At 52.4% G+C, this 131624-nt stretch overlaps 4 protein-coding genes and 1 pseudogene across 12 annotated transcripts; 1 reads left to right on the forward strand and 4 right to left on the reverse strand.

Annotated features, from left to right (window-relative positions):
• Positions 1 to 7245: 7245 nt before the first annotated feature.
• Positions 7246 to 16363, reverse strand: LOC103307475 (glutathione S-transferase Mu 1-like; annotated as a pseudogene).
• Positions 16364 to 19332: 2969 nt separating this feature from the next.
• Positions 19333 to 39747, forward strand: LOC101951604 (zinc finger protein 572). Of its 5 annotated transcripts, XM_042843758.2 has the most exons (7): positions 19333 to 19841; positions 24503 to 24644; positions 24866 to 24957; positions 25510 to 25636; positions 25871 to 25984; positions 26362 to 27748; positions 37996 to 39747. In XM_042843758.2, exons 2-7 carry the CDS (start codon positions 24542 to 24544, stop codon positions 39074 to 39076), a joined length of 2904 nt encoding a protein of 967 aa, XP_042699692.2. In that variant the 5' UTR covers positions 19333 to 19841; positions 24503 to 24541; the 3' UTR covers positions 39077 to 39747. The 5 variants fall into 5 exon arrangements, with proteins under 5 accessions (XP_042699692.2, XP_065450448.1, XP_023967729.2 ...); XM_065594376.1 differs by lacking the exons at positions 19333 to 19841; positions 24503 to 24644; positions 24866 to 24957; ... (1 more) ...; positions 25871 to 25984; positions 26362 to 27748 and adding an exon at positions 36307 to 36590 and having other exon boundaries at positions 37709 to 39747; XM_024111961.3 differs by lacking the exons at positions 19333 to 19841; positions 24503 to 24644; positions 24866 to 24957; ... (1 more) ...; positions 25871 to 25984; positions 26362 to 27748 and adding an exon at positions 36308 to 36590 and having other exon boundaries at positions 37767 to 39747.
• A 3910-nt stretch (positions 39748 to 43657) lies between these two features.
• Positions 43658 to 81185, reverse strand: ITGAL (integrin subunit alpha L). The gene is made up of 31 exons (XM_065594237.1): positions 81046 to 81185; positions 78837 to 79051; positions 58405 to 58513; positions 57731 to 57825; positions 57581 to 57645; positions 57158 to 57272; positions 56778 to 56908; positions 56446 to 56591; positions 56128 to 56266; positions 55830 to 55980; positions 54682 to 54749; positions 54154 to 54286; positions 53652 to 53800; positions 53237 to 53374; positions 52864 to 53067; positions 52051 to 52181; positions 51699 to 51859; positions 51395 to 51546; positions 51085 to 51210; positions 50883 to 50956; positions 50089 to 50230; positions 49607 to 49714; positions 48965 to 49044; positions 48403 to 48489; positions 48160 to 48241; positions 47709 to 47819; positions 47065 to 47151; positions 46254 to 46361; positions 45551 to 45646; positions 45316 to 45426; positions 43658 to 44817 (listed from the first exon to the last, which is right to left on the reverse strand). Exons 2-31 carry the CDS (start codon positions 78898 to 78900, stop codon positions 44671 to 44673), a joined length of 3510 nt encoding a protein of 1169 aa, XP_065450309.1. The 5' UTR covers positions 78901 to 79051; positions 81046 to 81185; the 3' UTR covers positions 43658 to 44670.
• Positions 80667 to 87204, reverse strand: LOC112060640 (zinc finger protein 572-like). Of its 5 annotated transcripts, none has more exons than XR_010600915.1 (3): positions 87015 to 87204; positions 82146 to 83982; positions 80667 to 81747 (listed from the first exon to the last, which is right to left on the reverse strand). XR_010600915.1 is itself a non-coding variant. In XM_065594424.1 (2 exons), the coding sequence occupies exon 2, from the start codon at positions 83934 to 83936 to the stop codon at positions 82902 to 82904; it is 1035 nt and encodes a 344-aa protein (XP_065450496.1). In that variant the 5' UTR covers positions 83937 to 83985; positions 86769 to 86940; the 3' UTR covers positions 80667 to 82901. The 5 variants fall into 5 exon arrangements, 1 of the variants encoding a protein (XP_065450496.1); XR_010600914.1 differs by having other exon boundaries at positions 82146 to 83985; XR_010600916.1 differs by lacking the exon at positions 87015 to 87204 and adding an exon at positions 86769 to 86941.
• A 3880-nt stretch (positions 87205 to 91084) lies between these two features.
• LOC103306735 (zinc finger protein 271-like) lies at positions 91085 to 103397 on the reverse strand. The gene is made up of 5 exons (XM_042843781.2): positions 101409 to 103397; positions 100786 to 100974; positions 99367 to 100542; positions 94296 to 94298; positions 91085 to 93590 (listed from the first exon to the last, which is right to left on the reverse strand). The coding sequence occupies exons 2-5, from the start codon at positions 100862 to 100864 to the stop codon at positions 92542 to 92544; spliced, it is 2307 nt and encodes a 768-aa protein (XP_042699715.2). The 5' UTR covers positions 100865 to 100974; positions 101409 to 103397; the 3' UTR covers positions 91085 to 92541.
• Between the last annotated feature and the right edge of the window lie 28227 nt (positions 103398 to 131624).

A 131624-nucleotide genomic window follows, 5' to 3' on the forward strand; every position in this document is an offset into this window, starting at 1 on the left:
ATTTCTCCACATCTTTTTTAAAATGCGGCGCCCAGAACTGGACACAATACTCCAGCTGAGGCCTAACCAGAGCAGAGTAGAGCGGAAGAATGACTTCTCGTGTCTTGCTCACAACACACCTGTTAATGCATCCCAGAATCATGTTTGCTTTTTTTGCAACAGCATCACACTGTTGACTCATATTTAGCTTGTGGTCCACTATAACCCCTAGATCCCTTTCTGCCGTACTCCTTCCTAGACAGTCTCTTCCCATTCTGTATGTGTGAAACTGATTTTTCCTTCCTAAGTGGAGCACTTTGCATTTGTCTTTGTTAAACTTCATCCTGTTTAACTCAGACCATTTCTCCAATTTGTCCAGATCATTTTGAATTATGACCCTGTCCTCCAAAGCAGTTGCAATCCCTCCCAGTTTGGTATCATCCGCAAACTTAATAAGCGTACTTTCTATGCCAATATCTAAGTCGTTGATGAAGATATTGAACAGAGCCAGTCCCAAAACAGACCCCTGCGGTACCCCACTCGTTACGCCTTTCCAGCAGGATTGGGAACCATTAACAACAACTCTCTGAGTACGGTTATCCAGCCAGTTATGCACCCACCTTATAGTAGCCCCATCTAAATTGTATTTGCGCAGTTTATCGATAAGAATATCATGCGAGACTGTATCAAATGCCTTACTAAAGTCTAGGTATACCACATCCACAGCTTCTCCCTTATCCACAAGACTCGTTATCCTATCGAAGAAAGCTATCAGATTGGTTTGACATGATTTGTTCTTCACAAATCCATGCTGGCTGTTCCCTATCACCTTACCACCTTCCAAGTGTTTGCAGATGATTTCCTTAATTACTTGCTCCATTATCTTCCCTGGCACAGAAGTTAAACTAACTGGTCTGTAGTTTCCTGGGTTGTTTTTATTTCCCTTTTTATAGATGGGCACTATATTTGCCCTTTTCCAGTCTTCTGGATCCCGTCTCCCATGACTTTCCAAAGATAATAGCTAGAGGCTCAGATACCTCCTCTATTAGCTCCTTGAGTATTCTAGGATGCATTTCATCAGGCCCGGGTGACTTGCAGGCATCTAACTTTTCTAAGTGATTTTTAACTTGTTCTTTTTTTATTTTATCCGCTAAACCTACCCCTTCCCATTAGCATTCACTATGTTAGGCATTCCTTCAGACTTCTCGGTGAAGACTGAAACAAAGAAGTCATTAAGCATCTCTGCCATTTCCAAGTTTCCTGTTACTGTTTCTCCCTCTTCACTAAGCAGTGGGCCTACCCTGTCTTTGGTCTTCCTCTTGCTTCTAATGTATTGATAAAAAGTCTTCTTGTTTCCTTTTATTCCCATAGCTAGTTTGAGCTCATTTTGTGCCTTTGCCTTTCTAATCTTGCCCCTGCATTCCTGTGTTGTTTGCCTATATTCATCCTTTGTAATCTGTCCTAGTTTCCATTTTTTATATGACTCCTTTTTATTTTTTAGATCATGCAAGATCTCGTGGTTAAGCCAAGGTGGTCTTTTGCCACATTTTCTATCTTTCCTAACCAGCGGAATAGCTTGCTTTTGGGCCCTTAGTAGTGTCCCTTTGAAAAACTGCCAACTCTCCTCAGTCGTTTTTCCCCTCAGTCTTGATTCCCATGGGACCTTACCTATCAGCTCTCTGAGCTTACCAAAATCTGCCTTCCTGAAATCCATTGTCTCTATTTTGCTGTTCTCCCTTCTACCCTTCCTTAGAATTGCAAACTCTAGGATTTCATGATCACTTTCACCCAGGCTGCCTTCTACTTTCAAATTCTCAACGAGTTCCTCCCTATTTGTTAAAATCAAGTCTAGAACAGCTTCCCCCCTAGTAGCTTTTTCAACCTTCTGAAATAAAAAGTTGTCTCCAATGCAGTCCAAGAATTTGTTGGATAGTCTGTGCCCTGCTGTGTTATTTTCCCAACATATATCCGGATAGTTGAAGTCCCCCATCACCACCAAATCTTGGGCTTTGGATGATTTTGTTAGTTGCTTGAAAAAAGCCTCATCCACCTCTTCCACCTGGTTAGGTGGCCTGTAGTAGATTCCTAGCATGACATTTCCCTTGTTTTTTTGCCCCTTTTAGCCTAACCCAGAGACTCTCAACACTTCCATCTCCTATGTCCATCTCTACCTCAGTCCAAGTGTGTGCATTTTTAATATATAAGGCAACACCTCCTCCCTTTTTCTCCTGTCTATCCTTCCTGAGCAAGCTGTACCCATCCACACCAACATTCCAATCATGTGTATTATCCCACCAAGTTTCAGTGATGCCAACAATGTCATAGTTGTATTTATTTATTAGCACTTCCAGTTCTTCCTGCTTATTCCCCATACTTCTCGCATTTGTATAGAGGCATCTAAGATACTGGTTTGATCTTTCCTCCCAGTTTTGTCCTGCCCCTCCTTTCTCTCTGCCAATATAGCCCACACTCCCTCTCGTTTCCGACCCATCTCCCCGGTCTCCATGTTCCCCACTTACCTGTGGGCTTTGCTCACCTGTCCCCGTCGAACCTAGTTTAAAGCCCTCCTCACTAGGTTAGCCAGTCTGTGTCCGAATAGGGTCTTTCCTCTCCTCGAAAGGTGAACGCCATCTCTGTCTAGCAGTCCCTTCCTCGAATAGCACCCCGTGGTCTAGGAAGCCAAAGCCCTCCTGGCGACACCATCTTCGCAGCCAGGCATTCACCTCCATGATGCATCTGTCTCTGCCCGGGCCCCTACCTTTGACAGGAAGAATTGAAGAGAATACCACCTGCGCTCCAAATTCCTTCACCCATACTCCCAGAGCCCTGTAGTCACTCTTGATCCGCTCAGTGTCACACCGCGCAGTATCATTTGTGCCCACATGGATGAGTAGCATGGGGTAGTAGTCAGAGGGCTGGATAATCCTCGACAATGCCTCCGTAACGTCTCGGATACGGGCCCCCGGCAGGCAGCATACCTCCCGAGATGAAATGTCAGGGCAACAGATGGGCGCCTCCGTCCCCCTCAGCAGAGAGTCTCCGACCACCACTACCCTACGTTTCCTACTCGCAGTGGTGGCAGCAGACCTCCCAGCCTTAGCGGTACGAGGCTTCTCCTCCTTTACTGTAGGGAGTGATTCCTTCTTTCCTGTATCAAGAAGAGCATAACGGTTACCTATAACCACGGCCTGAGGGTTCGGAGCAGGGGTGGAGCACTGCCTGCTGCCAGAAGTAACCAGCTGCCAGTGTCCACCCTGAGCCATCTCCTCCTCCACCAGTGGTGTATCAGCAGTCCTATGTACTGGGACAGCTACCTCAGCTGTCTCCACATGGACACTGTCGAGGAATTGCTCGTGGATTCGGATGCTCCTCAACCTAGCCACCTGCTCCTGTAGCTCTCCCACCTGCTGCCTGAGAGATTCCACCAGCAGGCACCTCTCACATTGGATGGTCCCCCCAGCCTGGATATCAGTAAGTGGAAATTGCAAGTTACAGTCTCTGCAAAACCACACCAGGATCTGGGTAGAGGCATCCATGCTCAGGCGCTCTGTCTGGCTACAGGCACAGGTGGAGGAGACAGAAGCAGTGCTGGCACAGGTGTTGCGGGTCTTCCTAACCATCGTACGCCTCCCTCTATCAAACTCCTGTCTGCAGCCCCCTGTCGGCAGAGGCTTCTAGCTTTCAAACCTTCCTTGAAGCTCACAGCTTCCAACTGCCAGCCACAGCACACAGTCCTTCAAACAACCAAAACAAACAAACAGACTGACAAACAAGCTCAGCACACAGCAAGTAACCCTCAAACACAAACAAACACACACTACAGACAGTCACTTACCCCAAAAGGGTGCTGTATTGCTCCTCCTTCACCTGGAGAACTCCCTTGCGAAACTCCCTGTTAGCAGCCCCTGGTCGCTTGTGCGCTGCTTTATAAAGCCCTGGCCTGTATGAATGCCCCGCCCACTGATGAAGGCTCAGCCACTTACCAGAGGCTTCTAGCTTTCAAACCTTCCTTTGAAGCTCACAGCTTCTAGGGTTACCATATTTCAGCAAGCAAAAAAGAGGACGGGAGGAGCCCTGCCCTAGCCCCTCCCACTTCCCGCCCCCCCCCCAGAACCCCCAACCCTTCCCCCGTTCCTTGTCCCCTGACTGCCCCCTCCTGGGACCCCTGCCCCTAACTGCCTCCCAGGACTCCACTCCCTATCTAAGCCTCCCTGCCTCTTGTCCCCTGACTGCCCCAACCCTTATCCACACCCCCACCCCCAGACAGACCCCTGGGACTCCCACACCCCCATCCAACCACTCCCCACCCCCTGACAGCCCCCCCCAGAACTCCCAACCCATCTAAACCCCTCTGCTCCCTGTCCCCTGACTGCTCCGATCCCTCTCCCCACTCCTGCCCCCTGACAGCTCCCCCCCAGAACTCCCAGCCCCCCCCCACTCCTTGTCCCCTGACTGCCCCCTCCTGGGACCCCCTGCTCCTAACTGCCCTCCAGAACCCCCACCCCCTACCTAAGACTCCCTGTTCCTTGTCCCCTAACTGCCCCCTCCTAAGACCCCCCCCCCCAACTGCTCCCCAGGACCCTACCCCCTACCTGTACCCTGACTGCCCAAAACTTTCTCCACTCCCCCCAAAAAGCCCCCCCCCGAACTCCCCCGTTTCTTGACTGCCCCCTCCAGAACCTCCCTGCCCCTTCTCCTGCCCCCTGGCCCCCTTACCCTGCTGCTCAGAACAGGGTGTTGGGCTCTGTGCCAGCCGGACACGTGGCTGCGCTCCCCAGCACAACAAAACCCGGTCCCTGGCCCTGCACAGTGCTGCCGGAGCCGGGACACTGGCCTGCAAGGGAGCTGCCGGCTCAGAATGCAGGGAGGGAGGGAGGAGGAGCTCCTCTACAGCTGCTCCGGAGTCCAGCCCGTGACTTTCCTGCAGCCCTCCCAGCCGCTCGCTCTGCTCTGCCAGGGGAGGGGGGAAATCCCGGACATTTTGAGTTATTTACAAATTCCCCCCGGACGCTATTTTTAGCACAAAAAGGAGGACATGTCCGGGTAAATCCGGACGAATGGTAACCCTAACAGCTTCCAACTGCCAGCCACAGCACACGGTCCCCAAACGGGTGCTGTATTGCTCCTCCTTCACCTGGAGAACTCCCTTGCGAAACTCCCTGTTAGCAGCCCCTGTTCGCAACCCCTGTCACCTCCCTCCCCATTGGCTGTGTGTATGGTAGCCAGAAGACCCAGTCAGTGACTGGTGGACAGCAGCATCTTTTAAAAGGGGCATTTGTCTGTGCAACCTTAAGCCATGCAGCTACTTAGAGCCTTGGTGCAAAACAAGGCCATGCCCAATGCACTAACGCTGGTTGCTTGTTAAGCCAGCTGCATGATTCTAGAGAATTAGGCTGAAGCCATGTAAACAGGCCATGTGATGGTTCCTAGGACAGGGTAGAGAAATACACACAAACACACAATTTAAAAATCAGCTTTTTTGATAAAATGCTTTTTGGGGAAAAAAACAATCAAGATAGTTTTAATTAAGCTACGTTATAGCTCAAATATCTCATCATGGAATAGGGATTATAAATTCTAATTCTTTAGTATGAGACAATATATTCATGTAATGATTAAGAAAAGTTTTGTAAATGAGTTCCCATAGTTCATGGATTAGGGACCCAGTTTTATGGGGTTCCAGGGGCTTCTGTATAGAAAGATTAACCTAAATGATTTATCTACCCCCTGGGACTCAGTGCTCAGTCTAGAAGATACCATCAGAGATGCTAAGTTTTGCACTTCTCAAACTGAGAATGTGGGTTTCCAGAGGTAACATGCTTTTAACAGCAAAAATGTTTTTAAATAAATAGAGAGGTGAGAAATAACAGACCTCAACCCTATTGTCCCTCTGCAAATTTGCATACACAGTCAATCCCTTACCTTTCTCTAAAAGCGCAAAGTTTCAAAAAGTTAAATGACTAGAAGATTGTTGGGGGCGGAATAGATCTGGACAAGGAGAACAAGTCTGGAGATAAATGTGAAGCAAGGGACATGCTTTTTTGTTAATTATGTTGTTGAAGAAAAAAAATCCAGAATACTTAATGTTGTTTTAGTTAAATAAAACAATTTAAATGTCTGTCAGGTGATCTTCTCTTCCTAATACAGCATGGCAAGAAAATCCTCCAAATATTATGATTAACCTGTTGAATTGGAGATAGTTCACCTCCCAATGACTTCATACATATCTGCTTCAGTTACCTTTGGTAAATGAAATAACCAAACAATCTTTCATTTGCTTATATAGCTGTAAAACTCAACTGAAAAGTTTTCAAGATAAATCAGTTTAAAAATGTATAGTGTGTACTTTCTAAAAATGAAACCTACATCTATCTCTGAGTTGGGAAGAATATGTATTAAGGTTACACCAACCAACAAGAATGCACTTTTATGTAGAAATCCATGATTAAATTGAGTCTTCCTGACTAGTGATTTAAATCAAATCCACCCTGTTCCTAGACCAGTCCATCAACCTCCAGGCTAGACACAGCTTCTCTTCTTCCAGAATACTAAAGCAGATCAAGATCACTGGGCCCCTGCCAACCTGTTTACTGATGTAGCATTAAGTCTTTCATCAACAGCTGGACTTCCCTCAAACCCCTAGTTTACTAAAGCTACCTAGTTTAAATAGCATTAAGTATCTCCAGAGGAATTGGTGGGGCACAGGAAACCTCCCCTGCAAGTTCAGATGATACTGGTCCTTGAATTGCCAGGGCCCTGGCAAACCCAGCCTGGAGCATCACTCCCCCACAGGCCAGGGTCATCAGGGTAGGGCACCCAAGGAAAGTACCTGTAATTGGTTGCCAGGAGACAGGGCTTTTAAGCACCAAGGATGGAATGGGAAACAGGCCAGAGCCTCTTCCCTTGAAGGGAATCTACAGTAACAGCAGCCCTCTAAATCCACTAAGCAACACTGACCAGCACCAACTGAGTCTCAGGCTGATGCTGTTAGTCTGGTTCACCCCAGCCACCAAGGGAGGTACATCAACAGCAGGAGTCTACACGACCAGGGGTTGGGGGAAGTTCCACCTGCGCCACTCCACTGACAACTGCAGAGGCATCAAAGCCAAAGCAGGATTTGGTCTTGATGCCCTGTAGGGGATGTGATGTGGTGCTGGGTACTTGGCTATTCCCAGCTTGGTTAACTGAACAGACGCGGGGAAGAGGCAGCACTGGAGAGGCTGGTTTCCTCCAGGGAGGCTACGGCAACTCAGCACGAGGGAGCCATTGTGCAATTACTAAACATTTATTGGCTGGTCATTTCCGAGTAGGGTCACTACACACGGTTAGTGATTGTTCCACAGAGCAATTCACTGAAGCCGCCACTTAACATCTTCCACTGTCCACCCCCTCAACATCCGATCTGAGGGAGTCCGTACACAAACGGCAAGTGGGGGCTCTGGATTATTCCTCTCCAGCCCCTCCCTTCCACACAGATCTACTTCTTCTGGTTGCTCCATTTGGCCATCCTGTTGTTGACGGGAGTCTTCATGAAGCGGCTAGAGCTCATGTAGGCTGCGACCTTCTCCAGGGCCTGGGGGGTGGAGGGGAGAAAGGAGAGAGCAGATGAAGAGCCCTGAGCAGAGGGGAGACAGTCTGCTTCCCAAACCACCTCACAACACAGCCTCAACCCCCTGAAACATGAACATGACGCCTCTTCTGGGCCACACCAAAGGGGGTCCCCCACATCCCCCAGTCAGGAGTCTGATCAGTGTGATGTCTAGCAAGTCCCTGAGGAACCAGTTATACCTGCTGGCATGGTGGGATGTTTTCTGCCCTACTTCCTTTGTGCTGCTCAAGGAGTGTCCACACCCTCAACTAGCTAGGGTTTCCCCCAGCACTGAATAGTGGTGATCCCTCTGAGTGCACAGTTGGCTCCTGTACCTCCTCCCTCCAGTCCCCAGGGCAGGAGTGGCCGGAGCACATCCCCAGTTGTGATATGATCCTTTAGGGACTGTTGCCTCCTGCCACAGGTTAGAGCAGCCCCATCGCTGCTCTCTGCTCTGGCCCTGGCCCAGGCCAAAGTTAGGAAGCCATACCCAGCTCCCGGATACTACCTTGTACCTTGGCAGACTGGAGACTGGCCCATTGCCCCGATCCACATACAAGGACCCTCTCTTGCTTCACTGAAGCTATGGCAGGAGTCAGGCTGGGAGAATATAGAAAACTACTCATGGCAAGTATGGCTTTTGCTTCCTTTCTGTCCCAGCACCTATTTCCACCTGGAACCAGTGCCTGCCACTTCAGCCATTTCCACAGCAGCTCACGGCCAACAAGATACAGAGCAAGGACAGAGTAGAACAGGAGCGAGTGTGCTTTGGGAATCCCAAGAGACATTGCTTAGGAGGGCTCACAGGATAGGAGTGTCCCATCCCAGCTTGCCAGTGCCACCCGAAGAGTGTCTGCCAAGATCACCAAGCAAGCGGGACACCAAGATGTGGCTACCTCTCCATTAGAGAAGGAGGGAGCCAGTCCCTCAGAGGCCAGCAGAGAGCCCATCAGATACATGGCCAAGGAGAGAGACGACTCTCTCTTAGAGGAAGGCCTCAGTCACGGCTGAAGCAAATCTACAGGGCACTGGGAGGGGAAAAACCTGCGTGGTTACAGAGCAAAGAGGACTTCACTCCCTCCAGAGTTGTCTGCCCTACTGGTGCCAGAGGGCGGCAGTCTGACATCTCCATTACCACCAGAAGCACTAACAAGTACTTGTTAGCAATAGCTCTGGCAGCTGCTGTATCTGTTAGCAAATGAAATTCTTTGCCTGTTGCCCAGTTCTCTTCAAAGGAGTTAATGTTTGCAGCTGGGCTGTCCCTGGATAACCAGAGCAGTGCATTACAGGAGTCAGGGCAAACCTCACCTCAAAGCGATCAAGAAAATCCTTCAGGTTTTGGAACTGATCCAGGCACTTGGGCTCAAACATGCGGTTCTGGTCCAGGATGTTGTATATGACAAAGTCAACAAAAGCGATCTGGAGAGAGAAGAGAGAGAGAGAGAAAAGTGACACAGGGCAGTCGAGTCTGTTCCCATGCCCCTCCCCCAATCATACCCCCACCAGGTACCTTCTCCCCAGCAAACCACTTCCTCTTCCCCAGGAACTGAGAGAACAGCTTCAGCTTCCCAGGCAACTGCTCCAAGTAGCCCAGGCTTCAGTTTCTCCTGCAGAGAGGAAGAGGGAAAGTTTTCAGAGACAGCTGTGGATTAGACCAAGGCAACCCTGTGCCCACCCAATGTACAGTAAATTCTTGTAGTGGGAAGGGCACCTGGAGTTTGCCATTGTCATAATAGGGATCTAAGGGTGAGCAGTATCATGTTTCAGGGCAGGTCACCTGTGAGGGCCAGGAAGGAATTCCCCCGGTACAGCATTATGCAAGTGACTCAGACCATTATTCACCTGCCCCTGAAGGATTAAGTATTGGGCCAGAAGCAGAATACCAGCTAAATGGACCCAATCTAGTATGGAAAATGCTGTGTGCGCCAATAGCATAGTATTGGAGTGGGATTTGTCCTGAAATCAACAGGGTCTTGTTGCAGCCCCCAGGACAGCATGGATGAACTCACAAAGTCAGGATTGTAGCAGATCATTACAAGGCTCATACAGAAATCCATGGCCTGGTTCTCCAGCATGTCCACTCGCAGCATCTCCTCCTCCGTCTCGCCACCTGGGAGACGCAACAAATGTCAGAGTGCTCACCGGCAGCTACCCAGCCAAATCCCGGCCCCTTGATCATTAGTAAGGCCCAGACCTCCCCCCACCGATTCTCACACAACTTGTGCTTGCGCGCGATGTACCGGAGGATGGCATTGCTCTGCGTGAGCTTGTTCTTGCCATCGATGAGGTAGGGCAGCTGGAAGGGCAGTCAGAGGCAAGGTTAGTAAGCAAGCTCTTCCCACTTCTCCGGCTCCCACACTCCCCCCTCCCTGCTACTTCTGCACAAGAACCCCACCGATACCCCAGCATTGGTCCCCACCCAGAATCCATCTTAATCAGTGAAACTCCCAAACCCACCACACCCCAAGGAAGGACCTGCCTGCCCAGCCACCCAGAGTAACTCTACATACATTTGGGAAATCCAGTCCCAGCTTCTCCTTCTCCTTAATCCACTGGCTTTTGTCATAGTCCGGAGCTGGAAGGAGAACAGAGAGGGTAGATCCCAGGCCAATGCCAACACATCCACCTAATTCCTCCCCCTAGCATCTTGGGGCAGCATGGCACACACTTGTGGTGCAGATTCTCCATGGTGCTGACCAACATCAGCTCACTGAAGGCAGAGAACATACCAGGGGCTCAGCACCCTTGAAAATCAGGTCCTAAGTCAAAGAGGGCCTGAGCCGGAATCCTTCCAGGCCAGCTCTCTCCCAGTCATCAAGTAGCCACGTCTACACAAGAAGGCTGCTTTGGTTTAAATTAAGGGGAAATTTCTAACCTGGTGAAGGTTAAACTGGTGCAAAAAGCTGTGTGGCTCCCCTTTACTCTGGTTTTAAGTCATGCTAAAATGAAATACACCTAACTACAAGCGTGGTCTGAACTGAAATAAAAAAGGTCTACACAGCCCTTCACACCAGTATAGCTAAGCCAGTTTAAAAAAAAACCTGCACCCTAAGTTAAAACAGGGGCAGCTTTCTTTAGAACAGGTGCACAGTTTCAGGACCTGTTGTAATTTGAGTCGGCTGCCAATTAACTTGAGTCCACCCTGTTAAGTTATTGACAGAGTTGTAAATAATAAACTCAAAGTCCGCTGTCAGCCCATTCAACTTGCAGCGTGTCCAAAAACTCTGGCCTGGATAACACCAGAGAGCTGTAACCAGTGTGGAACTACACCTGCTGGGAATACAGGTTACAAGAGCCTACACCAGGTAAGAGGAAATAAGCCTTCCTGGTTTCTAGAGGGCAGCGTTGAGTACAAAACCTCTCAGCGTACTGGGACTTTATTTGGCCAATAAGAGCAGTGATCCATGCACACTTACTGCCCCTCAGGTGAGATGGGGCAGTCACCACAACCCTCTGCAACATGTTAGGGCACAATGCAGGGTGCTCTCAGTTGGTCTTCCTCTGCGGTTTCAGCTTGGCAGAATGTGGTGACAAGAGTTAGAATTTGGCCAGGGCATGAGAACACTAACAGTGTTTTCACACCAAGAGAAAGTGTCCTTACCACAAGTTAAAATCCTAATGACCACAGACATGGCAGTTGTAGTTTTAACTCAATCTGTTGACCAAAGACAAAGACTAGAGGGGAGTCTGGTGTTTAAGTCTACCTGCTACCTTACATTAGAACTACAACTGCCTTAACCAGGAAGTTAAGGCAACTAGAATTAGCCAGCCCAGGCAAACACATTTTGCAGGGTGACATACCCTAAATTACTACTGGTGCTCAGCAGAGCACTCGGGGGTAATGACCCAGCTTCACTGGTCACCCTGGAGGTCAGCAGTACCAAGTTCTGTCCCACCCCTGAAGAGTGAACCAACCCAATGTCACTTCCCCTGATCCGACAGGATCCTAACCTAAGATTGTATTGCTGCATGCAACAGATGCTAAACGGTAGCATGGACTACAGCTGACAGATGCTATTAGAGCTACATGCAATGAGGATGGCAGAACATATACACTGTGACAAAGTTCCTCCTCTATCTTGGTGAATCCTGCACTTATTGGTGGATTTTCTTGCCTCAGAGATTCACCATGTGGGTTGGGGAACAGCCCAGAGGCCTTCCCCTCTAGTAGAACCCACAGTCCAGGTCAATTGGGAGGTTTGGGGGGAACCTGGTCCCACCCTCTGCTCTGGGTTCCAGCCCAGGGCCCTGTGGACTGCAGCTGTCTAGAGTACCTCCTGGAACAGCTGCACAACAGCTACAATTCCCTGGGCTACTTCCCTATAGCCTCCTCCCAACACCTTCTTTATCCTCACCACAGGACCTTCTTCATGTCTGTTAATGCTTATAGTCCTCCAGCAGCACATCCTCTCACTCCCAGCTCCTTACACCCACACCCCAAACTGAAGTGAGCTCCTTTTTAAACCCAGGTGCCCTGATTAGCCTGCCTTAATTGATTCTAGCAGCTTCTTGATTGGCTGCAGGTGTTCTAATCAGCCTGTCTGCTTTAATTGTTTCCAGAAAGTTCCTGATCGTTCTGGAACCTTCCCTGTGACCTTACCCAGGGAAAAGAGACCTACTTAATTTGGGGTGAATATATCTGCCTTCTATCACTCTCCTGTAGCTATCTGGTCTGACGCTGTCACAATACCTAATCGTTTGGTGCAGGATAAAATGGGGGGCTTCTCCATGGTAGCAATAGCCTAAGCCACTGGTAACAAGTGTTTAGATGCTGAACTGCCTCACAAGAGCAGCAAAGATATTTGGGGAGGTCATCTGGAGCAATTCCCTTTATGCTGAAAGCACTCAGGCACCAAGAGAATCCAGAGCACATGCCAGGGATGGAGGATTAAAAACCCAAGCTAACGAGCATGCAACTTTCTGGTGAGTTTGTGATGGGAAAATGTTCCTTGCAACAGGTAGTTTTCTAGCTGTCTTTAAAGACAGACTATTCGCACACTCACTAAATTAGATTCTAGAGAATCCAGTGCAGTGGGATTTGCTGAGAGCTAGGAGCAGGTGTTTGAGCAGACTGGTAAGACAGGACACAGTCCTGAAATGAATGAATGAAGAGTTAACTCTAAATTTCCTAGTGGCTCGGTCTAACAGCCAGACACTGGCAGATTAGCAGCCCTAGGCTGGCTCAGGCCTCATTGGTATGTTGGTTAATCCAGCTCTGACTGCATGGTTTGTCAGATACCAGTCCAACAGCCAAGGACTGTGGGATCCCTCCCCTACTTCCTTAGTGTAAACACTACCCCATCAAACACCAGGTCAGCATGCGGCAGCACATGACCCTCTAGAATACATGGCACTCCACTGAAGGAGATTCATGCTAAGAATTTCTTGTAGGGACCAGGAAGCCCTTTGCTCCCTGGAGACTCAGACTGCACAGAGCTGTGACTAGTCCAAGTCAGCCAGGCAAGAGGCCCTCACAGCCACCAGCAGGCTCACTAGAGCCTTTCGCCTGGCAAGGGAAAGGGGTGTCTCCGCAGAGCTCCTACACAAACGAGCCGTTCCTGGCCCCTCAGAACACTTTCCACTCAATGAGCCGGGGAGGGCTAGCTTTGCTCCCTGCCTGCACCACTCACCTTCCCCACAGCTGTACATCTTGTCCTCGTACGCGGTGCCCGTGTATTCCAGCAGCAGTCGGATGGAGTGGGCAAGCTGCAGGGAGAAGACCAGGGCAACGTGAGAGCCTGCAAGTATTAGCGTCAGAGCAGGGGGATTCCGACCTCAGGCTACAGGAGTCAAGTTACCATCAGCTTTACCCAGAAGAGCCACAAGGGTGTGAACTCCTCATTTCATTTACTATATATTCATATTTAAACAGTATGGCAGGAAATATCTACAGCTTCTATTCTTCTCACAGCAAAATCACAGTGCAAGTATTAATTCAGCAACTACAGTTGGTTAGCATAAGCATAGCATAAGCATCCTGATTGGTTAATAATGAAATCAGTATTTTAATTATGTGCTGCAAGAGCCACAGGAGACACGATAAAGTCACTGGCAGCCTGCAAGCCGGAGTGAGAGTCTTCCTGGTCTAATGTAATTCTTCAGCCTCAAGGGAGCTCACTGAACAAACTTCATCGTCCCTCCTCCCCCACGCCCACCCCAAAAGCAGCCTGGAAATTCAACCCCAAGAGATTCCTTTGCCAAAGGTCGTGATTTGTCTTTCAGGAGCCGGGTCACTGTGGTTGCAGCAATGAAAGGGAGCAGTGACTTCTCCTCTTTCACCCGTCAGTCCCCTCCCTGGTGAGGGTCACTACAGCACTCCTCCTCAAGTGCTTAGACATCTTAGCCCATACAAAAGGCAGGTCAGTCTCCTTTGCCCCACCCCTTCCATCACACACATCATCTTTGCAGGTAGGGAAACTGAGGCACAGATTAAGATCTAGTTTCTAAAGAATGGTTTCTAACTTTGGGTGCCCAATGGGTATCACGTGAAGACCAGGCCCCAGCCAAATCAAGTACTCAAACAATGGAAATAACCCTGCATGAGGCCAACAGTCCTGCCTGCGGACATATAGTCAGTGAGAGGAGCTGGATTAGAACTCACCACCACCAGAGCAGCACCCTGCCCCCAGAGGCCGGCAACTCCAGACTCACGTCAGCTCCCCCAAAACCGCTATGAGCTCCCCACCAAGGCAGGCTCGAACAAGTGCAGGCAGAGCAGTTTGGTGCCCAGTGCCAGCCAAACCTCAAAACCTACCACCCCCAGCTGCACACAGGGCTTGCAAGTGTAACCGTTTTGCAATCCAGCCCTTCCCACATGGATACCGTGCAAGGCATGAGGGCTACAGTGCGAAGCACCATGTGCGTGGGAGCAGGCGATGGCATGCTCAGGTGTAAGGCCGTTTCTGCTTTCCAGTGGCTTGGGACAGTTTGGGACCATCCCTGTTCTGTGTTTTCCCCTTGGAGTGGGAAAGGAAATAGATAATGGAGCGAGATTCTCCCCCCCCCTCCAATCTTGAATCAGGGGCTTTGGCCCTCTACCTGCCCATGGCAATGCGAGGAGCCAGTGGGGTGCGCCGGGGCCAAATCGCTTGCTGCTGCCGGCATCAGGCTCCCCACTAACCCCCCAGGCTGCCCTGGACCCTATGTCCCCCTGAAGCATGGGGGCCTCCCCAAAGCACGGTAAGCCCAAACATTGGTGGAGCCAGGCCCACGTTCCTAAATATTGATGGAGCACGGGTACCATGGGCCCATGTAACTCACCACCTATGAACACAGGCCACTTCCCCAACGCCTGTCCCATAGCCCCAGAGCCGCCTACAGATCCCTAGAGACCCCCTGGGCCAAAGCGCAGGGGCACCCTTATTTTGTTTTTCTGGGTGCTCTTCTACAGAGACTCTTGCAACAGCAGAAGGCTCTGTTGAAAACAATGCAGGAAAGCAGCAGGGGCCACGTGCTCCTTTTGCTGCAAGGAGGGGCAGGTGGGCTGTATGGCATCATTAACAAGCGGGTTCCATCAATAGGGCCCAACCAAATTCATGGCCCATTTTGATCCATTTCACAGGCCTAGGATTTTTTAAAATGGCAAATTTAATGATTTCAACTATTTAAATCTGAAGTGTCAGCATGCTGTAATTGTAGGGGTCCGGACCCAACAAGGAGTTGTGTGTGTGTGTGGAGGGGAGTTAGAAGGTTATTGTGTGTGTGGTGGTGGGGGGGGGTTGTGGTACTTCTTCAGAGCCAGTCAGCAGCACAGAAGTGAGGCTGGCACAGTATGGTCTTGCCACCCTTACTTCTGCACTGCTGCTGGCAGGGAGCTGCCTTCAGAGCTGGTTGCCCGGCCACCAGCCACCACTTGCCAGCTGCCCACCGCTGAAGGCAGCACAGAAGTGAGGGTGGCAGTATCACAAACCCCTCAAGCTACCTTGTGACCCCCTGCAGCCCCCTTTTGAGTCAGGGCCCCCCATTTGAGGAACGCCGGTGGCCCCTGTGAAATCAGTAGAGGTTAAAAGCACAGACAAGACCCGATTTCACAGTCAACGACACATTCTTCATGGCCATGAATTTGGTAGGGTCCCACTGTTAGAGCAAAGGTCAACTACTCGCCTATTATCCCAGCTGTTCCCCATGGCCATAGCCCCGTTTCCCGGATATATGTATAGCAAGACAATCAATCAAGGAAGTCGGACATATGCATCCTGAAGACCCCCAGAAGAATAATCAATCAAGGAGGTCCAACAGATGTATCCTATTTACCCCTAGAAAGGAATTTAAAAATTCCATAGGTTAGCAGAATGTATGCACGCTAAGTTGTTTGTTACTGGGTATAAAAAGGCCTGCTTTGCGCTTGTAAGGTGTGTCTCTCTCTCTGGCACTAGCCGAGGGGAGCACCCACTCAGCTGACTGATCAATAAAGAACTTGAAGCCGTCTTCTAGACTCCCGTGCCTCCTTGGGGTAATTGGGCAGCTCCAGGGGGAAACGAGCCCATTTGGCTAACACCACCCACCCAGCGTCAGCAGCCTCCAGAGACATGACCCCACTCGGCTAGAGAGTCAGGCCCAAGGGGAAATGAAAATAACAGCCCCCCCTGCGCCTGGCGCTGCAGCTCGGACTCACCCCGCGGATGTCCCAGTACCCGAGAACCACCGGCATGGTGCGCTGCGCTGCTTTTCCTGCTGCTTTACGCGACTGCTCCAGCGGCTGCGTCTGTCGGGGAGTCGGGACTGGAGCGCGGCGGCTGCTCTATAACCTGCCCGGCAAGGGGCGCGGCTGCCGAGCACAACCCAATGGGGACGGGGTGTTAAAGGGGCCACGCCGCCCAAACCCGTAGACACGCCCCCAGGGGTGTTTTATTTGAACGGGCGATTGCGGGGGAAGGAGGTTGTGGCTGCTCGGCTCTAGGCGAGGCCCCGATCCCCGCGCCACAGACTCCCAGCGGGGGGCGAACCCGCGGTGCTGCGGGGCAGAGGTTTGCACGGCGGACGCTGCAGCGCCGGGCACATGCACTCCTGAGAAGCGACCAAAAGCACAGCCCAGCCCGGTTGTGGGGTGTTGGCGCTGCGGGGGGGGAAGGTGCCCGGGTAAAGCGGTTTCGCGTGCGAGGTGCTATTCACACGGGCCGGGCCCCGGATTCGTTCTAGCCCGGGTTTTGTTTTCAACCGGGCAGTGCCTCTTTAAATGAAGCACCGCCTGGCGGACTCCGGGGTGGAGCCTGTGCAGAGAGGGGGGACGAGGGACCCGCTGGAAAATGGCTAGAACCGCTCACGGGAGATATTGGTCTAAGCCAGGCCTGCACAGCTCGTAAAGCGGCGAGGGCCATATTACTCCAAAGAAAATAGCTGAGGGCCGAAACCCCCCGGCCGTGCTGAAACAGCACCGCCGAACCCCGTCCCCCCCCCAGCGCCACCCAGCCCCGCCGAACCCCATCCCCCCCCCCAGCGCCACCCAGCCCCGCCGAACCCCGTCCTCCCCCCCAGCGCCACCCAGCCCCGCCGAACCCCGTCCCCTCTCCCCCCAGCGCCACCCAGCCCCGCCGAACCCCGTCCCCTCCCCCCCAGCGCCACCCAGCCCCGCCGAACCCCGTCCCCTCCCCCCCAGCGCCACCCAGCCCTGCCGAACCCCGTCCCCCCCCCAGCGCCACCCAGCCCTGCCGAACCCCGTCCCCCCCCAGCGCCACCCAGCCCTGCAGAACCCCGTGACCCCCCAGTCCCTCTCCAGCCCTGACCCCTAGCTCCGAGCCCAGCCCCTCTGAGCTAAGCACCCCTCGACCCCAGCAGCCCTGACCCCCAGCTCCGAGCACAGCCCCTCTGAGCCAGACACCCCCCCGACCCCATCCCCCCGCAGCCCTAACCCCTAGCTCTGAGCCCAGCCCCTGTGAGCTGAGCAGCCCCTGATGTAGATAAATCTCTGATAATTTTCATATGACTTTACATTGTGCCTCTTCATATAACCTTGTGGTGGGTCTACCCACGTGTGACCTCTGTTTTCATGGGACTTTGTATCAAAGCCTCATTTAGAAACTTTGCATTGCCCTTGGTATAATATTATAGCCCCTAAGGATAGAATAAGATAGAAGAAAATTTCTGTTTGCTAGCAGTAGAACAAGAGCTCTCACCCCCCCACTCTTAATCAATTGCCCTGTTGAATGAATGAGGTGTGGATGAGCAAGGCATGGAAGGCAGCACCTCCAGACAGCCTCAACTGTTGGAGAGGGGCTGGGAGCCAGACCCAAGGACAATAAAACGTGTCAAGTGGGCTCATTAAAGACAAGCAGACATACCGACGGCCTGGGGGGTTAGAAGCAAGCACCTTCTTTTGGAAACACCCTCTTTGCAGTATTGGGACAACACTCAAAAGAAAGCAGCACAAAGGACCAATGGACACAGACACAGAGTTTGAATCTGGTATAGATTTGCATAAGAGGAAAGCTGCTATAAAAGTGAGGTGTCTTGCAGAGGACCCCGGGTCTCGTCTTGTCAACATGGGAGCATCGATCCGGATCGGCAGAAGCCCGGCTCCACCCCTCCCCCATCTAACTCACCTGGCCAGTGAAGTTAAGGGGAGCAACTAATTGGTAACAACAAGACGGAGTGTGTTTGTGTGTGTGTGTGAGTGTAAGTGTAATATATTATATGCATATAATACAGTGTTAATGAATACATGTATTACTAATAAATGTGGCGTTTTGCCTTATTCCCCCTGAAAAGATCCTGTGCAGTACTTTAAGTACAACACTGACCCCCAGCTCCGAGTCCAGCCCCTCTGAGCCGGACACCCCCCGACCGCCAGCCCCTCTGAGCCTGACCCCCCCTGACCCCAGCCCTGACCCCTAGCTCAGAGCACAGCCCCTCTGAGCTAAGCACCCCCCGACCCCATCCCCCAGCAGCCCTGACCCCCAGCTCCAAGCCCAACCCCTCTGAGCCAGACACCCCCCTGACCCCATCCCCCCCCCCAGCCCTGACCTCAGCTCCGAGCCCAGCCCCTCTGAGCTGGACATCCCCCTGACCCCAGCCCCCCCCAGCCCTGACCTCAGCTCCGAGCCCAGCCCCTCTGAGCCAGACACCCCCCTGACCCCCAGCTCCGAGCCCAGCCCCTCTGAGCTGGATATCCCCCTGACCCCAGCCCCCGTGAGCTGCGGCTCGAGCCCAGGCCGGGTGCCTCTCCCCTCGCTCAGACTTACTGGCTCTGCCTCGTGCCCAGCGCTTCCCGCCTCAGCCGCCCCGGAAGTGACGCTGGACGCCAGGCAGGAGGAGCGGGAGACGGAGACGCGTGGGTGGAGGGCGACCTCACAGCCCCGCGCGCCGCGCTCTGACCACCCTGACTGTCAGAAGCGCGGCTGCCGGGTTCGCCCCCTGCCCAGGGGTGGGGGAGGTCGGGCCCCCCTGCCCCGGCAGGGGGCGAACCCGGCAGCAGCGCTTCTGACTGTTAGGGCGGTCAGAGCGCGGCGCGCGGGGCTGTGAGGTTGGGCCCCCACGGGCAGGGGGTGAACCCGGAAACCGCCCCCCACCGCTTGCCCACGGGCCGCACAGAAATGACAGAGTTACAAAAGAGTAGCTAATAAGGCAAATCTTTAATCCACGTGAACAAAAAAAGGATTGTGTGTCTCTCTCAGTGTCAGTGTATCTCCCTTCCACACTAGCCAGCCGCCTGCTTTGAAAAGGAAAAGCTGGAAAGCCGTAGAGGCCCTCCGTATCTCATCATTGATTATTACTGAAAAAGGGTTAGTAACTCAGGGCTCTTCACCCGTGGGGTGGGGGGCGGGGAGAGGAAGTTCCTTATTCCAGTATGTTCCTGTTGTTAGCAGACTCCCAGTGGTAGAGTTTGCTTTAAGCGAAAAGCTTCCTGCTGAGGACTTCTTCAACAGAAAAATGTCTTCAGTGTGACTGGCTGAAAATGGAGAAGAGCTATAAAGAACCCTCCTCCTCCTTTGATGAGCATTTTTTACTGAAAAAGCGGAAGTAGCTCAGGGCTCTGATGTGAATGAAGTAGGAACTTCACAGACACAGAGCAGTAGCGTTTGCTTTAAGCTCAAAGCTTCCTGTGAAAGCCTCTGGAAAAAAATAATTTCTTTGGTGCAATTGGTTGAAAACCAACTATATTTGAAAATCAGTGGGTCCCTTGTAGAAAAGATGTTTCCTGAGTTACGGAAGATTTTTACCCTACTAGAATCTCTCTGTTCCATAGTCTCTAGAAACCACCAAGAAGAAACTCCATCAACTCAGAGACTCAGCGACAGTAAGAGGAACCGTCGGAGTTCATAGCCGGAGAAAGAAAACTGTATGTACTAATTTCCTTTTAGTGATGATTCCGTCTAGTGATATTTACATCCAAACTTGCATTTCACACTGCTGTGCCTAGCAGAATGGGACCCTGGTCCAGGAGTACGCCTCCGAAGCACTGTGGTAATAAAAACTACATTACATGTAGACCTGTTGTAATAACTGGGGCCAGACAGGCTTACACCAACTGTGGGGAAATGGCAAAAATTTTATAAAATGTTCAAGTCACCTATAAAAAATACTAATGGGAAAAGGTACAAAAGGGAAACAGACAGATTGGGTTACTCAAAACAAACAGGCCTGCTGATCTAACTCTAGGATTGTGTTAAAATCACGTCTGGTAAACAAGAGGTGTGTGTGGGATCAGAAATCAGTGGGGGAAGCTTTTCCACCCAGCCACAGTTTTAAGTTTGTTTTAGCTACAAATGAAGTGAGTTGTAAGTTCTTAGCTTTATTAACCTGGGAAGGGTTTAACTGTGATTTTGATCAAGTCTAATCAAACGAGATTTGTAAATCCTATAACTGTAGGATTCTGTTAAGATTGTGTTTGATAAACTGGAAGAGTGTGGGATCAGAAATCAATGGACCCAAATTGGTTAAGATTAATGTACGTACTCAGTAGCTGAAAACTCTGGCAAACTAGCAATTGTTATCCAAGTGTGTTTGAATTTGTTTGGGCTGGGCATGCAAAGCCATCTGCTAATGGTCTTCTTTGAAAAATCTGAGGGTTTTATCATTTTGTTTGATAGTTATTACTGGTTTTGAAATCTTTTTACAAATGCTTTGTTTCTTTTGTGTATCTTAAGGTTTGTAGTTTCTCTAACTGGTAATAACTTTGAACCATCAACATAAAGGCATTTTTAAGCAAAATGCAAAAGTGATAAGATAAAGTGTTTTAAATTGTTAAAGGTTAAGTTGCTAAAGCAAACTTCTGCTCAGACAACATCACGAGTAACTCTTTTTTAACTGAATGCCAACTTAATTCAAGGCTGCTACTGCATTGACTGTAAATTGAGATTCAAACCATTGGAAACGGTTGTTGCAGCCCAAAAGATTTTTGTGATTGGAAAAACAAAACGTGTTGGTGGTTGTTCTTGTGTATGTGAATTGGCGCAGTTCTGGTGATTCGGCTTAGATCTCTGGGAGCGGCGACATTGCCTCAGTAGCTGTGAAATGTTGGTGGGCGAGGTCTGCCATAGACTAAAATGCTGGTGGATTTTAACTACCTTTGGGTGTAGCAAATGGCTTATGGATGCACATGTGGCTAAAGAACATTAGCTGGCTGCTTCCTTTTAAAAAGGGGTAAATATATAGAGGTAAAAAAGCCATTAGGGCTTGTTAGAACAAAGGCCAAATACTCGCCTATTATCCCAGCTGTTCCCCATGGCCATAGCTCCATTTCCCATATATGAACGTATAGCAAGACAATCAATCAAAGAGGCCCAACAGATGTATCCTATTTACGGCCTAACAGATGTATCCCATTTACCCCTACCCCTGGAAAGCAATCAATCAAGGGGGCCCCAACAGATGTATCCTGTTTACCCCTAGAAAGGAATTTAAAAATTCCATAGGTCAGCAGAATGTATGCATGTTAAGTCATTTGTTACTGGGTATAAAAAGGCTTGCTCTACGCTTGTAAGGTGTGTTCCTCCCTCTGGCATGAGTCGAGGGGGACACCCGCTCAGCTGACTGAACAATAAAGAACTTGAAGCCGTCTTCTAGACTCCCGTGCCTCCTTGGGGTAATTGGGCAGCTCCAGGGGGAAACGAGCCCATTTGGCTAACAGGCTCAAATTTTTGCAAGTCAGGAAATGTAACCACTTGTGCATGACATTTTCACGGTTCATGACGTGCAGCTTTAAATATGGAAGAGGTGGGGGATGGGATTGGGAGATTTTTTTCGATCTTTACCCACTCTGGGCATTCAGTCAAAATATGATAAGAGCTAGTGTGTTTCTAAACTTTTTAAGACCGAGAACAGCAGCACTGTTAAGATTGTTTTAGGGGTAAATAAAGTGAGTTGTAAGTTCTTATCTTTATTAACATGAGAAAAGTTCATATGTCATCTAATCAAATAAGATTTGACAATCCCAATTTTGGGATGAGGAATTTGTAAACCTTGCAATACAACCAAGTACCTTTTCCATTTTCTGTTTCTCCAAGAGCTGGGTTACAAGTAAGAGTCAGCATGCGAGGCAGAACTGCATTTTCTATCTTTGCTGTTCTTTCCTCTTCCCTCTTCTGTGCGTTTGACTTGTTCTGTCTTCAAGGAAACAAGATCAGACTTTAACAATAGAAACAACAGATCCAGCCCATTTCATCTAACTTCTTCTCCTTTCCCCCTCAAAAAAGAATGTTGTTACCATCCAAAAGACTTCTAACAGTTTCCTCCTCCCCCCCTTTTCTAAAAACATTCTACAGCTAAAGGAAAATGGAATACGGGGTATAGTTGAAATGAAAGCCTTGCTTCATACTTTATATTTCAAATGGCTTAACTGTTTTTTCTTTCTTTTTTTCTGTTCCTTTTGTAAAAGGTTAAAAAAGTTTTTAATGCTGACTGTTGTCGTGGCACTTAGCAGGCTGAAGGTCACTGGCCTAGTGGATAAAGGGGAAGCACTAGACATGACCTATCTCAATTTTAGTTGGGCTTCTGACACAGTCCCAGATAACATTATCACGAGTAAACCAGGGAAAGGTGGTTTGGATGAAATTACGATAAGGTGGATGAAAAAATTATTCAAAGAGTAAAAATTACTCAGAGTAAATGTCAATGGTTTGCTATCAAACTGGGAGGGTGTATCTAGTGGGATTCTGCAGGGGTCCATCCTGGGTCCAATTCTGTTAAGAAAAGCTTTCTAGCTAGAAGAGGAGTTTAGCTGCGAAATAATCTTCCATGAGAGGTTGTGGAACCCCATCATCGCTGGCTTATAAGAACAGGTTGGACAAACACCTGTCATGGATGTTCTAGGAGGTTTATTTGGTCCTTCCTCAGCGCAGGGGACTGGACTGGATGACCCTTTGAGGCCCCTTCCAGCCCTACATGTCTATGATTCTGTGAAATACAAGTGAGAAATTAAAAGAGCCTATGTTATGTTTTATCTTTGGCATGTATAACCTTGCGATTCCAACTGTGGATGCAAAGTCAGACTAACCTCCATACAATTGGAGTATTAATTAGCTTCAACAAGGAATTTGGGGGTTATTTACTGAAACTGTCCCTTTAAGTTATTGCTTCTGTAAAGTTTAGTTTAAGGTAAACATCTTCCAGGCAAAAGAAACCGTGAAAAAGCAAGAGCACCAGCTACACTTCTGGGTGTGCGGCCAAAAGTTGGTTGTACTCTAAAAGAGGCACTAAGGCCTGGTCTCCACTTAAAACATATGCCGGCGTCGGTCTGTCAGTCAGGGCTGAAAAACCACACACCCTCAGTAACATGGCTATGCTGACAAAACCCCCAGTGTGAACACAGCTATGCTGAAAGAAAAATGCTGCTAGCAGCATAGCTAATGCTATTCGGGGAGGTGTTCAGTTGCCATCAGAAACACTTCTGTCAGTGTACATTGCCTCTGAACTAGGGGGCTATGCTGGGCTCCAGCATAACCTTTCTAGTGTAGACATATTGTAACTTTCCTGACCGTCCCTAGGAGGCTGTGGAAGTGAGAGTGACAGACCGCATTGCTTTTAAACTAGTCAGTGTAATCTAAATGTCTCCCTAGCTGAAATGGGAAATTAAAGATTGCTGCCCACTGGCCAATGTCTTTAAACAAATGCACCAAGGGAATTTGTAAAGATTTAGTCCATACCTTGGTTATACTAGCATGGTTTGGAAATTACTACCCGTTAAGTAAGAGATGGCTTAGGAAACAGGCACCTTTGTCCAAATGATCAATGTGAAATATAAAATAAAGTGTGTGTCCTCAGTTTTGAGGGTCAAAACCTTTTAGATCTGAATGTGTCAAATACATCCTGTAAGAGGAACAGTTAAATCTGCATGTGGCAGAAGTTCATACAAAAAGGTTTCCATTACATAAAATTCTGTTAACTCAGACTCATGAGAAAATTGGATACCCCTTTGAGTGATGCCCCTCAAATGTAGAGGGATTATGTTACAAGGGAAGCTCTTTGTGGAATAGAATGTCACTTTTCTCTCTCTTTGTACAGCACCCAATACAATGGAATCCTGGCCCATGACTAGGACTCCTGGGCTCTAGGGTAATACCAACAAATAATAATGTTAATTAAAAAGCATAAAAAGAGCAAACTACCTGCAGGAGTGCAATTGTGATCTGATATTCCTAGGTGCCAGGATCAGTCAAATAAAAGGTAGACTTGAGGTAACATCACCTGAGTGCAGAAAGGGTTCACTAGGAAGAAAAAAGCAGCACGGGAAGGAAGAAGGTTTGGTTTGGGCAGAAGGCTACAAGGAAGAAATACAAAATTGAGGGATCTCTTCTAGTTATCAATGGGCAGAACCCAACTGATATTGGTGAAAACTGGAAGATGGAAATGTGGGGGGACACAGAGCCCCTTTCATGTCTGTGGGAGGCCCATTGGCTTTCAATAACTCTGTTTAGTAGAGACTCCGAGAGCCATTTGTCACTACCCCTCAGATGCTACCTTTGTCCCTCACACAGAGCTAACAACATCTATGTTTCCCAGGTCTCAGTTTGTGTGATCGGAAGAGAAGGGATTTCTGAGATGATGGAGCCCCCGTCCAGCTCAAGGTCACAGAGGTTCTACCGCCCAGGGCCACAACTGAGCTGTGACCTCAGAGAGAAGCTGCAGTATTCACGGCAACTAGGTAATAAGTTGTGTGTGGAGATGCATGTGGTGTTGGGGAGCATGGATAGCACAGCAGGGAGGGGTGTCCCTGAGGCAGCCTGTATGAAATCATCAGAGCAGCATTTGGTTGTCTAGTGGCGTGTGAAGGGTGGGTGGTTCCCTGTTCCTAGTAGAGTTGTGAGGTCCAGGAGCATATGTGTCTGTGTGGGTCCCTCCAACGGTATCTTTATCATCCTTTAGACCTACCTGGACCTCATCTTTCTGCTCCTCCTGATAAGGGGAATGAAGGAGACCAAGATATGGTGGCCTCACTCCATAGATTTGGCTTTATGGTGAGTGGTGAAATGGTCTGTACTGTTCTTCCTGCCGGGCCGTGCTGCTTCCTTGTGTGTCCTCGCTCATTGCTCCCACCTCCTCCATCGCTCACCAGCCTTTCCAACTTTCCTTCTCCCCCATCAATAAAATAATCACACCGCTTTTTTGGGAGGTGCCTTGTGCATGCGGAGCTCCTCCCACACCCTGGGTAGCTCACTTCATGCCCCTCCAGGTGGCCAGGCTTTGTCCCTGGCAGTTCATCCCGTGACTGAGCGGTGAGGCTATTGCAGGAACAACATGTGCTGAATGGGGCTCCCTTGTGGCTCCAGGTGCTTGCTTCAGTGGCCTGGGTTGGGGCTAAGAGCCCTGTAGGGATGGGCAGGCTGAGTCTGGCATCTCTTGCTGTGTGGAGGACTTTGGGAGTGGGAAATGGGATTCCTCCCCCCCCCCCCCCCCATAATGCTGCGTTGATGGTGATGGTTCTGCCCTTTGCTGCTCAGCTTGTGTCTGAGTGGTGGGATTGTGGCCAGACCAGACAGGTGCTGAGTGGGGGACCCATGTCATTTCAGATGCCAGTGACGTTTGAGGAGGTGGCCGTGTACTTCTCTGAAGATGAATGGGCTCTTTTGGATGAAAAGCAGAAGGAACTGTACAGAGATGTCATGCAGGAGAATTACGAGACTCTTATGTCGTTGGGTGAGCAGTTGCTATAGTCCCTGTAGTGTAGACATGGCCTAAATCTCCTGTAAGGAACACAGCCCATTTCCCACCAGATAATCGGCTTGCCAAAATGGGATACTGAATGGGTGACAACCTATATGGATTGTGTCTTTCCCCTTCATTCCAAGATTTTCTTTGCTGTTCTTTGTAGTTAAGTGATCGAGAAATACTTGACATGTTGTGATGTATGTACCTCTTTCCAATGAGCAGGATTTCCGATCGCTAAACCAGATGTGCTGTCCCAGATAGAGCGAGGGGAAGAGCCGTGGTTCCCAGATCTCCAGCACTCTGATGAAAGGGAGAACGCAAGAGGCACTAGCACTGGTGAGGAATGAGTGACACCAATCAGGAAACCATCTGGGGCTGAGGGAAAAGCTGGGATCTCAGCAAACCCACTAAGGACTGCTCCTGTTCTGTCTCATCTCATCGCACCCTCTGTGTCCTGTCCTCAGGGCAGGAGTCACTCCTGGCTCCCACTTGTCCTGCCTGACCCTGAAGTCTTTTCCTCCCCCAGCCTTTTTCTTAAGGTTCAGATGGGACTTTGAGTCAGAACTGGCCCCTCCTCATTCCTCCCGGGAAATATTAGGGAAATTTGCCTCTTATCCATCAGGTTTTCTGATCAGAGACAAATCCCTTTGCTGCCCCCTTTGCACCCAGCACAGGCAATGAATCACATCTGGATTCTCTCTTTCCCCCGCCAGGTGCTGGGACGGTGAGCGAGAAGGAGGAAAAAGCCCAGAAAGTTGTATCTACAGGAGCAGAGCCACAAAGGATGTTCTCAGGGAGACACTGTTGCCTTGAGTGGAGAGATGCCAGTGAGAGTCAGGGCAGGACAGAGAGGCTCTGGGAAGACCCTCCAGGTAGGAGTAAATCCACTCATAGCAAAAGAAGTTTAGAGAACTCCAAAGACACCAACACCCACCAGACAGCCTGCACGGGGGAGAGCCCAAACACAAGTACTGAACCTGGAGAAAGTCTCAATAAATGCTCGCTCCTCGTTAAGCATTGTCAGCAAACTTGTGCAGAAAAGGGTGCCTACAAGTGTAATGAATGTGGCCAAAGCTTTTCTCAACAAGAATACCTTCAGATACATCTGAGAATTCACACAGGGGAGAGACTCTATAAATGTAATGAATGCGGGAAAAGCTTCAGACACAAGACCAGCCTTGTTCTTCATCGTTACACAGTCCACAAGTTGGAGAGACCCCATAAGTGTCCAGTGTGCGGCCAGCTCTTTATCCTGAGAAAGAGACTTACTCAGCATCAGAGAATCCACAATGAAGAGATGCATAGAGGGTTTAACAATGGGATTGTGAGTGAGAACAAGGATGAACATCCCCAACAGAAAAAGCCAATGGGAGCGGAGCCTCGTGAGACATCTCAGAGATGTGAACGGGCAGATGCTGGTAAGAGTCGGGGAAGGAGAGGACAGCAGCGAGTTTCCCCCGCAGGGGGGAAAGACTGTGAATCTGCTGTATGTGAAGGAAGTTCTAAGAAATTGAACCGCACCGTCGCCCACCAGGGAACCAAGGTGGGAGCACAACTGAACACACAAAGTAAAAGTAAGAGAAGTTTTAGTAGCAGCTCAGCCGCTGACCTGCATCAGAAAATCCACCCAGATGAGAAACGACACAGCTGTGCTGAGTGTGGGAAAAGCTACCGCCAGAACTCACACCTCCGAAGGCATCAAAAAAGCCACACTGGAGAGAAACCTTATGTATGTGCTGACTGTGGGAAGAGCTTTGGACGGAAGTCGCCACTCAGTAAACACCTACGGACGCACAAAGAGGAGAAACCCTATAGCTGCGCTGACTGTGGGAAAAGCTTCAGAGAGAACTCATACCTTGTTCTGCATCAGAGAATCCACACAGGAGAGAAACCCTATCAGTGTCCTGACTGTGACAAAGGCTTCAGGCGGAAAGGGGACCTTTCCAGTCACTGTAGGACCCACACGGGGGAAAAACCTTATAAATGCACCGAATGCGGGCAAGGCTTCAGGAAGAAATCAACCCTGACTAAGCACCTGAGGATCCATACGGGGGAGAGGCCCTTTAAATGCCCTCACTGTGAGAAAAGCTTTCGTCAAAAGTTCACCCTTTCCCAGCATCAGTCAGTGCATCGCAAAGCGAGACTCGCAAATGCACTGACTGTGGGAAAAGCGTCAATCAAACACACAAGCTTGTTACACCCTTGGTAAACCTCCATGTGAACAAGAAACCCAATACAGCAAGTGTAACTTCCGATTACATTAGTTCTAGCAGCACAATAGGGATTCCCCGTGTAATATAAAACAGTGGTATGGTACTTTCTTTGCTTGGAGAGGGGCACTTAAGTACAAGGTGTAAGAAGGACGGGCGGGAAGTATTGGCTTATTTATGATGACAGATCCGAGATTCAGGAGGGCAAAGGAGCTGGTGAAGGTAGGAACAGATCCTTTGGCGGGGTGGGGGGATTAGTGGGAATTGCAAGGTAATGGAGTTGAATTTTGTGGGAACACTGATCGTAAGGGCACAGCGGCAGGAACCAAGACAGAGAGTGCCTGGTAATGGAGATATGGATCATTTGAAAACTGGGATGTGGCAGGAGGAGGAATACTTGTGTGCGTTTGTGTATCTTTTCGGGCTTGTCTATATGAGGAGTTCTACCAGTATAGTTATGCTGCTATGGTTATACTGGTACAACTTCCCATGTGGACACTTTTATTCTGGAATAAGTGTGCCCACGTAGGGAGTGAGAGAGAGATAATTACAGTTGTGTATGGCCTGTAAAATTCCCCATGCAGACAAACCCTTAATGAGGGAAGATTAAAGGTGACTGCCGAGCAGAAGTAAAGTATCAGAGGGGTAGCCGTGTTAGTCTGGATCTGTAAAAAGCGACAAAGAGTCCTCTGGCACCTTATAGACTAACACACGTATAGGAGCGTGAGCATTCGAGGGTGAATGCCCACTTCGTCAGATGCATGTAGTGGAAATTTCCAGAGGCAGGTATAAATATGCAGGCAAGAATCAGTCTAGAGATAATGAGGTTAGTTCAATCAGGGAGGATGAAGCCCTCTGCTAGCAGTTGAGGTGTGAACACCAAGGGAGGAGAAACTGCTTCTGTAGTTGGATAGCCATTCACAGTCTTTGTTTAATCCTGAGCTGATGATGTCAAATTTGCAAATGAACTGAAATTCAGCACTTTCTCTTTGGAGTCTGGTCCTGAAGTTTTTTTGCTGCAGGATGACTACCTTTAAATCTGCTATTGTGTGGCCAGGGAGGTTGAAGTATTCTCCTACAGGTTTTTGTATATTGCCATTCCTGATATCTGACTTGTGTCCTTTTATCCTTTTACGTAGGGATTGTCCAGTTTGGCCGATGTACATAGCAGAGGGGCATTGCTGGCACATGATGGCATATATAACATTGGTGGACGTGCAGGTGAATGAACCGGTGATGTTGTGGCTGATCTGGTTAGGTCCTGTGATGGTGTTGCTGGTGTGGATATGTGGGCAGAGTTGGCATCGAGGTTTGTTGCAGGGATTGGTTCCTGAGTTAGAGTTACTGTGGTACAGTGTGTGGTTGCTGGTGAGAATGTTTAAGGTTGGCGGGTTGTCTGTGGGCGAGGACTGGCCTGCCTCCCAAGGCCTGTGAATGTGCGGGATCATTGTCCAGGATGGGTTGTAGATCACTGATGATGCGTTGGAGAGGTTTTAGCTGAGGCTGTAGGTGATGGCCAGTGGAGTTCTGTTGGTTTCTTTCTTTGGCTTGTCTCGCAGCAGGAGGTTTCTGGGTACACGTCTGGATCTGTTGATCTGTTTCCTCATTTCCTCGTGTAGGTATCGTAGTTTTGAGAGTGCTTGGTGAAGATCTTGTGGGTGTTGGTCTCTGTCTGAGGGGATGGAGCAAATGCAGTTGTACCTCAGCGCTTGGCTGTAGACGGATCGTGTGGTGTGTCCGGGATGGAAGCTGGAGGCATGAAGGTGGGCATAGTGGTCGGTGGGTTTTCGGTATAGTGTGGTGTTAATGTGACCGTCACTTATTTGTACTCTGGTGTCTAGGAAGTGGACCTCCCGTGTAGATTGGTCCAGGCTGAGGTTTATGGTGGGGTGGAAGCTATTGAAATCATGGTGGAATTCTTCCAGAGTCTCCTTCCCATGAGTCCAGATGATGAAGATGTCATCAATGTAGCATAGGTAGAGAAGGGGCGTGAGTGGACGAGAGCTGAGGAAGCGTTGTTCCAGGTCAGCCATAAAAATGTTGGCATATTGTGGGGCCATGCGGGGGCCCATAGCGGTGCCACTGGTCTGGAGGTATATAGTGTCACCAAATTTGAAAGAATTGTGCGTGAGGATAAAGTCACAGAGTTCAGCAACCAGTTGTGCTGTGTCATCATCAGGGATACTGTTCCTGACAGCTTGTATTCCATCTGTGTGTGGGATGTTTGTGTAGAGAGCCTCCACATCCATGGTGGCTAGGATGGTGTTTTCTGGAAGATCACCAATGTATTGTAGATTTCTCAGGAAATCAGTGGTGTCATGGAGATAGCTGAGAGCAGAAGTAAGTCAGTCATACTCCACCCCCACAGCAGCCTACCATGCCACTTTGGGGCTATCTACACAGCAAGTAGCAGGAAGTCTCAGAGCCCAGGTCAACGGACTCGGGCTCACTCTGCAGCATTAACAATAGCTGTGAGATGTTTCACCTCGGGCTGGAGCTTGGGCTCAGGGAGTCCCAGAGTTGACACACTTGGGCTTGCGGAGCTCACGCTATGGTGCTAAAAATAGCTGTGAGACCTGGCTAATCAGCCTAGGGTCCCAGCCAGAGCTGCAGTGTCTACACAGCTCTTTTTAGCACAGTAATTCAAGGTCAAGTCTGTTGACCCACACTCTGAGACTTGCTGCTGCTGGCTGTAGACATGCCCTAGCTGGCTAGTAGCACTTGCGGCCACTTTCATCAACTATATGGTTAATAATAACAACAGGATTCCAGGGGGAGCCAACAGGGGAGGTAGGCTGCCTGAGCTCCAAGCTCCTCGCTATACCCCGCAGAATCTGTTCAAAATAACCGCAATCCTACTCTAAATGTAGTTAATTTAGATTGATATCCATGCACCATCTGCTAAGGGATCCCTGGATAAGAGTTTGGACCTCTCCTCTTCTCCAGTAACGAAGCAGGCCTGCAAAAAGCAAAAGCTATCTGAGAGCTCATGTCATATGGAGATGTAGGAAGAAGCTCCGGATAGAATCCTGAACAAACCTTGCAGGTGCTTCAGTAGATCTCAGAAGAATTAACTCTCTGAAGAACAATGGCAGCAGATATTGCTGATGTGAAAAAGACCACTGCAGCTCATCAAACCAGCCTACGAAGGAGAGTGGGGTAAGTTGAGGCCCATGTGTCTGCACTGGAGGACTCTGTAACAGCCAGTAACACCTCCTCCAATCAGCAAGTGCAGAGGATTAGAGCCCTACAGGAGAGAGTGGACTATCAGGAGGGCAGAACAAGATATAATAATTTGCATTTGGTTGCCTTTCTGGAGGGCTTTGAGAAAGGTAAGTCTATTGAATTCCTAAATAAGGCTGTCCCTGAATTCTTAAAACTCCCTTTGGGAACTGATTTTGAAATTGAGAGGGAGCACCGTTTCTTAGCCCCGAAGCCCCCAGCAGATGTGAGACCTTTCCTAATTTTTTTATGATGAAGTTTTTAAAATGTGGCACCAGACAGTTCAATAAGGCCATGGAAATGAACATACAAGGCTGATGACGTACTACATTTCATTTCCAGCCACATTTCAGATTAAGACTGAAGGATAATGCCACAGTTTTTGCACAGCAACAGAAGCTACGAAATTTATGGATTCTCTGCAAGGGATTCTCTTCTGGTCAGCACCCTAGAGACCGATCTTCTCTTTTACACTTCAAAGCATAGACTGGTCCTTATTCTGCTCCACCCCCAATGTCTGTACTGTATTTAAGATAGAAGGAGGATATTCTTTGCTTGGTCTGTTTTACTGGAAACAATTTTTGAGGCTGCTTTTTTCTTTAAGACTTCTGCCTCCCCCACTGAGTATATAAGACAGGGGTAGGCAACCTATGGCACACGTGCCGAAGGCAGCACACGAGCTGATTTTCAGTGGCACTCACACTGCCCGGGTCCTGGCCACCGGTCTGGGGGGCTCTGCGTTTTAATTTAATTTTAAATGAAGCTTCTTAAACATTTTATAAACCTTATTTACTTTACATACAACAATAGTTTAGTTATATATTATAGACTTATAGAAAGAGACCTAAAAACATTAAAATGTATTACTGGCACGCAAAACCTTAAATTAGAGTGAATAAATGAAGACTCGGCACACCTGAAAGGTTGCCGACCCCTGATATAAGAAGTCAGGGGTCTATAAAACTGCACCTGGAATTACCAATGCCAGTGGTAAGTGATTACCCAGGTCTACAGTGAAACCAACGCCCCCATCTGCTAGGAAGGACTATGAAGGTGAAACATTTACTGGATGCATAATAATTTATACCTCTCTTGGACTGGGACTGAATCTTATGATAGTGAGCATCTCCTGGGGCGCTGAGTTCAGGACTTTCATGCCGGCGCTCTGCATACCTGGGCTTGAGGCTTCTGCCTGGCATCTGCAGCTGGGGCTCGGGGCTTCCCTTGCCGTTCCTTCTGGGGCTCAGGTGTCCATTTTTCTGGATGCCCCCAAATTGGCCAAGGCCCTTGCATTAATCTGCCAGGGACTAGCAGGTAGGAGTCCCCAGCTGAGATGCTCTGACAAAGTGGGACTGTTCTTAATGTTTCCTCTGAATACTGTGTGGGTGCTTCAGTTTCCCCTATGCATTTCTTAAGTCTCCAGTGTGCATAATTGCCCAACACTCTGTATCCTGGCTACAAATGGCTGGGGCCCTTCCCCCCTGTAAGGGAATAGCTAAAGGTGAACAAAGAGATCAGGTGACCTCCTGGCCCGGGAAAGAGACAAAGGCCAGAAAGGAGGGGCTGGAGGGGGTTTTCAGTAGGGAGCTGGCCAGGGACAGGAAGTGAGGGCAGACGGGGTTGTCTGGCTCGCTGGGCCCCAGAATGGACCCAGCTGAGGGGTTCTGTTCTCTGTACCTACAAGCTCTGCTTTAGACCGTGTTCCTGTCATCTAATAAACCTCTATTTTACTGGCTGGCTAAGAGTCACGTCTGACTGCGAAGTGGGGGTGCGTGCAGGACCCTGTGGCTTCCCCAGCACCCCGCCTGGACAGACTCGCTGTGAGAAGTGCATGGAGGGCTATGTGCTGAATGCTCCAAGGTCAGACCCAGGAAGGTGAAGCCGTGTGAGCTTCTTGCCCTGAAGACAGTCTGCTCCAAGGGAGAGGAGGCTCCCCAAAGTCCTGACTGGCTTTGTGGGGAGCAGTTCCAAAGCATTGCGCAGGGACTCCGTGACAGGTGCTCCCAGCAGCTGGGACCCACCTCCACATCTGGGAACCTCCTCTATCTGCAGAAAGGCTGCTGGCTGCTGCCCTCAGAGGCCAGGTCTGAAGGCACCACAGAAGTGAGAGTGACAATGCTATGATCCCCCCTACAACAACCTCCGAACTCCCCCATTCTCCCATTTTGGTGGGACCCCCATGGTTACAATACCATGAAATGTCAGATGGAAACATCTGAAATGGTGATATTAGTCAATTTCAAGGCCAGAGGGTTTTTTAATTAGTCAAAATGAGCTGTGAATGTGGTAGGGACCTGGCTGTTATGGAGGTCCTACCAGGTTTGGACCCCAGTTCTCCTGAAAGGCCATTGAGAATTCATGCTGCCTGAGAAACTTCCCAGAATAAGCTACCAGGACTGGGGGGAAATGAAGGAAACCAACTGAAGCCTGAGCTAGGATGGAGAGCATTGATCCAAGCAGTGTTTGAACCCCTCCACCCCCACAGAGGGGCGCTGATTTCTGTTTGTGAACTTGCTACAGACCGTGGGCTTCAGCACAAGCCGTACAGCCCATACTCTGAACTCTTGGATAAACAACAAAGTTGGCTTTTCAGAAACCTTTTCCCCCAGGGCTCTGCATCCACTTGGGATTGTGCCCAGCAGAGGCTGGTGGAGGGGAGGGGAAAATAGAGGAGGATGTGCAAATGTCATGGCGTCTGCACTACCCCCCCCCCCCCCCCCACACACACACAGACACCCAATAACAATGCACAGCATATTAGCCAGGACAGTAAATTATTTGGCCATAACTTAAAGTCCTCAGTGTTGAAAGTACAATTTATCCAGAAAACTATGGGAGAGAAGGGAAGGAGAGTTGCAGTAACCAGCCTGGATTTCCAGTCTCTGGCCAAGCACATCCCCCTCTCCAGGGTTTTCACTGACTTCTTCTCCAAACTGGTCCTCCTGATATAATCTGAGGTCACATCCTGGCCTTCAGGGACATTGGCAGGATCTTCACTGTTCCCAGCTGCAGCATCACCCTCGTTATCCTGCAGCACAGCACTTGGCATCCAAGTGCAGACTCCAAAGAGACTCAAGACTGTTGGTTGATTCCTGAATTCAGGACCTGATCCAATTCCCATCAAAATCAGCGAGCCAGAGCCTCAGCTGGAATCGCCCCATTGATTGCGGTGGATTTACAGCCCATTCACACCAGCTGGGGATCTGAGAACCTCACAGAACCTCTCCACTAATTCCAATGGGTGTTGGAACAGGCCTGTAAGTAACACACCTTCCCCCTGTGACAGAAAAACGCAGGCCTGGCCCTGTTTGAAAGCAGCTGTTGAATTCTGTTTTGCTCATGGTTCTCAGATTCTCTGTCTCCTTGTGTGATCGGGGAGCTGTATCCTTTCCCCTCCTAGCCCCACCACAGATTCATGAAATCAACAAGACAGCTGAATGGGCAATGGTGTTAGTATCTTTGGAGACTCCAATCAGGGATGCAAATGGCCCCATGCTCTGCCATGACTTTGGGGGGGAGGCCGGTTGTATCTGTCATTTGCAAAGACACCCAATAAATAAGGGGGAGGGATAGCTCAGTGGTTTGAGCATTGGCCTGCTAACCCCAGAGTTGTGAGTTCAATCCTTGAGGGGGCCACTTAGGGATGTGGGGCAAAATCAGTATTTGGTCCTGCTAGTAAAGGCTCAATGACCTTTCAGGGTCCCTTCCAGCTCTATGAGATAGATATATCTCATTATTATTATAAAATCAGTTTGTTTTTTTCATATAGAAAATGCTTCATTTCAAGATTGGGAGACTAGCGGAAAGACTAATTCATTACTCTTATTATAGTTAATCTTAACAGTAGCACCTAGAGGCCTCCCGTGAGATCAGGGCTCCTTGCGCCAGGCACGGCGCAGACACAGAATAAGAGAGAATCGAGGCCCTAAAGAGGTTAATGTAAGATAGACAAAGGGCAGGAGAGAGGAATGATTTGCCCAAGGTCTCACAATAGGTGAGTGGCAGAGTCAGGTATGCAGGAATCTCCCAGGCCAGGGGTGGCCAATCTGAGCCTGAGAAGGAGTCAGAATCTACCAATGGACATTGCCAAAGAGCCACAGTAATACGTCAGCAGCCCCCCCCTCAGCCTCCTCCCCCCTCAGCCTCCCACCCACTGGCAGCCCCACCGATCATTGCCTCCCCCTCCCTCCCCGCACCTCCCGATCAGCCGTTTCCTGGGGTGCAGGAGGCTCCAGGCAGGAGGCGGAGGAGCGAGGGCACAGCATGCTCAGGGGATGGGATGGGAAGGGGTGGAGTGGGGGCAGGGCCTGTGGCAGAGCCAGGGGTTGAGCAGTGAGCACCAGGGGCGGCTCCAGGCACCACTGCACCAAGCGCGTGCCTGGGGCGTCAAGCCGCAGGGGGTAGCCTGCCGGTCACCGTGAGGGCAGCAGTCAGGCTGCCTTCAGCGGCATGCCTGCGGGAGGTCCGCGGATTTGGCGGTAGGTACGCCGAAGCCACGGGACCGGCGGACCTCTTGCAGGCATGCCGCCGAAGGCAGCCTGCCTGCTGTGCTTCGGGTGGCAAAATACATAGAGCCGCCCCTGGTGAGCACCCTCCAGCACCTTGGAAAGTTGGCACCTGTAGCTCCAGCCTAGGGTGACCAGATGTCCTGATTTTATAGGGACAGTTCCGATTTTTTTCAGAGTAGCAGCCGTGTTAGTCTGTATCCGCAAAAAGAACAGGAGTATTTGTGGCACCTTAGAGACTAACAAATTTATTTGAGCATAAGCTTTCGTGGGCTACATCCGAAGATTCTTGCATTCTTGCATCCGAAGAAGTGGGCTGTAGCCCACGAAAACTTATGTTCAAATAAATTTGTCTCTAAGGTGCCACAAGTACTCCTGTTCTTTTTCCCAATTTTTTGGTCTTTTTCTTATCTAGGCTCCTATTACCCCCCACCCCTTATCCCGATTTTTCACACTTGCTGTCTGGTCACCCTACTCCAGCCCCGGAGTCGGTGCCTTTACAAGGAGCCGCATGTTAACTCCCAAAGAGCTGCATGTGGCTCCGGAGTCACAGGTTGGCCACCCCTGTCCCAGACAATAAACCCAGCCAGCTTTGCTAAATTGATAATAAAGGACATTAGTTATGTGCAGAACAGGGACCCTGCCTTGGAGTTTACAACCTTTGGAACCAGGCGTGGGGGGCTGAGAAGAGCCGTGCTCCACCCCAGAGGTGGCTGCTGCGAAGGGATTGCTGGGTAAACAGCCTCTGCACCCCACCCCAGAGGCCACTGTCAGCACCCGGCGCGGGGTCCCTGTATACCCAGCCCCCACCCTAGAGGTGGCTGCATCTCAGTGCTGGTTCGGCCAGTGCCGATGGAGGATTTGCAAGGCGTATACAAAGGCTCTGCTGTGGCAGACGTTGAAGAAATACAGGAGGCTCTTGGACTGGGATCACTGCAGTGATGGGGCTTCACCTGCCTCCCCGGGGACAGGGCCCCCATGATCATCACCCACCTCCACCCCAGGGTGAGCCCTCGCCCCTCCCCTCTCTTCCCTGGGAAAATCTCTCCCCCTCCTCCTAAGGCGTCGGAAGTGCGGCGAAGGGGTCTGGATAACGCAGGGACCTTCCTGTTCCCAATCCCAGCTGCCCCCTCGGAAAGCGGCGCGCCCGGGAACCCAGCGCCCGGCACCTCGGGGAACCCACAGCGGGGCGCAGCCAGGGGCGGCCCCGGGGGAGGGAGAGAAGCAGCCGCGGAGGCAGGAAATCGCTGCCCGGAGGAAGCGCCGCAGGGCCGGGGGGGATCGGAGCCAGATGGGGGCTAGAGACCCCCCCCCCAGCCAGCTCCGGGGCAGCGGGGGCGGGTCTGGGGATTAACCCCCCGGAGCTCTGTGGGTAGGAAATAGCCGCTGTTTCCTCCCCCCGCCCCCAGCGGCATCCCCTGCCCTGCCCCCCCGCATGGAGCCGGGGGCAGAGCCGCGGGTCCCGGATCGCCAGCGCGCCCCGGGCAGGGAGCTCCCCAGAGGCGCCCGCACGGGTGAGGAACGCGCGGCTCCGGGAGGGAAGGGGGAGGCCAGGGGGTGGGTTACACTCGCCCCCCGAGCCGGGGGTCCTGCTGCCCGGCCGGGCTTTTCCACCGGTGTCCGAGCCGAGCGGGGAAGCTCAGGGGATTTTCCAGCGCGGTGCAGACCCGGGATCTTTGGAAGAGGCCGCAGAGGCGAAGACCCGCAGGGGAGCGATCGCTGTTGCTCTCCGAAGCTGGGCTGGGCGCCCGGACTCCTGGGTTCTATTCCCCAACTCCGCCTCTGGCCTCTGCTGCAGGGCCTGGGGGAGCCGCTTCCCCCTCTGGGCCTCCCTGTCCTCTTTAGATTGTGAGGGCAGGGACTGTTTCTCCCGGGGGGTGGGTGGGTGGGTGCAGTGCCCGGCACGAGGGGGCCCTGATTTTAACTGTGGTCTGTGCAGTGCGCGGCGTAATGGGGCCCCAGATCTCAGTCAGGGTCTGTGCAGCGCCAGGCGCAATGGGACCCGGGTCTCAGTCTCATCTCTTGATGAGAGCCGCTGCAGCACCGGGCAGGACAGAGCACATCAGAGCAGGGTCTGGGGGGCTCTGGCTGGGGGATTGGTACAAATGTTGATTTCTTTGTAGCAAAGCCCTTTGCCATCCCCGGCACAGCCCTGTCTGGAGACTCTCTCTCCTCCAGCAGGTGCCGGGACAGAGGAGGAGAATCCGCAGCCGGAAGGGCCTGTGGGAACGGAGTCTCGCGGGAGGTCCCAGAGCCCGGCGTGGGGAGACACCGGCTGGGTGGGACGGCAGCAGGGAGACCCCGCGGGGGAGACACCCGAAGGATCAGAGGACCCCGAGCTCCTTCCCAAAGCCCTCAAGGGGCAGAAATCCACCATCTGCCCTGACTGCGGGAAGAGCTTCGGGAACAGCTCCCACCTGGCCCGCCACCGCCGCACGCACACGGGGGAAAAGCCCTACACCTGCCCCGAGTGTGGCAAGAGCTACCGGCAGGACTCGCACCTGGCCCAGCACCGGCGCTCCCACACTGGTGAGCGCCCCTATAAGTGCACCGAGTGCGGCAAGGCCTTCTCACAGAGCTCCAACCTCATCATCCACCAGCGCACGCACACCGGCGAGCGTCCCTACACCTGTGGGGAATGCGGGCGCAGCTTCGGGCACAGCTCGGACTTGGCACAGCACCGGCGGGTGCACACGGGGGAAAAGCCCTTCCCCTGCCCGCAGTGCGGCAAGCGTTTCGCCCAGAGCTCCAAGGTGACCCAGCACCAGCGCTTCCACACCGGCGAGCGCCCCTTCGGCTGCCCGGACTGCGGCAAGGCCTTCCGGCTCAGCGCCGACCTGCTGCGGCACCGGCGCACCCACACCGGCGAGAAGCCCTACGGCTGCGCCGAGTGCGGCAAGCGCTTTGTGGAGAGCTCCCACCTCATCCGGCACCAGCGCACCCACATGGGCGAGCGCCCCTACCGCTGCCCGCAGTGCGGCAAGGGCTTCAACCAGAGCTCCAACCTGCTGCAGCACCAGCGCACCCACCGGGGCGAGCGTCCCTACGTCTGCGGCGACTGCGGCAAGGCCTTCGGCGTCAGCTCGGCGCTGCTGCAGCACCGGCGCACCCACACCGGCGAGCGGCCCTACCGCTGCCCCCAGTGCGGCAAGAGCTTCAGCGTCTCCTCCACCTACAACATCCACCGGCGCACCCACACCGGCCTCAAACCCTACGCCTGCGTTGACTGCGGCAAGGCCTTCAGCCGCAGCTCTGCTCTGCTCCAGCACCAGAGCACCCACACCGGGGAGCGGCCCTACCGCTGCAGCCACTGCGGGAAGGGCTTCGGGCAGAAGGCGGCCATGGCCCAGCACCAGAGAACTCACCTGGGCCAGGAGCCCACCGGAGTGATCCCACTGGGGGACTGGGGTGCGGCCCAACTCGGACAGAGCCAGGGGGAGGAGGAGGAGGGTGATGAGGCAGGAAGCAAGGAGAGCGCCGGGCAGGGGTGATTGGGACCAGGGCACCGGGAAGGGAATATGTGCCTGGCGGGGCAATGAAGGGAAAAGTGGAAGCTGCAGTGGATGCTGAGGGGATTGATAATAGGAGGATCACTGTGACGGCTCGAGGTGGCCTGGTTCAAGCTCCAGGGTGGAAGGGGAGGGGAGTACGTGTCTGGGGGGAACGGGTGGCAGGGGACGGGAAGGTCTGTATATGTCTGGGGGAACAGAAAGGGTGGTACATGTCTGAGGGGGGACATAAGAACATAAGAATTGCCCTACTGGTTCAGACCAAAGGTCCATCTAGCCCAGTATCCTGTCTACCAACAGTGGCCAGTGCCAGGTGCCCCAGGGGGAATGAACAGAACAGGTCATTATCAACTGATCATCCCCTGTCGCCAATTCCCAGCTTCTGGCAAACAGAGGCTAGGGACACCATTCCTGCCCATCCTGGCTCATAGGTCCATCAATGGCTATCTTCCATGAATCTATCTAGTTCTTCTTTGAACCCTGTTATGGTCTTGGCCTTCACAACATCCTCTGGCAAGGAGTTCCACAGGTTGACTGTGCGTTGTGTGAAGAAATACTTCCTTTCGTTTGTTTTAAACCTGCTGCTATTAATTTAATTTGATGACCCCTAGTTCTTGTGTTATGAGAAGTAGTAAACAACACTTCCTTATCTACTTTCTCTACACCAGTCATGATTTTATAGACCTCAATCATATCTCCCCTTAGCCGTCTCTTTTTCAAGCTGAAAAGTCCCAGTCTTATTAATCTCTCCTCATACGAAGCTGTTCCATAGCCCTAATCACTTTTGTTGCCCTTTTCTGAACCTTTTCCAATTCCAATATATCTTTTTTGAGATGGGGTGACCACATCTGCACACAGTATTCAAGATGTGGGCGTACCATGGATTACATAGAGGCAACATGATATTTTCTGTCCTGTTAATTATTCCCAGCATTCTGTTCGCTTTTTTGACTGCTGCTGCACATGGAGTGGATGTTTTCAGAGAACTATCCACAATGACTCCAAGATCTCTTTCTTGAGTGGTAACAGCTACTTTAGACCCTCATCATTTTATATGTATAGTTGGGATTATATTTTCCAATGTGCATTCCTATGCATTTATTAAATTTCATCTGCCATTTTGTTGCCCTGTCACCCAGTTTGAGAGATCCTTTTGTAGCTCTTCCAGTCTGCCTGGGTCTTAACTATCTTTAGTAATTTTTTATCATCTGCAAATTTTGACGCCTCACTGTTTACCCCTTTTTCCAGATCGTTTATGAATATGTTAAATAGGACTGGGCCCAGTACAGACCCCTGTGGGACACCACTATTTACCTCTCTCCATTCTGAAAACTGACCATTTATTCCTACCCTTTGTTTCCTATCTTTAACCAGTTACCAATTCATGAGAGAACCTTCCCTCTTATCCCGTGGCAGCTTACTTTGAGTAAAAGCCTTTGGTGAGGGACAGTACCTGTCTGGGGGGAACGGGCGGTGGGGGACAGGAAGGACGGTACGTGTCTGGGGGAACGGGCGGCGGGGGACAGGAAGGGCGGTACATGTCTGGGGGGAACGGCGGCGGGGGACGGGAAGGGCGGTATGTGTCCAGGGGGGATGGGAAGAGCGGTACGTGTCTGGGGGAAGGGGTGGCGGGGGACGGGAAGGACGGTACGTGTATGGGGGGAAGGGGTGCAGGGGACAGGAAGGACGGTACGTGTCTGAGGGGAATGGGCGGCGGGGGACAGGAAGGACAGTATGTGTCTGGGGGGGAAGGGGCGGCAGGGGACGGGAAGGGCGGTACGTGTCTGGGGGAATGGGCGGCGGGGGACAGGAAGGACGGTACGTGTCTGGGGGGAAGGGGAGACCAGCCAAGGAGGCTTTTGTATCCAATGCACTTTCCAGACCCTTTCCCTTGTATAACTCTCTAGTTCCTGGCTAGGTGATCAGTGTCACCCTGGGGGGCCCCTCTTCCCACCTCCCCAATCCCAACGCTTTGCATTCACCCAGCTCTGGCCCTGGAGTCCCATTGCTGTATACCTAGGGCCCTACCTAAATTCATGGCCATGAAAAACATGGCACGGACCGTGAAATCTGGTCTTACGTGAACTTTTACCCTATACTATAAATGTATCCTATACTATAGGGTAACAGAATTCAGAAGTACCAGTGTTTCTCAAACTGGGGTTCCCTGCCCAAAAGGGAGGTGCAAGGCTATTGTAGAGGGGTCACAGTATTGCCACCCTTACTTCTGTGCTGCTGCTGGCTGGGCACCTGGCCCGCAGCCCACTGCTCTCTGGCCACCCAGCTCTGAAGGCAGCGCAGAAGTAAGGGTGGAATACTGTGACCTCCCACAATAGCTTTGTGATCCCCTTTTGGACCAGGACCCCCAGTTGAGAACGCTGAGTCTTAAGGGCTTTGCATATTTAGATTTTGCTGTTTTTAAATGCGCAGTTCGTGGTTTTGTTACAACATCTGTGAAATTTATGATTTAAATATCTGAAACCGGCGGACAGAACAAGATTTTAAAAATGCCGGTGACCGTGAAATGTACAAAAATGGACCGTGAATTTGGTAGGGCCCTGGTTATAACAGACCCGTGTGTGTCAAAGAAACAGCTTGCCTGGGAGTTTCCACTGAGTAGCCCAAGAGATTTGCCTCACTTGGAAATTAGGGTGAATTGCTCCTTTTTAGAGATCAGCCCCTACACAATGGGAATTCAGTGTGTGCCTAGAAAGAAACGCACATGACCCAGAATGGCTCTTTACTCCCCTCTAGTGTCTGGACTGAGTATTGAGGTCCTTTAGCTCAGGCACCAGGCTGGGTGCTTACAGGTGCCAGGGTTCAATCCTGCCAGAGGACAGAGCAGTTCACAGAATATCAGGGTTGGAAGGGACCTGAGGCGGTCATCTAGTCAACCCCCTGCTCAAAGCAGGGCTGATCCCACACAGATTTTTGCCCCAGATTCCCTAAATGGCCCTCTTAAGTATTGAGCCTCACAACCTTGGGTTTAGTAGGCCAATGCTCAAACCACTGAGCTATCCCTCCCCATTTGTTGCCTGGGTGTCAAAGCAACGGCCTGCTCCCATGAAATTCTACCAAAGTTGGGATGCTCTGGAGGTGGATTTACAAAGTGATGTAGGGCTTTGGATGCTCAAAGCACACCTAACCTGCACAAAGTACAGCTACGGGGAGCAGCTTAGGAATGATCGCTCGTTAGCAGCCTGCTGGTTAGAGCACTCCCGTGGGATGTAGGAGACTTAGGTTTGAGTCCCATTGTCCCTGATCTGCTGCAATGACCTTAATCTGCATCGTCCCAGGGGAGTCCCTAGCCACTGGGTTATAGGGTATTCTGCTGTGGGGAATCCCTCCTGCTGAGCTTTTCTCTTGTTTTTAAATAGTTATGGGAGCAGGGGCTTGAACGGGGTGGGCTCCTACACATAGATACTGACTTTTGGTTTTGGCCGGTGGGTGCTCCATCCTGGGCTCCGCCCCCTTCTCCAAGTGCCCCGCCCCCACTCCGCCTCTTCCCACCCCATCCCCCTAGACTCCCCTGACACCTCCTTGCCAACCCCTCCCCCTAAAAGCCTCCCACCTGCCACTCACTCCTTGCTGCCCCCTCCTGCCCTAAGGGCGAGGTGTGTGTGCTGGAGGGGCGCTCTGCCAGGTTTGAGGGGAGGCTGTTTTCAATATATTTATACACTTTCATTCTAGCTGGCTGTCACGGGGTGATCATTCTCTTTGGGTTTTCATGAGAAAAGGCTCACCTGGTTGAGGCACCTAACTCCAGGAGAGGTTCACAGCTGAGAATCCCAAGCGGAGGGAGATGCCTACCTCTGGCCCATCAGCCTGGCACCTAAGTTTCAGGTCCATAGGAGTCAGCACCTAAATACTTTTGGGCATCTGGCCCCTCACCATTTCCTGCTGGCTAACTTAGGTGGCTTCTGAGAACCTCTTTTTTAGGTGCCTATTTCTCCCCAGCTCAGGGCTGTGGATTCTCCTAAATCCTCTTTGTGATTCTAGTCCTTAGCTCCCTGATGCTGAAGCTATCTGGCAGGGGAATCATTTGGTTCCCTCACTGTGCTGGGCTCTGTTCACCCGCAGGACTGTGTCCCATTACAAAAGGAAGAGCAGCTTTCCTTCCCTGGATCAGGAAATCCTTGATCCTCACCCTGCCACTGCAAGATGGATTCATAGATTCCAAGGCCAAAAGGGACCATTGTGATCATCTGAAATCACCGGGGGGAACAGGTCAGAGATCTTCCCTGAAATAATTCCTAGAGCAGATTTTAATTTTTTTTAAATCCAATCTTGGTTTACAAGTTGGCAGGGTAGAGAATCCATCACAGCCCTTGATTGGTCCAATGGTTAATTACTCTCACTGTTAAAAACTGACCCCTTATTTCCAGTATGAATTTGTCTAGCTTCAACTTCCGGCCTTTGGAACTTGTTGTACCTTCTTCTGCTAGATGGATGAGCCCACTAACAAATATTTGTTTCCCACTTATAGATTGTGATCAAGTCACCCCGGAACCCTCTCTTTGCTAAGCTAACTAGACCGAGCTCCTGGAGTCTCTCACTAGAAGGCAGGTTTTCAAATCCTTTAATCATTCTCGTAGCTCTTCTTTTAACCCTCTTCAATTTATCAACATCCTTCTGGCATTGTGGGCACCGGCTGCCAGCTGTGGTCGCTCCAGAGCCGAATACAGAGGTAAAATCACCTCTCTACTCAGAGGCCCCGGCGTCTGGGAGAGCAAGAGCCCCCTCAAGCAAATAACAGGGAAAGCGAAATTCCACGGCGCGCTGGAAGCATCAGCAGACAGCGTAGCACACTCACAGAATACAGATACAGCGGTAAGGGCGTGAGTAGGATTGCGCTAGATAAATAGATGAGCATTCTAGTCCGCTCCAGGAACGGAGAGTTCACTAGTGTAGGGGCTGGGCCCAGCTTCATAGGAAACAGTCACTATTCAAGCCATTTCCCCAGTCACCTGTTTAACCTGATCTGGCTCCACAAATGCTTTATCACATGCCCCATCTGGCTCCCCAGCAGCACCGTCCCAGGCCCTCGGTGAGCACGGCGCTAATCCGGGGACGTGCTGCTCACCGGACTGCAGATGCTGTTCACATCTCACTGGGATTTTTGTCCCCTCTTCGTGGCCGAGGTGGATGGGGTGGCTGCTGAGGAGAGGCGCTGGCCGGGAGGCCTGGAGAAATGACGTCCTTCCCTGAGCGCGGGGGGAGCTCCCCAACACACGCTGCCCCAGTGCCTTGCCTTAGCCTGGGGGAGAGTGGAGCTTGGTATCCAGGGCCCGTCCAGCCCACAGTCTCTGTGCTGTGGCTGCCGGCGAGGAGGGCTCAGGTCCTGGGGACACCTGTTCCACCAGGAGAGGATGGAGTCACACACACACACCGCACCACGAGGACAGGGATAGACATGAATCTGCAAAAGCACAGCTGCTGCGATGCTCCTTTGGGCCAGTGGGGGGTGCTGGCGAGTGCAGGGCCCTGGCTGAGCGTGAGCCAGTCCTAGGGGCAGGTGGGGATGGAGGGTAGAGAAGGAGGTCTCGAATCCATGGTCCGGGGGAGGGAGGATCCGGTCATTCACTGGGAGCATCTGTGGTGAGTGCCTCCTTACAGTCTTCACCTGCCTTTTCCTCCATGCTGGCCTCTGCAGGTGCCGCCCCGTTCCCAGCCGCTGGTTCATAGTCCATCATGTCCTTGTAATTCCGCTTGAAGAAACCACACTACCGGGAAAAGGAAAAACCACCACTGATTGACTAGGGGACTAGAGAAACTCTCTCCGACCCATGTTCGGGTCCAATTGGAGCTAGAGGGGAAAGGCCCTGTGCCTCATTCTCTGCCCCCCTGAGCTAGCCATCTCCCATGCCCTGGGGTCGGATTGGAGCCAGTGCCCCCGAGAGGGGAAAGGCCCCATGTCCCATTCGCTCCTCTCTGTGACAGCCAGGCCCCCGCTGTGGTTTCAACTGGACATGGGGTTCTTTTTCAATTCCTCCCCTTTGCTGTTGGAGAGTGTTGCCCCCACCCCAGAGGTGGACGCATCTCAGGATGAGCTCTAAGGAGGTGACACAGTCCCTCCAATGTCTGCATGGGGCTCTGGGATCCCATGGGGGAAATGTTGCTGGAGAAAGATTAAGCAATTGTATTGGCAGGGAAAGTCAGCACCCGGACCACTTTTGAGTGACCCAGGGTCCTCTCGCCCAGCCAGTCCCTGCCCATCTCACCTTGTACAGGACGACACTGATCAGGATCAGTAGAAACAGCCCCCCTACCCCGCTGCCTACGTATACGGGGAGGTAATTCATCACGTGCACCAGCTCCACCTCCGTGGTGACCTGCAGGGGCAGACACAGGGTGTAACGGGAAATGCAGATGGGGCTGTAAGGGCGAAACCCCACCAGCAGCTTGCAGGGAGGAATGGGGGAGGGGGGAGGAAGGGTTCACGGCCAAGATCATTACCTGGAATTGCGTGAATTCGTCGCTGTATTGGCTGACATATTTGCTGGTGTTGAAGGTGAACCACAGGGCAGTGCAGAACCGGAACCGGGAGGAGGTCTGGAGGGAGAGCAGGACACCAGGCCTCAGACACCCTGGCTCCCCACTCATTAGCTCATGGGGGGGAGAGGGGGCATGAGGCGGCACATGGGAGGGCAGAGCATGAGGTGGGTCGATCCCGCCTCCATAGGACAGCCTCACTGGCGCTCTCTGCCTGCCTTGGCATCTCGGGGGGGCATGGAGCCATCACACCTCACCATGATGCTAACCCTGGGAAGCGCTCAGTCCCCCGGCCGGGGGCCACACTACGGACAGGCCAAGAGGAGGTTTGACCTGTCAGATCAAGAAGCTGTGGGTTCAATCTCTACAGCAGCTCCCAACGGAGAGCCCCCTTACCCAGGGGGGCCCAGCAGAGACCTTAGGCCAGGGTGAGGGGCTCAGTCTCTGTGCTGAGGAGGTTGGGTAGGGCCTTGGATTCCCTCCCCCGCCCCGAGCCAGCCAGTCTCCCCACCTGGGACTGGAGCAGACCTGGCGCCCCCTAGAGGAGAAAGGCCCCATGTCCCATTCTCTGCCCCCGTGAGCCAACCTGTCCCCCTGCCCTGGGCCTGGCTCAGTGATGGCGCCCCCTAGAGGAGAAAGGCCGTGTATCTTCGCACAGAACCCTGACCTCAATTTTGTCGGTAACCGACAATGTCCCGGTGATGGTGATGGTGGAGTGGGCGTCTATCCGGCCCAGGTTGCACTCACAGATTTTCCAGTCTCTGGGTGAGCAGTGCTAGGAAGAAACACACCAGCACAAGGTGGGGAGGGAGTTCTCCGGAGAGCCAACGTGCGGGAACAGGGGCACAAAGGCACCCGAGAGGTTTCTGAGGCCAGTGAGGGGTGGGGACCTGGCTCAGGGAGAGGAACGGGGCTGTTGGCTCCAATGGGCCTGACAGTCGGGGACCTGGGCTGGTTTCACACACAACGTAGAGCAGGCTGGGTTAGTGCTGGGATGGGAAAAGCACGAAAACCCAAGAAGCGGGTTGGAGAGTCAACAGGAGGCATTCGCCCCTTTCAGTCAACGCTGGCCCCGATGCCACAGCATGGCGCTAGGGGCGCTGTGCTGCAGGGAGTGGGGTGGGGGGCTCAGTAGAGGGTGCTGCCCCCTCACAATCAGAGCTGACCCCAGTGTGGTGCTGTCTGAAGGTCTTTCAAACTCAGCATCAGTGTGAGATCCTGGGCATGAATGATTCCCTGACACTTTTCCCCAAGGCTGGGGCTGGGAACCTTGGTGTTCTGGCCACATTACATTCTGCAGGCTGCACCGCGCCCTTCCCCGGGGGGCTGCAGCTCAGCGTCAGGCAAGGGATCTCTGTATAAACAGCCCCCATGTCCTGCCCCAGAGGTGGCTGCATCTCCGCACCGGGCGAGGGATCCCTGTAAAGGTCTTTGGGCTGAGACATGTCTGACACATCACTCAGGACGGAGACGCCTACCTTGAGAGTGTGGGAGGGGATGCCGATGGCGTCTGCCTCGTTTGTTTTCCCGGACGTGGCAACAAGACGGCAGGTCACCTTGGGGTCCTGGGGGAGCAAGGGAAACCCAGGAGATTCCACCGCATGTGACTGTGCACTTGTAGAACAGCTGATTGTCAGACCCTGTATCCTAGCCCACTGCTACAGGGCGCTGTGCTGTGAGGGGTCCTGGCCATGGCCTCTGTCCTGGTGCTACGGGTGCTGTGCCATTGGGGGCCCCGTCTGTGTCCCGCCTCCCACCCTGGCACTGGGGTGCTGTGGGGGCCCCCCAGCTCTGTCCCGTCTCCTGTGCTGGCACTGGGGTGCTATGCCATGGGGAGCCCTGGCTGTGTCCCGCCTCCCGCCCTGGCACTGGGGTGCTGTGGGGGGCCCCGGCTGTGTCCCGCCTCCTGCGCTGGCACTGGGGTGCTGTGGGGGGCCCCGGCTGTGTCCCATCTCCCGTGCTGGCACTGGGGTGCTGTGGGGGGCCCCGGCTGTGTCCCGTATCCTGCGCTGGTACTGGGGTGCTGTGGGGGGCCCCGGCTGTGTCCCGTCTCCCACGCTGGCACTGGGGTGCTGTGCGACATCCCCTGTGCCTGGTCTCGGCTCCCTCACACTATACTCACTGTCTTCACTTCCTGCCAGTCCCAGGCTAGCCCAGGCGGGAACTCCTGCGGCACCATCACAAATGCCGTCACCTCTGGCTGTTGGAAACTCCCAGGCAGCAGGTTCTCCACCTGCCAAAGAGAAGTGCCGAGAGCAATGGGAACGAGGCTGCGGAGCAGGCCCTTATGGCCGGGCCATGACCAGGGCCACAGGGGACGTGGGGCATTAGGGGAGGGTGGGGGAGTTAAGTCTGGCATGGGGGGCGGTAACGCGGGAGGCCAGGGAGTGGGACATGGGAGGTGGGCAATGCAGGAGGAGGGGAAGGGAGCTGTGGAGAGAGGGCTGTGGCAGTCTGGGGGCAGTGGTATGGGGCTGGAGGGGAGGGCGCCCCCTATCAGATCCTGGCCTTTCCCCCTGGCCAGCATGGCACCTCTCCCCCCACACCTTGCCCAGCCTCGCCCAGCCCCTCACCTGGTACATGTGCTGCACGGACTTGTTCTCTGAGTTCGGGGAGCTGGAGCTGAAGCTGACGTACTGGGTGGATCCATCCATTCTGTGATGGGGAGGGACATTGGTGAGAAGAGAGAGCAGGGCTGGCCCCGACCCACAGGTCAGGGGCGCAGAGAGGGGAAGAGGGAGCTTAAGTCATGAGGATCCAGGACTCCTGGGTTCTAGCCCCAGCGCTGGCAGGGGAGAGGGGGGATGGTGTCTTACCCCTTGGCGATGATGTTTATGGGGTATAGGACTGGGATCCTATGAGAGTGTCTGTTATCCGCAAGGGTCCCGTTCATGTCATTGTCACTGGGAGGGAGAGCAGATGGACAAGAAGGAAACATGTTACAGCCCCCTGCAGCCACCCCCAGTCCCGAATGAGTGCTGGGCTCCCTGCCCCATATGCCAGCGACATCCTCTTGGCAGGCACCGATATTTATAGCACCTTAAACCACAGACATCCCAACGTGCTTTACAGGTTCCAGCCCTTGCTCAGCTCTGAGATGCGGCCACCTCTGGGGTGAGGCATGGGGGCTGTTTATACAGGGATCCCTCGCCCGGGGCTGACACAGCCCAGCTTGCTTTGGGCGGTACAGCTGAGGAACAACGATACTTCCCGTGACACAGGACATGCCCGCCCCCAACCTCTCAGTGTCCAAGCAAGGGGGGCTGTGGCCCATGCAGCTGGGGGGGGCTGTGGGCCATGCACCCAGGATCCACAGGGATGGCCCCAGAGGCAGCTTGGTCCGATTATTGAGAGGCTAGTCCAGAGCTCCGCTCCCACCTGCTGGCCATGACGTCCAGCTCCAAATAGTCCCCCCAGGAACTGTTGGTGAGAATGTCAAACAGCAGCTGGATCAGAACCTGCCCAGGGCAAGAGAGAACAGAGTCAGCCCTGACTGCGAGGGGAGAGCGCCCCCTGCTGACCACCGCCCCTTTCCCCGCTCCCTGCAGCCCAGCGCCCCCTGCTGACCACCGCCCCTTCCCCCGCTCCCTGCAGCCCAGTGCCCCCTGCTGACCACTGTCCCTTCCCCCGCTCCCTGCAGCCCAGCGCCCCCTGCTGAGCCCCCCGCCTGCTCCCTGCAGCCCAGCGCCCCCTGCTGAGCCCCCCGCTCTCTCCCTACAGCACAGCGCCCCCTGCTGAGCCCCCGCCTGCTCCCTGCAGCACAGCGCCCCTACTGAGTGCTGCCCCTTCCCCGATCCCTGAAGCATAGCGCCCCCTACAGAGCGCCACCTTCTTCCCTGCTCCCCACAGCACTGTGCCCCTTACTGAGCGCCACCCCAACCCCCGATCTCTGCAGCACAGTGCCCCCCCCGCTGCACAGCACCCCTGCAGCACAGTGCCCCCTGCTGAGCCCACCCCCACTCCCTGCTGCACAGTGCCCCCTAGTACCCTTGTGGGCCATGAGAGGTGGCACTGACTCACCCGGCTGTTCCCCCAGTAGATCGGGTGGCTGACGTTACAGGAGAGGTTCCTGGAGTTAGTGTCTGGAGTCTCCAGGCCATTGCAACTCACTCTGGCCTGGACACTGGACTGTGGGGGGGAAACACCAATAAGAAGTAAGGTGGGGGGGACCCCAATCCTGCCCAGCAGTGCTTGCGAGACCAGTCAGGAAACAAGACCCCCTGAGACAGCCAGTCCCCGAACACCCTGGGGCCAGGTTGGAGCTGGTACCCCTAGATGTGAAAGGCACCATGGCTCATTCCCCGCCCGCTTGAGCCAGCCAGTCCCCTGCCTTGGACCCAATCAGCGATGGTGCCCCTTAGAGGGGAAAGGCCCCATGGCCTGCTCCCCTTCCCCGTGAGGCAACCAGGCCTCCCTGAGATTGGTCCAGATTAAAGCTGTCCCAAGTGTCACCCACACAGGGGTGTCTGCCTGAGTCTGCCGAGAGCCTGAGCCCCCCCTACCTCCAGCACTGAGGCCTTGCGGAAGGACAGTCCTGGCAGTTGGGGCAGGTGGACAGCTGTGTGGTAAGCATCTTCCCCGCCATTGGCGAGCTCCAGCACCACCGCCAGCCTGGTGGAGGGCGACACCAACAGCTGCTGCGACCTGCGCGACGAGGGCGGGGGTGAGAGACCCAGTTAGCAGCAACTCCCCGCACTGGGCACCAAATAATGTGAGGGGCTGAGGATTGTGAAGGACCCAGGTGTCCGGGCAATGGGCGGTACATGGGAGCAGACCCCCCACTCCCTCTTCTTCCCCAAATCCGTGAGCAGGATGAGAGGGGAGCAGGGCAGGTGGCAGTGGGGGAGGAGCCACTGGGAGATGGAAGGAGCAGCCGCTGGGGTGGGTGGGGACAGCTGGGGAGGAGGAGGACGTGGTCAGTGGGAGCACAACTGAGAGCAGCTCTCAGTCTCTCCATGGTGATTAAAGGGTTAACAGAGCCATGGGGTGATGGGGGAAGTATTAGGGGAAAGCTCTGATACTGGGGCATTGGGATTGTCAATGACTGCAGGGGGAGTGTGCACCCTGCTGAGCCCCCCGCCCACCTCCCGGAGCACGGCACCCCCCGCCGAGCCCCCTGCTCATCCCCTGCAGCGCCCCCCGCCCGCTCCCCGTAGCCCGGCGCCCCCCGCCGGGCCCCCCGCCCGCTCCCCGCAGCACAGCGCCCCCTGCCGAGCACCCAACCCGCTCCCCGCAGCACAGCGCCCCCCGCCGAGCCCCCCGCCCGCCCCCCGCATCACGGTGCCCCCTGCCTTACGTATTCTGGTGGAAGCGGATTTGCAGGTCGGCGTTGCACACCCCATCCTCCCCACAGTTCTTCTCAAAGGGGATCTGCAACAGAGACCAGAGCCCGATAGTTAACACCTGATCAGCTGGCCTGGGCTGGCTTCCTCCCAGATCAGCTCCGGTGCCCAGCCAGCCCCACAGAGCCGAGCGATGCCAGGCTGGGCTCCCCTCACCTCTGTCGCTGACGATTTGTACAAGGGGTTCAGCACCGGACGTGGGGTCCTGCTGGGGCCATCGTCCTCTTGGAGGGCAAAGCGCAGCGAGACCTTGATTTCAGTGACGTAATCCTCGAGGCAGTTCTGAAGGGAGAGTGAGCGCTCTGTAAACGCTCCACCCCAGAGGCTGCAGCAGCTCAGTGCCGGGCAAGGGATCCCTGTAGCACCAGTCCCTGCCCCCCACCCTAGAGGTGGCCACATTGCGGCACTGGGCAAGGGATCCCTTGTATAGACAGCCACCGTGACGGGCCACGGCGTGGGACCTTACTGATATCTGGATCATCTCTGCTATGCAGAGCTCCTGCTCCGAGATCTCCATGGTCCCAGACGTGTTCCTCTGCCCGTTCCCGAACACTCCTCGGCTCCTCATGCGATTGGCGTCAATCTCCAGCCAGTAGGTGAGGTTGGCAGAGAGAGGCTCTGGCAGGAGAGAAGGGGGGGAATGCATAAAGGTTGGAGTACGGGCGAGTGAGGGAGAGCTGGGAGCCAGGAGTCCTGGGCTCCAGCTCTCGCTCCGGGACAGGAGTGAGACCTAATGGGTTAGAGGAAGTGGTTCAGCCCACGTCTCTGACCTTGGTAGCGCGTGGTGGCTCGGCTGGCACTGAAGCAGACGGTGAGGTTACTCTGAACATCCTGCCGGGATGAAACACTCCCTGAACACTCCACCTGCTTTACCGGGATTTCCTCTGGCGAGAACGACATCCTGGGGACCACCGTCAAGACGGGCCGGGGACTGGGGAAACAACGGACAGTCTCAACCAGCACCCCCCTAGAGGAGAAAGGTCTGGTGGCCCATTCCCCACCCCCTGATCCAGCCAATCCCCCTGCCCTCAGGCCAGACGGGACCCAGCAGCTCCTAGAGGGGAAAGGCCCCATATCCCACTCTCTAGGAAGAGAACCCAGGAGTCCGGTAAACAGCTTCACCTCAGCATGATCACCTCTCCTAGAGCCCCAACGCTGAGGTCTGGTAGCCCGTCCCCATTGAGGTCCATCTGTCCATGAATGGATTGGCCAAAGTATTTCACACCAGGAGAGACTGTTGCGCCCTCAATTCTCTGTGGAACATGGAGCGGGGGGAAATCATGACAGTATGAGAATGTGAATTCTGGATTCCTTCAGTACGGGGCCCCCGTAGTGCCAGGAGATGTTACATGGCCAGGACTCCTCATGGCACAGTGCCCCCTAGTGCCAGGCTGGGAGATGGGACATGGCTGGGACCCCTCCCCTCCATGGCACAGCGCCCCCTAGTGCCAGGCTGGGAGACGGACATGGCTGGGACCTCTCCCCTCCATGGCACAGCACCCCCTAGTGCCAGGCTGGGAGACGGGACATGACTGGGACCTAGGGTGACCAAATAGCAAATGTGAAAAATCGGGACAGAGGATGGTGGATAATAGGAGCCTATACAAGAAAAAGATTCCTACTGGGACCCCTCCCCCCCATGGCACAGTGCCCCCTAGTGCCAGGCTGGGAGACGGCACATGACTGGGACACTCCGCCCCCCATGGCACAGCACCCCCTAACTCCCGACTGCAAGACATGGCACGGCTGGCTCCCCCCCAGCACAGCACCCCCTAGTGCCAGGCTGGTAGATGGGATATGGCTGGGACCCCCACGACACAGCGCCCCGTAGTGCCACGGTGGGAGACAGGGCATGGCCAGGACCCCCTCTGGCACAGCACCCCCTAGTACCAGGCTGGGACATGGGGCACAGTGCCCCCTATTGCCTCTCCTGACCTGGCTGTAGTGTGTGTTGAGCTCCCTCTGGTGGCCATTGTATATATAGACAGCGCCGCGCTCCGCGCTCTCCAGCGGTGCCCCCACGGCGACATCAGCCCAGCCGTCCCCGTTCAGGTCAGCCAGGGCAGTGATGGCTGCACCGAAGCGGCCCAGCGGGTTCCCCAGGGCTCCCTGGAGCACCGCAGTGTTGGTGAGCCTGGCCTGGGGAGTGAGCACAGAAAGGTTAGATACAGAGTCAGTGTCCCCTGCAGGGACCCCAGCACTGCCCTGGGAACCCCCTAGGGAAACCTCCCTGCTGGGGAGACCCCCCCACATCCTCTGCGCTCCTAACCCCAGGGTCCCCACAGCACTGTCTATGCCCCTTACTCACCTGGTCCCAGCGATAGATGTGGACCCTGCCCCCACTCCTCTCCTCATAGTACAGGGGGGCCCCCACTAGGAGCACGTCCGTGTCCCCATCCCCGTCCACATCCACTGAGCACAGAACTGACCCGAAATAGGAGCCAATCTGCAAACCAAAGCAGGGTGGGGGTCAGAGAGGTCAGGAGCAACCACAGTGCCCCCTAGTGAGCCTCGCACTGCACCCAGCAGCACAGCGCCCCCCGCCGAGCCCTCCCCGCCCCCCGCAGCCCGGCGCCCCCTGCCGAGCCCCCCGCCCGTTCCCCGCAGCCCGGCGCCCCCCGCCGAGCCCCCCGCCCGCCCCCCGCAGCCCGGCGCCCCCTGCCGAGCCCCCGCCCGCTCCCCGCAGCCCGGCGCCCCCTGCAGCACGACAGTCCTGTTCTCACTTGCTCGCCCATGAGGCGCTGAGTATCTGTCCAGTTGGAGCTGTCGGGGTCTATTTCAAACACGACGACCATCCCAACGTGCTGATAGCGGGGGGCTCCCGCGGCATAGAGCGTTCTGTTCTGGTGCTGCATGGACTTCACCGCGTAGCCTGGGGGGCAGGAAACATCTCAGGAGGGGAGGGGGATGGGCAGGCCTCTCTAGACCTGCCCATGGAGGTGGAGCGAGGTGGCAGGGTGTGCCCCGATCAGCCCGCCAAAGCTTCAGTAGCCGGAGCACCACACAGGCCCTCACCTCAGAGCTGTCCGCACAACCCAGTGATTCCCCTCTGTGAGAACGGGTGAGGGATCCCTGTATAAATGGCCCCCATGCCCCACCCCAGAGGCAGCCGCATTTCAGTACCGGGCAAGGGATCCTTGCAGAAATGCCCCCCCCCCCGCCCCACCCCACAGATGGGGGATGCTGGGGCAGGCTGGGAGGCTCTAGGGGCTGGGGGTAACATACCCAGGTAGGCGTCCTTTATCTGCTCACTGGCTGAGGGGCTCCCAATGAAGGTCTCCGGCGCCTGGCTGCCCCGCAGCTCAATCAGGCCCCCCGCCCAATCATCTGCCCCCACGGCCCCCAGCACCACCCGTTCCTGCAGGGGGAGAGAGACACACCATGGGGCAAAGGGGAGGGCAGAGGGAATGGGGAGCCCCTCAACTCCCATGCCTGGGTCCCTCCCTGACCCCCCCCAAACTCTTATAGCCCAGCCCCCCCATAGTCCAAGTCCCTCCCCCGCCGAATCCCTATAGTCCTGTCCCATCCATGACCCCTCTGAACCCCCATGGCCCAGCCTCCCGACCCTCCCAAATCCCCATAGCCCAGGCCCCTCCCCTCCCCCTCATAGCCCAGGCCCCTCCCCAACTCCCCCAAGCTCCCAAAAGTCACCCCCCCACCTCTGAACCCCACAGGCCTGGCCCCTCTCCCAGCCTCCCTAACCTCAATGGCTCAGACCCCTCCCCCACCCCAGGCCCCCTCCTTGGGGCTCACTTTGGACAGGTCCGCACTGAATCCGCTGGAGGAGAGCTCCAGGTGGAAGGAGCTGCGGCTGCTGGTACCTGCAAGACAGAGGGGGTGGGAGCTCGGAGCAGTGACCCCTGTATGAAGAGCCCCCACGCCTCACCCCAGAGGCAGCTGCAGCTTGGTGACAGCTGACAGAATGGCTGGTTAGAGCGGGGGGGCTGGGAGTCTGGACTCCTGGGTCCTATCCTGGGCTCTGGGAAGGGAATAGGGGGGGTCTAGTGGGTTAGAGAAGTGGGGGGGTGGGGGGATTCAGGACTCCTGGGTTCTGATTATGTAGCTCAGCTTTTCCTCCATAGAGTAATTGCTGAGTTCTGTGTCCAGTGTGTGCTCTGGGCTGCTGTCCATGTCCAGTACATCCACCAGGAGGTGCTGGGGGGCTGTGTGCATCTAGTGCATCCACCAGGGGGTGCTGGGAACTGCGTACATCCAGTGCATGCACCGGGGTGTGTGTGTAGGGGGGCTGTGCATGTCCAGTGCATGCACCGGGGGTGCTGGGAGCTGCATATGTCCAGTGCATGCACCAGTGTGTGTGTGTGGAGGGGGGCTGCGTATGTCCAGTGCATGCACCGGGGTGTGTGTGTGTGGGGGGGGGGCTGTGCATGTCCAGTGCATGCACCGGGGGCGCTGGGAGCTGCATATGTCCAGTGCATGCACCAGTGTGTGTGTGTGGAGGGGGGCTGCGTATGTCCAGTGCATGCACCGGGGTGTGTGTGTGGGGGGGCTGTGCATGTCCAGTGCATGCACCGGGGGCGCTGGGAGCTGCATATGTCCAGTGCATGCACCAGTGTGTGTGTGTGGGGATGGGGGCTGCGTATGTCCAGTGCATGCACTGGGGGGGCGATGTGTGGGGGGCTCTGCATGTCCAATGCATGCACCAGGGGGTGCTAGGGACTGTGCATGTCCAGTGCATGCACCAGGCTGTGTGTGTGTGTGTGTGTGTGTGTGTGTGTGTGCGCACATGTCCAGTGCATTCACCAGGGGGCGCTAGGGGCTGTGCATGTCCAGTGCATTCACCAGGGGGCGCTAGGGGCTGTGCATGTCCAGTGCATGCACCAGGGGATGCTGCCAAGCTGTGTCCTCCACACTCCAGGCCACACACCAGGTGGCGCCGGTACCTTCGATGGCGTAGATCTTGGCCTGCAGCTCACTGAAGAGGCCTTTGAGCTTTTCGAAGCTGTCGAGCACCTTGACAAACTGGCTTGTGGGCTCTGAGGCGAACCGTGTCAAGAAGGCCTGGGACTCGTTCCGGTGAAAGTTATTGCCAATCTGGAGAGAGCGAGAGAGGACGTTGGAGCCCATGTCAGTCCCAATGGGCCAGGACACCTGGGTTCTCTCCTCGGCTCTGGGAGGGGAATGGGGTCTAATGGGTTAGAGCAGTGGGGGGCCAGGAGCCAGGACTCCTGGGTTCCTTACCCCAATGATGTAGCGAACAATGTTCTTCTCTTTGGCAGCGTTCACATCCCCAGAGTCAGTGGGGTCTCCATCCGTGATAATGATCATCACTCGCGTCACATCTTCCCGGGCGCCACGCTCTGGGGTGAACACCTTGTTTCTGCAGGACACAAGGAAATGGTGCAGACGAACTCAGAAGTAGCCACTTCCAGAACTGGGCACAGGAGCTGTTTCTACAAGGGTCCCTCCCCCAGCACTGAGATGCAGCCACCTCTGGGGTGGGGCGTGGGGGGCTGGTTATCCTGGGTCCATCTCTCCCTCCCGCCCCTGGTTACTCACGCAACATAGTTGATGGCATGGAAGGTCTCTGTCAGTTTGTTCATGTGTATCACTTCCTTCAGGAGTTCCCGGGGATTTCGGTTTCGTTCGTAATCGTTAAAGTCAAATTCTGTCTTCACGTCCAGGGAAAACTGCACTGCGGCAAACTGGCGGGGAAGAGGGGCTGTCAGAACAGTTGTACAGCTCTCCTTAGAGCCAGGCTGAGACATGGGGCATGGCCAGGACCCCCCACAACACAGCGCCCCCTAGTGCCAAGCTGGGAGATGGGGCCCGGTCAATGTTGGTAGGGCAGTGCCCCCTAGCACCAGGCGGGGCAGGAGTCTCTCACATACACGTATCGTGGAGTTTCCCAGCTTCTCCATCACTTCGATCATGAAGTCCTTGATGGCTTTGAACTGCTCAGCGTTCACGCTGCCTGATCCATCGAAGAGGAACACCAGATCCACATTCCCCTTCAGGCATTCTGTGGGGAACCACCAGAGAGGGTTGGAGCGTGGAGTGGGGGCTTGGAGCCAGGACTCCTGGGTTCTATCCCCAGCTCTCAGAGGGGAGTGGGGTCTGGTGGGTTAGCGCAGGGAGCCAGGACTCCTGGGTTCTCTCCCCAGCTCTCGGAGGGGAGTGGGGTCTGATGGGTTTGAGTGGGGAGCCAGGACTCCTGGGCTCTGTGGGAAGGCAACGGGGTCTCAGTGCTTTGAGTTTGTCAGTTCCTTACCTTCAAACCCTGGTGTCATCTCCTTGGGCTGCTCTAGGTGTCCCTTGAAGAGGTAGCAGATCCCACTCAGGTACTGGTTCCCATCACACGTTCGGCTCAGCCCAGAGCCGCAGGCCTATGGGGAGCACCGAGCAGGGCAGTTACCAGCCATGTATGGAATGGGGGGAGGGGAGCCCATAGGACTGGAAATCAGCATGTCTATGACTGAGCCAAACCCGACAGGGAGGGGAGATGGGGACGGGACCTGGGTCTCCAGGTATAAGCCCAACAGCAGGAGAATCCAAGAGGGGATGGCAGCGAGGGAGACGCCCCATCTAGCCTGTTCGCACCTGAGGCAGGAGCGTCCCCAGCAGAGCTGGAGACGTCCCATCAGGGCCTGTCCCGCAGCCAATGCCCCCCCCCCCCCCCCCCCAGCACACTCACGATCATCTGGTCGTCTGTGCCACTGCTCGCCAGGGACATGCCGAGATGTGCCGTTTGAGCACTCACTGCAAGGAGAGGGAAATGGGGTCAGTGCTTCGCCGTGTCCGGTGCCCCGTGTACCCTGCCACCCCGATTTCTCCCCAGACCCACCCGGCAATGGGATGGGCTGGCAGGAGCCTTTCTTCACAGCACATTGGTACAGCTCCCCGGTGGAGTTCTGGTCACCTGGGGCTCCCACGATGATACTGTAAAAGAAGGCAGATCAGACGCCGGGGATGGGACATACCTGCTTGCCAGGGGCCCCACACAGGGTGGAGCTAGAACCCAGGTGTCCTGACTCCCAGCCCCCTCCCGGCTCTAACACGTGATGAGTCCCCACCTCCTTCCTGATTGCTGGGTTCCAGTTAGTCCTTCATTGGGTCACACACACACAGTGCTGCCAGCTGTGGCCCCTGACATGCTCTCACTTCCCAATTAGCCCTGGTGGATGCCGCCTGCTTTCGGGTAGTGAAAGCGGAAGAGGGAGTCAGCATCATGGTTGGCGCATGACCCAGTGTGGACCATACACAGGCTGGGGGGATCCCACCGGGAACGAGGGGGGCAGGGGCCTGGCCGTCCTGGACACTGAAATGCACCACAGTCTGGGGCCTAGTTACAGAACGGGGCCTCCTACGTCATAAACTAAACCTCACTGGCCTCCCAGAGCTGGGGCTAGAACCCAGGAGTCCTGATTCCCAGCCCCCGCTAATCCATTAGATCCCACTCCTCCCTTCGCCAGATGCCGGGTCTCTCTTGCAGTGCGGGGGGGAGGGGGAAGCACTTACCTTGCATCTTTGAACTGCAGCACCTGGTACCCAAAATTCCTACTGGCATTGGAGGCCAGCACCTCCGGGTGGACGGTGTCAATGTTGTACCCCAGGGCGGGGGCTGGTCCTACAGGGGAATGGGGTATTGAAGGAAACTGGGTCAGAGCAGTTTCACTGCAGGCACAAGAGAATTCTCCTGCGCAGCCACCTCCCCCTCCAGAGTGGGGACCCGGTTACTCAACCCCTCTCACCATAACCTGCCCTAAGGCTTCGACCCCAACATCCCGCGTAGAGGTGACGCCTGGCTGCCAAGAACCCTGACCTGCTGCCATATCATTTCGCTCTGCCTTTCACATGCGCACCCGCTCTCTTGCCTGGGAACCCTGCCCTGGTTATGTCAGCTGCGCCGTGTGGTTAGTGACTTGTGGGCTGAGGCCAGCCCCACTCCCGGCCTGGTCCTCCCGGTGTCGTTTAACACCTCTCCACCCTGCTTGCATCATGCTGCAGTCAGTGTGTGACTAGCTGACAGGAGAGCTCCCCACATAGGCAGCCCTCACCCCAGATCCAGCCCCTCAGCGAGCAAGGGGGACTGGTTAGTGAAACTTGCAGGACAGGAAATTTGTGCAGAGACCCAACAAACTCACCTCACCCAGGGAACCATTGAACAGGTGTCCGCCCTGAGGCGGCCGCTCCCCCATCTATTCCTGCCCCCCTGAGCCAGGCCATCCCCCCACCCTTGGATCTGGCACCCCCCAGCCTAGAGGGTCCCATTCCCTGGGGCTGGATCAGAGCTGGGGCACCCTTGAGGGGAGGGGAAAAAGGTGCCATGTCCCATCCCTAAGAGTAGGCTCCAGCCAGAGTAGTTTTTCAACCCAGATCGGACTTGAACCCACAATCCCTGGCTTAGGAAGCCAATGCCTTATCCATTAGGCCACTGGGACTGCCCACAAGGAATGACTCTGTGAACATGCTGTTGTCTGTACCTGCGCTATGCTAGGGCCAGCTGGATTGGCTAGGCAGGTAGGTTGCACCGTGATAGGAGGAGAGGGGCATCTGTCCCCAGGGTGATCAGGGACCCCTTGTTCCTGGGCTGAGCTATGTGGTTTGTGAAGGGAGGGGAACGCAGTTGCCTCTTCTTGCTGTGGGGATGAGAAGATACGTGACCATGCACTGCAAGGCAGGGGGGAGTGAATGGGTGCTCCCAGAGGCTCCAGACGTTGGGGCATCTGGCGGGTCTGGGGTGGCCTGCACAGAGCAGGCGAAGTGGTCGGGCCCAGGCTGGGCATAGCCAGCTGCTATTCACTAAGCCTGAACGTGGCCCACAGTGCTCCGTCCCAGCTGGGAGGAGAGCAGCACCACGTCTGCCAGGGGTGGGTTGGGGTATCGCTCCGTGGGGGCAGAGTTAAGGTTGCATTTGGGGGGGGGGGGGGACACGTCCCTTACCGCTGCGTGTCCCATGTGCAGAGGGTTACATTTAGTTGCTCTCCATTTCTGGGAAGGGCACGAGGGCAATCAGAACTCTGCCTTAAAGTATTTGAACGGGAATTTCCCTTGTTTTTTGAGGAAGTTGTTTATAAGGCGTGGACACCAGAGATCACACGGCAGCTGCTTGGTTACCAACTCTAGCCCTTTCCTGGCCTCTACATGCCCCCAGTGGGGTCATTTCCTCTAGAATTTGACATTTCTGTCAGATCTCCTTTCACCTGGAACCACAGGGGTGAAACTGATCAGTGGTGCAGACTGGCTCCATTGCCGCGGGACGCTGAATGCCGTTCCGTGTTCAAAGCTACCGGGTCGACCAAGGGCAGTAGCCTGGCAGTGCGTTGGTGATGTGGACTTCACAGCAGTTCTGAGAGCTGGGCTCTCTGCTGCGGGTTGATCCCTGATGTCGGCGGCCCCCTTCCCAGCCCGCCCGTGATGAGAGTCTCCCGGCCATTTGCTCTGTTTGATTGCACGCTGCCGCTGCTCAGAAAATGGACAAGGAACCAGCAACAGGAGCGCATGGGGCTAACGCTGAGGCCGCTCCGATGGAGCTAAGGTTGAGAACTCTTTTCTGTCTGAAGGCTGACTTTTCTCAGTGCTCTAAAACCTTTCCAGACGCCTGGACCCCTCTCAGGAGTCGGATTTGTCTTGCGTACCCCCAAGTTACACCTCACTTCAAAATGACTTGCTTACACAACCACACATAAAAACACAAACGTGCCCCAGCCACACTAGGACTGAACAATTTGCTGCCTTTCTCGTTTTTACCATGTAATTATGAAATAAATCAATTGGGATATAAATATTGTACTTACTTTTCAGTGTCTAGTGCACAGGGCAATATCAACAAGCCGTTGCCTGTATGAAATTTTAGTTTGTACTGACTTCGCTAGAGCTTTTTCTGTAGCCTGTTATAAAACTAGGCAAATAGCCAGATGCGCTGATGTACCCCCGGAAGGCCTCTGTGTACCCCTCGTTGGGAACCACTGCTCTAAAATCCATATGCTCATTCATACTGCTTTGAAATCTGGTGCGCCTCATAGGCGTGCTGGGTAGAGTTAGTGATCCAAATCTGGAGTCATTTGAGCAAGAAGTTTCCGAGGTGCCACCCGCCCCCAAACCCAGCATTCCTTATGGTGGAAAGATTCTGCCGAAGTTTTTTGCACAGACCTGGGGATCAAACCATGTGTCTGATTGTGCTCCAAATGGTCTTAATCGCTTGACATTTAACCCAACTACTACATAGGGCGACCAGATGTCCCGATTTTATAGGGACAGTCCCGATTTTAGGGTCTTTTTCTTATATGGGCACCTATTACCCCCGACCCCATCCCGATTTTTCACATGTACTGTCTGGTCACCCTACTACTGAATGACATCCTCTGCCCCTACGGGGAATCCAAATGGAATCTGAAACAGAGCCTGGCTCTTTAGATGGGCGTGAACCTAACAGCTGTGAACCAATCGGATTCCACAGACTTGTGAAGAGGCTTGTCAGAGAGAAATTAGTCCCAGGCCCTGATTGGCCCCTGGGGGATCTGCTGAGGTCATTGATCTCCTGCCCTGCGCCCCGGCCCTATCGAGTCACACCCAACCCTTGGCAAGAAGATGAGCTGCAGGCGTGTGGCCCCTGTCCACGGGCTGTTGTTAGGTGCGGGATGGGCATTCTTGAGTTCAGCAGGGGTTCAAACTATTATTATTTTTAAAGAAAAAGATGAAATATGTGAATGTTTGCTGGAAGGGGAGGGGGAAATAGGGGTAAAGGCATGGGGAGGAGGGGCTGTGGCAAGGAGTGGGGGGATTATGGGAAGGGGACCACAAGGGGTCGGGGAAGGGGGTGAGGACTGGAGAAGTGACATAGGGCTGGGTGGCAAAGTGAGTGAAGGGATTAGGAGAGGGGGCGCGCCTGCCCCATATTCTCCCCTCCTGTTTGTGGTCTGGGGGTGTCTGAGCCATTCTAGGTGGTCTGAGGCGCTTTCTCTGCACCCCCGCTCCCCCCCCTCCCCCGTGAGCTGCCATCCGGGGAAGCTCTGCTCTACCCTGTAAGTCTGAGCCTCTCTCCCTGACGCTCCCATATGAACCAGCCTCTGGGGCAGCCCTGCACCTCTGGGTGGCAGCTGAGAACAGGCCTATGGGGACCCTGCACCAGGACCACGCTGCTAGGGGGGTGGCTACACTGCCACCTTAAGTCGCCGTACAGCCATCACAGCAATTAAAGCGGCATTTCACGGCCACGCTAGCTCCGTCCATCATCCTCACCAGGAGCGCATCCAATGGCATTGTGGGGCACTGACCGCTGAAGCCCCCTTCCCCCGCACGGGGCTGACAGCCAACAGGCAAGGCAATGCAAGTAGCTGCAGTGGGCGACTTACATCGGTGGGAGCTACATTTCAGTGCAGACGCTCACAGGGTTAGGTTGACATCAACCGCCTTATGCCGACCTAACTCTATAGTGTCGACTAGGCCTGAGAGGGGGTGAGGAGCTGAGAACAGGCACGCTCGATGCATATCACAGGCTCCCCAGCAGTGTGTGTGGGGGAACATCCAGTGACATGAATGGGGCAGTTCACACTTCTCAGAGCTTATGTTTCAGGCTGGATTCATCTCCATGGGCTATTCTCCTTCAGCTGAGATGCCACTTCGCACCTCTCTGAGGTACCTACCGCCCCTTCCCTCTAGCCTTCCCCCTTGCAGCATTATCCTGGGCTGCGGATCTGAATATAGCAAAGCACTTGCTGATTAAAGGGCCATGATCCATTTAATGGGTATGTAAAATCTTAACCACAGTTTCTGTTAAAAACTTTTTACATAGGCCCAAATTCCACAGCTTGGTTTAAGGCAGGGGTCTCAAACACGCGGCCCACAGGGTTATTTTCTGCGGCCCACGAGCCCCTCACGGCCCTCCCGCCCTCCCCCAGTGTTTACCTAGAGCTGCTCCGGCCGGATGTGCACCGGGGACAGGGCAGGCTCCCTGCCTGCCCTGCCCCGCGCTGCTCCGGGAAGAGGCCGGGAATGTGGGGAAGGGGGGGAGCAGAGGGGCTGTGTGTTGCTGTTGCTTCAGGCAGCGCCCCCAGCAGTTCCCATTGGCTGGGAACGGGGAACCGCGGCCAATGGGAGCTGCTGGGGGTGGTGCCTGAAGCAACAGCAACACACACCCCTGCACCCCCCCTTCCCCACGTTCCAGCCTCTTCCCGGAGCAGCACGGAGGCAGGGCAGGCAGGCAGGGAGCCTGCCCTGCCCCCGGTACGCGCCGGGCCAGATCCTGCCCCCCGAATCCCTCCTGCAGCTGAACCCCTTGCCCTGAGCCCCCTGCCGCACCCTGCACCCCGACCCCCTGCCCTGAACCCCCTGCCTCGCCCCGCACCCCTCCTGCATCCCAACCCACTGCCCTGAGCCCCATGCTGCACCCCTCCTGCACCCCGACCCCCTGCCATACCCTGCACCTCTCCTGCACCCTGACCCCCTGCCCTGAGCCCCCTGCCGCACCCTGCACCCCGACCCCCTGCCCTGAACCCCCTGCCTCGCCCCGCACCCCTCCTGCATCCCAACCCACTGCCCTGAGCCCCATGCCGCACCCCTCCTGCACCCTGACCCCCTGCCGTACCCTGCACCCCTCCTGCACCCTGACCCCCTGCCCTGAGCCCCCTGCCGCACCCTGCACTCTGACCCCCTGCTGTACCCCTCACTCCTCCTGCAACCCACACCCCAACTCCCTGCCCTGAGCCCCACCACACCCCACACCTCTCCTGCACCCCCTAGGGGCAGGGAGTGGGCAGAGTTGGGGTGGGGATTTCGGGGAAGGGGTTGGAATGGGGGCAGGGAAGGGGTGGGAAGAGGCGGGGCAGGGGCAGGGCCTCATGGAAAGGGTGGAGTGGGGGCGGGGCCGAGGGTGGCGGGGGGGGAGGTGTCAGCAATGCGGCCCTCGGGCCAATGTACTAGTCCTCATGTGGCCCTCATGGTCATTTGAGATTGAGACCCCTGGTTTAAGGCCTAGCGAACTATGAACAATAAGGGCTAAGAAAACCTGGATAATAAAAAGAACAGGAGTACTTGTGGCACTTTAGAGACTAACAAAACTAAGGTGCCACAAGTACGCCTGTTCTTTTTGTGGATACAGACTAACACGGCTGCTCCTCTGAAACCGGGATAATCGTAGAATACCAGGGTCAGAAGGGACCTCTGGAGGTCATCTAGTCCAACCCCCAGACAGCTTTTTGCCCCAGACCCCTAAATGGCCCCTTCAAAGATTAAACTCACAACCCTGTGTTTAGTAAGCAAATGCTCAAACCACCGAGCTACACCCCCCCTTCGTAAACAAGAGACAACCTTGCTTTGTTACTAGATAAGCAAAGTCAGCAAATGGGGAGCAGTAATTGGTGTCCTTATCAGACGTTACAGACAGCATTGAGAGAGGCCTCAGTGTCTACTCCTTCCTGAACTGGGGAGATAGCAAATACCCACCAAGAGGTTAGGGAGAGGTCCAACATGTCAGTATGAGATATGACAGCCTCCCCCGTCACAGACGTATTCTACTTCATAGATGCCAACGCTAGTTTTTAAAACCACAACGGTAAACAATTTCTATTACCATGTACTTTTTAACGTCTTTTTGCTTTAACCGCCAGGAATGTACCTGTTGGCCAACCGGAAGAGCGACCTCATTCCTATGAACCCCAAATCAGGATTCAACTTATACCTTTAAAACAATTTAAGGAAATACACCTGTGTATTAGCAATATGTTGCATGTTAACCTGAACCATGGGCGGAGTCATTATGAATCTTTTAGACAATTGGCTTGTTGTCTTGCTGCTAAAACCTATCCAGGGGCTCGGGACCTCCTACCCCGTTGCTTCCCTCCGCCCACAAGCACCCCTATATAATCAATTGTTTAGCAGAGCCTAATAAGCAAAGTAACACTCCACCAGCGCTGTGCGTCATAAACCCTCGTGCTTGACTCTACGCGGTATCCATTTCTGTTCCTTCACTGATGACTAATTTCATACAATATTTGGGACATGGCCCATGTCTGAGGTTTCTCTCACCCGCCCCGTTAGCAACTACACACGGCAAATATTTCAAAGCAGGACCATTAACCCCCGCACTCCATACAGGGCCAGATTAACTTTTTATCGGCCCAGGCACCCAGACGATGGCCCTGCACCCTGCTCCGCCCATGCCCCGCCCTGAGGCCCTGCCCCCACTCAGCCTCTTTCCCCCAAGGCCTCACCCATGTTCCCCCCCCCGCCCCACAGACCCTGTCCCCAGCTTGGCTTCTTCCCCACAAGGCCCTGCTGACACTGCACCCCCAAGGCCTGGGGGAGAGGGTGGAGAGGAGCGAGGAGTGGGCGGGGCCTCAGGGGGAAGAGGCGGAGTGTGGCTGGGGCCTTGGGGCGCAGCATGGCCAGAGTGGGGTGGGGGTGGGGTCACAGTCTGGGTGCCAGGGCCCTTTCTGAGTGTGGGCCCAGCACCCCGGTGCCATTGTAAACCCAGTACTGCCCCCACAACAAACCATATGGGATGGGAATCACACAGCAACTGTGTGGCCGTGCAGTGAGACCCATGGGCCTCAGGAGTCATGGGGCCCAGTCCCGGCTTGGCTGCTGAGTGACCTTGACCAGGTCACTTCACCTCTTTGTCCCTCAATTTTCCCACCTCTAATACGGGGCTAAAGATATTTATCTCCTTTCTAAAGCACTTTGCAATTGACTGAGCTAAAGCACCATGCGTGAGCTAGGTGGTGTCATTACATTCATTAACCACAGTAGTGTTACAACGGCCTAAATGACCACCAGCTCCTATTTATAATGCTTTTTTCTGTTCAAAAAACGTCATAAACACAGAGGAAAGGTCGCCGGAGGCTCTCTCATAGCCTCCCAGAATGTCACGTTCAGCAAAACTTGAACCGCTACAAACCAGGAAATACAAAGTGAAGGCAAATCATAGAATCATAGCATATCAGGGATGGAAGGGACCTCAGGAGGTCATCTAGTCCAACCCCCTGCTCAAAGGAGGACCAATCCCCAACTAAATCATCCCAGCCAGGGCTTTGTCAAGCCGGGCCTTAAAAACCTCTAAGGAAGGAGATTCCACCACCTCCCTAGGGAACCCATTCCAGTGCTTCCCCACCCTCCTAGTGAAAAAGTTTTTCCTAATATCCAACCTAAACCTCCCCCACTGCAACTTGAGACCATTGCTCCTTGTTCTGTCATCTGCTACCACTGAGAACAGTCTAGATCCATCTTCTTTGGAACCCCCTTGTGACCCCCCAGGGCTGGCAAGAGCCACTGGGAATTATTTAGTTGGGGATTGGTCCTGCTTTGAGCAGGAGGTTGGACTAGATGACCTCCTGAGGTCCCTTCCAACCCTAATATTGTATGATTCTATGATTCTAAGTCCCCTCAGATACCAGCATGCTTTACAGAAAGCACTAGAGACAAAACAAAATATTCCTGACCTTATTCTATATACCCTTCTCCTCCTCAGTGCAACGAGATAAGATCAAGTTATGTCAAAACAAGAGCACACATTAACTCAGAAGTAACATTACAAGTAGGAACAGGCCCAGTGTTAGGATCACCTTGCCCCCATGCTGCTAGCCAACTAAGCATGAGCTGCTTTCAGGTTAGAGGGTGGATAGCATCTCCCAAACGTCCTGATGACTCTCCAAGAGACAGGCCTCTCACTCAGTAAAGTCACCAAGACGAGTCTCATTGGCAGAGGAGAATATGCTGCTGTCTATGATTCTATGATCCGCATGCACTGCATTCCCTGGACTAGGAGTAGCTATGCTGAATGATGGAGGGATTAGTTGGAGCAGCTTGGCAGAGCTGTGATAGTATACGCTGATCTGGTGGGGGGAGGAATTGTGAGCCCCTCTCCCTGACCCCCGTGTATGTGTGTCTTGGGAGAGCCAGTCGTTTCAGCCCTGTGGGGTGTAGGCTGTCAGTAGCAGGGCACAGGGGTCTCCTTGCCCTCGGGCTTGCCAGCAGCGAGGTGGGAGGTGAGTGAGCTCTGTGGGTTTAACGGAGGCTAAGTGAAAGCAGAGTGCCGGACGGCACCATGCGCATGAAGGTGATGGGGGTGCTACAGGGGTTGCAAAATGTAGCAGATGGGGGGGTTCTTTCTGTGGACGAGGCTAAGTGAGAATAGGGCAGGTGTAGGGAGCTCCTGGTCAGTACGGCACAAAGGCAGTGTGTGTTATGAGCATGTTGGGCATGGGTGACAGGTAAATGCACTGTTGGGGGAGGCTAGCCCCAGTCCCCTTCCCCTCCGCTGGAGGCCCCACCCCTCCCACCCTTCTTCCTCCACCCCCCCCCCCCCGGAGCCAGGAGCACAGACCCCCCCCCCCCACAGCCACTGCTCCCCCAACACGCCCCCAGCCCTGGAGTGCCAGGTGGGCGGCACGGACAGAGTTCCCTCAGCCAGAGCACTGGGTGGGTGGGTGGCGCAGCCGGAGCACCCCCAGCCCAACCCCGGAGCTCCCCCAGCCCTGGGCATTGTGTGCGCCTGCCCCAGCCTCTCCTCCACAGAAGAGCACCAGAGGGAAGGGAACTGAAGCAGGCAGGAGGGAGCCTGGGGGAGGAGCGTGGGCGGGGCCATGCCAGGCTGTTTGGGGAGGCACAGCCTTCCCATGCCTATGCTACCCGCTGCCCATGACGTCAGGGCATCACTCAAAGAGGGCAGAGTTAAGGTTATGTATTAACTCTGTATTTCCTGGTTTTCGGAGGTTGTGCTTTGCTGAACTCAGCATTCTGAAAGGGCATGAGACAGCCCCGAGCCACCTTAACCCTGAGCTCATGAAGGTGGTTGTCAGTGAATTTACTGGAATAAAATATCAATCTGCTTGTGGACTTTGAAATACCAGCTCTGAAACTGAAGCCAAACTTCCATTAGGCGCCTCCCGCTCAGACTGAGAACAGCTAGTGCACACACCATGCGTTGCTCAGTCTGCTCCCCCAGGCCCAGCTCAGGCTCCGGCTACCCTCGAGAGCTCATAGTGGCGCAGCTCCACCGCTGTAATCTCTCTAATCTAGCTGCTCTAAACTGCTCTCCCGTCTGCTTCACTGCTCCAGCCCCCGCAGTGACGTAAGCTACACCGACACACGCTGTAGTGTGCAAAGAGCCTCCAACTCACAACCCGTGAGCTTCAAAAAGCTTCAAAAGCCACAAGGCAGCAAATACCTTGTACTGATGGTCTCAAGGGATTAAAGAGCTGGCTTTTACCCAGCATGCTGGCGCAGATCATGGCTCCAGGTGCACTCAGTTTGGGGAGCGTTCAAGCCCTCAAAACATTAGAACCCCCCCTCTCACATCTGGACCATTATCCCTACCCCGCAGCCCTCGGAGCAGAGCAGTTTTCAAGCCAAATCCAGTCGGTCTGGGGATTTTAGAGCATTTAGAGAAATCAGCTGCCAAGTGCAGGCTCTCTGCTGAGCTCCCTTAGCTCCAGGGGTCCTACTGCCCCTCTATAATCCGTCTTTCTAACCCCCCTACGCTCCCTCGCATTTCTAAGTGCTCTCCTCTGTGTTAACCACATGCCCCCAGCCCCAGGTGGTTTCCTAGCTGCAGGTGACAAAAACTGAAAGAGGAAGAGGCCCTGCTATGTTGAAAGCCGGCGTGCGAAATAAACAACTGGCTAGTCTACGGTGGAAGCGCTGTCTACACTACAGCCTCAGTTGGCATCACTTATGTCACTCAGGGGTGTGAGTCTGCCGCTTACAGAAGTGGGCTTTTTCTGACAACGGGACAGTGGTGCTCAACCAGGGGTACGCATGCCCCTGCGGGTACACAGAGGTCTTCCAGGGGGTACATCACCTCATCTGGAGCTTTGCCTAGTTTTACAAGAGGCTACCTAAAAAATACGAGCGAAATCAGTACAAACTAAAATGTCATACAGACAATGGCTTGTCTATACCGCGCTATACCCTGAAATGTAAGGGCAATAGTTATACCCCAATGGCTTTATTTTATAATTATATGGTAAAAAAGAGCAAGGCAGCCGTTGTTCAGTACTAGTGTGGCTACGACACTTTCGTATGTTTATGTCTGGTTTTGTAAGCCAGTCGTTTTTAGGTGGAGGTGAAACGTGGGGTACGCAAGAGAAATCCGACTCCTGAGAGGGGTCCAGGCACCTGGAAAGGCTGTAGAGCCGCTGGGCTTGAGCATCTTCACCAGTGCATTGCTGCACGGAGAGATGTGGCCTTGCAGGCTGTGAAAGGCATTTTCATTCCATCGCAGGCCAATGGGAGACAAAACAGGGGTAGAACTCAGAACCCCTGCCCACTAGAGCCCACTCCCTCTCCAGAGCTGGGGACAGAACCCAGGAGTCCTGACTCCCAGCCCCCCTGGCTACAACCCACTAGGCCCCACTCCCTCTCCAGAGCTGGGGACAGAACCCAGGAGTCCTGGCTCCCAGCCCCCCTGGCTCCAACCCATTAGCCCTCCCATCTGGTTTGCCCCAGTGCTGTTACAGGAAGTAAGTGTGGAGAAAGCAGCGGTTCTGCTTGTGCGCTTTCTTCACACGCTGCAAACCACAGGCCACAAGGAAATAACTGTTTGTAATTATCTGAGTACAATCTGACAGAAAGCTGGGGTGTTTTTTTTTCATTTTAACCTCTAGGGCCCTGCCGCCGTATTGCCATTCCCAAGCATTCAAAAATCAGACACCAAGTCCCCTGAAATCGTAAGATTGGCTTCAAATATTTTGGGTGGGTATTTTTTTTACCATGATAAATTTGTGGTTTTCCTTATTTGATTTCTAAGCTATCAAGAGTTCCTGTTGCTCGTGTCTCTCCCCAAGACAAGGGCTGGAGAGCTGCCCTGTGTTTTAAAATACGACGGGGCCATTCGCATCTAAACACGGCTCCTGCAGCTGGGGCTTTATGTGAAGTGCCAAATATTGTGAGTTGACAACATGGCCTAGCGCTCGGCCCGAGGGCATGAAAAACCCAGGTGTCCTGAAGGCTGGAGAGGTAAGATTCTCAGGGCTTGTCTCCACTGGCACTTTAGGGCACCTCAACTTTCTCACTTGGGGGGGGGGGGGGAGAAACACTCCTCCAATCGCTGCACATTTCAGCGCTGTAACGTGCCAGTGGAGACAGGAGCTATGCCCCTCACGGAGGTGGGTTTTTTAGCGCGCTGTAAGATCTCGCTCCCAGCGCTCGGCCATGATGACACAAGCCATGTTAAAGCGTTGCTGAAGCATGGGGGCCGCGACCGCACTTTAACGTTGCCAGTGAAGACGTGTCCTTAGAGGGGGACTGGAGGAGGGCTCCCTGCAATGGGGGGGATCACAGATAGGGGTGCTAGTTGGGGGGCAGGGGGAGGGGTTTCTGCAATGGGGAGGGATGACAGATTAGGGGTGCTAGCTGGGGTGGTGGGGGAGGGGTTCTTGCAATGGGGAAGGATCACAGATTGGGGTGCTAGTCGGGGTGGCGGGGGAGGGGTTCCCGCAGTGGGGAGGGATCACAGATTGGGGTGCTAGTCGGGGTGGCGGGGGAGGGGTTCCCGCAGTGGGGAGGGAGCACTGGTGGGGGCACACGTGAGAGCAGGATTGGGGGTGGACGCCGTGCAGCAGGGAGGCCAGTGGGGCTTGTGGCACACAGGAGAGCTAGGCGGGGGCTGGACCTTTTGGAAGAGGAGTCCATTCATCAGCTTAACCCGCTGACTCACCAGGGTAGATTCGGGGTGTGGGAAGGATTTGCTCTCGTGCCCCATGATTCCCGCGGTTCACAGGCTGCTCATGGCCGGGCAGCCCTGCCTAGAGGGAGCCGCACACACTCAGAGGCCTGAGAGACACCCAGCCTGAGATCTGAGCTGTCCCCAGGTGCAGCTGTTTCCCCTCTGAACAGCCACAGTGGCTAGGCTGGAGGTTTTGCTGGCAGGAGGGGAGCCCGCAGCCCCAAACACACACTAAAAAAGGATTGAAAAGTTGGGCCGTGTTTAGGGGAAAACGGATTGGGGACAATGACAAAGTTGCAGGTGTCCAGCCTGGGGCATCACTAATGATTGAGGGCATCCAGCTGAAATTAACAAGGGCATCTGGCCTAGGCTGTCTTTAATGACCAAGGGCACCCAGCCCAGGGTGTCTCTAACAATCGAGGGTGTCCAGGCCGGGGTATCTCTATCGACCAAGGGCATCCAGTTTGGGGCAACGCTAACAACTGAGGGCATCTGGCTGGGGGCTGTGACAGAACGTACCCCTATGCCCACCCCCTACACCCTATTGTAATAAGCTTTGTGCAACGTATGCCTTGTGAGGTATTTGAAATCTCATAATTTGCTGGTTATTGTCCTGATAAAATGTGTGCGGCAAAATTGTAAGTGAAGGTATAAGAGTCTACTGTATGGCGTTCTTAACACGTATTGCAAACTGAGGTTGGCAAACAGGCCTGTCTCAGACAAAGGAAAGGGTGCTCGGCTTAATTTGCATTTATGCAGTAAACAGAGACATCAAGCAGGAAGGGAAACAAACCTCAGAGACATCAAGCAGGAAGGGAAATTCCTACCCCTGGAGGGTAGAGATAGGACAGAGAGGGACCTAGACAAATTACAGGATTGGGCCAAAAGAAATCTGATGAGGTTCAAGAAGGACAAGTGCAGAGTCCTAAGTGGCTAAGCACCAGTTCTGCAGAAAAGGACCTAGGGGTTACAGTGGACGAGAAGCTGGATATGAGTCAACAGTGTGCTCTTGTTGCCAAGAAGGCTAACAGCATTTTGGGCTGTAGAAGTAGGGGCATTGCCAGCAGATCGAGGGACGTGATCATTCCCCACTATTCGGCATTGGTGAGGCCTCATCTGGAGTACTGTGTCCAGTTTTGGGCCCCACACTACAAGAAGGCTGTGGAAAAATTGGAGGGAGTCCAGCGGAGGGCAACAAAAGTGATTAGGGGGCTGGGGCACATGACTTACAAGGAGAGGCTGAGGGAACTGGGCTTGTTTAGTCTGCAGAAGAGAAGAATGAGGGGGTATAGTGGGGTGGTCACCCGCTCCTGCCCTGAAGGGCTTGAAATCAGCCCTGGGAGAGGGCTGAGACTGCAAGAGGGCTGCTGCTAGGAAAGCAGCAAGCCTTGGCTGATTGGGGAAATGGTCGCAGCTGGGCCACGCCCCAGTCAGGCCACAGCTGGCCTGTATAAAAAGGCTGGGAGCCAGGAACTCAGCAGTCTCTCTCTGCATTCAGAGAGAGAAGGGCCTGGCTGCAGAGAGCTAGAGACAGGGTACCTGAGTGGAGCAGGGCTGGGGAAAGGCAGAGGAGCTGGGGAGCTCCAGCCTGGAAAGCCCCAGGCTGCGGCCTAGCAGAAGGCCAAGGGGTACTGGGGGTTGCAGAGGGCAGCCCAGGGGTAGGCCAAGGCAGCAGGTCCAAACCCAACCTTGCCAGTGATGAGTGGCCTATACTCCAGTCTGCCCCAGGGAATGGGGCTAAATGATGACTGGCAGCAGCCTTATACTGAGGTGAGGTGGGGACAGTGGGTGGGGGTTCCCTGGGGAGGGGAGACCCTAAGACTGAGGGGTTACTGCCAGGGGGCAGCACCCCAGATAACAGGGCACCAGGTCTGGGAGGGACACAAGGAGCCAAGCGGTAGTGAGACACTGGCCTGCAGATGGCGCTCCAATGGCTGGAACGCTAATTCCCATGGATGACCAGCAGGAGGTGCCGCAGGGGTGAGCCCGCACCGTTACAGGGGGGATTTGAGCTTTGTTTCTTGTAACCATTTCTGATGTTTATGCTTCATTACTAGGGCCCTACCAAATTCACAGCTATGAAAAATGTGTCCCGGACTGTGAAATCTGGTCTTCCCCCATTTCAACTACCTGAAGCAGGGTTACAAAGAGGATGGATCTAGACTGTTCTCAGTGGTGGCAGATGGCAGAACAAGGAGTAATGGTCTCAAGTTGCAGTGGGAGAGGTCTATATTGGATATTAGGAAAAACTTTTTCACTAGGAGGGTGGGGAAGCACTGGAATGGGTTACCTAGGGAGGTGGTGGAATCTCCATCCTTAGAGGTTTTTAAGGTCAGGCTTGACAAAGCCCTGGCTGGGATGATTTAGTTGGGGATTGGTCCTGATTTGAGCAAGGGGTTGGACTAAATGACCTCCTGAGGTCCCTTCCAACCCTGATCTTCTATGATTTTATGAAAAGAAGCTCCAACGGGTGAGGAAAAGCAGCAGGGAGCATCCTTCCACACACACACCCCGCAACCCCCCCTCCACACACACACACATTTTCCAAGTGGGGGACGGATACTGACACTCTCTACATCCATTGATTCACTGCACCAGAAGGCCATTGAACTGTAGAAGGGGTCCTGACCTAAGAAGTTTGGTCAGCAAGACTGCTGAGAACATGTAATGAGAAAACTCTGCTTTGAATTTAACATAGTGTGTTAAGTTAGGCACCAGTTGCATTTGAGCTTTGTTTCTTGTAACTATTTCTGATGTTTACGCCTCATTACTAGAGCTCTACCAAATTCACAGCTATGAAAAATGCGTCTCAGACTGTGAAATCTGATCTCCCCCCGTGAAATCTATTTGTTTTTTTTGTGTGTGCTTTTTACCCTGTACTACACAGATTTCATGGGCGGAGACGAGCGTTTCTCAAATTGGGGGTCCTACATAAGAACAGCCGTACTGGGTCAGACCAAAGGTCCATCCAGCCCAGTATCCTGTCTACCGACAGTGGCCAATGCCAGGTGCCCCAGAGGGAGTGAACCTAACAGGCAATGATCAAGTGATCTCTCTCCTGCCATCCATCTCCACCCTCTGACAAACAGAGGCTAGGGACACCCTTCCTTACCCATCCTGGCTAATAGCCATTAATGGACTTAACCACCATGAATTTATCGAGTTCTCTTTTAAACGCTGTTATAGTCCTAGACTTCACAACCTTCTCAGGCAAGGAGTTCCACAGGTTGACTATGCGCTGTGTGAAGAAGAACTTCCTTTTATTTGTTTTAAACCTGCTGCCCATTAATTTCATTTGGTGACCCCTAGTTCTTATATTATGGGTACAAGTAAATAACATTTCCTTATTCACTTTCTCCACACCACTCATGATTTTATATACCTCTATCATATCCCCCCTTAGTCTCCTCTTTTCCAAACTGAAAAGTACTAGCCTCTTTAATCTCTCCTCATATGGGACCCATTCCAAACCCCTAATCATTTTTGTTGCCCTTCTCTGAACCTTTTCTAATGCCAGTATATCTTGAGATAAGGAGACCACATCTGTACGCAGTATTCAAGATGTGGGCTTACCATGGATTTATATAAGGGCAATAAGATATTCTCCCTCTTATTCTCTATCCCTTTTTTAATGATTCCTAACATCCTGTTTGCTTTTTTGACTGCCACTGCGCGGACATCTTCAGAAAACTATCTACGATTACTCCAAGATTTCTTTCCTGATTTGTTGTAGCTAAATTAGTCCCCATCATATTGTATGTGTAGTTGGTGTTATTTTTTCCAATGTGCATTACTTTACATTTATCCACATTACATTTCATTTGCCATTTTGTTGCCCAATCACTTAGTTTTGTGAGATCTTTTTGAAGTTCTTCACAGTCTGCTTTGGTCTTAACTACCTTGAGCAGTTTAGTATCATCTACAAACTTTGCCCCCTCACTGTTTACCTCTTTCTCCAGATCATTTATGAATAAGTTGAATAGGATTGGTCCTAGGACTGACCCTTGGGGAACACCACTAGTTACCCCTCTCCATTCTGAAAATTTACCATTTATTCCTACCCTTTGTTCCCTGTCTTTTAACCAGTTCTCAATCCATGAAAGGATCTTCCCTCTTATCCCATGACAACTTAATTTACGTAAGAGCCTTTGGTGAGGGACCTGGTCGAAGGCTTTCTGGAAATCTAAGTACACTATGTCCACTGGATCCTTCTTGTCCATATGTTTGTTGACCGCTTCAAAGAACTCTAATAGATTAGTAAGACACTATTTCCCCTTACAGAAACCATGTGGACTTTTGCCCAACAATTTATGTTCTTCTATGTGTCTGACAATTTTATTCTTTACTGTTGTTTCAACTAATTTGCCCGGTACCAACATTAGACTTACTGGTCTGTAATTGCCAGGATCACCTTTAGAGCCCTTTTTAAATATTGGCGTTACATTAGCTATCTTCCAGTTGTTGGGTACAGAAGCTGATTTAAAGGACAGGTTACAAACCAAAGTTAATAGTTCCATAATTTCACATTTGAGTTCTTTCAGAACTCTTGCGTGAATGCCATCTGGTCCCAGTGACTTGTCACTGTTAAGTTTATCAATTAAGTCCAAAACCTCCTCTAATGACACTTCAATCTGTGACAATTCCTCAGATTTGTCACCTACAAAGGACGGCTCAGGTTTGGGAATCTCCCTAACATCCTCAGCCATGAAGACTGAAGCAAAGAATTCATTTAGTTTCTCCGCAATGACTTTATCGTCTTTAAGTGCTCCTTTTGTATCTCAATCGTTCAGGGGCCCCACTGGTGGTTTGGCAGGCTTCCTGCTTCTGATGTACTTAAAAAACATTTTTATTACCTTTTGAGTTTTTGGCTAGCTGTTCTTCAAACTCCTTTTTGGCTTTTCTTATTACATTTTTACACTTAATTTGGCAGTGCTTGTGCTCCTTTCTATTTCTATTTCTATTTACCTCACTAGGATTTGACTTCCACTTTTTAAAAGATGCCTTTTTATCTCTCACTGCTTCTTTTACATGGTTGTTAAGCCACGGTGGCTCTTTTTTAGTTCTTTTACTGTGTTTTTTAATTTGGGGTATACATTTAAGTTGGGCCTCTATTATGGTGTCTTTGAAAAGCGTCCATGCAGCTTGCAGGGATTTCACTTTAGTCACTGTACCTTTTCCCTTCTGTTGAACTAACCTCCTCATTTTTGCCCCAAAAGGGCATTGCAGGGGGGGGTCACAAGGTTATTTTTGGGAGGGTCGCAGTATTGCCACCTTTACTTCTGTGCTGCTGCCTTCAGAGCTGGGCAGCCAAAGAGCGGTGGCTGTTGTTCGGCCACCTAGCTCTGAAGGCGGCGCCCCGCCAGCAGCACCGCAGAAGTAGGGGTGGCAATACCGTACCAGAGCGGCGGCTGCAGACCGAGGGCCCAACTATGCAGGCAGCAGCGCAGAAGTAAGGGTAGCAATATCATACCAGGCCATTCTTACTGCTGCTGGCAGCAGCTCTGCCTTCAGAGCTGGGCTCCCGGCCAGCAGCTGCTGCTCTCCGGACACCCAGCTCTGAAGGCAGCGCTGCTAGCAGCAGCACAGAAGTAAGGGTAGCAGTAAAGCAACCCCCCTTGGAATAACCTTGTGACACACACACACTCACACACCCTCCCCCCCCCCCCCCGGCTGTAGGGTTTTTGCTGCCCCAAGCAAAAAAAATTTGGCTGCCCCCCCCCCCCCATCCCAGCCCTGGACTCCTTGCCGCACCCCCCTGCTGCCCCAGCCCTGGGCGCTGCCCCAGCCCTGGGCTCTCCCCCCCCCCGCCACCCCAGCTCTGGGCTCCCTCATTCCCCCTTACCCACACCTCCTGCCGCCCCAGCCCTGGGCTCTCTCCCACCCCCACCTGCACCCTCCTTCCGCTGCAGCCCTAGGTCACTGGTGACTCACTCCCATGGCAGGTCATTCAGCAGGAATTTTGGATGTGCACAGAACACAGACAGGATTGGTTCCAGTAGGGTTACAGAACTGCAGTGAAGTGGAACAATTTTCAACTTGTGTGACTGGAGGATATCTGGGTGCATATTATAAGACTGTCCTACATAAATGAGGAAAAGTTGAGGTGCCTTTATTATTCTTTTGTTCCACTCTTTGTTTCTATGGGGAATTTGCCAATGCAATATCACTGTCTTCCTTTTACACAAACAAACAAACAAGGCAATGGCTGTTGAAAATAGCAATTCCAGTCCTAATAACCACTGGGGAGCATTTCTTGCTCAATTTATTGTACTTTTTCTACAGCAAGATACAGTGGATCAGTATAGTTGATTTGGGAGAAATGAAGTAACAGCTGCCCAAACTGAGCTTGAGCACTGGAAGGCAGGTGCTGGGGGGGGGGGTGGAATCTGAGTGGCACAGTAAAGGGGCTGGGGGGTTGGATGGGGTGGAGGTTTGGGGGGCTGTCAGGGGCAGGGAGAAGGGGGTGTTAGATGGGTCAGGAGTGGGGGGGGCAGTCGGGACAGGCAGTGGTTGGATAGGCATGGGAGTCCCAGGGGTTTGTCAGGGGCCAGGTAGGGGGTGGAGTCCTAGGAGGGAAGTTGGGGGGGGTCTCAGGAGGGGTCAGTTGGGGACAAGGAGAAGGGAGGCTTAGGTAGGGGGTGGGATCCCAAGGGGCAGTTAGGGGCAGGGGTCCCAGGAGGGGGCAATCAGGGGACAAGAAGCAGCGGCGCTTAGATAGGGGGTGGGGTCCTGGGGGGCATTTAGGGGCAGGGGTCCTGGGAGGGGGTGATCAGGGAGCAGGGGGGTTGGATGGGTTGGGGTTTCTGTGGGGGGCAGTTGGAGGGAGTGAATGGTGGCAAGGTGGGGCTACCCTCCCTCCCTGTGGAGTGTCCTATTTTTTAATGTTAAAATATGGTCTCCCTGCCCTTCCCAGGGCAGCTCTCCAGTCACAGTAGGCTGCAGCATGAGGTCTCAGCTACCTCGCTCCCTTCCCCTCTTTCCCGTTGGTAGTGGCCAAAAGAATGCTGGGAAATGTAGTTCTTTCCCTGCTCCAGGGCTGGCTCTATAGGCAGGGCGCTAACCAAGGAACTACAGCTCCCAGGGCCCCCTGTTGGTTCTCAGCTCCCATGCTGGATTCCTGCCGCCCCTGCAAATGGGCTGCCCCAAGCACGTACTTGCTTTGCTGGTGCCTAGAGCCGCCCCTGCACACATACAATTCCTTTTTGGGTCGGGACTCCTACAATTACAACACTGTGAAATTTCAGAGTTAAATATTTTCAATCCTATGACCATGAAATTGACCAAAATGGGCCGTGAACTTGGTATGGCCCCACTCATTACTTGTACTCACTTAAAATCTCTCTTTGTAGTTAATAAACTTGTTTTACTGCTTTGTCCAATCCGGTGTGTTTAAATTGAAGTGTCAGGGAAACTCCATTTAGGGTAACAAGATGTGTGTATATTATTTCTATTAATAAATTGACAGACTTTATATAAACTTGTATTGTCCAGGAGAGGGCTGGGCAGTACAGGACAGATTTCTGGGGGGAAATCGGAGCTTGGGAGTGAGTTGGAATCACCCTGCAGTATAACCAAGGCTGGTAAGAGCCAGGGTGTGGCTGGCTGGCTACAGCAAACACAGACCCAGCTGGGAATGATTTGCATGCTAGAGGCTGTGAGCAGTGTTCAGGCTAGCAGGAAAGCAATGTAAAGGGCACTCTCGATTACAGGGCAGGGGTGACACAGCTACTCATTAGTCTGGATTGTACCCTGGGTCGGTCACAGGGGCATCACTAAGGACAAAGGGCCTCTGATCTGGGCTGACACTGACAACTGAGGGCATCTGGCTCGGGACATCGCTCATGGACGAAGGCACCCAGCCCGGGGCGACTCTCACGACCAAAGGGATCCAGCCTGGGGCGTGTTTCACAACTGGAGCTTCGCATCAACCCCACTGCCCTCCCTTTATAGACACACCAGATGCTGCCCGGCAGCCACGACATTGCTAATGGGTCTGCTGCTCTCTCGTCGCCCCTTCCTTTCCAATCAGTGCAGCCCCCCACCCTCCCGAGGCCAGCTGCTGGAGTGAGAGGAACCCACACACCCATTGCGGTGCCCAGGGTTGGTTCTTCCCATCCCCATTACCGTCTTCACCAAACCTCCGCCATCCCCTGGGGCTGGTGCCAAACCAACCTCTCAGCCCGGCTGCCTCCCCCTTCAATCCGCTGCCCCACCAGGTGCTTTCAGTCCAGACACCCTCCAACCCCTGGGCTGTCCACGTGCACGGGGCTCCCTCAATTCAACCCACCTTTGAGAGGCGGCCCGAGCAGCAGCAGCAGCAGCAGCGGGAAGGCACATGGGGTCCTGGCCATGTCAGGATCGGGAGCGTGATGGGTGCCCGGGGGTCTGGGTTGTTAGATGACGCGGGGCATGATGCCAAAGGAAGAAATCCAGCCAGGCGGGCTCGCCAGCCCCTTGGGGAGACAGCAGCCGGGCGGAGGGGGGAGCAGCCGGCTCGAGGTGCTGGAAACAGAGTTTTGGGGAAATGATTATGCAGATTTATATCACCCGCTTTTCCCACGGGGGTGGAGACAGCAGCGGGCCTGCGGGGGAGGGGGAGAGGAGCGCAGAAGCATCTGCATTTCCTTCCGCTCTTCGGGCTCGTTTCCAGTGACAAAATTCGAAACATCTGGTGGGGGAGGCGGGGGAGTGTCAGAAAATCCTGCCTTGTTTGGGTCAGGTGTCTTCCGAGCAGCAGGTTCGGGGGGGGGGTCATGGCAGGGGACCCCGACTGGAAAAGGGGGGCTACGTGTAACCTGTGGTACTGGGCTGCCCTTGCTTTGGGAGTAGGGGTTGTGCCTGTTGGCGCCAAGAGATCCCACCGTGATGGGCTCAATGGAAGAAACTGAGCCCAGACCTTTCCCCCCAGGATCGGGGCGTGACCCCCGCAGCCTGGGGGCAGCACCAGGAGGGGGGCAGGTGCCTGTGCTGGAGACCTGCGTTCATTTCCTGGCTCCGCGATCAGCTCCTGGGTAACCTTGGTCAGGTCACCGAGCCTCTCCCCGTCTGAAAAACACGCCGTGCTCTGCTGAGAGCCTTTAAGTTCCTGGGGGACAGTGTGTGTCTGGACAGCACAACGGGGTTCTGAGCTCAGTTAAAGCTGATACACACAGCAATAAAAACAGCACCCCCAGTTGGGTAATTGCGTTTCATTTCCCGCTATCCCCCATACCCCCCACCCCCAGTTGTGGCTTCACTGCAGGATTCTCTTTCACTTCCCTCAAGCACTGTGCCGTGTTCCTGTTAAACACCCCCACACTGCACTCCAGAAGTTGCTGCATCTCAGCACCAGGCGAGAGATCCATGTATAAACAGCCCTCAACCCCCCCACACCCCACCCCCACCAGCGGCGTCTCACAAGGAATCTACTGTAGACTTCAAGTTACGAATCTCCCAACCCCCTCACTTCCCCAGAGCAGGCCTGTAACCGTGCAGCCAGCCCCATTAACAGCACCTGCTGCTGGATTACCCTTGGGGGATGGTCAGTAACCCCAAGGGAATAATTCCGTATCCCCTCTGCACTGCCACAGAGGGCCAATGGCATAGGCACCAACTTTCCCTGGCACCGGTGGGTGCTCGCGCCCCCTGGCCTCACCGCTGCCCTGACTCCACCCTTGCCCTGCCCCCATTCCAACCCCTTCCCCATAGTCTCCGCCCCCTCCCTGCCCCTATTGGACCCCTTCCCCAAATCCCTGCCCCAGCCCCGCCTCTTCCCCGAGCAGGCCGCGATCCCCCTACCTCCCAATCGCACAAAACAGCTGTTTTGCAGCGCAAGCGCTGGGAGCTAGGGGGGAAAAGCGGGCACGCGGCATGCTCAAGGGAGGAGGTGGAGGCAAGCTGGGGCGGGGGGGCGGGGAGCTGCCAGTGGGTGCAGAGCACCCACCAATTTTTCCCCATGGGTGCTCCATCCCCAGAGCACCCACGGAGTCGGTGCCTATGACCAATGGAATGATTGAACCCTGGGCCTTGTCGATCTAACACAGAGTTGGGTCTTGTCTACACTAGAAAGAGCCTTCCGTGTAGCTTATGCAGTGTTGTGGTAGCCGGGCTGGTCCCAGGATATCAGAGACCAGGTGGGTGAGGTACTGTAATATATTTTATTGGACCAACTTCTGTTGGTAAGAGAGACACGCTTTTCTTCGGGTTTGGGAAACATGTAGTTTATAGCACAGAGTTTCTCAAACTGGGGGTCCTGGCCCAAAAGGGGGTCACATGACTATTGTAGGGGTGTTGCGAGAGTGGAGGCTGCAGGCCTGGCGCCCAGCTCCAAAGGCAGCGCTGTTGCCAGCAGCAGCGCATAAGTAAGGATGGCTGGTATGGGGGAGCATCACTTTTTTGGGGGAGGTCATCACAGCCTGAAATATTTTCAAAGGGGGTCCCTGTCCCAGCAAAAAAAGCTTGAGAACCCGGGTTATAGCAGGATAGTTATATTAGCAAGCCCCCTAGTGGTGACATACCTTATACCACCGAAAGAGTTCTTTTAGCTTGGCTTATATCAGTTCCCCGGCCAGAATAAGCTATTCCAGCAACAGCCTTTTTCACCAGTGTTACTGTGTCTTCCTAGGTCTTTTACCAGCAGAGCTTTGTTGGTCAGGGTGTGATTTATTTTTTTTACTGATACAGTTACATTGCATAACAGGATCTAATGGCTGGAGGTTGCAGCTAGACAAATTCAAGCTGGAAATAAGGGGCAAAGTTTTGGGAGGAGAATAATTAAGCATAAGAACAACTCTCCAAGAGTCATAAGAACAACTCCTCCAAGGGTCATGGTGGACTCTCCATCACTGACCATTTTTCAATCCAGCTTGGATTAACATTTTCGAACCAGCCCCTTCGTGCTTTCTTCCATGCTGAACCCTCATGCCGGGGAGGGGTTCCCCCTTAAACATCCTCCTCCTTCAAATCCCTCCTATGCCATCAGTCCTACCAAAAACTTGACAGTGGTGAGACTGCTGGTGCTGAGACCACAGTCAGTCATGCTGACCAGTAGTGTCCCATTGTTTCCTTGTACTCCACCATCATTCCGTCTGTATCCATCTGTGGTCTCTTGTTTTGGACTTAGATTGTACGGTTTCTGGGGCAGGGACTGACGTCTTGTTCCATGTTTGTACAGCACCACGCACCTTGGGGTTTTGGTCCTCAACAAGGATTCCTAGGCACTATGGTAAATAGAAATGAACAGCAATAATACAAAAAGGTCCCTTCCTAACAGTATAACTGAGCCCACAGTACTGTAACTAGACCGGTGTAGTGAAAGAGCTACAAATGTTGTGTGTAGACACGGCTTTACTGTGGGACAGACCCAAACCAAGCAGAATTTTTTAAAAAATACAACGGCCAGACTTTTTTCATAAAAGATAAAGAAAAGGGGCCCAAACCCAGCCTTAATTTCCCCTCCTCGCCCTCTGCAGGTCACTTTAAACACTGACATTTGGTCCATTTACACGGCAGAAATGATGAGGTCTTGTTTTGGGAAATGCTGTTTCACCTTGTTAAATACCATGTCAAACACACCTTGGAAAAGACAATTCGTACAGAGACAGGAAAGTGCAATTACCGCTGAGCAGATGCCGCACCTCCTGAACGTCAGTATATCATTGTGGTAGGCACAAGGACAGGCTGGGTGATAGTAATGGTCCCTTCTGGCCTTCCACATCTATGGTTGGGATTTCCAAGGGGGGATTTTGAACCTGGTCACTTGACACCATTAGGGTCATTTGAAAATTCCAGTCAATTTATCTCTGACAGTCCAGCCACATTCTCACACCAAAACCATGTTGACATTGGCCAATGGTTGATCTTCTCCTTGGGTTGATTTATCTATGATAATCAGCCACATTCTCACATCAAAACCATGTTGACATTGGCCAATGGTTGATCTTTTCCTCATGTTGCTTAATCTACGATAATCCAGCCACATTCTCACACCAAAACCATGTTGACATTGGCCAATGGTTGACCTCCTCCGGTTGATTAATTTATGATAATTCAGACACACTTCTCACACCAAAGCCATGTTGACATTGGCCAGTTGTTGACATTCTCATCCATCTGATGAATCTATGATATTCCAGACACAAATGCACAATAACACCATGGTGATATTGGTCAATAGTTGATGCTCTCCTCCAGCCAATTAATCTACGATGTTCCAGCCATGCCGTCATGCCAATGCCACATTGACATTGGCCAATGGTTGATGTTTCCTCCCGCCAATTAATCCATGATATTCCAGGCACCTGCTCCTACCAGCACCACTTTGATACTGCCCAACGGTTGACTTCCAACGGATGCACTCCCCTAGTAGCCTCTGTCACGTGTGACTTCTCTGATGCTGGATCAGGGCCGAGCTCTCGATGAAGCTTTTCCCACACTGGGGACACTTGTAGGGCCTTTCGCCTGTGTGGATCCTCCGGTGTCGGAAGAGGGTGGAGCTCTGGCTGAAGCTCTTCCCGCACTCAGAGCAGGTGTAGGGCCGCTCCCCGGTGTGAATTCTCTGATGCCTAATGAGGGTGGCGCTCTGGCTGAAACCCTTCCCACACTGGGTGCACTGGTACGTCTTAGCTTTCAGGTGGGACCCCTCATGCTGAGCCAGGCCCGAGCCATCCTGGAAGCTCCGCCCGCACTGGGGACACTTGAAGGGCTGCTCCCTGGCATGGAGGCGCTGATGCCGGAGGAGGTTGGAGCTGCGGCTGAAGCTACGCCCGCACTCGGGGCACCTGTAGGGTTTCTCTCCGGTGTGGATGCGCTGGTGGATGATCAGAGAGGAACTGTCCAAGAAGCTCTTCCCACAGTCAGGGCACTGGAAGGGCCTGACGCCCAGGTGAGCCCGGCAGTGGGCGGAGAGCTGGGAGCTCTGGTGGAAGCTTCTCCCGCAATCGGAGCAGGTGTAGGGCCGCTCCCCGAGGTGGGTGCGGCGGTGGGCCAGGAGGACGGAGCGGTGGCGGAAGCACTTCCCGCAGTCAGGGCAGAGGTAGGGGCGCTCGCCTGCGTGGGAGTGCCGGTGCTGCAGGAAGCACGAGGCCTCAGCGAAGCTCTTCCCGCAGTCAGGGCACTGGTGGGGCCGCAGTCCCCGGTGGGTGCGCTGGTGCCGGATCAGGTTGGAGCTGCGGCTGAAGCTCCGGCCACAGTCGGCACAGCGGTAGGGCCGCTCCCCGGTGTGGACACGCCGGTGCGTGAGCAGGGCCGAGCTGTCCACGAAGCTCTTCCCGCACTCATCGCACTTGAAGGGTTTTTCACGGACGTGGGTCTGCTGGTGCCGCAGGAACTGGGTGCTCAGGCGGTAGCTCTTCCCGCACTGGCTGCAGATGGTCAGCGGCTCCCCCAGCTCGGGTGGCAAGAGGGACATTTGGGGGGTTCCGGCTCCTCCTCGTTCTCACGCCTGTCCCCGGCACCTGCTGGGAGACAGAGAATGAACCACACACAATATGACTCAGATCCAAGCTCTGATCTCCCCTGCAGCTGCACAGACACAGCCCTGCTCCAGCACTGCCCAGTCCTCTCCTCCCCCCGCTGCCATCCCGCCCTGCTCTGCCACCTGCCGGCATCTCCCCACTTGAGGCTCTGGGACCTCCCCTGCCATCTGCTCCTGCAGGCCCTTCCTGCTGGGAGAGAGAATCCAGCTGGGGCTTCTTCCCTGTGCTGGGGAGAGAGGGGGAGACAAAGGAGTTTGTCCCCGAGCAGAAAACCTCATGGGCAGGAAGTGAAACCACCCAAACCCTACCCTGAGGGGAGAGGAGGAGCCGGTTTTGCTGCAGTGGCCTATCTGAGCCCTGAGAGAAAGGCTGGGAGAGGGGAGGGCTCTGGCCAGGGGTCAGGCAGAGGGATGGGAGTCAGGAGTGATACAGGGTCCCAGCTGCAAATCGATGGCTAACTAGCATTTACTGGTTGTTCCACTTCCTCGGGCTCATCTAAATGGCCAGGCTTGCGGCTCAGACGCTGGGCTGTGACTCAGGAAACCTGGGTTCAATTCTGAACTCTGCTACAGACTGTCTGGGAGAGTCACTGCATCTCTCTGGGCCTCAGTTTCCCCATCTGTAAAATGGGGATAATAATCCTGCCTTTGTCTATTTAGACTATGAGCTCTTCAGAGCAGGGACGGTCTTTCGCTGTGGATCTGTGCAGCTCCTTAGTGGAATGGGGGCCCTGATCTCGGTCAGGGTCTATGCAGCCCCCGCCACAATGCGGGACCCTGATCTTGGTTAGGGTCTGTGTGGTGTCTGGTACAATGGGGTTTGATCTCAGACTGGGTCTGTGCACAATGGGGGCCCAGATCTTAGTCAGGATCTGTGCACCACCCAGCACAATTCATAGATTCCAAGGCCAAAAGAGGCCGTTGGGATCATCTGTTGTGAACTCCCGCTTAACACAGGCCAAAGAACTTTCCTAAAATAATTCCTAGAGCGGATCTTTTAGACAAAAACATCCCATCGATTTTAAAATTGCCAGTGATGGAGAATCCACCACGACCCTTGGTAAAATCTTCCAGTTAATTACCCTCCCTGTAAAAACGGACGTCTTATTTCCAGTCTGCATTTGTCTAGCTTCAACTTGCAGTCATGGGATTGTCGTATATATTTGTCCGCTCCATTGAAAAACCCATTATCAAATATTTGTTCCCCCTGCAGGTGCTTAACGATTGTAATCAAGTCACCCCCTTAACCTTCTCTTTGTTAAACTAAATAGACTGAGCTCCTTGAATCTATCACCATAAAGCCTGTTTTCTAATCCTTTAATCATTCTTGTGGCTCTTTTCTGAACCCTCTCTCCAATGTATCAACATCCTTGAATTGTGGACACAAGAATGGAACACACAGTGCTCCGGCAGTGGTCACACCAGTACCAAATATAGAAGTAAAATAATCACTCTACTCCTACTCAAGATACTGCTGCGTATGCATCCGCTTATGCACATAATCATAGACGATTAGGGTGGGAAGAGACCTCAGGAGGTCATCTAGTCCAACGCCCTGCTCAAAGCAGGACCAACCCCAACTAAATGATGTCTGATCCCTTTCGCCACCGCATCACATGGGGAGCTCATGGTCAGCTGATTATCTGCCATGACCCCCACGTCTTCAGAGGCATTGCTTCCCAGGGTAAAGTTGTAAACATCATCTACATTCTTTGTTTCTATACATTCACATTTAGCCAGGGGGGTGTTGTGTGTTGTCTGCAAACTTTATCAATGACGATTTTCTGTTTTCTTCCAGGCCATCGATAAAAATGTTAAATAGTGGGGGGCCATGAACCGATCCCTGTGGTGGAAACCCGCTAGAAATACACCCACTTGATGATGATTTTATAGTTGCATTTTCAGACCCATCATTTAGCCAGCTTTTGGTCCCTCTCATGTGCGTCAGGTTCATTTTACATCGTTCTAGGTTTTACTCAACATGTCATGCAGTACCGATGCAAATACCTCCCAGAAGTCTGTCTTACATCAACACTAGTGCCTCTGTCATCTACATTTATAATGACAGGAATCAGGGTAGCAGCCGTGTTAGTCTGTATCCGCAAAAAGAACAGGAGTACTTGTGGCACCTTAGAGACTAACAAATTTATTAGAGCATAAGCTTTTGTGGGCTACAACCCACTTCTTCGGATGCATATAGAGTGAAACATATATTGAGGAGATATATATATACACACATACAGAGAGCATGGTGGGAGTTGTCTTACCAACTCTGAGAGGCCAATTAAGTAAGAGAAAAAAAACTTTTGAAGTGATAATCAAGATAGCTCAGCACAGACAGTTTGATAAGGAGCATTATATTCATAATCTCATCCAAAACCCACCCACCCAAGTTCTGGCACAGCAAGGCCTCCTGCCCCCTGCCCCGTAGGGGAACCCCGCTCCAGGGCTGTTAAGGTGTTACTGATCTGACCTATGACACAGGGAAGAGGTGTTTTGACAAATGAGTCACACTTCTCAGTAGAACTCATCTCGCAAAGATCACCTAAGGGCCTGGAAACCACACAGTGTGTTAACCCTTTTCGTGCCATGTCAGTGCAGCACACAGCCGCCCCTACGTGCAGAGCGGCCGGGGCTAGGGAGCGGTTTCTAGCAGATCCGGGGTTGACAGTTTGGTTCAATGGCTCACACACAAATTGTCTTCAGCGCACGTCTCCCCTTCACTGCCTGGGGTCGGTAACTTTGCTCCAAGGAAATGGTACAAACCTCAACCTCCAGTGGTGTCCCGCGGGCTCGCTGCTGGGCTGGGGGGGGGGGGGGGGCTGCTGGGCTCAGCTGCACAGACCCACCTCCTCCAGTACTGCCCTAGAGCTGGCTGGGGGGGGGTCCTCCGGTCCCAGCCCCCCTTCGGCACCGACCCCCCCCCCCCCCCCGGGCCCTGCGGCCGCTGTCTCCAGGCAGCGATTTCCTGCCTCGGCTGCGTTTCCCTCCCTCCCCTGCGCCCCCACTCACCGCCCGGCTGCAGCGCACGGGGTGGGGCGGGTTATTGCTGGTTCCCTGGGGGAGGGGGGGGGGTCTCATTGCAGACAGGGGATCCGGCCCCGTGGGCAGCAGGGGCTGCCTGAGTCTCCAGCCCAGGCCGGGGGTTGGACAGGAAGGTCCCTGCGCTATTGCAACCCCGCTGACGGGCGGCTCCGCTCTGGGAAGATCCGCTTTGGGTAGCCCGGCCTGGCGGCTCCAGGAGCGGGGACAGGCTCTGCACGGGGCGGAAGGATGCAGGGTCCCCCGGGGGCGGCTGGGCTGGAGAGAGAGGGGTATAGATCCCCCTGTGGAGGATGCACCATTCCCCACACCTTCAGGGGAAACCCCTGATCCCCCATTCCGGGCATACCCACATGCCCATCCGTTGGCTCCGCTTGCCCCATCTTAGGATCCCCCAGTCTCGCCGGGACGGTGGCCCTGCCCAGCTGCTCCAGTGCCCATCCAAGCCCGCCCTGGCACCAAGTCTTGGTTTGGGGGTTCAGCTGGGACCCCAAGGAGCCAGCGTGGGGGGAGCTCAGCTGACTGGTGCAGATTCCTGGGGCGGATAACACAGACACCCCAGCTAGGGCTGTGTGGGGCAGGAGATCCGGACCCTGCAGGCTCACAGTCCCAGAGAGAACTCACAGCAGGAGCAGATATTGGGGGACCCATTATTGGCTTGGCTGAACTTTAATGCAGCACCCCACAAAATCTACTGGGGATTCTGCCCCCCACAGGATGTTCCTAATGAGGGAACCATGCTCCCTCCCAAAGAGCCCCCGCGCAGCTCTTTCTCTGATGTATCCAAGGCCATTATAACTGGGGCTCCAGGACCAGAGCCAGGAGAGTGCAAAGCATGGGAGGGTGGGTTAATTCCCCAGGGGCCACTGCGATCACAGCCAGCTGGGAACTGGAGCCTCACTAGGGGAGCAGGGGCCGGAGCATCTCCAGGCCCGGGAGGGGACTGTCTTCTGTAAGGAACAGGCCAAAACACTGTGTCCCTCTATGATCTGATCTGTAACCACTGCTCTAGACTCCACGCCCCTCCTAGCACTGCAGATAGAACCCAGGAGTCCTGGCTCCCAGCCCAGCCTGCTCTACCCCACCAGGCCCCACATCCCTCCCAGAGCCAGGGAGAGAACTCAGGAAAGCTGATCCGACATTCAGTGGTTGTCGACCAATTAATTATCAGGGGGTAACCGTGTTAATCTGTATCCACAAAAACAACAAGGAGTCCGGTGGCACCTTAAAGACTAACCAATTTATTTGGGCATAAGCTTAGAAGTGAGGTTTTTTACCCACGAAAGCTTATGCCCAAATAAATCTGTTAGTCTTTAAGGTGCCACCGGACCAATTAATTGTGGGTCTTGTGAGCTAAAAGCGTTGCCACGTCCCCCTCTAGTGGCTGGTCCACAGAACAAAAGGGGCTCAGGCCACGCCAGTCACCTATGTGATAAGATTCTTAGGGTGGCACATGATGGAATTGTTTTTCCTAGTTTCCTTTAAAAAAATAATCCTGGTTTATTTAAGTCACACAGTGAGAAACCGCCCTGCAAAGACCAGGTTTGATACTGAAAAGCCCATTGGAATCTGACAATGCTGGGGTGACATGCAACCAGTCATGGATTCCCCCCCCCCATCACCCATTTTAGATTGAGATGGGGTGAGGCCGGATGCCTGGGAGCTTCTCGGGGGGGTGGAGAACCCGTCTGGGCTCAGCTGCATAGACCTTACCTCCCTCCATGCAGCTCCCAGGGCTGGGTGTGGGGGATCTCTCTGGTCCCAGCTGTGGTACAGGTTCCCATCCCCCTGTCCCTGCGGCCGATTCCTCCAGGCAGGGATTTCCTGTCTCTGCTGCTGTTTCCCTCCCTCCCCTGAGACTCTTCTCTGCATCTCCCCTGTGCCCAGCGCCCCCACTCACAGCTCCAGCTAGGAGGGGTCTGTGGCAGTTGGAACTTTGAGGCTCAGAAGGTTCCAGGGTAAGTGGAGCATTGGGGCCTGGAACCTGTGACAGATGGAATCTTGAGGTCAGGAATGTTCCATGGCCATGGGGGCAGATGGAACACTGAGGCTTGGAAGGTTCCGTGACTGTTGTACATGGGAGCAGACTGGGTGCAGTTGGGATGGGGTTAGGGTGACCAGACAGCAAGTATGAAAAATCAGGACGGGGGTGGGGGTGGGTAATAGGTGCCTATATAACATTAAATCCCAAATATCAGGACTGTCCTTATAAAATCAGGACCTCTGGTCACCCTAGATGGGGTTGTGTCCTTTGGGGTCTGCTGAGGAGAGGGAGAGACCCCAGCTGGCTTTCCCCACCACCACTCTAGAGATAGAAGCATTCACCTCCCTCAGATCATTTTTCGAGATCCTCACTGTGGTGAGATGGGACCAATGCCAGCCCTTGCAGACTGAAGTCCCCTCACCCCGGGCAAGGGAGAGCAGCAAACAGAGAATGCTGGGAGAGATGGGGTTAAATAACAGGAACCTCCCACTAAGCAAAGGAAATCTTGCTGTGAACTTCTTCAACTTGCCCTGGTTATTCAGCATCTTCCATTGGCTGGGTGTGACACAGTCATAGGAGACAAGTATCAGAGGGGTAACCGTGTTAGCCTGAATCTGTAAAAAGCAACAGAGGGTCCTGTGGCACCTTTGAGACTAACAGAAGTATAGGGAGCATAAGCTTTCGTGGGTAAGAACCTATTTCCATTACTTGCATCTGAAGAAGTGAGGTTCTTAACCACGAAAGCTTATGCTCCCTATACTTCTGTTAGTCTCAAAGGTGCCACAGGACCCTCTGTTGCTTTAGTCATAGGAGAAAGACTCTTACCCTCTGGACCATAATTCCTGAGCTGGCTGGGCAGGGTCAGGAGGGATCTTGATGGGTTTAGCTGAACTGACCTGTCCCTTAGACATAGCCCAGGGAGTGACACACTTCGCTTCAACCCTTTAGACCATAATTCACAAGCAGTTAGGTCCCATTCACCCACCCCTCCCGAAAGGTTGATGGCTCATTTATCCTTCTGGGAAATTCCTGAGAGTCCAAGGCAATGTGGATCTCACTGAAACAAGATTTGTTAGGAAAAACAAAGAGACAACCACATAAAGATATCCAAGATCAAGGTGTCCAAATTAGCCAAGTCTAAGGCACCCCACCCTTGCCCAAACTGGGCCACACAACTCTGTTGTGGTAGTAAAGAAATAGTAAGGTCTCACACTCCCATTTCTTTGTTTGTATTACAGTAGCATCTTGGGGCCCTGTTGTGCTGGGTGTTGCAAAGACACAGTCAGAAACAGCTCCTGGCCTGAAGAAATTACAAACTAAACAGAGAAAGGGACAGATAGGGACATTGAGACAAAGATGCCCACGATCTCATGAAGAGGCTGGGGCAGAACCAGGAACCAAACCCAGATTTGCAGAGCTCTAGCCCAGTGACTTTCATGCAAACACTGTCTCTGAGTGCCTGGATAACTCATTCCCAGGCTTACCCTTGGGGACCCTGTTCTTCGGTAGTCACGTCTTTCAGCTCTACCAGTCCATCTCCTGCGGGGTTCCAATGATCACACCAGTTAGCCCTACAACCTGCCTCATAGACTCAAGGAGATCCGTCACTGTCTATTTAGCTTAACAAAGAGAAGGTTATAGACTTGATCACAGTCTAAGTACCTACATGGGAAACAAATACGTGCTAATGGGCTCTTCCGTCTAGCAGAAGAAGCTATAACAACTTCCAAAGGCCGGAAGTTGAAGCTAGACAAATTCAGACTGGAAATAAGAGGTCAGTTTTAACATTGAGAGTAATTAACCTTTGGAACAATTTACGAAGTGATGGATTCTCCATCACTGGCAATTTTTAAATCAAGATTGTATGTTTTTCAAAAAAGCTCTGCTCTTGGAATTTTTGGGGGGAAGTTCTATGACCTGTGTTCTGCAGGAGGTCAGGTTGGCTGATGACAATGGTCCTTCTGGCCTTGGAATCTATGAATATTACTTTATCATTTTGACTTTTACTTTATATTAAAATTTATAATATAATACTGCAACACTCTTATATACAGTGCTTTTCCTCAAGTAGATCTCAAAGTGTTTTACAAAGGTCAAGTATCATCACCTCCATTTTACGGATGGGGAAACTGAGGCACAGAAGGGTGACATGACATGCCCAAGGTCACCCAACAGGCTAGTGGCAGAGCTGGGAATAGAACCCAGGTCTCAGTGCAGTGTGCAATCCACTAGATCAGGGGTTCTCACAACAAAGTTTTTGAGGGCCTCAGAGTGTGGCCACCAACTCTTGCGGGTGACCGTGCGGACAATTTTTCCTAAAATATTTAAATAACTTTAGGAAAAACATATAAATATGCACATATGTCCAAAACATTGTAATTTATTTATGTAGGGTTTTTTCCGACTCAGTAATAAAAATAATTTACAGTTGTCTCTATTCTTTACTGGACATAAACAACAGGAACACAAATAAGGTGCTTCGCATGTTCTTTTTTGTTGTTTCGTTTGCTTTTTTGGTTGCACTTTTTCCCCCCCCCTAAGACTTGCTCGCTGGTAAGTCTTCTGCTGTGAAAGTGATCTTTGTATGTTTGTGAATATCACTTTTCACAGCAGACTTACTCAGCCTGGCAAGCCCTGGGACAGATTAAGCCCTGGATGGGGAGGGGGCAGGGAGGCTGCAGGGCCCAGGGATAATAGCGGTGGGGGGGCATGGGGGGTGGGAGGGGATGTGATGGTGTAGGGGATGGTGAGCCTGGGGTCAGAGCATGAACCAGAGCCTGCCACTGCGTGGATGAAGACCGAAGCCCCATGGCTGAAGCTTGCCCCCCTAACCCCCGGGAAAGTGGGGAATTCACTTTCCCCACCTGCATGCAACTCCGGCGTTTGTGTCTCCAGAGACCAACCACTGCTGGCGGCCCTGGTAGAGGGGTCACTGCTTTGCGTCTCTCCGCCCCCATCACAGCCCAGGAAGCTGTGGCCACAAGAAAAGGCCCCGGTGGTGAAACACTGCCCTAGAGCACACTGCCTCTCATATCATAGACGATATAATTAGTCAAAACAATCAATCAGATGAAATATTTTGCCCCATAATCATATTTTGTGAAAAATTCTCAGCTTTCAACAAACCGGGACGAAAAATCAAATTTTTAAAATCTCTGAAATTCAAAGTTTGAATTTCCCATGGGACGAAATCAGTTTAGGGGTTAGCAGCAGACTCACAGAGTCATAGAAAAGTAGGGCTGGAAGGGTCCTTGAGAAGTCATCTAGTCCTCCCCTCCGCATTGAGGCAGGATCAACTATACCTAGACCATCAATGAGAGGTGGGACCTGTCCGAGATCTGGAACGGTTCTTAAAAACCTCCAGGGCCACAAATTCCACATAAATTCTGATACACGCTCCAGTCACCAGAGGGAAGGCAAGAGGACATCTCTGTGCAAGCAGGGGGTGCATACCCACTTCAGAAAGGTACCCACAATGCCCCTGTGCGGGCAGGGCAGGCCCCCCCACTGTCCCTAGACCATGTGCATTTTCTGGTGCCTGGCGAGGTAGGAGCTGAGGCTGAAGCTCTTGCAGCAGTCGGGGCATTTGTAGGGTTTCTCTTCCGAGTGGATCTTCTGGTGCTGGATGAGGGTGCAGCTCTCGCGGAAGCCCTTCCCGCAGTCCGCGCAGCGGAAGGGCCGCTCCTCCGAGTGGGTCCGGCGATGCTTGATGAACGCTGAGCTCCAGTTGAAGTCCTTGCCACACTGGGCGCAGTGGTAGGGCCGCTCCCCGGTGTGGGTGCGCTGGTGCTTGATGAGGGTGGAGCGGTGGCTGAAGCTGCGCCCGCAGTCCGGGCACCCGTAGGGCCGCTCCCCCGTGTGGACGCGCCGGTGCTGAGCCAGCTGGAAGCCGTGGCTGAAGCCCTTCCCGCAGTCAGGGCAGGGGTGGGGTTTCTCGCCGGTGTGGATGTGCTGGTGCGAGCGGAGGTGGGAGCTGCGGCCGAAGCTCTGCCCGCAGTCGGGGCATCGGTAGGGCCGCTCCCCGGTGTGGATCCGCTGGTGTTGGATAAGCAGCCGGCTCAGCTTGAAGCTCTTCCCGCATTCAGCGCACTCATAGGGCCGCTCCTCGCTGTGCAGTTTCTGGTGCCGGCCCAGGGCCAGCTTGGTGCCAAAGCTCTTCCCGCACTGGGGACACGGGTAAGGCCTCTCCTCCGCACCCATCCCACCGGCCAGGCCGGGGCTTTCCCCGGTGTGGGTGTGCTGGTGCTGGATCAGGTAGGAGCTGTCCCCAAAGCTCTTCCCGCAGGCCGCACACCTGTAGGGCCGCTCCCCGGTGTGGGTGCGCTGGTGCTTGGCCAGGTGGGAGCTCTGGCTGAAGCCCTTCCCGCAGTCGGGGCATTTGTAGGGGCGCTCCCCCGTGTGGACCCGCTGGTGGACAACGAGGTGAGAGCTGACCCCAAAGCCCTTCCCGCAGTCGGGGCACTGGAAGGGTCTCTCGCCCGTGTGGGTGCGCTGGTGCTGGAGGAGGTGGGAGCTGCAGGTGAAACCCTTCCCGCAGTCAGGGCATTGATGGGGTCTCTCCCCTCTATGGGATCTCTGGTGCTCAGCGAGGTCTTCGTATTGAGAGAAGCTCTTCCCACACTGCCCACATATGGTCAGTCTCCCCTCCTGATGCCCAGAGGAGTCGTGGAGCTGCCAGGGATCTCCTTCCCGCTCAGCAGAGCTCTCCCTCGGGAGGTCTCCTCGCTGCTGTCCTGCTCCACCAACGTCTCCATGCTCGGGGCTCCAGGACGTCCCGTGTTGCTCTGGTTCTGCAGGCCCTTCATGCTGGGGATTCTCCTCCTCATTCTCACTGGTTGTCCCGGCACCTACTGGGAGAGAGAGAGAATCCAGCCAGGGCTTGTTCCCTGTGCTGGCGAGAGAAGGGAGGCAAAGGGGTTTGTCACGGAGCAGAAAACCTGATGGGCAGGAAGCGAATTCCCACAAACCCTTCCCTGAAGGGAGACGAGGGGCAGGTTCTGCTCCATTGGCCCAGCTGAGCCCTCAGAGAAAGGCTGAGGGGAGGGAGGGCTCCTGCCAGGCGTTAGGTAGGACAGGTGGGCGCTGGGAGTGACCTGCTAGCGATGATATTGAGTGAGACGAGACAATTAGGGAATTATTTATATTTGGATGTGAGACGCAGGGTAGGAGCGAAAACTCAGAGCCTGGGATAATGAGGATAGATCTGAAACTCATATTGCAATGCTCATTTCATCTTTTCTAACATGGACGAAGGACGCGGGGAGTACCAGCTGGTCTTTAAGGTGCAGATCAAGCTAGATCCCATGCTTGTGTAAATGGGCATCACTCCGATGGGGCCTGATCCCCAGCTGGTGCGAATCACCCGTAGCTCCACCGGAGTCAATGGGGCTGGTGTGAATCAACGAGCAACACGGATTGACATTAGCTGTGGAACTGGCCATACACTGCTAGGGCCCAATACTGGGAGCTATGTCAAGCCAAACCCTTGTATGTTGCATCGCCTTCCGGCTCAGCACCCTTTGCCTTTTAAGAGTGAAAGCTCTTCAGGTCAGATGCTAGGTCTCTGTTTGTGCAGCACCTGGCGCAATGGGGCACTGAACCTGAGCAAGGCATGTACGTGCTGCCACACGAGCGGAGACAGACCTGCGGGGCTCCCAGCGGCTTTGCTGGGATCCCAGCTTTTCCCTTCGTTCCTGGATGGTCTCCAAGCTGGTGTCACCCATTCCTCACCTGCCCCAGCGCCTCTCAAGATCTCCTTTTCCTCGGCGCCCTGGAGATCTGGGACCCTGGGCTCTTCCCCTCGCTCCATCGGGGGGATCGTGGCCGGGTCGAGGATGGGGAATTCTGTTCAGGAGAAGAAACAGGTGAGACGGGGCTCAGTGAAAGCTCCCCCCAGGGCTTGGTGCAGAGAATGTGCCCAGGCTTGGACCCCGGCCCGGCTCTCTGCTGGGGGGGGGGGGGGAATGTTCCCAGGGGCCCCTTGAGGCAGGGAGACCCCTGGGGGCAGATGGGCCGCGCCCCCTGCAGGGGAATCGGGGATCTCCAGGCACATGGGGGGCGCTGGCCCCTTGTAGCGATGGCTCCGGACACAGCCGCGGGAAGAGCTGCACGTGGATCTAAGCACGGGAGGTTTCTTGAACGTGCAGGCGGAGGGCAGGGCAGGCAATACCCCAGGGCTGGAGCCGGGACCCTGCCGGGCTCAGCCCCACAGGCCCCGGGGCTGGCTGCGGAGAGGGCCGGGGGGGTTTCTCCGGTCCCAGTTCGGCTCCGATCCCGGGCAGCGATTTCCTGCCTCTGCGGCTGCGTCTCCCCGGGGCCCCGCCGCCTCTCCCCGCTCCCGCCGCACGTGGGCCGGGGCAGCGCCGGCCGCTCCCTTCCGGCCCGGGGCTCGGAGCTCGCTGGTTTTAACTCTGAGCTCGCCAGGCCGCCGGCAAGCGGGAGACCGCTCAGCTGGGCCCCCCCCCCGCCCGCCTAGAGCCGCTGATCTCCCCCAGCCAGGGCCCCCCTCGCCTAGACACAACAGACCCCGGGGAGGAGCCGGTGTCTGAGCCCCCGCCGCAGGGAGATGGGGGATACTTTGCACCCCACTTGCAATGCGGGAACCTCGCGCCCTCCCGGGAACCCCGCACCCCCGGGCCGGGCCCTGGCATATCCTGGGCTGTTGTACCCCCTGCCCCTGTAGTGGGGGCTCCAGGCAGGGCCAGATTGACACCTTACCGGCCCCTAGGCACAGCCTCTTCAGCCTCCACCCCTGCCCATGCCTACAGCCGACCTTCAGGTTTTCCATAAAAATATGAAACTTTTAACCCCCTTTTGATTTTTAGGCGCCCCTAGAACGCCGGCAGCGCCCCTAGGCACGTGCCTCCTGTTCCTAACTGGAAATCCGGCCCTGGCTCCGGGAGCTAGAGTGTGGGAGTGGGATCTGGGTACACACGGGGACCTGATACTGGGGGTGGGGATGGTCAGACGTCTGGGAGCCTCCGGGGCAGCTCTGGGCACAGAGGGGACATTCCCCAGATGTCACTGGCTCCTGAATTAGTACTGAGGAGCCAGGCGCTGGAGAGGCCAGGAGGCCATGGTCTGGCCTCGCAGGGAGCTCTGGTTTTTAGCAGCCTTTGGGACTTGTGTCCTAACCCGAAGAACAACCCACACAGGGTGACTCGTGTGTCCCCATCGAGTGGCCAGACTATTTATGGACGTTTATGAGCTTCCTACAGCCTCTCAGCTGAGGGCTCAGATCCCACCACTCAGGCAGCCGTGCCTTGAGCGTTTAGATGCAGAGCTCCTGGGTTCAATCCATGCAGATGTCCTGGCCAGAGGCATCATTGGAAGAGCCCGCAGCATTTGGATTCCAAATCCCGAAGCTGGGAATGGGCGACGGGATGGATCACTTGATGATTCTGGTTCTGTTCATTCCCTCTGAAGCACCTGGCATTGGCCACTGTCGGAGGACAGGATACTGGGCTACATAGGCGCCGACTCCATGGGTGTTCCAGGGCTGGAGCACTCTCGGGGAAAAATCAGTGGGTGCTCTGCACCCACTGGCAGCCAAGCTCCCCCCGCCCCACCTCCTCTCCCCCCCCCCCAGTGCTTCCCACCGCCAAACAGCTGTTTGGAGGTGCTTAGGACTTTCCAAGAGGGAGGGGGGAGGAGCAGGGACGAGGCAAGCTGAGGGGAGGAGGTGGAGGAGATGCAGGGCGGGGACTTGGGGAAAGGGGGTGGGGACTTTGGGGAAGGGCTGGAATAGGGGCAGGGTGAGGGTGGTGCAGGGGTGGGGCCAGGGGCAGGGGTGGGGTCGAGCACCCACCGGGAACAGTGGAAGTCGGTGCCTATGCTGGGCTACATGGACCTTTGGTCTGACCCAGTATGGCCGTTCTTATGTTCTTAATTTGGGACAGGCATAGATCTCTAGGGTACAGGCTGGGCCTGGGGGTTAATGATTCCTGCTGAGCAGGGGAGGGGAAAGTAACTCACTCTAATGCAGATCATTCCAGAACTCAGTTCCCTTTCAGCCTGGCTGAGAGAACCCTGTCTCTAAAACAGATTGCCAAATAACGTCAGCCCATAAACCTGGTCCCCTGCCATATCAGCCTGTCCCCTGGCACCCCACACGTGAAGGTTATAAGACATCTTAATGAGCAAGGGCACTGGCTTCTACCCCGTATGGAAGAAAATGGAGGAGACCCAATGCGGTCAGACTCTCAGCTGGCGTAAAGTGGCCTCACTCCAGTGATTTCAATGAGACTCTAGAGCCCATTATGTCTAGGCTCTGAACCTTCTCCCCCACCCCATGTAGTTCTCTCAACATGGCTTTCTTGGCATCCGATAAGATTCAAGCTCCCACCAAAGCATCTCCACACACATCACTACACTCAACTTTGATGACATTTCTCTGTCGGTCTGTAACGTGATCACTGTTGAATACCATCAATTCCGCAATTTCAGGCCATTTTTAGGCGTCAATGGGCAGAACCCCATGGATCTGGCCCCCAAAAAATAAATAAATAAACCAGAATGGGGAAATGTGGGGTGCACACAGCCCTTGGTCTTTGGTTAGTGGAGCTACAGCTTCCACCATCTCTGTAATTGTCCATAGCTCAAAGAAGAGGTTGATGACAGCCGTTCACACCTTCCAGTGTCCCAGCACCCCCAGCTCAGTTTAAAAGGCTGACATCCTGCATGACTTAGCTGCCAGACAGAAAGAAAATAAAAACAGGGGGAAGGGGCAAAGGGGAGTGTGAGGGGGCATACAGCGCCCCTGGCATGAGGGGGAGAATGAGGGACCCTGGTAGAGGGGGAATAGGAGCACAGAGACCTGGGAATGGGGGAATAGAGAATCCCTGGTAGAAGGAAAATGAGGGACCCTGATATGGGGGAAGTGGGGATACATAGAAGGGGAGAATAGGGGATGGGGAGGCAGATAGAGCCCCAGGAATGGGAGGTGAACAGGGAATAATTGTATGGGGGATGGAGTCAGCCAGGGCACACAGAGCCCCAGGCATAGGGCAGGTTGTGGTGAGGAGAGGAGTCCCAGAAACAGAAAGGGATGAGAGGGGGGCCCACCGGAGCTAGTAGGGGAAGTAGAGGAATGCAAGGAGCCCCGGGCTTGTGCAACGGGCTCCGCCTGCAGAAGCAACAAAGCGTGAGACTCTCTAGTTTAAAGGTGATTTTAAGGCCAGAAGGGACCGTTGGCATCCTCTAGTTTGATCTCCGTAACACAGGCCAGAGACTCACCCAGAGATCTCTGCATGAAGCCCATAGCTCGTGGCAGAGCTACAGTATGTCTTCGAGGACAACCCTCCAGTCGCCATCTAAAGACCCTCAGGGATGGAGAATCCACCATGTCCCTTGGGAAGACTGCCCCAGTGGCTGCTTCTCCGCACAGTCAAAAATGTGCACCTTTGTTCCGGGCTGCTGCAGCTCCCAGCGGTGGCTCTCGTTCAGACTTTGTCGATGACAGAGCCATCTGCCACCAGGAATCTCCTTCCCATGCAGGGGCATGTAAACCCGAATCAAGTTACCTCTGAGCCTTCCCTTGGAGAAACCAAAGAGATTGAGCTTCTTCCGTCTTTCACTACAGGGAAGGTTTTTGCAGACCTGGCATCCTTCTTGTGGCCTGCACTTCAGGCCACTATGCTCCGTTACAGTCCAAGCTGAGACCTAACGTGGGGGGCAGATTACCCCACATGTGCTACTGTAGGGTTCTCACACCTTTCTCTGCAGCAGCTGGGACACTGTCAGAGTTGGAATATGGCACTGGATGGTGCTAGGATCTGAGCCAGTCTGGCAAGGCCTAGGAACCCACTCCAATGTACCACCAGAAGCTGGGAGTGGACAACAGGGGATGGATCACTCAATGATTGCTTGTGCTGTTCATTCCCCAAAGCACCTGGCATTGGCCACTGTCGGAAGACAGGATACTGGGCTAGATGGACCTTTGGTCTGACCCAGTATGGCCATCATTATGTACCGTCCGGTTTGAACTGTGGGCACCAGAACTGGATATAGTCTCTGGGGATGGTCTCCTGGTTCCTATTCCACATTCCCAGGATCGTGGCCAGCCTTCACAGCCACCGCAGCACACTGGGAACTCACTTGATGGCAGAGGCTGAGTTACCATGTCAGTTTCTTTCCCACACAGCCTGTGGGTCAATGGCAGGGGCTTTCTTGGATGGGGATTCCCTGGTGCAGAATCACGACTGAACCCCTCTCCCCCAGGTGGGTCCATGGCAGGGCCCCTCTGAGCTGATTTCCTGGGGTCTAACTGTAGTCAATCTTCCACCCAAACTTCCCACCCTTCTCCCGCCCCATGTCATTGGCTGGCAGGGGTCCCCTCACTGTGGATCCTCTGGTGCCGGATCAGGTTGGAGCTGCGGCTAAAGCCCTTCCCGCAGCCGGCACAGCGGAAGGGCCGCTCTCCTGTGTGGCCACGCTGGTGGTAGGTGTAGTGGGAGCTCTGGCTGAAGCCCTTCCCACACTGGGGGCACTGGTAGGGCTTCTGGCCGGTGTGGACCCGGCAGTGCTGGGTGTAGCGGCTGCTCTGGGTGAAGCCCTTCCCGCAGTAAGGACATTTGAAGGGCTTGGCGTCCAAGTGGGTGTGCTGGTGGTCGATCAGGTTGGAGTGGCGGCCGAACCTTTTCCCGCACCGGGGGCACTTGTAGGGCCGCTCCCCCGAGTGCACCCGCTGGTGCTTGATGAGGTTGGAGCTCTCCCCGAAGCGCCGCCCGCACTCGGCACAGGCGTAGGGCTGTTCCCCGGTGTGGGTGCGCTGGTGCTGGGCCAGGTGGGAGGCCTGGCTGAAGCCCTGCCCACAGTCAGGGCACCGGTAGGGGTGCTCGCTGGCATGGGTGCGCCGGTGCTGGATCAGGGCGGAGCTCTCCCCAAAGTGCTTGCTGCACTGGGTGCAGCGGTAGGGCCGCTCCCCGGTGTGGGTGCGCCGGTGCCGTATCAGGTTGGAGCTGCGGCAGAAGCCGCGCCCGCACTCCTCGCACCGGTAGGGCTGCTCCCCGGTGTGGATGCGTTGGTGGACCACGAGCGCAGAGCTCACCCCAAAGCCCTTCCCGCACTCTAGGCACGTGTAGGGCCACTCCCCGGTGTGAGTGCGCCGGTGCTGGCGCAGGGAGGCACTCAGGGCGAAGGCCTTCCCGCACTGGGGGCACCAGAAGGGGCGCTCCCCAGCGTGGATCCGGCTGTGCTCCGTGAGGTTCCCGCGCTGCGTGAAGCCCTTCCCACACACGGTGCAGCGAAACGGCTTTTCACCCGTGTGGGAGCGCTGGTGACGGAGCAGGTTGGAGCTGCGGCTGAAGCGTTTGTGGCACTGGGTGCACTGGTAGGGTTTCTCCCCTGGGGCGGCTTTGTTCTCCTCTAGGGGCTCTCCCTGCTGCTGTCCTGTCCCTCCCGGGCTCTCGCTGGCTCCTCCCCGCTGTGTGGCTGACGTCCTGTGCAGCTCTGTTCGCACAGACCCTTCCTGCTGGAGGTTCTCCTCCTCGTTCTCACTTGCTGTCCTGGCACCTTCTGGGGGAGAGCGAGAGAAAGAGATGCAGCTGATGGGCAGGAAGCGAATCCCCCCAAGGCTGGGGGAGGTGAGAGCTCCTGCCAGGGGTCAGGTGGGAGCCGGGAGTGATGCCTGCCATGAGGCCAGGGCACCTGCAGGGGACAAGACAAGACAGACTGGGGAGCTCCCAGTGGCTTTGCTGGGATCCCAGCTTTTCCCTGCTCTCCCAGACAATCTCGGACCTGGTGTCACTCATTCCTCACCTCTCAGGCCCTCCCTTTCCCTGGAGTCCTGGAGAATGAAGATGCTCGGTTCCTCCCCTCTCTCCAGCCGGGAGATCATGACAGGTTTGGCTGTGGATGTGAAAGCAGAGAGGAGCTGGAGTGTCGTATTGCAACAACTGGCCCCTGAATTCAGCTGATGGAGAATTTTCCATGGAGGTTTGCTCAAGGCTGTGGGGAGAGATTGGCAGATGTTCGTAGATTCTAGTCTGATCTCCTGCGTAACACAGGCCAGGGAAACCAGCATAGATCTGGGTGAATAATTGAGGTTTTCTTGGTTCAGTGGGTGACCGGAGCCTGACTGCAGCGTTTAGTGCCGCTAGTCTACCAACAATAGCAAGTGGGGGTTTCCCCCAGCGAGACCCTGTAACGCACTCCTTACAGGGACACACAATTAAATACTGTGCAAGTGCTCTCCTGACTGTTGGGCTCAGCCCCGCCCGTGCTGCCTGGGTGGGTTCCCTCTGGCCCCAGCCACAGCTCAGCTACGGTCCCCTAGTCCTGGCAGCCTTTTTCTCCAGACAGCGATTTCCTGCCTCTGCCTGTTTCTCTCCCTCCCCTGGAGCCGCCTCTCCCTGTAATTCCCCTTTAGCCCAGAGACTCACCGCTTGGAAGCGTTATTCCCAAAGGTGTTCCCAGGAGAGCTCATCAATTGGATTCAACCCCTCAATGCACAAGGTACTGAGAGACGCCAGCCTGATACTTCCAGAGGAAACAGCTGAGAGCAGGAAGTTCCTGTCTTTATTAAGTTCCCCTTGCAGCACTGCCTGCTCCTCTCTAGACCTGGGGAAGGCTTAGGAGCTCTATGGTTATTTCTTTCCATTCCCCAGATACACTGAAAGGAGCACTGCCCTTCCACATATTAAATGCAAAGTGCCTGCATCCCTGCCTGGACAAGTCTAAGAAATTAACCATGCAAAGGAGCTAAATAAAAATCCACATAGCGAATGTTTGCCCAGCCAGGTCATTCCACCCTATTTCACACAGGTGTCTGGTTGCAGGTTAGGCTCTTAAATGTAGGTCTGAATGTCAGAGTCATCAGAGTTCATCAAATGGTTCCTAATCAATTGGAGCCGGCACCCGGCAGATCAACTTGTAGGGCAAACTCCTCAGCTGCTGAATACGCAGAGCGTGGGAATTTCAAAAGCACTCGGTGCTGGACTTGTTCTTCCCCCATTGCAATCAAAGGTAAACGTCCCCTTGACTTCAAAGGCTATTTCGACACTACACACCTTACAGCGGCACAGCTGTACTGCGGCAGCTGCTGTAAGGTCTTCTGTGTAGCCGCTCTATGCCCGCGGTACCTGTCAGAATTTGCTACCTCTTGCCTTTCAGTCTCTGGCCTGGGGTAGCAAATTCTGGCCGAGCATCAACCATTGGCCACAATTAGCTACCTCTGGCCCACAGGATGACCAAGATGAGAGGTAGTAAACTGTGATGGGAATTCGCTACCGTTTTGAAATCTCCACTGTAAATGTGGACACAAAGACAGGTATTTTTCAAAATGTAAAAACTTGATTATTGTAACAAGGTATATAAACAAAAATAGCTTACTTTTCCTTTCAATATTTTTTCAAAAACAAGCACCTAAACATATTTCCTATACAGAGTTAACACGTTTTTTTGTTCTTAACGGAAATGTACATTAAAATTGAACTTCTCGATTACTCCTTTATATTCCAGCTGTTATTCAAAGAAAACCAAAGTATTTCTCTTTACAAAACAATTGCACAATGTACATCTTTTATAAACAACTGAACTACGCACATTGTGTGCAGCTGTACTTTTTCTTCTCATTTAGTCAGAAATCTCATTGATTTCCTCTGGAGGGCAGGGCACACTGGACCTTTGATAAGTCAGAGATGAGAAAATGAAATCAGAGTTAATATCACTAAATATCATTTCAGTTAACAAAATAATATTCCTTGAACATATAATCATTAGTCAAGACATGTCTGCCAGAGGATGTTGTGAAGGCCAAGACTATAACATTTATCACTCGGCTCTCAGGAGGCTCGCGAGAGATAGAATCAGACTTTAAGGTCAGAAGGGACCATTATGATCATCTAGTCTGACCTCCTGCACAACGCAGGCCACAGAATCTCACCCACCCACTCCTGTATCAAACCTGTGCCTGAACCATTGAAGTCCTCAAATCATGGTTTAAAGACTTCAAGATGCAGAGAATCTTCCAGCAAATGACCCGTACCCCACGCTTCAGAGGAAGGCGAAAACCCCCCAAGGCTTCTGCCAATCTGCCCTGGAGGAAAATTCCTTCCCGACCCCAAATATGGCGATCAGCTGAACCCTGAGCATGTGGCCAAGACTCACCAGCCAGACATCCAGGAAAGAATTCTCTGTAATAACTCAAGATCCCACCCCATCTAACGTCCCATCACAAGCCATTGGGCATATTTACCGCTAGTAGTCAAAGACGAATTAATTGCCAAAATTAGGCTATCCCATCATCCCATCCCCTCCATAAACTTATATGGCCACCCATTTTCCCAATCTCTTCGGAGGGCACCGTTTTTTCAATCTCATCCAGAGCCGTTTCGATTTCCGTGTTTTCCTCTGATCTGTTTTCAGCCCCTAACGTTGGTGGCTCTTTAAATGATTTTAAGTGGGAGACACAGTAAATAGATCCTAACAGTTTCCCTGAGATGGTTCCCAATTTAACTCTTTACCCACAACAGCGGTAACTTTGTATGGGCCAGGATAGCTAGGTTGCAGCAGTCCTCCTTTTCTTGTTTTCCTTCTTGTATTCAGTAACATAACAGTCCCCAACCGCAAATGCTATTTCCCCATATTGAGAACGCTTTCCTTTAGCATACCGTTTGGTGTTGCTTTTTTCTGCTGCTTTAGCAATATTACTAAGAGCCAGTGCAACGTCAGCATCCTTTCTCATTTTCAAATGTATGCCGTACTCTTTGTAGAATTGTTCACCGTGTTCCTCGAAATTTGGTAGCTTTGAAACAAACGGAGACGGGGTTGTATTTGTGAAATGAAGATTCACAGAATAAGATATTGACGTGAAAGCTGACGGTACTGAAATACACGTACCGTATAATTCTCTGAGATTTGGTCTGGAAATTTTGCTTCAAAGCCATACAGCAGTCGAAAGGGTGACATTTTGGAGGTCATGTTCACTTGAGATCGCAAAGAAAATAAAATGTCACCAAGAAATTCATCCCAGTTACTCCCAGTGTCATCAACCAACTTCTGCAATGCTCTGTAACAAATGGTGATGGAATAGTTTGTGGGGGAAAAAAGTAAACGACTGAGACAGATTATATGGAATCAAAAAGGCACCAGGAGGAGGTCATCCCAGGGCATTGCTATGTTTATTCTTCATTTCACATGTGATATGGTATAAAGACGTGCAAAGTAATAAATTGACTTGCAAGATTTAGAAGCTTCTGGCATGGTGCATTCTACTTGCCTTTAGTATTGTAATTTTCCCACCTCTAAAAGTACCTTTTGATGGATTTGGTAGTGCTGTGAGCAAATCCGTTGGTTAGTGGGTGGCCTGGGCTGGTGAAGATACGTTCTATTCCCCACTTTTTGCATATTTCCAGATTATACTGAAAGAAAATAAGTTACACCATAAGCTTTCCTTTGGACAAGTCTGTATTTATGTTCCTTCCCCTATTTGCCATTGATTGTGTGTGTGGTTACTGTGGTTTACTTTTCGTTTACTACGTGGAATAATATGTTGGGGGTTATTTGGGTGGGTAAGAAAACACACACACACACACACACACACACACACGCATGTTATAGCTAGCCTGATGGGGTGACCAACTACAGTGTTTGCAAAAATAGGGCGAGTGTTCCGAAAAAAACTCGTCAGCAACAATTTACATTAGAAAAAAAAAAAACACCTCACAAGAGCAACGAAGCCCATGTTCACTATCGACTATCCGTGACCTGATAGTGTGATTGAAGATATAGTAAAAATAACCTCAAAAATAAATCTTTACCTCATTATTGAATTCAGGACCACAATTTGGGGGGAGCAATAGCTCAGTGGTTTGAGCATTGGCCTGCTAAACCCAGGGTTGTGAGTTCAATCCTTGAGGGGGCCACTTGGGGATCTGAGGCAAAATAAGCAGTTGGTCCTGCTAGTGAAGGCAGGGGGCTGGACTCAATGACCTTTCAAGGTCCCTTCCAGTTCTAGGAGATAGGAAATCTCCATTTATTATTAATCTGTCAGTATCCGCTGTACATATCCATGCTGCATAATTATCTTGTGTATTTTCTTTACTACCTCATAGGCTGACTTAGTTTGAAGTGGAAATGCTTCCACCCATCTTGTAACATAATCCGGGGCTGTCAGTATGTACTGGTATCCCTTCTTTGTCGCTGGTAGTGGCCCTGTTAAATGCATTCCCACCAGTTCCCAGGGCTGACTGACCTAGATGCAGGGGTGCAGGTTAGTCAGACTTTGGATTTTTCTTTTAAATGGTCTCAATAAGCCCATACGCAGTAAGCAGAGAAAACGCTCTAATGTGGTTTCCACAACCACACAATCAGAATCTAATTTCCGTTTTTTAAAAACGGAACAAAAAGAAAGAAAGAAGCAAACAAACAAAACAGAAATACAAGAATAGGGGGAGGAAAAATGGTACAAGGCTAAACCTGCAGAAATAGACCATGCCAGTGCAAGGAGCTAGAGAGGTCATTGTTGCACTCCATTGTGCCACTCACCTGCACTGCATTCATTGTGGCAAATTCAAGGCCTCGTTGTGTAGCAATAATCAAAATGAATAATGATAAATTATCTCTGACTCTCTCTTTCAAAGATTTCTTACTGCCTTTGAAGGAAGTGACTAAGACTCTATATCACGTATACGCAGTCTGCACTAAGAACATTCCTCATGCATTGACAATGGAAAGGCTGTACAAGAAGATACGTAGCAGATGTCTCAGAGTCCAAAATTTACCTTTATGTTTTCCAAGGTGGTATCTTGATTTAATTCTTTTCCTGCCTTCTGGCAATGCAGACATTGCTCAACCTAGTTTGGACGGAATAACATGACGACATGAACGTTCTTGTATGAAAACATTATTGCAAGGGAACGGAGTTCACACTTTCACACCAACCGTATTAATATCGTTCTTTGCACTGAACATTTCAGATCTGTATTTAAATTCTAAATCACCTATTTCAGGATTTTGTTTCATTACTTTACATACCCAGCCTGAGATGTCCTTTGTCATCCCTGGCCAATAGTATCTTGAGCAATTAGCGCAATTCTCGTTTTGACTTTTCCTTCATGTCCACAATGGGGACTGTCATGATATTGTTTAAAAAGTTGTAGGGCTTGATCCATGGTGTGAACAACGACCACCTTTCTCTCTTTGGCAGAATAGAAAAGCGTCCCCTCTGCAAATCAGAACAGATGGAGACGTGATGATGACAGCAAGTGTTGAACTTAAGCAATTATCAGATATTTTCAAAGTCACAGATTCATTATAAGGCATATGCATAGAAAAGATATCTGTATGCATAGGGGTCACCTTAACCTGAGTACAAGGGGGGAATTTCACTATATGGTTACAGATCTGTCGCATCTTACGCACATTTAACATGCGCGATTTCAACTTTATGTGGTCAGCAAAAAAAAACCCCAAAAAAAACAAAAAACAAAAAAAAAAGAGAAAAATAACAATTTTAATACTATACTTGTAGTGCGGGCGATTTCGCCCGCCATTGAACTCAATGGAATTTTGACTATACGCGGTTTTCGCTTTATGCTCTAACCGCGGAATGGAACCCGCACGTAAGATGAGACAGACCTGTATAATTAAATGTTGAAAATTTTTAAAAAACTAGAAATCGTTGCTCAGTGAACATATATGGATTGTTGTTGCTGGATACGCTGGATAACATACTTGAGAAATAAAGTTAAATCATAGGGAAATATTTATACTTTATACTCATTTGTCATGTAACTGACACATATGTTTGTTACACTGCCTATATATGTAGCAAGGAGATTTTTCTGGGAAATTTGAAGAAAACTAGGGATACTAAACATGGTCCTATTGAAGGTAAGGTTAACACTCTTATATGCTGAAGATTCCACTGTATTCTGTGTCTTTATTACATGAAAAAAACAAGTATTGCTTGCCTTCCAAGGAAAAGTTGGCAGAAAATCAACGCAGGTTACGTCTGCCTGTTTTATTCATTCCTTCAGGATACATGTTACTCCTCTAATAGGCCAAAACGTGGGCAACTTTGTCCTCAAAAGCTGTCCCTGAGTATTGTTCACAGAAGAAAACATTTCACACTGTTAACATTTACATAATTGCGAACACAAAGTATCTACCTGTATAACAATCAGACTTTGTTTTGTAGGTGAGGTGTGACATGTAAGCCAGGTAAGGCAAACCCAACAATGCAGCAGTCATAGACCAATCGCAAGAGTGACATAAGTAAATCTGAGTTATGTGCATAAGTTTGAAGTATTTGTGGCTTGCTCAAATACAGCCCGATTTTGTAATGAGATCAAATTGTATTTGATATAATTAGATCACACCTATAAGATTTTAACCACGTAAGATCATAGTGTGACGTGGTGGGAATAAGGGGGTGTGACTTTTGGGGGGGCTGCTCCAGGTGCCTGCACAGATGCTATTGCCGCCCCTTCGTACCCTGAGACCCAGGAGGGGGATGCGACCAGGTGGCTCTTGGCCTGGGAAGCGAGACATGGCCAGAGGAGGAGCAACGGGAAGGGCAGGGGCCAGGCGGCTGGAAGCGAATCAGTCTCAGCTGGCTTGGGGTGCAAGGGGAGGGCCAGAGCCCTGGCTCTGGGTTCCCCTCCCCTCAAGATGGACTTGGCTGAAAGTCACTGATTTCTATGCTAACAAGTTCTGTCCTACGCTGTGTTCCCGTCAACTAATAAACCTTCTGTTTTACCGGCTGGCTGAGAGTCACGTCTGATTCCGGAGTTGGGGTGCAGGGCCCTCTGGCTTCCCCAGGAGCCCCGTCCGGGCAAACTCGCTGTGGGAAGTGCATGGTGTGGACGGGGATGCTGAATGCTCCGAGGTCAGACCCAGGAAGGTCAAAGCTGTGTAAGGTTCTTGCCCTGGAGATAGTCTGCTCAGAGAGGAGGCTTCCCCAGAGTCCTGACTGGCTTCATATTGAGTAGTTCCAGAGCATCGCCCCGGTGACTCCATGACACATAGTCACTCAGGACAGGAAATGTAACAGCACTAAAATGTGAATTTCAAAAAATAGCACAAGCAGGGGCGTTTGAAGATACTGTATAATATATTCATAAAACAACAAACTATGTATAGAAAGGAAACTCTCTCCTTACCTGCCATACTGATGTTTATGACAGTGAATTTTTTGCCCAATACAGCTTTTTTGGGGGAAAAAAAAAGAGTTTTCTGTAATTCTGAAGAATCTGAAATAAAGAAACCCATATAACATACACATTTCAGTATCAGGATGATCACAGGCATGAACAAACATTTTAAAAGCCCAAAGTGACTTGAGAGTTTTTGTGAAAGTCCTTGACTATCATGCACTCAGCCAGGAGACCCAAAATCTTCGGGTGGTATGACTTCTATTGAAGGCTGCAAAGTGCTGAAGGGTAAGTGGTCATGGTAGGATAGTTATTACCTCACTGGAGAATGAGAAGTGGAGACATTGAGGTGTTTACCACAAGTAAGGAAGGCCAGTAGGTGCACTCGTGGATGGGTTCACCAGCCCTGTGTTATCTCCTAGTAAAACTAACCTGATGTCCATGATGCGTATAGCTCAAAAATCGTAAGTGATACTTGATCTTGCCTAGGCAGCTTGTCATAAAGCTAATCACAATACCTGCTAGAAACAGCTGATAAAACACAAGTTTGGGGAGCAGAGAGCCCAGCCCACATGTCTGTGTTTTCAGGACTTTTTAGGAAGCATTCTACAGAGTTGAACTTCAGGACTATTGTCTGTAAAACCCTGAATGAAAGTCTGAGTAGTTCTTTATTAGCCCCTTTCCACTGCCGAGTCGGTCACACAGCGTATTAATAAAGAAACACCGAATGCCCACAAAACACTGAAAATAGTATAAGCCACTGGAAATAGCATTTGAAATACTTACCAATCTCCTTTTGAAAACAAGCTACTCAGCAGAAAACCTATCACGGTGCTTTATACAGACCCCCCCACTCCCCCCTTGTGTCACTGTTACCCAGACTGAGCAACAAGGTTTCAGCACAAAAATGACCCTTCTGTCCCATGGCACACGCACGTGAGCGCATTGCTCTGTGATCTTATTGTAAAGACGTTCTCTGGAGCCTTTTCCCTCGCTGCTAAAAGGCCAGTGCCTTGTCCTCATTGTGCTGTTACTTCAGAATGGCTCAAACCCCCTTGTTACTGCAAGGTGGCAAAAAAAAAAAATCAAACTTGTTTGGCAGTGAGGAAAAGGCCCATATCTCTATAATGTGGGCATATCTACTGTACACACCTGGCTTCTTCAGTTGTTGTTAACAGCACCAGCTCCTCCTCCTTTTCAAAATACCTCCCTGTTGTCACCAAGTGCAGCTCTCACACCAGACACCTACTTGCTCCTGCAGGGAAGAAGAGCCATGAATGGGACATGGCTCTGTTAAGGTGACTTATTTAGAACATTTCCCCCCTTGAGACCTGATTGGCTCAGCTATCAGGTGAATACACAGGGAATGACCTGCCAGAGGGATCGCCCACAACAGAAACTGTCTCTGCAAAGACAAAGAAAAGAAAAAAAAAAAAAAAAAGAGAGAGAGAGGGGCCTGGCTAGTAACTCCCGCTCCCCCCGTCCCGGCTTCTGGCTGTTTCTGGGGTATTGATTGCCCTGCATTCCGCTCATGTGCAGACACACAACATCACAGAGTTATGAGTTGAAAACATCCCCTTTGGGTCTATGGCCTTGTGACGGGTTGGATCACAGAAACCCCCTTGGGAGCTGCCACCCGATGTGCAAAGACTACCCCTGCTTCTGTTTTCCCTGCCAGCTCAGGACTCCAGCACCCTGTCTTGCTGAGCCAGACACTCCTGTTTGGCTCCAGACACAGATCCAGGGTCTGAATCACTTGTCCCAAAGCTGCAGGTTACCTAAAAACAGCTTACAGAAGTGCGCTTGTCTTTAGCACTCAGATGCTCAACTCCCAATGGAGTCTAAACCCAAATAAATCCGTTTTACCCTGCATAAAGCTTATGCAGGGCAAACTCATAAATTGTTCGCCCTCTATAACACTGATAGAGAGATATGCACAGTTGTTTGCTCCCCCAGGTATTAATACATACTCTGAGTAAATTACTAAATAAAAAGTGATTTTATTAAATACAGGCAGTAGGATTTAAGTGGTTCAAAGTAGTAACAGACAGAACAAAGTAAGTCACCAAGCAAAATAAAATAAAATGCGCAAATCTATGTCTAATCAAACTAAATACAGATAATCTCACCCTCAGAGATGTTTCAGTAAGTTTTTCTCAGACTGGACACCTTCCAGGCCTGGGCACAATTCTTTCCCCTGGTACAGCTCTTGTTGCAGCTCAGGTGGTAGCTAGGGGATTCTTCATGATGGCTTCTCCCTCTCTCTGTTCTCTTCCCCCCTTTATATATCTTTTGCATAAGGCGGGAACTCTTTGTCTCTCTGGTTTTCCACCCCCCCCTCACTGGAAAAGCACCAGGTTAAAGATGGATTCCAGTTCAGGTGACATGATCACATGTCCCTGCAAGACTTCATTACTCACTTGTCAGCACACACATATACAGGAAGACTCACAGGTAACTACAGCCATCTGCAGACAATGGGAGTCATCAAGATTCCAAACCATCATTAATGGTCCATACTTTACACAATTACAATAGGCCCTCAGAGTTACATTTTATATTTCTAGTTTTAGATACAAGAGTGGTACATTTATACAAATCAGATGATCATACTCAGTAGATTATAAGCTTTGTAATGATACCTTACAAGAGACCTTTTGCATGAGGCATATCCCAGTTACTTACATTCACTTATTACTGTATTTTCTCTAAAACTATCCCAGTTACATTATATTGACTTATTATCAAGTTTTTATAAAACCAGATAGACTGCACAACGTCACAGGCCTCATCAACTCAGAAACACTGCTGTGGTAATTTAAGAAAGTTGCAAGAGACAAACCCGTCTGCAGCCCACTCACACTGCCTTGTTGTCCTATGATTGGAGAGGTGCGAACAGGCCATTTACCGTGGAATGGGCCCTAACAATACGGGTTAACTACTCAGAATAACGAAATCTGCTCCACTTGTATGTAGCTGAGAGACCTCTGCTCTGAGTGACTGGTAGCAATCTAGTGTTGCAAGTTTCCACAGTGCAATCTAGAATCCCTTCTCCACTGTCAGCCCAGGGCTCATTTTGGCAAGCTTGGCACAGATCCAGGAATCTGTGCATCCAAAAGTTCTGCAGCAGCCGCTCGTCATCCCAAACCTGCATCATGCTGCCACCCCACCAAACTGCACCAACTGGAGCTTGTTTCTCAGGTCCAGAACGGCTATTCCACCATCTGCAGCCGCTCTGCGAGTGCCACCTACAAGTTTGAATTGGTTGTCACTATGTCCCACAGCGATCTGTGCTGCACACCAACAGCATCTCCTCCCCCGCGTCTATCCTTGCAGCTTTGCAAATATGGCAGGATTTTGCACCCTGACCTTGCAAATTTCACACCAACAGTGCAAAGTAGTGCAGGCTCCGTGCGTCTGTCAGAGATAGCAGACAGCGAGGGGGGCCACGCAGGTTTGTGGGATTTAGGTGCAAAAATTATGTGTAATTTTACATATGGGATACACGGCAGTCTAGTCAGCATGCACACAAGTGACATATTGTGGTGATTCTATGCTGACGCAACTTGAGTTAACATAAGTTCGTGGTGTAGATCTGGCCTTAGGAGTATGAAATGTTTGGGAGAGTTAACAGGGAAAGTATGAGGCTAGGCCAAGACTCATTCAGGGGTTTTTAGGCTCCTGCATTTGTGGAACTGGGCCTGCCCCACACAGCACAGACCCCTCCCTGCCCCCAGCCCTCCCCCGCACAGACCCCTCCATGTCCCCAGCTCCCTGCTCCGCCCCACCGCTCCCTGCCCCCACCGGCAGAGACCCCCTCCATACCGCCAGCTCCCTGCCCCCCCTTCGCACAGACCCCTCCCTGCCTTCCCCGCACAGACCCCTCCCTGCCTTCCCCTTGCACAGATCCCTGGGTCCCTCGCTCCCAACCCCCCCGCACAGACCCCTCCATGTCCCCAGCTCCCTGCCCCGCCACACCGCTCCCTGCCCCCACCGGCAGAGACCCCCTCCATACCGCCAGCTCCCTGCCCCCCCTTCGCACAGACCCCTTCCTGCCTTCCCCGCACAGACCCCTCCCTGCCTTCCCCCTGCACAGATCCCTGTGTCCCCCGCTCCCAACCCCCCTGCACAGACCCCTCCATGGCCCCAGCTCCCTGTCCCCCCCAGTAGAGACCCCCAGCTCCCTCAGCAAAGACCCCTCCGTGCCCCCAGCCCAGACCCCTCCACGTCCCCAGCTCCCTGCCCTGGGCTGCTGCAGCTTAGCTCCCTCCTGCGCTCTGTACCGGGGCCCTGGGCTCGGGCTGGTCTGCTCTGCCCCCAGCCCCGCGCTGGAGCAGCCGGGCCCAGCCCCAGATACAGAGCTGGGGGCTGAGCCCCTTCCCCCGGCCCGTTACCTAGAGGGCGGCCCGGCCCGCAGCAGGCTCTGGGGATGGAACAGCTGGTCCTGGGAGCGCCACGTGCTGGGTCCTGGGGGATCTCAGCGCCTGGCTCCACCTGGGTCTGCGCCACACGTGCCGGGGGAGGGTGTGGGGTCCTACCCTGGCTAGGAGGAGCCAGGGGGCGTTAGGTGGGGCCGGGAGCTGCCCTGCACAGCCACTGGTACTGGGACGGCAGGTGAGTCGGGGGCGGGAGGCAGCTGCTGCCCCAGCTACACCAGGGCTGGACTCCCAGGGCTGCTGCCGCTGTGAGATCTGGGGGTCCCTGTAAATCCCCAGCCGCTGGAGTCACGTGAGCCTGGGAGACTCACAGCCTGCATTGAAAAAATAGCAACTTTTTAGGGGAAACTAGAAACTCCCAGGGTGCTGCTGCTGGTGCATGGAGAGCCAGGCTTACCGCACACCCCTGAGCTGATTGTGCTGGGGAGAGGGGATCCCAGCAGGGCAGCTCTCTATGTCAGGAGGGTTGGAGGGTCCTTTCCCATTTGTATGGGGGGTGGGGACAGACACTCTTGTGCATGTCTGGTTGAATTATGATCCTGACACAAATGCACACATGGGTGGGGGTTGCTGGGAGAAGTTTGAAAATCAGAAAACAGAGCCCCTCACCCTGCAACCCCTCCCCTGACTACCACGTACATTAAAAAAAAAAATCTATGATCCTTCTGTAAACATGATTGTTTATGGTGGGAAGGGCCATACTCAACACCTGTATTGGGTACTGCCCTGGGGTAGGAAGGGCTTTCATGAGCTGGGGCTGGGGCTGGCTGTGTCTAAGAGGGGCGAATGTGTGTGTGGAGAGGAAACAATTCCCAGCTGCCTCTCCCCACCTAGGGACCCCCACTCGCCCACCTTCTGTAGCCTGAACAGTCCAGGCGTCGGGGCCATGGGCTTGGGCTGAGGTTGTTCTGCCCCCAGCCCCGCGCGGGGAGCAGCCGGGTCCAGTCCCGGACACAGAGCAGGGGGCAGCGTGTGGGACTGTTTAGCCACCGGTCCCTAATCCTCCCTCCCCCATTAAGAATGGTCATGATTGTGAGGTGTTTTCTTCCAATGCATGCTTTGGATTTTACAAGGTTTTCATGCCTGTTATCATTGAGATACGTAAATGTGTGCGTTACATGGGTTTAAGTATTTCAGATTCTCCAGAGTTTCAGAAAACGGATTTTTTTCACAGACACCTTGGCTAGGAAAGGAACTCCCTGTTCTAAACATCAGTATGGCAGATAAGGCAGGTAGGAAGGGGGTTTCCATATAGATATATTCTGTTGTTTTCCACAGTGTCTGCAAATACCGCTGCTTGTGCTTTTTTTTTAAATTCTCAGTCTTGTGCTGTTCTATTTCCTATCCCGAGTGCCTATGATGTTACTGTGTTAAAATATTACAGGCGATCTCGTTATTTCTCACGAAATGTGGTCAGCCTGGGTCTAATGCTGCCAGACTTCGTAAGCTGGAAATACTTTGAACTTATGCACACAGCTCAAATGTATTTATGGAGCCCTTGTGATTGGCCCCTGTCTGATGCGGCATTGAGGGTTTGGCTGAGTTCGGCTTTCCCTGCTTATATGTCGGCTATTTTCATGTCATGCCTACACCACAAATACTGATTATTATATGCATTGATATTTGATGGTTGCGATTTTCTCAGTGTTAACAGCGTGTAATGTTCTGTGATCAATACTCAGTGAAATCTTTCGAGGAAAAAATCGCACAGGTATTGGCCTATAAAAGGACTAACACGTATCCAGAAGGAATGAATAAAGCAGGCAGACTCAACCTGCGTCGATTTGCTGCCAAATTGTCCTTGGAAGGTAAGCAATTGTTTTTCTTCAATGGAAATCTTCAGCATCTACATGATGTTCCTGATCTCCTGACACAGGCTTTACCTGAAGTGTTAAATTTACCTTCACTGGGACCAGGATTAAGATCACTAGTTTTCTTCACATTTCCAAGAAAATCTCCTTTGCCTACTGCAAGAGGATCTCCTCAGTCCCACTTGTGTATCGTATACAAACCCCGCAGCAATCCTTGTTCTGGTTCAACACCCTGTGCAATTTATTGATCATTGAGTCCCACCTGTGGTTGCCAGCTGTCCGGTTTTTGACAGGAACACCTGGTAGAAAAGGGAGCCCGGCAGCTCCAGTGTTGACCGGGCTGGTAAAAGTCCAGTTGGCGGCGCAGCAGGGCTAAGGCAGACTCCAAGCCTTCTGTGGCTCTGCGCACCTCTCGGAAGCAGTGCCATGTCCCCCCGTCCAGCTCCCTGGCTCACGGCCAGGTGGCTCTGTGTGCTGTGCTTTCTCTTCTGCAGTCACCGACTCCAAAGTTCCTATTGGCTGTGAACTGTGACCAATGGGAGCTGCAGTGGAGGCGCCTGTGGATGGGGCAGCGCGCAGAGCTGTCTGGATGCACCTCCGAGTAGGAGCTGGAGGGGGGCATGCCGCTGCTTCCAGGAGGCACCTGAGGTACACGCTACCCAAAGCCTGCACCCCTCATCCCGTCCCATGACCAACCCCCAGCCCCAGCCCTGATCCTCCTCCTGTCCTCCAAACCCCTTGGCTCCAGCCCAGAGCACCCTCCTGCACGCCAAGCCTCTTATCTCCAGCCCCCCTGAGCCTGACCCCCCCCCAGATATCTCACTCTCTGCCCCAGAGATTCCTCCTGCACCCTGTACCCTTCATTTCTGGCACCACTCTGGAACCCACATCCTTAGCCCAGAGCTCACCCCCCCTCCTGCACACCGACCCCCCGAGCCAGCCCAGTGAAAAGAGTGATAGAGGGTGTGGGAGTGCAAGCCACAGAAGGAGGAGCCTTGGAAAAGGGTCCAGCAGGGGTGAGGCTGAGGCCTCAGAGCAGGGGCAGAGCGGGGCAAGTGTGTTTGGTTTTCCAGCATACCTAGTGCCTTTACAAGCAAGGGGAGAGCAATCTCTCCCTCCCTCTCACTGTCCACTTCCCCCCGCATTCACCTCCTTCCTGGGCCTATCTGTGAGCCCTGGCGAAGGGCTTAGACTTCCCCCCCCCCCCAAACTAGGCACAGGGCTGCCTCCTCAGCTCCAATCTGTTCTGCCTGATTGGCGGGGCTGTGAACAGAGTGCTACTCTGGGTGCCTCGTGCCTTACCCAGCACTCTGCCGCACCTACATATGTTGGCACTGTAACAGCGTATTGCTCAGTGACACCACAAAAGAGTGTGACATAGAAATATTAGCAAAAAAGCCTAATTTTTATCTTTATTTCTCAAGTACGTTATCCAGTGTATTCTACAAACCACAGCCCATAAATGTTCATTGAGCAATGACTTGTGTGAAAGTGGAATGAATTATATTGTAAAAATAGAATGGATTAAAGAAATGTTATATGTACCTTTAAGCAGAAATAAGGAATGTTGAAATACAGGTGTCAGGAAAAGAAACATTAAGGCGTAAACAATGAGTCCACTTAAGCTAATGGTGGAACATTAACCGGAGATCTGTAAAAGTTAGTAAGGAAATTGAACATGTTCCCTTGCAATACTTTCATACAAGAAATGTAATGTCATCCTATTATTCTGTCTACACCACGTAGGTTTTGCGATGTCTGTGTTGCCAGAAAGTGCAAAAAGAAATAAATCTGGATACCACCTTGAAAAGCAAAAAGGTGAGTTTTGGACACTGACACATCTACATACTTTCTTCAGAATTTCCTTTTACCTTCCTTCTAGTGTCAAAGCATTAGGAATGTTCTTAGTGTGGACTGCTTATACATAATAGAAAGTCTCATTCTCTGCCCTGGAAAACCATTAAGAAATCTTATAAATAGAGAGTATCACGGGGTAGCCGTGTTAGTCTGTATCTACAAAAACAACAAGGAGTCCGGTGGCACCTTAAAGATTAACAGATTTATTTGGGCATAAGCTTTCATGGGTAAAAACCTCACTTCTTTAGATGCATGGAGTGAAATTTACAGATGCAGGCATTATATAATGACATATGAAGAGAAGGGAGTACCTCGGAAGTGGAGAACCAGTGTTGACGGCCAATTCAATCAGGGTGGATGTGGTCCACTCCCAATAATAGATGAGGAGGTGTCAATTCCAGGAGAGACAAAGCTGCTTCTGTAATGAGCCAGCCACTCCCAGTCCCTATTCAAACCCAGATTAATGGTGTTAAATTTGCAAATGAATTTTAGTTCTGCTGTTTCTCTTTGAAGTCTGTTTCTGAAGTTTTTTTGTTCAAGAATAGTGACTTTTAAATCTGTGATAGAATGACCAGGGAGATTGAAATGTTCACCTACTGGCTTTTGTATGTTACCATTCTTGATGTCCGATTTGTGTCCATTTATTCTTTTACATAGGGACTGTCCAGTTTGGCCAGTGTGCATGGCAGAGGGGCATTGATGGCACATGATGGCATATATAACATTAGTAGACGTGCAGGTGAATGAGCCCTTGATGGTGTGGCTGATGTGGTTGGGTCCTCTGATGGTGTCGCCAGAGTAGATATAGAGACAGAGTAGGCAACAGAGTTTGCTACAGGGATTGATTCCTGGGTGGGTGTTTCTGTGGTGTGGTGTGTAGTTGCTGGTGAGTATTTGCTTCAGGTTCAGGGGTTGTCTGTAAGCAAGGACTGGCCTGTCTCTTAAGGTCTGTGAGAGTGAGGGATCATTTTCCAGGATAGGTTGTAGATCGTTGATAATGCGCTGGAGAGGTTTTAGCTGGTGGCTGTATGTGATGGCCAGTGGGGGTTCTGTTATTTTCCTTGTTGGGCCTGTCCTGTAGTAGGTGATTGCTGGGTACCTGTCTCGCTCTGTCAATCTCTTTCCTCACTTTCCCGGGTGGGTACTGTAGTTTTTAGAATGCTTGATAAAGATCTTGTAGGTGTTTGTCTCTGTCTGAGGGGTTGGAGCAAATTCGGTTGTATTTTAGGGCTTGGCTGTAGACAATGGATCGTGTGATGTGGTCTGGATGGAAGCTGGAGGCATGTAGGTACGTATAGCGGTCAGTAGGTTTCCGGTATAGGGTGGTGTTTATGTGACCATCACTTATTTGCACTGTAGTGTCCAGGAAGTGGATCTCTTGTGTGGACTGGTCCAGGCTGAGGTTGATGGTGGGGTGGAAATTGTTGAAATCCAGGTGGAATTCTTCAAGGGCCTCCTTTCCGTGGGTCCATATGATGAAGATGTCATCAATGTAGCGCAAATAGAGGAGGGGCGCTAGGGGACGAGAGCTGAGGAAGCGTCGATCTAAGTCAGCCATAAAAATGTTGGCATACTGTGGGGCCATGCGGGTACCCATAGCAGTGCCGCTGACTTGAAGGTATAAGTTGTCCCCAAAGGCTGCCAGGCAACTCTCCAAGACCACATTCTACAGGCCACTCTCCTCTGATCCCACTGAGGAATACCAAAAGAAATGACACCATCTGCTCAAGAAACTCCCGGCTACAGTACGGGAACAAATCTACATGGACACACCCCCAGAGCCCCGACCAGGAATATTCTATCTGCTACTCAAGATCCATAAACCCGGAAACCCTGGATCCCCCATCATCTCAGGCATCGGCACTCTTACAGCAGGATTGTCTGGCTATTTGGACTCTCTCCTCAGACCCTACGCTACCAGCACTCCCAGCTATCTTCGAGACACCACCGACTTCCTGAGGAAACTACAATGCATTGATGTTCTTCCTGAAAACACCATCCTGGCCACCATGGATGTAGAAGCACTTTACACCAATATCCCACATGCGGATGGACTACAAGCTATCAGGAACAGTATCCCTGATGAGGCCACAGCACGCCTGGTGGCTGAGCTTTGTGACTTTGTCCTCACCCACAACCACTTCAGATTTGGGGACACAGGGGACAGGGTTTGGGGGGAGTGAAGGGAACAGGGGATGCAATGCTGGATCAGGAGAGTGGGAGCCCTCCAGCCTTGAGTACAGAGCCCTCTGCAGTGGCTGGAAGAGAGGGGAACTGCCTCCCTAATGATCCCATCTTGAGGGAGCTGGAGTTACAGATTGGGGGTGTCAGAGGCCTGTCTGTGCTGAGTGGGGGTGGGGAGTTGCAGTTACGGGTCAGTTTTTGCTCTTCCATCTCACAGTACAATCCACGTTGGCGCCTTTGCTGCAGCTGCCCAGAAGGCCGGAGGTTCCCAAGAGGCCCCACGAGTGAGCGACGGGGGTCGGGGTTACTTGGATGAACATTAGCATTGATTACAGCAAAGGTGCTGTTGTGACAGGTGCAAAGTGGTGAGGATGACACAAGGCTGGGAATTTTGTATGTTTCCACAAACTTGATCAGCTGAGAGCTGGCATTTCTGCGATGGAACGTGGGAATGAAAAAGGAAAAGAAGTGGAGCTAGTCCGGCCACAGATGAAGAGTTCTCCGTGTTACTTGACAAGTTCAGTGTACCAAGCCACACGACTACTGCACAGCTCTGACAGCACCACTAGGCTGCTTCTCCTCATTGTCGGGTGTAGGAATAGGGTAGCACCCCTTTAAGTGGTTTGTGAGCCCTCTAGTGATGCTCACTCTGATCTGTGTTTTGGAAGCCATCCCAAACCAGTCAGAGCTCAGGGCGCATTAGCCTAGGGCCTGGTATGTTTGTATGTAGATGATAAACGTGGTTGTTTGGGGACCAGCTGGGCCAGTGTAGTTTCTTCATATCATTTTTGTTGTGTAATGAGCAAAAGACGGTTTTTGTATTTGTAACACAATTAAACAAGGTTTGATACATGTGGCTGTTTTCTTGTTCCCAATTTGTTTGAAAATCAAGAAGGGTTCCTCTAAACTGCATAATTTGTAACTGTCCATATAATTTCTGTGAAACCATCACACAAAAATGGCCATCTTGGGTCACACCAAAGGCATAGGACTTTTGTCAGTGTAGTTAGGGTGATGCAGTGCCCGTGTGGACACTGTGTGTTACTTACATTGGCTGGTGGTGTCATACTGGTCAATTTCCTGGGCTCCTGGCTCCACCGAGTCTCCCCGAGCATTGGGAACCACCCATGAGCGGTGGGTGTAATAGGCCGAGTGCAGCCGGTGCCGCAGGGCCCTGGTTGTGGGCTTGGCGGGGGAAATTTTTGCTTTTTATTATGGGCCGGGGCAGAGCAAAAGCACAGGTTCTTCTTCTGGGAGAGACAAGAAGAGAAGAGCTTTTGATTTTTCACGGGGCGGCTTGAGGCCTACAGAGGGGAGGCGCGAGTGCGGGGGCTCTGGCCAGCCTGGGGCTCCTCCAAGCAGGTTGGGCGGGGGGTGGGAGGGAGGGCTATGGCTGGCGGGTGGGGGAAAGGGGCTCGGGTTATGGGGGACGGGTGCCTTGGGGCCATGGACTGGGGCCAAAGCATCTTTGGACTCTGGCCGCGGAGAGAAGGCAGGGGGACTCGGGCCTTGGGGGGGAGGAGGTCTCGGGGCTCCAGCCATGGGAGTGGGAGAGGGGCTCGGGCAGGGAAGGGGGACTCGGGGTTCCGGCCATGGGGGTGGGAGAGGGGCTTGGGCCACGGCGGGGAAGGGGGACTTGGGGTTCTGGCCACGGAGGTTGGAGGGGGGCTCGTGCTGCGAGGGGGCAGGAGTTCTCGGGGCTCCGGCTGTGGGTGGGGGCAGGGGATCTGGGGCTGCGAGGGGGTCAGGGGGTCTTATGGCTCCAGCTGCAGAGTGAGGCCAGAGGGTCTTGGGGCTCTGGCTGTGGGGTGGGGCAGGCAGGCTCTGGCTGCGGATCGGGGAGTAGCGGGCTGTGGCTGTGGGATGGGTGGGGGGCTCTGGCCATGGGGGAAAGGGAGGAGCTCGGACCGTAGGGGAGGAGCGGGCGGAAGGGGCAGAGCCGGGGTTTAGCCTCCCCAAAGTGGGGTTCCACCTGTTGCCCATGGACCCGCCCAGCAGGGAGCCAAGAGCCCAGAGAGCAGCCCCTGGACTCCTGAACAGGACCTGGGAGCCTCGGGGCAGCACCTGGGCTGCTGGTGGGGAGCGGGGAGCCTTGGTGCAGCTGGGCTCCCGGCAGAGAATGGGGAGTTGTCAGCCCGGCTGGGAGCAGGAAGCCAGGAACCCAGGCAACAGCCCAGCTGGGAGCGGGAAGCCCGGGCAGCTCTCAGCCCCCCCACCCCACCCCCATAGTGCTCCTGGTGAGTCCACGTACCACCGACAGAAAAAGGGCCATGTGGACATGAACTGCCGCAGGAATTACTGCGGTACCTGTACATTGACCTAACATAGGTCGGCTTAAGTTTTTAATGTAGACATCTCCTCTGTAATCAAGACACCTTTGCTGACGGGGAATCTGCACCAAGACAAAGGATCTTCTGGTTAACACACACGTGCACCGGGCGAACGCCAGAGCAAAACAATTTCCCCAACATGATTGTTAGTCACTGTTGGACAGTGGGTATCACAATGCATAAGAGGGACGACTACTTGAGGCTTGATTGTTACTTTGTATTATGGTGGCACAACCGAGATAGTAGCCCCATTGCGCCAGGTGCTGCACAAAAAACAGAGCGAGAGAGTGTCTCTTTAGAATACAAGGTAGGGACAAAAGGTGGGAAAGGAATTTTAGGTAAAGTAACTTGCTATTGTAACAAGTTACTGGAATTGTCAGCTGAGCTGTAAAAACTGGGAGAAAGTTTCTAGGGTGTTACAACAACCTCATACAATAAATGCTGGTGGGAAAAGCTGTAAAATGCAAACTAAAAGACTGAACGAGGTGTCAACCGCCAACTTCAATTTAAGTGGTCCCCTGCAACCTGTGTGAATCCTTTGTTTAATCTGTCTCACCTAAATTGTATCACTGGACATTCAGGTTCCCTTCTCCAGAGAGCAGACATGAAAGAAGAGCTCTGTCCCATCCACCAACAGAAGCAGGTCCAACCTCACCCACCCTGTCTCTCTCATATCCTAGGACCAGCACGGCTACAACTACAGGGCAAACAAATGGGTGTTGTGACGGGTTGGATCACAGAAACCCCCTTGGGAGCTGCCACCTGACATACCAAGACTACCTCTGCTTCTGTTTTCCCTGCCAGCTCAGGACTCCAGCATCCTGTCTTGCTGAGCCAGACACTCCCGTCTGCTCCAACACAGACCCAGGGTCTGAATCACTTGCCCCAAAGCTGCAAGTTTACCTGAAAACAGCTCACAGAAGTGTGCTTGTCTTTAGCACTCAGATGCCCAACTCCCAATGGGGTCTAAACCCAAATAAATCCGTTTTACCCTGTATAAAGCTTATGCAGGGTAAACTCATAAATTGTTCGCCCTCTATAACACTGATAGAGAGAGATGCACAGTTGTTTGCTCCCCCAGGTATTAATACATACTCTGAGTAAATTACTAAGTAAAAAGTGATTTTATTAAATAGAGACAGTAGGATTTAAGTGGTTCCAAGTAGCAACAGACAGAACAAAGTAAGTCACCAAGCAAAATAAAATAAAATGCGCAAATCTATGTCTAATCGAACTGAATACAGATAATCTCACCCTTAGAGATGCTTCAGTAAGTTTTTTCCTCAGACTGGACACCTTCCAGGCCTGGGCACAATTCTTTCCCCTGGTACAGCTCTTGTTCCAGCACAGGTGATAGCTAGGGGATTCTTCATGATGGCTCCTCCCCCCCCCCTTGTTCTCTTCCACCCCTTTATATATCTTTTGCATAAGGCGGGACCCCTTTGTCCCTCTGGGTTCCCCCCCCCCCACTGGAAAAGCACCAGGTTAAAAATGGATTCCAGGTCAGGTGACATGATCACATGTCACTGCAAGACTTCATTACCCACTTGCCAGCACACACATATACAGGAAGACTAACAGGTAAACACAGCCATCTGCAGACAATGGTCCTGGTTAACGGGAGTCATCAAGATTCCAAACCACCATTAATGGCCCACACTTTGCATAATTACAATAGGCCCTCAGAGTTATATTTCATATTTCTAGTTTTAGATACCAGAGTGGTACATTTATACAAATAGGATAATCACACTCAGTAGATTATAAGCTTTGTAATGATACCTTACCAGAGATCTTTTGCATGAAGCATATTCCAGTTTCATTATATTCACTTCTTATTATGTTTTTATAAAACCATATAGACTGCACAATGTCACACCCTCCTCCTGAACTTACTGCCAGAGACTTGGACACTGACCATGACGGAGGCAGTATACCTACAATTCGTTTTTGGGCTCCCCTATGGGGCAGACACTCCTGTGTCCCCCAAAAGGGAAAGAGACCCTGATCCAGCTGTAGGCTCACAGCTACCAGCTATGAGAGGCCTTTTGCTGGCCAGCAAAATCCCCCCCCCCCCTTTCACTCAGGTTGGGTTTGCTTTCAGCTAGAGTCCTTGGGGTTTGTTCCCACCGCAGCAGTCACCAGGACCCCAACTTCCAGCTCCAGGATACATGTCTCTGTGCCCCTCTTCCACTCCATTACAGCCAGTTCATGTTTCTAAGTCTTAATTGCTTTGTCTCTTAAGTTCAGGCTGGTGGGCAGCCTTTTCCCAGGCAAATTGCCCATCAATTTCCATTTGTCTTCCCTTGAGACCATCACTCGATGAGCTGGGATACCACAGAGAACCCCTCCTGCCAGAACAGGCACCCCTCCCCTCCTGTCTTGCTAAGTTAGACACTCCAGTCAGCTTCAGCACAGACAGAGGTTGGGCCACACCCATCTGCAGTTCACTGAAACTGAGATGCACTCAGCTCAGGGGCTTCTTAGTTAACAGAGACTTTCCCAGCGCCCATTGTTCAGTCTTTCTGGACAATTTGCAACTTGTGTAGTTTTAGCTTCTTTTGATCTTCATTCTTATTTATTTTGCTTCCTTTTCTGTCCCTACTTCCCTTTCCCGAAATAAGCAAACAGAAAATAACAAACCAGTAACCACTTTGTCTGTTTTCCGGCCACTTAAAACTCACTTAAAATCACGATCAGTATCTCAAAGCAATCAGCTGTGCACAGATCCTGCCAACTACGCCAAATCTATGTCTAATCAAACTAAATACAGATGAGATCCTCACCAGTTCCAGAATGCCCCCTTTTACAGGCTAATCTCCTTTTAGCCTGGGTCCAGCAATCACTCACACCCCCTGTAGTTACTGTCCTTTGTTCCAGTTTCCTTCCAGTATCCTGCGGGATGGAGATGCTCCTTCTTTAGCCAGCTGAAGACAAAATGGAGGGGTCTCCCATGGGTTTAAATAGACTCTCTTGTGGGTGGAGACCCCCCCCCTCACTCCTATGCAAAGTCCAGCTCTAAGATGGAGTTCTGGAGTCACCTGGGCAAGTCACATGTCCATGCATGACTCAGTCTTTACAGGCAGAAGCCATTGTCCACATGGTATCTTGTATGACTCCAGGAAGACTTCTTATGTGGATTGGGGCATTCCAAGATGCATTGTTCCCCAGGTGTTTCCCGATTGGGTACTTAACCTGGTGAATTCCTTCCTAAAGAAGCTGCCCAAATGCCTCACAAAGCTTACTTAGAAATCAAGCCAGTATATATAACTTTGAACACACAAATGGTGCCTACATACAACTAGGATGACCATAACCAGTAGATCATAACCCTTACATAGATATGTTACATGGCATATGTAGCAAAACCCTATTCCAGTTATATCATACATACATTTATAAGCACCCCCCCATAAAGCCTTATGGGGTACACTGTCACAGGTGTGTCAGAAATTAGGCCTAATTGGTGAAAACAATTACCAGGAGATGGGCTATTTTGCACTTTATTTCCTCTTGGGGGGTTTTAAAAAGAAAAAATGTTTGGGGACAAAGTAGAGGAGTGGGAGTAAAGGCAACAACTCCTGACGGAAAGAAGCCGCAGTAGCAGCTGTCTGCCAACAACTGCTCCAGTGAACGTTACCACCACGGCTGCGACCTCCCCCCTCACTTGAGACCCCAGATCTTCTTCATCTTAACAGCTAAGAAATTTCCTAATCGGAGCAGGCCGCAGAGAGGGAGCCAGAGGATACTGACACCTTTACCAGCACTGGCTAAAGCCCCAAAACAACGGGGAATGTGAGACTTTCTCACATGCCCTCTCTCTCTCTGTTTTTCCTTCCCTACCTTATTTCTTCTCTGCCCTGTCCCTCTCCTTCTACCTTCTCTTTAATAAAAGTCTGTCTTAGCTGGACAAACTGCCATAGTTTGCAACATTGCTGTAAGCCTGTGATCAAAGAAGCAGCCAAAAGCACTGCCCAGAACAGCCCAACACTGGTACACGTTTGCTAGTGTAGGGCTGATCAGACCATGTGCCAGGCCTGTGTTTCTCCAGCTGCTGAGGCTGCAAGTAAGAGTCAGCCAGAGACCGAAGCCGCATGTTCTATCTTTGCTGTTCTTTGCTCTTCCCTCTTGTGTGGGTTTGTCTTGTTTCGGCTCCTAGGAAACAGGACTGGACTTTAATAACAACAGCAACAACATTTCAACTAACTGCTTCTCTTTTCCCCAAAAGGACAGTTTTTACCATCTCTAATACCATCTAAAAGCTGGTTAAACAGCGGGTTTCTTTCTAAAGACTCTCTCCAGCTAAAGGGAAAGGGAACAAGAGACATTGTTCAAATAGGAGCCTTATTTAATATTTCACATTTCAAAGGCTTTAACTATTTTTCCTTCTTTTTCTGTATCTCTAATAAAATGTTAGAAAGAATTTTTCATGGTGTTTGCCATGGTATTAAGCAGGCTGAGATCTCCACATACCGAACGCCAAACCTTATTTAGCAGTGCTTAATGTCGGCCAGTGAAGGCTCATGTTAATACGATTGACTTCTTGGACCCAGACACTCTACCTGAATTAATACAACATTGCCCAAGTTCATAGAGCAGTTCAGTTAATATGAATAAGTTAAACCAGGAGTTACCTACCAGTCAGGATGGATGAATCACTGGGTGAGATTCTCTGGCCTGGGTTCTGTGGGAGGTCAGACTGGTTGGTCAGAATGGCCTTAAAATTTTGGCCATTGTGGTGCTCCTAGTGCTGTCTCATTTGACCGGTGTCAGCACGGTAACCAGCCAGGACAGCTTCAGGGAGAGAGTGTATAGAACAGGGCAACTCTGGAGATATCCACCCAGTCCCCTCCCAGCTTCTGTCAGTCAGAGATCTATTGTCACCCTGAGCATGGGATTACATCCCTGACCATCTTGGCTAATAGCCATTGATGGACCTATCCTCCATGAACTGATCTAGTTTGTTTTTTAATGCAGTTTACTTTCGGCCATCAGAACATCCTATGGCAATGAGTTCCAAAGGTTATCTGTGTGTTGTGTGAAAAAATACGTCCTTTTGTTTGTATTAAACCTGCTGCCTATTAATTTCTTTGGGAGCCTCTGGTTTTTATACTGTGGGAAAGGGCAAATAACACTTTTATATTCACTTTTTCCACACCGGTTATAATTTTATAGATCTCTATCATGTCCCCCCTTAGTCGTCTCTTTTCTAAGTTGAACAGTCCTAATCTTTTTAGTCTCTCCTCATAGGGAAGCTGTTCCATCGCTTTGATCATCTTTATTACCCTTCTCTGAAACTTTGCCAGGTCCGCTATCTCCTTTTTGAGATGGGGCGACCAGAACGAGATACCGTAGTCAAGGCATGGGAACACCAGGGATTTATATAGTGGCATTATGATATTTTTTGTCTTAATTTCTATCCCTTTCCTAATAGTTCCTAACATTCTGCTATGATTTTTGACTGCTGTTTCAGAGAACTATCCACGACGACTCCAAGATCTCTTACTTGAGTGGAACAGCTAATTGAGACCCCATCATTATGTAGATGTAGTTGGGATTATTTTTTCTAATTTGCATTATTTAGCACTTATCAACAATGAATGTCACCTCCCATTTTTGTTGCTCAGCCACTCAGTTTTGTGAGCTCCCTCTGTAACTCTACACAGCCTGCTTTGGGCTCAGCTCCAGCACCCCCACGTTTCACTGTGAAAAGTTTGCTGGTGTGATCAGAACAAACCTGGCATTATTTTTCAATTCTTGAGAATCCCGGAGCTATGCTGCACCGCTGTGGTGGGAGCAGGAATTGCACTTTTTCACATTGCATTGGAACATACATGGTTTACAGGTTTCAGAGTTTCCTTAGCTGACTTTCCGCCCCACCCCTATAAAAAGTGTTCCAGCACCACTGGGCTTGTTTCAGCGATAGGTTACATACTACAGATAGTATCAGAGGGGTAGCCGTGTTAGTCTGAATCTGTAAAAAGCAACAGAGGGTCCTGTGGCACCTTTGAGACTAACAGAAGTATTGGGAGCATAAGCTTTCGTGGGTAAGAACCTCACTTGCATCTGAAGAAGTGAGGTTCTTACCCACGAAAGCTTATGCTCCCAATACCTCTGTTAGTCTCAAAGGTGCCACAGGACCCTCTGTTGCATACTACAGATAGTAGTTCTGCAATTTCATATTTGAGTTCCTTCAGAATTCTTAGGGGAATACCAGCTGGTCCTGGTGGTGCCTTATTACTGTTTAACTTATCAGTTTGTTCTAAAACCTCTTCTACTGACACATCAGGGTGGGACAGTACTTCAGATCTGTCACCCACATCAGAGCTGTTCTTTTGGGGTATCTCCCCCATATCCTGCGCAGTGAATACCGATGCAAAGAATTCATTTAGCTTCTCTGCAGTGGCCTTGTCTTCCTGGAGTGCTCCTTTACCACCTTTGTTATCTAGTGGCCCACTGGCTATTCCACAGGCTTCCTGTTTCTGACAAATGTAAAAAGAATTCTTATTGGTAGTTTTTGCATCTTTAGCAAATTTGCTTCTCAAATTATTTCTTGGCCTGCCTAATTATACTCTGACACTTCACCTGCCAGCATTTGTCCTCCTTCCTGTTATCCTCACTAGGTTTTGACTTCCAAATTTTAAAGGTTTTACTTTGTTTTGTTTTTTGGGAGGGGTTGTTTGTTTGTTTTGCCTCTAACCACCTCCATTACTCTGCTGTGGAGCCATGGTGGCATTCTTTTGGTCTTATTGTCTTTTCTGGTTTGGGGGATACATTTAATCTGAGCCTCTGTTATGGTGTTTGTAAATAGTCCCCAGGCTGTTTGCAGGCCTTCAACCCTTGTGACAGCTCCTTTTAATTGCCATCTAACAAGAGTCCTCATTTTTTTGTAGTTCCCCTTTTTAAAGTTACATGTTACCACAGTGGGGTTTTGGTATTTCTCCCCCTACAAGGATGTTACATTTAAATACATTATAGACACTATTATCGAATGGTTCATCTACTTACCTCTTTGACCATTCAGTCTGGATTTGAAAATATCAAAAGATGGAAAATCTACCACTTCCCCTGGTAGTTTGTTCTAAAAGTTAATCAGCCTCTTTGCTAAAAAATATGTGCTTTGTTTCTAATTTGAATGTGTCTGGCTTTAACTTCCAGCCATTGGTTCTTCTTATGCCTTTCTCCACTACATTAAAAAGAGCCCTTTAGTACCTGGTATTTTCTCCCCATGAATGTTCTTAGACTAAGGATATGTCTACACTACGGGATTACTCCGAATTTACAGAATTCGATTTTGGGCAACCGATTGTATAAAGTCGAGTGCATGCGGCCACACTAAGCACATTAATTCGGCGGTGTGCATCTATGTACCAAGGCTAGCGTCGACTTCTGGAGTGTTGCACTGTGGGTAGCTATCCCATAGCTATCCCATAGTTCCCGCAGTCTCCCCCGCCCATTGGAATTCTGGGTTGAGATCCCAATGCCTGATGGGGCAAAAAACATTGTCGCTGGTGGTTCTGGGTACAGCCTCGCCCCTCCCTCCATGAAAGCAACCATTTCGCGCCTTTTTTCCTGGGTGAACACTGCAGACGCCATACCACGGCAAGCATGGAGCCCGCTCAGCTCAAGACAGCAGTCGTGAACATTGTAAACACCTCGCGCGTTATCGTGCAGTTTATGCTGAACCAGGACCTGAAAAACCAGGCGAGGAGGAGGCGGCGACGGCAGTGCGGCGACAAGAGTGATGAGGACACGGACACAGAATTCTCTCAAACTGCGGGCCCTGGCGCTTTGGAGATCATGTTGTTAATGGGGTAGGTTCTAGCTGTGGAACGCCGATTCTGGGCCCGGGAAACAAGCACAGACTGGTGGGACCGCATAGTGTTGCAGGTCTGGGATGATTCCCAGTGGCTGCGAAACTTTCACATGCATAAGGGCACTTTCATGGAACTTTGTGACTTGCTTCCCCCTGCCCTGAAGCGCCAGAATACCAAGATGAGAGCAGCCCTCACAGTTGAGAAGCGAGTGGCGATAGCCCTGTGGAAGCTTGCAATGCCAGACAGCTACCGGTCAGTCGGGAATCAATTTGGAGTGGGCAAACTGTGGGGGCTGCTGTGATGCAAGTAGCCAAAGTAATCACTGAGCTGCTGCTACGAAAGGTGGTGACTCTGGGAAATGTGCAGGTCATAGTGGATGGCTTTGCTGCAATGGGATTCCCTAACTGTGGTGGGGCGATAGATGGAACCCATATCCCTATCTTGGCACCGGAGCACCAGGGCAGCCAGTACATAAACCAAGGAGTACTTTTCAATGGTGCTGCAAGCACTGGTGGATCACAAGGGACATTTCACCAACATCAACGTGGGATGGCTGGGAAGGGTTCATGACGCTCGCGTCTTCAGGAACACTACTCTGTTTAAATGGCTGCAGCAAGGAATTTACTTCCCAGACCAGAAAATAACCGTTGAGGATGTTGAAATGCCTATAGTTATCCTTGGGGACCCAGCCTACCCCTTAATGCCATGGCTCATGAAGCCATACACAGGCAGCCTGGACAGTAGTCAGGAGCTGTTCAGCTACAAGTTGAGCAAGTGTAGAATGGTGGTAGAATGTGCATTTGGACGTTTAAAGGGTCGCTGGCGCATGTTACTGACTCGCTCAGACCTCAGCCAAACCAATATTCCCATTGTTATTGCTGCTTGCTCCACAATCTCTGTGAGAGTAAGGGGGAGACCTTTATGGCGGGGTGGGAGGCTGAGGCAAATTGCCTGGCCACTGATTACGCGCAGCCAGACACCAGGGAGATTAGAAGAGCACACCAGGAAGCGCTGCGCATCAGAGAAGCTTTGAAAACCAGTTTCATGACTGGCCAGGCTACAGTGTGAAATATCTGTTTGTTTCTCCTTGATGAAAACCCACCCCCTTAACTGACTCATTCTCTGTAAGCAACCCACCCTCCCCCTTCGATCACAGCTTGCTTTCAAAGGAAATAAAGTCACTATCGTTTAAAAATCATGTATTCTTTATTAATTGATTATCAAAAGAAGGAGAGAACTGACAAGGTAGCCCGGGTGGGATTTGGGAGGAGGATAGGAGGGAAGGAAAAGGCCACTAAAAAAGTTGAAAATAATGACAGCCTTTTGCTTGGGCTGTCCACTGGGGTGGAGTGGGAGGGTGCACGGAGCCTCTCCCCCCCCCCACCCCGCGTTCTTACACATCTGGGTGAGGAGGCTATGGAACATGGTGAAGGGGAAGGGTAGTTATACAGGCACTGCAACGGCAGTCTGTGATCCTGCTGCCATTCCTGAAGCTCCACCAGATGCCGGAGCATGTCCATTTGCTCATGCAGCAGCCCCAGCGTTGCATCCTGCCTCCTCGGATCTTCCTGCTGCCACCTCTCATCTTGAGCGTCTCTCCTCTCCTCACGTTGGTCCCTTTTGTCCTCACGTAGGTCCCTCCTGTCCTCACGTTCACTGGCATCTTTCCTGTACTTTGATACCGTGTCCTTCCACTCATTCAGATGACCTCTTTCATTGCGGGTCTATTCCATGATTTCAGAGAACATTTCGTCTCGTGTCCTTTTTTTTTTTGCTACCTTATCTGAGATAGCCTTCGGGACGGAGGAGGGAGGCTTGAAAAATTTGCAGCTGTGGAAGGGAGGGAAAAAAGGGAGAGAAGTATTTAAAAAGATACATTTTACAGAACAATGCTTATACTCTTTCACGGTGAACAACACTATTCACATTACATAGCACATGTGATTTCAGTACAAGGTCACATTTTGCATCTTAATATTGAGTGCCTGCGGCTTTGGTGTTAGAGATAGAATCATAGAATCATAGAATATCAGGGCTGGAAGGGACCTCACGAGGTCATCTAGTCCAACCCCCTGCTCAAAGCAGGACCAATCCCCATACAGATTTTTGTCCCAAATCCCTAAATGGCCCCCTCAAGGATTGAACTCACAACCCTGGGTTTAGCAGTCCGGGCAACAGAATTCGGCTTGCATGCGGCCGTGGTAAGCCATTGCCTTTCTGCTTCTGGGAGCTGCTTGAGGTAAGCGCTGCTCAGAGCCTGCACCCCCTGAGCCTCTCCCCACATCCCAATCCCCTGCCCCAGTCCTGATCCCCCTCCCGCTCTCCAAACCCCTCAATCCCAGCACAGAGCACCCTCCTGCACACCAAACCTCTCATCCTCAGCCCCACCCTCTAAGCTTATTTCTACCAGCTGATGTTAAAAACTTCCCCAAGGCACAAATCCTTTCTTTGTCCTTGGACGGTATTGCTGCCACCACCAAGTGATTTAGACAAAGATTCAGGAAAAAGACCACTTGGAGTCCCTATTCCCCCCAAATATTCCCCCAAGCCCCTTAACCCCGTTTCCTGGGAATGCTTGAGAATAATATACTAATCAATAGATTAACAAAGTGAGCACAGACCAATCCCTTTGGTTTTTAGGACACTAAAAACCAATCAGGTCTTAAAAGAAGAACTTTATTATAAAGAAAAAAAGTAAAAGAACCACATCTGCAAAATCAGGAAAGAAGGTAACTTTACAGGGTAATAAAAGATTTAAAACACAGAGGATTCCCGTCTAGGCTCAACTTTAAAGTTACAAAAACACAGGGAAAATTCACAAGCTAAAACAAAAGATAATCTAATGCATTTCCTTGCTATTACTTACAATTTCTGTAATTTTAAATGTGTAATTTCAGGATCTTTTTAGGAGCTGGGTTACCTGCTTGGTCTCTCTCTTTGTCCCGAGAGGGAACCAACAAAGAGAGCACAAACAAAACCTCTCCCGCACCCCCCTAGATTTGAAAGTATCTTCTTTCCTTATTGGTCCTTTTGGTCATGTGCCAACCAGGTTATTTGACTTTCTTAA

Source organism: Chrysemys picta, chromosome 4 (genome assembly GCF_011386835.1).
Source record: "Chrysemys picta bellii isolate R12L10 chromosome 4, ASM1138683v2, whole genome shotgun sequence".
Taxonomy (NCBI): domain Eukaryota; kingdom Metazoa; phylum Chordata; order Testudines; family Emydidae; genus Chrysemys; species Chrysemys picta.

Bases quoted from the DNA above. Each gene is read 5' to 3' on its own strand.
- ITGAL (XM_065594237.1), bottom strand. From the start codon at position 78,900: ATGGCCAGGACCCCATGTGCCTTCCCGCTGCTGCTGCTGCTGCTGCTC. The intron at 53,375-53,651 runs GTGAGAACAGGA...TTTGGTTTGCAG, and splicing joins AGCGCCTCATGGGCGAGCAA to ATTGGCTCCTATTTCGGGTC. The intron at 50,957-51,084 runs GTGAGGGGAGCC...TCTCTGTTGCAG, and splicing joins ACAAATCGTCAGCGACAGAG to ATCCCCTTTGAGAAGAACTG.
- LOC101951604 (XM_042843758.2), top strand. From the start codon at position 24,542: ATGATGGAGCCCCCGTCCAGCTCAAGGTCACAGAGGTTCTACCGCCCA. The intron at 25,637-25,870 runs GTGAGCAGTTGC...TCCAATGAGCAG, and splicing joins CGAGACTCTTATGTCGTTGG to GATTTCCGATCGCTAAACCA. The intron at 25,985-26,361 runs GTGAGGAATGAG...TTCCCCCGCCAG, and splicing joins CGCAAGAGGCACTAGCACTG to GTGCTGGGACGGTGAGCGAG.
- LOC112060640 (XM_065594424.1), bottom strand. From the start codon at position 83,936: ATGTCCCTCTTGCCACCCGAGCTGGGGGAGCCGCTGACCATCTGCAGC.
- LOC103306735 (XM_042843781.2), bottom strand. From the start codon at position 100,864: ATGATCTCCCGGCTGGAGAGAGGGGAGGAACCGAGCATCTTCATTCTC. The intron at 100,543-100,785 runs GTGAGGAATGAG...GCTCTCCCCCAG, and splicing joins GGAAAGGGAGGGCCTGAGAG to AAGGTGCCAGGACAGCAAGT.